We start from the raw sequence: 133,697 nt of genomic DNA on the forward strand, positions 1-133,697 counted from the left end.
CACAGAAAACTTGAAAACTTTTGTCCAAAAAGAAATACCTAATTTAATTAATTTTATATTGTTTAAAAAGCTACATCAGCTTGTCAAGATCATTTTACTAACTCACTTGTCTTATTCACCCCTCTCCCATAATTTACAGAGCAGAAACTATTGCTTTAAAGAAGAACCAAAAGGCCAGTGCGCATGTTTTTTTTTTTTCGTGGTAAAGTAAAGAGTTTGATATAGCAGTAATAAATAGAAATAGAGCATACAAGAAACCGGAAATATTCAGTGCTGTATAATATATTAGAGTACAAAAGATTAAGGGCCGTAGCATGAGATATTATTAAAAATTTTCATAGGAATAATTAGAGGAGAATGCTTGGGCCAAAGATTTCTGTCAAACACTTTAAATGAGTTTGGTGATTTGGCGTCAGAGATTGAGTTCCTGCGTTTAAAATATCAAACAATGATAAGGTCTGTAATTGACTATGGACCCTTTGTTTATGCTTCAGATGCTAAAAAATCAGCTTTGAAATGTGCATACGTGACGTATGCAGAAATTGCGGAACCATGTTAAGTGTAGCCAACATAACCGGACCATTTTTATCGGCGCACTCAAGCACCCCTCCATGAAATGGATGTTTGTAACGATTAATAACACTGAGGTAAATAGATTTATTTCTCTTCGTCTGTGTTGTTAACTACTTAATGTTTTTGTTATTAATGTATATGCATTAACGTTACACAGATTATTGTTCTCTGAAGCCGAACAAATCGAAAGCATTTAATTGTTTCCTACATGTGAGGGACCCTTTTGACCGAAAGTCTAATATATCTGCTACATCTATCAGCATTACATTTTTTTCGGTCAAAAGAAACAAATAACAATGTATAATGGATACGTGTTGCAGTAAAATCATGTTAATACATAGGAAGCATTATCACTTGGCTAGTCTCTGGTTGATGGGAGGCGGTAGGTTGACAACTGGACGGAATCCTCAGGAGATGGAAAAGAGAGAGAACAACCTTTATTGTCATTTAGCACATACACATATTGCACATGTTATTTTGGAATTGAATGGCAGTTGAGAAGGCGGCTGGAGAACAGCAAAGTGAAGTCTTAAATGCTAAAGGAATGTATAGCAAAAACAGTACAAGGTGATCATATAACTGGTTTAAGAAGTAGCGTCATAAAACTTAATTCAACAAATCCCAAAGACTGACCAAAATTGATTGCAAAAAGATTACGTGTTTCTGTGATTCAGGATAAGGAGAATGTTGTAGGATTAATAATCATAAATACCCACAGCTTTGTCCATTAAACAATTTAAAGATAATAATATGGGCAAAGTGGTTAAACAACAAGAAACAAACAACGCCCCCCCCCAAAAAAAGGAGAAATGTTACAGACGGATTGTAGTGATTAAGTTTAATTAAAAAAATATCTATGCATAAAATACATGGGATATATTATGTTCTCATCACCACTAAGAGACTTTAAACCTCAGAACTATGGGCATATAGTAGCAGTGTGTAAAGGCAAATAAAGATGTAGAAATTTTGCAGGTGCACATGAACATGGAGTGTAAAAAGGGAGGCAAGTTAAAGTATTTTAACTGTGGAGGTGAGCATAGCTCTACCTATAGTGAGTGTGAGCTCCATAAGAGAGAAGCTGAGGTGCAGAAATGGAAAATCTCCCAAGGGATAACCAAAAACCATGTGAGCAGGTACATGAAAATAAAGAAAGTCACTGTGGATAAAAAATATTTTGTGTTGTTCATGGTAGATGTGATAAACTGTTCTCGACAGACAGACAAAAAAATTAATATGAATTAATAAAAATGAACAATAGGATTATAATATGATAGAAATGAAAAATATTTTAAAATAGCACCTGCAATTAGCCTACAGTCTGTCCAGGTGTATAGAAAATAAGATAATAAATATAAATAATTATTTGTGTTTTAAGTTCCTAGGTTCTCAGTACTTCAAGACAAGTGATTTGGAAATATAATTTCTGGACCAGCCAAGTGTCCCTGGCTATGGCAGAGAGGGCAAAGACAGCTCAGGTAAAGTCAAACTCCTCAACTGCAGTGGACAATACCAGTATTCATTCATGTGCACACAAGAAAAAATATTTGACCCACCAAACAATTAGAGTAAATTATCAAAACACTTGTTAAACTATCATAATGTGTTAATAATGTGCAGAAGTGATCATTTTAGCTCTGCCTGAACACTCCCACTAACCATCATTTGTTGACCACAACAAGTTTGGCTAATTGCTACTAACACCTTAGCGTACATGCAGCTAAAGCTGAAATATATGTAAGGCTGTCTGTGCTCTACTCTATGTGCTTACGGTTTGCCCTAATGTGCCACAAGTTGTGGTGGACACTGCGACCAAACCAGGCAGGACCCTGTAATAAGTGTACATTTCAGCAGTAAGTCCCCATCAGCAGCAAACAAACAGACAAATCAGTGAGTGTTAATTTTTTTAAGTTTCCATTTAATTTAGGAAGATATTAATGAGTCTATGTAGTGACTTTACTTTTATAAATATAGTTGTATGAATTTCCACTCAGTTGTAAGTAGGCTACACCTAAAAATGATCTTGTGGTCATATAAACTATAGATTATTTTCCCATTAAGCTACTTTGTTTTTCTATTAATATAAGAGTTTACTAAAAATAAAATAAAATTAATCAATTATTTAAATGTCAATATTTTATTCCATCATCTTCTCTTTAAACAAACAAAAATAACAAAGTATGCACTTCAGGTCATTATTCCTCAAAGAAAAAATGCTGGTCCTTATTGGCAACCTGTGTTTCACAGACCCATATAAAGTCTCTCTACAATATTAGTTAAAGGAAGAGCTTGTTCTATTAAAGTTAAAAGAATATGGTACAATCGACATTTCGCATTTCAACAGCAAAATAAATAAAACCATTTGCGTGGAGCTCACAGAGCACCTTGTTGTTTGTACTCCCATACTTTAGATGATTGTGGATACAGCCATCAAGTCAGCGTTTTTACAAAGTCAGTTTTCAACTACGTCATTGCATCACCTCACCCCTAGTTGTAAGTTCATAAGGGTAAAACTAAGTCAGTCTAATCCAACAGTCCTGCAAGTAAATCCTTCTTCATGAAGGTGACAATGTTCAGTTTGTGTGTATAAAATAGTAATTAAAGATTACATATTATACTGCTACTATACTCCTATAGTTTTACTATATGTTGGAGGACTCCTGAATTTGTGTGTTAATTTTCCACCCTAAATACCTATTAGATCATGTTTTCTGGCAGGTCTGAAAATCTGTTTTTCAGTGAGCTGGCAGATGCTCTGTTTTGGGTAGGCGTATACTGTAGGTGCAAGCTATAAACACCACATTCCCTTTTCACAGCCTCTATGAAGTCTGAACCATGACACAGGAACCTAGATGTCTGAACCACCCATATTATGAACTACAATGGCCTCTGGTGCCAGGCCCCAAACACCTTCTCTAAGATGGGTCTATGATCCACATATCCTGTAAAATAATTGGCACAGACACAAACATAACTTGATAGATTTTTCTTTCGTACTTCACTAAGCTATGATCTAGTTGTTTATTAAAGGACCCCTTTGTTGATATTAAACTTGCTTCTTTTGGGTTTAGTTTGAGTAGTACATGTAAATGAATGCCCTTAAAACCTCTTTCTGACTTCCCTATGTTAAAAATAACTACTTCTATCTGAAAAATGCCTCCAGATGACATTACTTGGAGGAACCTTCAGTTTGGATTATGTTACTCACACCATCCTCCAAATGATCATCTGAACTCATCTGGACTTGAAAGTGAGGGTGTCTAGCAGCTTGTGATGAGCGATGGGTCAGCATTGTCAGAGTAACACAGGGTTGTGGTCTTGAAAGACGGTGAAGATAAAAGAAAATCAAAAGTTTAAATGATAGCAGAGAACATAGACCATGTTCACAAATCAGAAGTAATGAAGTCAAATTTACTTGCACAGCATTCCAAAAAAATGCAAAGCAAAACACAGTATCGCGTTGTGTGGTTGGTGGTGGCTCAGATTTGCAACACCCTTCAGAATCATTTTGTTAGTTACCACCTTCTTCTGTAGAACCCATGGATACTAAAAAGCAGACTTTGTATTACTAATGACATTGTAAGAATTCCTTGCCTTTGCATGAAATTATGAAATTTTATTAGTACTTAGGTCTATGAATGCTGCTGTTCAGGTATGTTCAGTCAATATGACGCCGGTGATAGCAATTCATTTTGCCTTCCCACACTCCATTCCTATCTTAGATGGTGTGCTCTTCTAATTTACTGAATGCACCTGATGCAGGTAATTAGCTGTGGGTAATGCAAGGTTAATTGGAAAACAAGTAGTACTGCAGCTCTCATAGGCCTGGAGTCAGAATTACAAACCCTTCTCATAACAAGATTAGTGCGATTTAAAATATTGTTCTGGATCTGACCTGCACATACGGCTGTACCGAACTCCTTTGTACAAAGAGCTGTTTTTGTTTAGCTTGGTCTCAATGATTAAAAAAAGGGAGTAGATAAAATCTCTATGATGCAGTCCAGTAGAACCTTTATAAAGAAATGGACTGCTAGACTGCTAAGACTGCTAAATTAGAGTGTCTGCTTTTAGCTAATGAAGTGGGGGGGGCGCTGATTAAATCACAACATGTCTGTTCACTTCTTCAAATCCTTAAGGTCAAGATCATCCTCCTGGAGGTGCAGTTGAGGTCTCTGGTGGTCTCTCTATGGGTTTCAAACTTTTTACATGACTAACTAATCCAGGTTATATCAAGTGATTGTACAAACATTTTTAAAAGCCCTTCTAATATATTAGGCTCCAAAGTTACGGAGTATACATATATGTGTGTGTGTGTGTGTGTGTGTGTGTATGTCTGTATGTATGTATGTATGTATGTATGTATGTATTTATGTAGAGGTGAACAAGGTCAGCTATGTGGTTGTCTGCCCACACGGAGACATCTCCTAATTGCACCAAGTTCTTATGTGCTTAACATATGTTGTAAAAGTTACTATAAAAGGGAAAAAGCTGGAGGTAACAGCCTGGGGGGGATAAAGAGTATTCTGCACAGCAACAGGAGGATAATAAAATCATGTTTGACATGTTAAGACTTTAGAACTGTATGGACGGAGACTTGAGTCTGTTGATGACCTTCTCTCTTGCAAGAAGAACAAAACCCTTAAAGACATCCTGGATGTGCAAGCTTCTTTAGTGATTACATTTGAGGTGTCTGTTACCAGTAATTTTCAAATTTGCCACGCCAGCATCTTAGTCTGTGTCATCATTGGCTGGTTCTCGTTGGTTAGGCTGGTTGAACTTAAATTTATTTAGGTAATCGGAGGGACAGTAGGGGTGGGTCATACTTGGTGCAGCTGGGGTTCCACCTTCATGAGAGGACTTATAGATTGCATTGCAATTTGAGTTTTGACACCAGCAGAGCATGGTGAGAAGTAATTGAAAATGCAGATAGAGAGGGGGTGCTGTTTGACAGCACATTTGAATAGCGACACCAGAAAACCATGGCAATATGAAATGCATTTGATTTAGCTTTTATTCAGGTTGTTTAATTAAAATAATTCAAACTTAATTGAAGATTAAATTGCATCTTTAAATATTGAATAATGCATTTTGAAACTGCATGCCTAAACTGCATATTGACTTATTGAATAAAGATTACAAAAAGACATTGTATTTTTAAATGCAATTAAATAAGCTTTTATTTAAAACGTAATTCAAACTAAATTGAGGCTTGAATTGCCACTTTGCAAACTGAATTCCAATTGCAAAATTTTCAAATTACATAATGACATTGCATATTGAAATTCTTATTGCAAAATTAATTGCCATTTGAATACAGACTATAAAAAACATAGAAATATTAAATGCAGTTGATTTAGCTTTTATTTAAAATTTTTATCCAAATAATTCAAACTGAATTGAGGACTGAATTGCCACTTTGCATTTTGCAATTGGCAATTCATTATGCATTTTGAAATTGCATAACAAAAATGAAAATTGAATTGCCATTAGAATTATGAGCATGATGCGCATCCATACCAAACCTGGACTGACATGAGTGTGGGTACAGCTGTGTACCAATGATATGTAGCTGTGGTAGGTCTTTGGACGGGGGGTGTTTTCCTGTATACAGAGGACAGGGGTGGACGTAACTCAGTTGGTAAGGCAGTCATCCATGGACCACAGGGTCAGTGGCTCGATTCCCAGTCCAAGCTACATGTTGAAGTGTCCTTGGGCAAGACACTGAACCCCAAGTTGCTCCCGGTAAGCTATCCTCTGCATCCTCTATTCTCACACCAACTAACTTCATGTCCTCTCTCACTACATCAAAGTCCCTACTGTCAGTCTTGGCTTTCCTCTTCTCTCTCTGCCTACGAACACGCCTTCCTCCTCTCCTTTAACCAACAGTAGCCCAATTTCAACTGGCACCCTGTAGGTCCACAGCACCATTGGCGGTCATTGTTAGGCCAGCCCCAACCGATCCGGTATGGAAGTCAGATTCAGTGTGGAAGTCATAATTAGCATTTTTAATTTGGCATGTGTTTAACGACGGAGGCCCTTACTGACACCAGCCTCTGCATTTATCCAGACTTGGGACAGGCACAAGAAGACACTGGCTTGTGCCCCTTGTGGTTGCATTTATTTTAAAATCAAATACATTAGAAAACAGAACATATGACCTTGAGTGTAACACATGTTGTGACAATTTACAATCTTTAAATACTTAAAAAAACTACACTAAAGGGCAACACATCTGCAGTGCAATATCACTAATAATGCCTGCAGTAATAATACTCTACAAACACTGTCTTGTTGCCACTGCAGCTTCCAAATTATATATTTTTAGCACCTTGGTGCGAATAACAATTAGACAAGAAGCAGGAGATTTACTCTGTAACCGTGGTTCTCTGAGTTGAGAAAAACAATCCCTCCACTCCGCAATATATGCCATATGTGCGGGGAATGACCTCCCATGGTCAGGGTGTGGCTTCCTCGGCCACGCTTCACGGCAGGTGTGCAATCAGTGATAGTTTGATCGGAACAAATCTCTGAGCGGTCTTTAAGCTGGAGATGGTCTCTCCACTCAGAGAACTGAGGTTACAGCAAAACTGCCACGTTCTCTGTCATTTGAGACAATATTCCATCCAATTTAAAGGTTGCACAATTAGGGATTGACAGTGGGGTTCCTTTGGATTCTGCCCCATGTAGAAGCAGAAGAGAATCAGGGTGCTGATATACTGGGCAAACAAACATGTAAATCACAAATAGTTGAGATGCAGGTTTCATTTCATCACTCATAATGATTATATGCATAGTGTGTGAATATTGGGACATAAATGACATTGTAATTAAATCCAAAAGCACGTTGTTAATGGAAGAAAGCTGAAAAAGACCTGAAGAAATCAGTAAGCATCATGGCAAGTTTATAATCACAGATCTTTTTATTGTGACAGATATAATACTGTGTAGCGTAAATTTATATATATGTTTTTCACTTTGTGATATTCATCATTCTCAAAAAAAGTATATTTCCCATTATGTGTAAGCTTACCGTCACCTAATTTAATATTTAAAAGGAACAGGCTTTAAAAAAAACAATAAAGTTTTCTTAATTTCTTCCTAATATCATGTTCCACACTCCAATCCAGATTAATAGCTGTCAAATTATTCCATTCAAATTTGAGTATATCTAACAATAATCTATGCTAAGTTAAATAAAAGTAAAACATTAGGCAAAGTAGTAGAGTTAGAGTTATGTTACTGTTATAGATGAAATGCCCTGTACAATTGTGGAGGCTGTAGATAGTGAATTTGCAAAACCTTTTTTTGAATAAGTTATAAAAATCTAGATATATAGATAAATAAGATTACAAGTTAATGTAAAGTAACAGCATCCAGAGATATTTAGGAATGGGGCGCAAGACTGATCAACAGTAACAAGCTCTTTCAGTTTGTATTTTATAAAGAGCCATTTAATTCTCCCCTTACATTTTTCTTTTGTTTGTATTTCTTGCTTTAATTTTCGTATTTGATATATGACATTATTAGACTTCCTATAAGTCTGACTTGTTGATAATGCAATTGTCTCCTTATTTTAGACTTGCATGTAATAAAAAATAAACACATGTTTTTAGCTAAGTTAAAGGACCTGTCCTCTGGCTGTCAGAAGCGAAACATAAATTTCTGATGATAGCTGACAACTGAATGTACAGCTGTTAGGAAAACTCTCTGCTTTGGAGCGTTTATTAGTACTGATAATACTTTGTACTTTACAAATTACAATAAAGGGGAAATAACTACAACTGTTAACACAGAGATGTGAGTCATCTCTACAGGTTTCCTTTTAACAGTTTCACAAGCATCTGCCTATTAATACTGCCAATTGATTTATCAAACCAAAGTTTGCAATGTTACTGTTTAGTCACACAAAAATAATAAACTATGCCAACAAGGCTTTATATTATATGCATTTTCATTTGAAGTGACATTTATTTATTATTCATGGTATAATGGGTTTATCAAAGCTATCGCTGCCTCTAATCATTGCAATGAAGAGCAAAAAGCAAGTTTAAGCCTGTGTCTAATTTCATAACTAATTCGTCTTTGAATGCATTTTCATTGTGTGGAAAAATTGCTCTTGGAAGCTGCACCAGATGCTTCTTCACAATTATTAATCTGACTACAATTAAAAACGTATTTATACCTCATTATCAACCATGCAGTGGTTTTAGTTGTTAAATCAAGTTTTTTGTATTTTTTAAACTGTAAATTGAAACAAATGGTTAATCAGAAATCACAATCCAAAGTTGGTGGTGATTATACAGCTGTGATAAATATAGAATTTGTCAGTATGTAAAATTGTGCTGTGAGAATAGAATAATCAGCAATGGCTGAAAGCACCCAAAGTACTGTTTCCGCATAAGAATTCAAAAGTAGCTAAAATTGATGCCAGACATCTAACAGCCTGAGTATGAATAGTAGTATGAATAAGGCTCTTACACGATTGATAGCATCCATATACCCTTATTTGAATGTCTGTCAATACAGTCTGTTTGAAAACTCTACTGACCTCTCTTGTAGTCTATGTTGGCTTCGCTGTCCACAATGATGTCACATGGTTTCAAGAGTAGTCTGCAGGATTTCACCTTTGGACCATGGAAAGTGACTGCTGCAAAAAACCACATCATGAAATCCAAAGATGTTGAACGGTGAGATGTTCTTAAATTCATTTCTCAGTTATTTTATTGAACGTTTGCAAAAAATTGTCATTTAACATTTGTGAATATAGAACAGATTACTCTTTTCACAGTGTTAACAGAAGCCATCTTTTCAGGTTAGCAGAGGAGATGAGCATGCCCTGCCTACCAGAGATGCTGTTTGGAGATAACGTACTACGTATCCAACATACAGATGGCTATGGCATTGAATTTAATGCCATTGATGCCCTGAAGAGAGTCAGTAGCATGGAGGACACTGTCAAGGTTGCCTGTGCTCAGGAATGGTGTGAGAGCAGGCAAGATGAGAATCACAGTTTGTTACAAAGACCACAGCTGGAGAATTCCTTTAACAGTTGATATGTACAGGAAAAGGGTATTATAGTTTTACATATCCAGATATGTTGATACGATAATATATATACTATAATTAAGTCGAACTAAATTATTATTATTATTTTTTTTTTACTTCGCTCCAACAGCGGTTTCATTAGTTCCTGTTTAGTTAAAAAACTATTTCATTTTAGTTTATTTCAGGTTTAGTGGTTTTAGTTGAGGTTAAAAATTGTCAAAGACTGAAAAAAATAATTGACCATTAGTATTTTAGCACTAAATTTAACTGTCATAACCCTAAACCTAATATGCATAAGACATACACAATACACAATTTTATTGAATTTTTAGTGGGGCTCCTGTTCACCGGACATACTGCTTTAACTCTGAAGAGGAACATAAAAGCTTTTTTTCACTGTGATGTCTATGCCACAGGAGCCTGAAAATGCATTATCTTGTAGATAGATGGGTTTTTCCACTGCATTCAGGATTTCCGTAACAATCTCTGTGGTCATTGTCATACTGTATCTACACTCTTCTGGTAGAGAGCAAATTACTATAGAAACAATTTTTTTAATTTTATTGGTACTGTAGTTAATTTGCCCCATGTAAGATAAAAATGAGATAATTAAAATGAGATAATTTGGAGCGCAGATTATATTTAAGTAGTGATTATACAATATGTTATTGTCATATAATCATTTGAAAGCAAATGATAAATGATGACAGGAACTGTGCAGGCACAGAACAGCATGCAGCTGTGACTATTAGCTGGTTACACACTGCCAGAACAATTAAAAAAATCAAAGTAGTCCCCCTTCTGAAAATGAGTTATATGGTAAAAATGTTGTTAACGTTGTCACTTGTCTCATAAGTGTTGTTATCTCTTTCAAGAGTGGATTCCGAACACCCCAAAGAGGTGGTAAGACCTTATGACTGGACATACACCACAGACTACAGAGGCACTCTGATAGGAGAGAGTTTGCAAATAAAGGTAAGTTTTTTTCATTAATTTTATGCAACAAAGTCTCACCAACAGTTCAATCAGACCCACTTCACTTTTTTCAATTTTGTTATGTTGCAGCCTGATACTACAGTCGTTCAAATTTATTTTTTTACTCATTAATCTACACTCAGTACATCATAATGACAAAGTGAAAACTGAATTTTTGAAATGTTTGCAATAACACTTGAAATTTAGCTCAGGTGCCTCCCATTTATCTAGCTTGTGCCTGATATGCCCATACACTTTGCCTGGGGTCTATAACTACAGCCCTCCCCCGATCAGAGTGTTAATGTTATGTCTGGAGGAAACCAGACACCACTCATCATCTTCCAAATACCCCCATTACAGTGAATCGTGGTGGGAGCATTGGGGTGCTTTTGAGCATTATAGGACTGGGTGACTGGTCAGGGTTTAAGAAAAGCTGAATGCAATAAAGTACAGAGATATCCTCAATGAAACCTGTTCCACAGTGCCCAGGAGAGACCTTAAAATGGCTGTTCACTGACAGACTAGAGAGAATTTGCATATAAGAATGTCAAAAAATTTGATCCGATGAAAAATGTATCTGATTTGGTGAAAAATTTCAGGTGGTACTTCTTAAATGTACAGTATATGTCAATTTTCTTAGAATTGAGAGTGACGAGTGATTTTGTGTCTTTGAGAAGCTCTAATCCAGATGTTTACATGTTGTTCTTCTGAAGGTGAAGGAGACAGCAGAACGCATCAACATGGAGAAGTTAAAGGCTCGAGAACAGATCATGTTCTTTGATGAAGTCCTGCTGTTTGAGGATGAGCTACATGACCATGGAGTGTCAGTGATCAGTGTAAAAATTGTAGGTCTTAATGTCAAATGTCTTATACTGTCTGTTTCTTTTTTATTTGTTTGTTTTAAGACAGACTGAAAGCCTTCAGTTCCCAGTCGGCTGCTGAAGCAGCTGTGTTTAAGGCTTCTATTTACATTCACAGCTAGATCTGCCTATGGCCAACCACCCCACAGGTAGATTCTGGGAATGAAGTGGCGTTCAGGAGGCAAAGTTCACTGATTGTCAGTTTGGTTTTCTCCACCAAACTCAGAAAATCAATTATAATAAGACCTGAAATCGTTTCTGTACAAACTGTAAACAATGCAGTTTTAACTTACCATTTTCCCACCACTTTTGTTTACCACAGATGGTATGTAACTACGTATAACTGGCATTGGTAATAAAATGGTCTCTTCTCATGCACTGATTTGTTAACTTGAACCGCCAATAAGAGTGATCTATTACTTACGGGCATGCCAACAGGTATTGGTTCAACATATTAACTGGGCAAAAACCCACCAGCAGGGGTCCTACTAGTACCAACAGTTCAGCCCACACTGCAAAGACTAGACTGACTGACTGATCCCCAATGGCTTGATGCTGGCAAATGGTTGACTGACAGCCTTTGTGTTACAGCCATAATATGTTTATGTGTGTCATGTTCTTGTTGCAGAGGGTGATGCCCACCAGTTTCTTCTTGTTGTTACGTTTCTTCCTACGCGTGGATGGAGTGCTGATTAGAATAAATGATACACGACTGTATCACGAGGCAAGTTGGTTTCCTCTAGCCTGGATAATGTGCAGTGCATGGCTTTATAATAAGCTTGTGATCCAATTTAAATGTGGCAGAAGATATTTGACACTGACTGTGGCAAAGTCCCTAATGAATAAGGAATGTTAATGCTATTGTTGATTCCAGGTTGGAAAAAATTACATGCTACGAGAGTTCAGTACAAGGGAAAGTACAATATCAGAACTCAAGGTGAGTTAAGCTACAACACACAGCTGGCACAGTGTGTATAGAAAAGAGTCATCCTCTTTGGAGGTTTTCTCCTTTTTATTTTTTATGTAGAAAATTTAATCATGGTCCATTTAGTTTGACTGTTTTTTGGGGGGTACACAATGTACAAAAATACAATTTCATGTCAAAGTGGAATAAGTTCTGCAAAGTAATCTAAATTCAAAAATAAACTGAAAATATTTGACTAAATCATCAGCCATAGTGCAGCCAATTGGTTTTCAAACTCACACAATTAGATAACAGAGATAACCTGAGGGCAGTGAATGTGTTTAAAGTATTGCCACAAAACTCTTAAATTCCTTTTACATGGCTGTTAAAGCCAAAGTCCACAATTCTTGCGTTAGTATGCGTTTCCTTTGTCTTTTTCGTCGTTTAAGTTTCCTGACATTTTGCAGACTAGCTTAGAGCTGGCATCATTGCCACCTACTGGATTGGATGGTAAAGATTCTCAGTAATCCATGTTTGGTTATCCAAAGATTGAATCAAACTGGACTTCTTTCTTCTTGGTAACAAGTGTTTCGGAACTTGTCCAAGCTGCTTCTTCAGTCTAAATAAAGTGGCTTAGGAACCCATTTATATCCTCCAGAGTAGGCATTTGGTCTACCCTGGCCTAAACAGGCTCATTAAGGTGGGAGGTGGGAACAGGGTGGAGTCATCAAGATGTTCGGTCGTTATCATTGCATCTTGTGTAATGTCCCAGTTAATGTCCAAGTTTGTTTGTTTGTATCAACAATTAAAGTAACATGCATTATATAACAAGTTAAATTTGCATAGTAAATTCGTTAACCGAGAATACAGAAATTGGAACCTTTTATAGAGGTCCTATATAATCTTTCTACATTTTAATTTACAGTTTACAGTTGTTGGAAAACGTGAAATCAAAGTGAAATTTTTGTTAAGGTCATTTATGAAAAATAAGCTTCTGAATGTGTGAGTGCTTATGTACTTATGTGAGGGGAAAAGGCAGGTTTTACACATTTCTATTAAGAAAAGAAGTTTTGTTGCATGTTGTGGACAAGGCAATTTTGTCTCTTTGAGATCAATTCTACTGATTTGGAAATAACCCTTTCACAAGGTAAAGATGAGGTGTAGGTACATAAAAATGTAAAAGCAAGTTTGTAGAGGGGCAATAATGAAATACTCCTGTTTATGCAAAACAGGTCTGTGGAGCAGTTTTACCTGCAAATAAAATTAAAGGTTAATTCATGCGGGGGGGGGGGGATTTAATGAAGAGGCCATCAGAGAGGAATTTTAACATAATTAACTCAGATGAAAACTAAACAAAAGTGGAAACAGAAAAGGAAAACATTACCTTATTTGCCATTATAAGATTAAAATGATCCCAGACTGGAGAAAATTTCCTTTTTCTCAATGGTTCCCTAAATATCAGTGGATAGTGACAAAACAAAAACTAATGCAAACAGCACCAAACAAAGTCTCCTCTCCACCTTTCAGCATGAATACAGTCAGAAGTAGCGCTTTCCAATAAAAACAACTTGGTGCTTCTGCAATTTTGTACTAAATCCCGATCCCTCCACTTCCCCACCCATCCTAATTTCTGCCTCTGCTACAGCACTGTTTGAGCTGATTACGGGCTAGACCCAAATAGTTTTCCCCATTCACAGAATCAGGACTTTATACTGTACAACCACATGGGACCACATGAGAACAAACTCTGGATGGAGCACGCAAGGAGTTGATTTTGTTTTTGCTGAATATGACAGAACTTATACAACGTTTGAATTGTGTATTATATTGTCCTATTATTACTGCTTTTTGCATGAGGCCTTAATATATTTCTTTATAGATATATGAAATGTCTTAATTACGTATAAACATTGCAATTAACTAAAAAATAAATATTTACTTTGCACAAAATGGTAATTTCAAATGAAATCAAATTAAATGTTTTCTTCCCCAAATTTTATTTAAAGCCCTGGTTGGCAAAACATGCATTTACTTTAAATGTTTCATTTTCAAACCTCCCGTTATGTGTTGCATTTATCATTTGTCATTTTCATAAAGGTTTTACTCTCTTCCTTAGAATATTCCAGCTACTCTCTATACTGATCCTAGTGAGATTGCGCAGCACTTAACCCTGAAGCGGATGGAGTGTGAGAAGCTCGAGCTTCCTGTGATGCAGCTTGAGAAAGCTGTTGATGAGGTCATTCAGTGACCAGTATCATGTAAGGTCCACATTGATATGTTGTTTTGTGAAAAACAGGACTTACAGCCTTAAACCACGTAAATCTTACACTAACATCTCCACTTCAAATATATGTATAATAGTAGTATGAGACCACTACAATGGTGTTTTCCTAAAACTACTACTTCACATTTGACACTTAAACACTTTGTTCATGTTTGAACTGACTTTTGAGACATTTGACATTTGCTAGATAAGTTGTTCCCCTGCTTCTAATACTGCACTTCATTTTCTAAAATCTTGTATTTTTTGCAGTGGCTTCTGGAAAGTGAAAAAAATTGTTTTCCAACTGCAAGTCAAGCACCTCCAGAATACATGTGTATACATCTATCATATGGTCAAATAAATTTAGTTTGTGTAAATATAACTAGCTTGTTTTGCTTTTGCTGCATTCTTGCAGTGGTTATGAAGGTTCATGGTTTCCATGTGCTGTGGAAATAAGATGGCATTAAATGTTGGATAAATTCAAATTCCTAAGTTGATGAGAGGGCATTCACTGCAGCCCACAGGACGCCGAGATTGGATGGTCCAATTTGGCTCTACAAGTCCAGCCTCGCCACCATACTATTTTCATTCTTCTTGCTGATGTGTCTTCTGCTGTTGTCAGATGCAGGTTGCTTGCTAGCATTAACCCAGCGCTTCTAAGTATTCCACTCAAAGTGCTTTACAATGCTTCTCATTCACATATTCGCACTCACAATCACACACCAATGGGGGAGCTGCTATGCAGCTGGCCAACACTCACCGGTACCAACTAAGTTGGGGTTTAGTGTCTTGCTCAAGGACCCTTTGACATGTGACTGGAGGAGCCGGGGATCAAACCAACAACTGCGGAATTGGTGGACGACTGCTCTATCATCCTGCACCCCAGTCACAATAACTTGATGTAATTGTTTAAACTATATGACTTTATCAGTCAGTTGAGAAATTTGGGCCAATTCTTCCTTGCATTGCTTTAGTTTGCATTGAGGTTTTTGAGCATTATCTTATGCACAGTTCTCTCATGGTTGCATGACAGCATTTTAATTGAGGTGAGGTCTAGACTTTGACTAAGCCATTCCATACCCGTGATTCTTTTCTTTTTTTTTCAGCAGTTCTGATGTCGCTTTACTGTTGTGCGTTGAAGCATTTTCCTGTGGCTTGACACAGCGTCAACCAAGCTTTAGCTGCTATTATAATGCTAAATCGGTCAGGCCCAGACACCATTCTAAACTACCTCTGCCTGGCAGCTCCAACCTCAGCATCCTTCTACCAATATATTCACAATCTCTCCTCAAGATATGTCCGAACCACGCCAATCTGACCTCTCTGACTTTATCTCCAAATCACCTAACATGAGTTGTCCCTTTGATGTACTCATACCTGATCCTATCCATCCTTGTCACTGAGAACCTCAACATCTTAAGCTCTGCTACCTCCAGCTCTGCCTCCTGCCTTTTCTTCAGTGCCACTGTCTCTAAGCTATACAACATTGCTGGTCTCACCAAACACCTTTCCTTTTATTTTCGCTGATATAACACAACATGCCTGACACATTTTGACACTATTTTTTCCACACGTCCTGACACTTAATGATACTACAATTTTATTTTTTTAATTTTTTCTATTAATCTACACTCAGTAATCCATAATGACAAAGTGATAACACAATTGTATAGATGTCTTTAAATGTATTCTTTTTTAAAAAAAGTAGCACTTTTCTACACCACTGGTACCCACTACTTCTTAATCACCCTTTTTTTTTTTTTTTTTGTCCTTTCGGCTTATCTCGTGAGTTCAGGGTCGCCACAGCGGATAATTGTCCGCATGTTGTTTTGGCACAGTTCTTTTTTTACGGCGAATGCCCTTCCTGACGCAACCCTCCCCGATTTCTACCGGGCTTGGACCAGCACTGCACAACAGGGGAGGGGAATGGGCTGTTAGTGGTTCAGTGTCTTGCCCAGAGACACTTCTTATTCACCCATACACACTCAAAATCACTCGCACACCAATGGGGAGCTGCTATGCAGCTGGCCTGCACTCACCAAGAGCAACTTATTTTTTGCCAGTTTTTCTTCCAATCCCATCCATCTTTATCTATAAAGCTCCTTAAAAAAAAACACTACTCGTGGTTTAATGTGAACTTCCCAGTAACTGGTTCCGCCCCGTATAGTTTACCTTATTACTTAGCAACATGTTTAAATGAGAGGTCAGGCACAGAGCACTAATCAAATAATTAAAATATCCCATAGAACAACAGGCCTGCCTTAAATGATAGAATTGCGAAATCTAAAGGCCAAAGCAAGAAACATTTAAAATAATAATAAATGCATTTAATTTGTGTGTTGCATCTCTATTTTGTTATTTGTTCATTATTTGATGTATGGCAGTTGGCCTGTCACTGTATATGAATTGGCTGTTCATTTGATGCAATTTGCCTTTAATTACTAGTATTTGACTATTGTTAGGTACAGACATTTATTTTGAATGTTATTATTATTCATTAATATTATTTGTTGTTTTTGTTTATCAATTGTTTAAATTGCAAGGTTATATAATAGCACAAATAAACTATCTTTTTGCTGAGCGTACTATTGTTTGCGATTTTACAATAAAGTTTGAGGGGAAAAAAAACTTGCGCGCTTTACGTCTGGGACCTTAGTCTCCTCCGATTGGCTCGCAGACCAAAGGCCTAAGAGTTTAGATCTGATGGAACGAACTGGGTCCTATTAGGATACTCGATACTAGAATAGGCTACTCCTTCTAACATTGCATTTTTTAAATTACTTACACATAGACCACACAGAAACATAGTTTAATAGGCACCTGTAAAAGGCGAAATAGGACGACACAACAACAGCAGGCTGGCGTTTCAAGTCTCTTACAACTGCTCAGCAGGCTTTCTCCTTTCTTTTTAGCTACCCCATCACCCAGAAACTATCAAACATGGAGACAACAGTTGATAAGCTGGAGGCGATGGTAAGCGGTTAACAGCTTACGTTATTTTTTATTGTATCCTTTCTGAACGATGTCAGTCATTACTTAATGTAAAGCTTACATCGGTGATGTTATGGTTTTGTCGTTGTAACGTTACTAACTCATTTGCGCCATTCAATAGGCCTGTTTGCGTATCTTTAGCCAATATTTCAACCTCAGTTGTATATTATAGCTTCCAAGGTAGCAAGAACATGTTAGAGTCCAGGTTAAGCCGAGCTCTTTAAGTTTGGAATCAGCTTTTTACTTGGCCTTAATGGTAGTAATGTATTTAGATGGTTTGTTTAACTCGTGTAGTTTTCGTGTAGCGTCACCGTAAAAAGTCAGCAGTCAAATGCCGAACTTGCCACAGTTCAGCATTTGGATGACAGACTTTGAGCAGGGTGATAACAGAATAACTTACTTTGGGTGTTACAACACACTAGTACACTATGAAATCTAAAATTCAGCTAATTTACTGATTAATACTCACGGAGTTAAGCCATTTTTAATTGTTATTTTAAATAATTAGCTCAAGATTTTTCAACTTGGGTCTTGGAAACAAATACTATTGACTCTAAACGTTTAACTGCATTCCACAGTGTCTGCAAATCTTTCCACAACATGAGTACACTATAGGAAGTGAAGACTACGTTTTACAGTTTTTATTCCGTCTAAAAATGCACTTCAGAGTTTTCTTGTGGCTAATATCCAAACTTTAACTCCTTCTTTGTAATGCTGTAACACTGATATATTCCAATTTGATTTGGCTGATTGACTGCAGAGATTACAAATGAGTTTCAGGTGGACTCTGAAGTGTTTTTCCCCCCTGAACCCAGGGGTGTACAATATGGCACTCATTTCTAGTAGTGTAGTCCATTTCAGGTAGAAATGTTCATGGAGATTGGAAAACAGAGTTGACCAAGATTTTACCAACCAACAGCCTGTTGCATATGTATAGTTTCTTTGTAAGTTTTGCCCTCCACAAATTGTATTTTCCCACAAATCCAACCAGGGTGTGCATGCCTCTGTTCTCAGTTTGTCATTAAGGTTTACTAAGTCACTAGATCAACAAAAAATAGAATTATAAAACTAGTATCAGGCTGTGACATAAATCAGTTTTTTCAACAAAACTGAAGGTGCTCTAAAACTTTCTGAATGCACTGTAGTTGTTGAGAGATTTTGAACACTTTAACATCGAACACTCCATTCATGGCTCCACTGTGAAATAAGATTTTAACCGGTTAAAATGGTTACAAAAAAAATTAAACTTGATATACATTGTTGATATTGTGGCACATACACATAATAATAAAAATCAGTGTTTGGGACCCACTGCAGACCATCACGTTTATTTTTGCATGAAAAATTCTGCTGCTCCCAAACATAGTTTATTTGCATTAAGCAAGTGAGCTAGCTTTAATGTTGAGCCCTGAGTTCCTGTTACTGACAGGTATTGATACTCCACCCAATATCAAAAGACCAACACTAGTTTTATTATTTCCTGTTATATGGGGATAACCAAATATTGTTTTTATTGCAGGATAGTCTGCAAAAAATCCCAATACTGTCATGGCAATTTGACATTATCAGTCATGATATTACAGGGTTATTTGGTTGCATTCTGGGCAGTGTAGACAGACCACAATCTTACTAGTTAGAGTCCAGACTGTTCCATTAACTGTTTTATACAAACTGTAAACCTTGTATTTGAAGCATGTTTCAAATTGAAAGTCATTGCAAATGTTGGCAGTTTTTTTTCTCCCACACTGGAGAAGCTTGCTCTATATAGTGTGTAAGCATTGAAAGTGTCACCCTCTGCTGAAATAATTGAACAATTTTGAGCTGACTGCTTGGCATTTTTGCCACAGCATGCATGTGCTTATAATATAATGTCCATAGGTGGCACTTCGCTTATGTGACCAGTGTTGAATGACGAGTGACCTGAGGCCTATTACTGAACTGAAGTATAGGAAAAACTAAATTCTGTTGTCAGGATTTACTGTAAACCTGATTAATATTGAGAGGGAATTTAGTGGGAACTATGCAGTATTTTGTTTTGCCCTTATTTAAGCAAGTAGCTTTGAGAGTGTAATTATAACCATAATTATAATAATAAAGCACCACTGTTTATTCCTGCACATATCTAACAATGCAAAACACACCCTGTAGCTTTGTCTGCGTAAAGTTTTGACTTGCTATTGAGAATATAGCCTATTTCACATATGAGGTTCAGACAATGTCAGGAGAATTCAGCCTCGGACATTGTCCGGAGTGGCCTTTCAGACATTTGTTTGAGATTTCCGTGCGCAGGAGGTACAACATAATAAAAATAATAATAATTTGGGAAACAGAAAATATTTTTATTAGATGCAAAGCGCTGATGTGCTGTAAAAACAAAAAACAAACAAAACATCAACACACCCACTCGCTTGCTTTTAATCCTTCTGATGATTAGATGACTTGGGGGCTCAAAGTGAAGATAATGTTGGCAGCATTTTACTCTGACATTTTCGTTCACACACAGTGCATCAAAGAATTCCCAGCACTTAACCTTTTCCACATTTTGTCATGTTACAGCCTTAATTCCAAATTTATTAAATTCATTATTTTCCTCAAAATTCTACAAACAATACCCCATAATGACAACGTGAAAGAAGTTTGTTTGAAATCTCTGCAAATTCATTAAGAATAAAAAACGAAAAAAATTACATGTATATAAGTATTCACAGCCTCACAGACAGGATTGGATATCGAGCCACAGATCTGGGGAAGGGTACAGAAATACTTCTGAAGCATCGAAGGTCCCAGTGGGCACAGTCGTTGAGCAAGACACTTAACCCCACCTTAGTTGATCACGGTGAGCGTTGGCCAGCTGCATAGCAGCTCCCCCATTTGTGTGTGTGTGTGTGTGTGTGTGTGTGTGTGTGTGTGTGTGTGTGTGTGTGTGTGTAAATGGGTGAATAAGAAGCAGTGTAAAGCGCTTTGAGTGCCAATAGGTAGAAAAGCGCAATATAAGTGCAAATCTTAACCTTTGAGAAGAACAACCATGTCTGTAGCACTCCACCAATCAGGCCTGTGGGAAACTTAGCCGTAACATAAAAATGTCATAAGTCAGGCATTTGCAACTTCAATGCTTTACTGAACGACTACAGTGGAATTACATTATGTATACGTGGGGTACCTTGTTGTCATCCTTTCTTGCTAGCAAAAACTATCTAACCCCTTTTTCGTTCCCTTCCTGTTTTGTTTTTAATTACCTCTATTTAACTCGTCTACGTTAACCATCACCGCCATCTAGTGTCTCTTTCAAGTAACTGCACCTATATTTTAATTCCCAGGAGAAAATGAAGTGTTATATTTATAATATTTAAACTATTCCAAACTACACATTCCTTCAGTGTGAATTATTGCAACAATGAATTAAAGATACAACAAGGCCTGTAAGTTTAAGTGGCCAGACGCAAACCATTCCTCTCAGACTCAGACTCTCAGACCATGAGAAACAAAATTCTTTCGTCTGATGAAACAAAGATTGAACTCTTTGGCCTGAATACCAAGTGTAATGTCTGGAGGAAACCAGGCACTCCTCACCACCTGGCCAATACCATCCCTACAGTAAAGCATGGTGGTGGCAGCATCATGCAGTGTGGATGTTTTTCAGCAGCAGAAACTGAGAGACTAGTCAGGATTGAGGGAAAGATGAGTGCAGCAATGTACAGAGACACCCTTGATGAAACCCTTTTCCAGAGCACTCTGGGCCTCAGACTGCGGCGACGGTTCTTTGTTATTGGCTTTGCAGCCAAGATAACAAAGGTGGGGCTATGGGAAAACAAGTAAGCAAGTATTAAGAAATGTGATCAAAGTTAAGTGCTGGGAATACTTTCTGGATGCACTGTATTGTTTTTTTTTAAAGATACACACTAACTTAGTAAACTTAGTAAATCTGCTTCTTGACCAAAGTTTTAATTGTTTTGCATTTTTAGTAACTTTTGCTTTATAGTTGGTAGTTTGTGAAACTGACCAGCGTTGGTGGGTTTAATTTCTCTGTGAAAGTAGGATAATAGTGAAATGCAAGGGAGGAAGACCAGCACACCTTGTCACTGCGATTCATACAGTACCTCTCAGATGTGAGGCCATCTCTAGGGTTATCTGCCCCGTGTCTTGCCCACCACCTTTTGTAGAGAAGTTTGTATGGATAAATTAACAGTAGATTTGTCAGTAAATATTTATTAATGTTGTTTTATATATTCTATTGTTGAACTGCTGCTTTATTCAGTCTCTATTGCAGGGATTACCAACCTTTTTGAAACTGAGAGCTACTTCTTGGGTACCAATTAATGCGAAGGGTTACCAGTTTAATACGCACTTTTGAAATAACAAATTTGCTCAATTTACCGTTAATTATATGGTATTATTAATAATTAATTAAATTAATGATATTCCTCTATGTGAAGACACGTATCATGTTAATGATTTCTCACAAAAACTATCAAATATGATTTAAAAAAGAATAGCAACAAAACAATTTGATGCAGCTCATTGGTAAGTGGCACTATGGTGAGCTATTTTTAAAACAGACCCGCGGCCTACTCGTGGTCCTTGCGGGCTACCACGGGCACCATGTTGGTGACCCCTGCTCTATTGTATTCATTTGGTTTTCACAGTTTTGAGTTGTCATCCAAATTAAATGTCACCACTAAAAGGCTGTACTTTTATTAGAATGCAACAGGTTCCCACTTGAGTTATTTGAGATGTAAATTTCAACTTATGACCCTTTTTATCCAAAAAGAAAAACTTAAAGGATAATAACACAAGGCTAGGTTTGATTGCATTCTATACATGGGACTATTTGGTTAATCAAAAACCAAAAACTGAAGTAGTTTGCCAATTTGGCATTCTGTCTTTGAAATGACCACAAGGGACAGGACATTATAGTTTTCTATGTATCAAATAAATCCAATCCTCATCTGAGCAATGAATGCAGAAAACAAGAAAACTCCAGAGGCTTTCATCAGGTCCATTTTATCATTGAAATCCACATTACCTTTTCAGATGCTGATTATTTTGAATTGTAGAACATTTCATTTGCGCATTTAATTTCTGTTTCTGGATTGTATAGTATAATTCTTCCTTTAGTGGTGACACAACAGGACAAAAGGTAATAAGTGTCCAAAATGTTAATTGTCTGCTCACCTTTGAGTGAAGAATTTAGTGTTTATTATATAGGGAGTAGGGAATGAGTCAATGGGGGTTATTTCAGAAATAGCCATTTATTTTCATGCACTTTATTGTTCTAAATGCCTTAAGCCCATGGTACATCCTGTTGTATTTTCAGTATAATGGTACACACATTTACAAAACTATGCCATGAATTTTAACACCCTATTTACTCTTTTCTTACCAGTTGCCAGAAAACTTGTGCATTATAAAATCTGTATTTCACTGAAAAAGTTCCAAACAAAGGAAACATTGCCAATCTCTTTGTTTCAGCTGTTCGCAGGTGCTCTGACTTCATTGCACTACTGTATCAGACAGCTAGCAGTGCAATAGTATTGTCAAAGCATCTGAAAACAGTAGACACCAGATGCACTGACTAATTACTTTTCTAAATTAGAAAATGATAGCTGGACCATGGAATGGTCTGTGGGGAAACCCATTATAGTTTATTCCACTCACTAGAAAAAAATAGTCTCTAATTTAGTGCTGGAAAACAAATTAATAAATCTGTGAGTCAATCAGTGTTATTATTATTATTATTATTATTATTTCTCAAATATCATCAATATCTGAAACTATAAATGGTAACCAGGGCTTGAAATTAACTGCTTTTGTCAGTATTTCTCAACTGTCCCAAATCTTACATTGTAAATGTAAACTTTAAACCCTGACAACTATGTTCCCAAAGTAAGTAACTTTTTTGTCATTGATTAATTGCTTTTGTTTTTTGTTTTTACATTTATGTAACAAATATTCTGATATCTTGTTTCAGTAGCTCATATATCAGTAACTCACTGCCAAAGTTCTGTTAGTTATACTCTGTCCTTCCATTATCTTTTATCATAGACAAAATCATATTACCAGACCTACTCTGCATTGTAAATATTACATGCATCCAGTTTTAGGTCTGTGCATCTGTCTGACCATGGGTGACACACACACACACACACACACACACACACACACACACACACACACACACACACACACACACACACACCCACACACACACACACACACACACACACACACACACTGGCAAAAAGAAAATTTGATTCTGAAAACAGAGCCTTTCAAAACCGAGGGGAAGCTGAGTATGTTTATTGACATTGCAGGTATGTGTCTTATTTGTGGAGCTAATGTGGCTGTAATTAAGGAATTTAATCTAAGACGGCACTTCTAGACAAAACATCAGGATAAGCTGAAAAACATGAATGCAGAGCAGAAACTACAAAAAGTAGAAGCATTAAAGAAGAATCTGACATCTCAGCAGACGTTTTTCAGCAGAGCGAAATCACAAAGTGAAGCCACTGTGAAAACAATCTTTATTGTGGCAGAAGAGAGAGCCAAATCAGCCGGCCCATTTACAGAGAGAGTTTCTGAAGAGCTGCATGATGAAGGTGTGCGACGTCTTGTGTCCAGATAAAAAGCAGATGTTGGCAAATGTAAACTTGAGTAGAAATACGGTTGCTGATCGGGTTTGTGGGATGGCCACTGATTTAAGAACACAGTTGATTGAAAGAAGCAAAGACTTTATTTCATACTCTCTTGCTGTGGATGAAAGTACTGACAATGACTGACACTGCACAGTTAGCCATCTTCAACTGTGGAGTAGACTCCAATTTGTGCGTTACAGAGGAAATATTAGACATTAAATCGATGCACGGTACAACAACAGGAAAGGACGTAACCTAGCTAAAGGGTATAAATCACCGGCAATTTCAGTCTTTTATGCGAGAAATAGATTCCGAGATTGCCGACATTCCTTATCATACAGAGGTGCATTGGCTGAGTTGAGGAAAAGTTCTGAATAGAGTTTTTGAGCTACGCAAGGAAATTTGTCAGTTCATGGACAGTAAAGGAAAGGACTCGAGAGTTGTGCAGGATGAGAAGTGGAAATATGAGTTGGTGTTTCTGGCTGACATAACTCATCTCATCGTCTTGAACCTTCAGCTCCAGGGACATGACCGCATGATCACTGACATGTATGATGCAGTGAAGGCATTTCAAGTGAATCTGCTTTTATGGGAGACACAAATGCACCAGTACAACTTCACTTCACTTCACTTTCCCTGTTGCCACGTAATGTTGAACCAAGTTGGTGCAACGATGCTCCCTAATGCGCACTTTGCTGATGAACTGAGGGCGCTTTGCACTGCATGCATCCAGCTCTGACAAAATAACATAAGAGCAAAGGAAACTTAATGTTTTGATTTGTTATTTTATTTTTTTCCTAAAAAAGCACAAATTTTATTTATATTTCCAGGGTGTTATGGACCATGCTCATATTTTGCATTTGTATGATTTTTACAAGAGATATTTTTATGGAGAGCAAAATATTTAAAGATATTTAAAGTTTAAGTTTATTTTTTATAAATGGCACAAGAGCAAAGAAAACTGAATGATTTGATTGGTTATTTTTACTTTTGCAGAAAAGCACAATATTTTTGCGGCGTGTTCATAGTTGTAACTTGTATATTTTTGACAAGGGATATTTTGATGGAGAGCAAAGTATTTTAAGTTATAAAAGAGAGAGCAGAAGAGAGACAAAAAGCAACAAAACCTTGGGCAGGTTGGTAGGACCAGTAGCTGCGCACTGGAAAACACACAGCTCCAAAGCCAGGGGACAAAGGGACAAAGAGAGGGAGACAGAGAAGGAGACAGACAACATTTACATTTAGTCATTTAGCAGACGCTTTTATCCAAAGCGACTTACAAGTGAGGTACAAGGCAGCAAAAATCTAAGTCAAGGAGACAACATCAAAGCAAAGTCCTATCAGAAAAGTGTTCACAGTTCACGAGACACAAGTGCAAGAGAGCAGAAAGGTGTTTTTTTTTTTTTTTTTTTTATATCAAAGATTTAAGTGCAGTTTTTTGAATATTGGGAGAGAATCAGCTGAGCGTGCAGCGTTTGGTAGCTCGTTCCACCATCGTGGGATCATTGCGCTGAACAGTTTTGCTTGGTGTCTTCTATGCGGTGCTGAGACCACCAGACGTCGTTCGTTGGCAGACCGCAGCGGGCGAGAAGGATTGTAGACTTGAATGAGTGAGTTGAGGTAAGCGGGAGCTGTCGAGTTTACAACCCTGTAAGCAAGAGACAGAGCTTTGAACCTGATGCGAGCAGCAACAGGAAGCCAGTGTAGAGATCTAAAAAGTGGTGTGACATGGGTCTTTTTTGGCTGATTAAAAATGAGGCGAGCTGCCGCATTTTGGATCATCTGCAAGGGTTTGATTGTGGATATCGGTAACCCCATCAACAAAGCGTTGCAGTAATCAAGACGAGATGTGACCAGCGCCTGTACAATGAGTTGTGTTGTATATTCCGTGATGTAGGGTCTGATCTTCCTGATGTTGTAAAGAGCAAATCTGCAAGCCCTAGAGACTGAGGAGATGTGGTCCTTAAAGCTCAGTTGGTCGTCGATGATGACCCCCAGATTTTTGGCCGAATTAGTGGGGACAATCACTGTAGATCCAATGTTGATGCTGATGTTGTGTTGCATCAAAGGTCTGGCTGGGAAGACAAGGACTTCGGTCTTAGAGAGGTTGAGTTGAAGGTGTCTCTCACTCATCCAGGCTGAGATGTCTCAGAGACAGGCAGAAATCCGCGATGAGACAGTGGAGTCGTCCGGTGGAATGGACAGGAAGAGCTGTGTGTCATCAGCGTAGCAGTGATAGGAAAGACCATGTGAGTGAATGATGGCACCTAGGGATGAAGTATAGATAGAAAAGAGGAGAGGACCAAGAACTGAGCCCTGCGGCACACCGGTAGAGAGGCTACGAGAGTTAGAAAGATGCCCCCTCCAGGATACCTTGAAGCTTCTTCCTGATAGGTAAGAACGAAGCCAGTCTAGAGCTGATCCAGAGATGCCCAAGTCAAAGAGTGTGGACAAGAGTATCTGATGGTTCACAGTGTCAAAGGCACTCAAGTAGAATTAAGACAGACGATTGACCTGTGGCTTTTGCAGCTCGAAGACATCCCACAACAGTCAGGAGTGCCGTTTCCGTGGAATGACCCCTCTTGAAGCCAGACTGGTTGACATCGAGGAGGTTATTCTTGGAAAGGAAGTCTGAGAGTTGGTTGAAGACAGCTCGTTCCATAGTCTTGGCCAGAAATGGAAGGAGGGAGACAGGTCTGTAGTTCTCCACTACAGAGGGATCAAGAGAAGGCTTCTTGAGCAGTGGGGTAATCAAGGCCTGCTTGAAAGAGGTTGGAAAAGTCCCTGTTTTGAGAGATGTGTTGATGACTTGTAATAGCTGGCATGAGTGCAGGTGCAACTGCTTGAAGAAGAGGGGAAAGGATTGGATCCAGAGTGCAGATGGTCGGATGATTAGAGAGGAGGAGGGTGGATACGTCATCCTCAGTCAGAATTGCAAATGATGAGAGCAATGCAGTGTTGGAAGAGGTTAGATGGATGTCATCATCTGGAGGAGAGAACTATGAGCTGATGGCTGCCACCTTGTTGGTAAAAAAGTTGGCAAAGTTGTCAGCAGTGAGAGAGGTAGATGGCGGTGGTGAAGGTGGGTAGATGAGTGATTTAAAAGTGGAGAACAGCTTTCTGGTGTCCGTGGTGTTGCTGAGCTTCTCCTGGTAGTAGTTGATCTTTGCCCTGGTGACACTGTGAGAAAAAGGTCCAAGGAGATTCTGATACTCAGCAAGGGCAGATGGAGTCTTGGATTTGCGCCACTTCCTCTCAGCACTCCTGAGCGTGGTGCGTTGTTCACGGATCCCATCAGTGAGCCACGGATTAGAATGTGAGAGACGGGCGGGTCTCGAAGACATAGGACAGAGACAATCCAGACATGATGAAAGTGTATTGCAAAGACTGTCTGTGGCTGCATTTGCATCGCAGATGGAGAGGTCCTGTGTTGGGGGCAGAGTTGCGGAGACCAGCGAGGAGAATCGATCCGGGTTGAGAGACCCGAGGTTGCGCCGGAATGTTACAAGTGTGGGAGGAGATTGCGAAGGTCTCGGGATAAGGACTGTGAGTTGAATGAAGAAATGATCCGATACATGCAGAGGAGTGACCAAGATGTTGTCTGTGGTGCAGTTCCGGGTGAGGATGAGGTCGAGGTTGTTGCCAGCTTTGTGGGTCGGAGGAGTGGAGACCAGACTCAGGTCAAATGTGTTTACAAGAGCAAACACATCAGCCGCCTGTGGTTTCTCTGGGTGAATGTTCAGGTCTCCCATGACGATGAGAGGAGTGCCATCTTCTGGGAAGTGGGACAGCAACATGTCCAGTTCATCGCAGAAGTTCCCCAGCTGGCCCGGTGGTCGATATATCACAATCACCATGACTGCAATCGGTGCTGTAATCCTAACGGCATGATATTCCAGAGAAGACAGATTGCTGAGTGGTGCTGTCGAGGAAAACTTCCAGGTGTCATTGATGAGGAGTCCAGTCCCACCCCCCCGGCCTGATGAGTGAGGAGTGTGAGAGAATGAAAAATTGGTGGAGAGTGCAGCTGGGGTGGCTGTGTTCTGTGGCATGATCCAGGTTTCTGTAAGTGCAAGCAGGTGAACAGCTGAGTGTGTAGCAAAAGCTGGAATGAAGTCGGCCTTGTTCACTGCAGACTGGTAGTTCCACAGGGTAAGAGAAAAAGAGGCTGGTGGCAAAGTGGTCTGGGTGAGAGTGCGCAGGTGAGAAACATGTCGTCCCCTAGTAGGGCGCCATGTCCTACATCTGTGAAGGAGAACAGGGATCTGCTGAAAACACATAGTAAAACAAAGAAAAGGCTTTTCGGAGTAGAAAGGGTTAATGTAGAGCAAAGTAGAGAAATAGAAGTAGAAGAAGTTTGAAATAAACTACCTAGTGTAGTACCTGGACTCGCGCAGGTAGACTCGCTTGTCTTTACACCGTCAGTCTTCACACAAGGAGGGCTGAATAAGGGCTGACGCTCCAGCCCAACAGCCCAAATGTGGGTTGAGAGGAGTGCAGAGAGGGACGATAGGAGGAAAGGATATTTTTAGGTGTAGCCTACTTACAGAGCGCAGTGCATTGGGGGGTAGGTCACCCAGCAGTCTAAGCCTATAGCAGCATAATTATAACTAAAATAACTAAAATAAAACCCCAGTTTCAGTCTTTTCACAAAACTGTTGAATATGAAATGCAAAGAATAGTGAGTTGTCAGTCCAAATTACATCTGCACCAAATCGTAATGTGACTAGATTTCATGTAGGCATGGCGGCCTGACCACAAACTACTGCCTGTACTGTATTGTAGGGGAAACACTGCCATAGTAGAACCTCATGTTCATAATGTTTGACTAGCTGGCAACTGCATGTCATAAAATGATTTTTTTAAATTATCATTATTTTGTCCACCCCATTTAATATATCAGCAGGGACTGGTTAAATAACAAAATCTCCTGCACTACAGTTCAACAGCAGCACAAAAGAGCCCCAAAAATGGAATCCCCTCCTCTGAGTTTGAACACAAACTAAACATGATCATCTTAATGAAGCACGATTTACTGCAGGACTGGTGGATTCAACTGTTTAGTGACCTTGCACAGTGTGTTGAACTGAGACTGAACACCAAATTAAACCAGTCAATGAAAAAAGAGTTGTAGCAAGTTCTATATAATAAAAGGATTTGAGACTGGGCTGAAGGTTCACCTTCCAGCATGTCAATGATCCTAAGAACACAGCCAAGACAACACGAGTGTCTTAGGCACCACTGTGAATGACCTAGAGTGGCCCAGACAGACTGAATGGCTGTGCCACTCTATACCCTGACTCACAACCTGACTTGATCCCTATTGAACATTTCTGGAGAGATCTGAAAATGGCTGTCCACTGGCAGGGCCCATCTTACCTGACTCAGCTCGAGAGGATTTGGAAAGAAAAATGGTACAAAATCCCCCAACACCTTCCAATGTCTGCAAAGCTTGTTGCATCATACCCAAAAAGACTCAAGGCTGTAATTGCTGTCAAAGGTACTTCAAGCGTCTGCTAAATGACTAAATGTAGCTAACTATAAAGCAAAGGGTCTGAATAGTTATGTACATGTAATATTTCAGGGTTGTTTATTCTTTTTTAAGTAGACTTACAGACATAGTATCTAAAATTATGTTTTTACTTTGTCAATTAAGTTTGTCAACTAAGTGTAGATTAATGAGAAAAAAAATGTAATCAATAATAGTATCACGCAACATAACAAAAAAAAAGGGGGGGGGTCTTAAAACTCCAATAAAGCCATAAAGCTGCCCTGCTGCTGTAAAAGCAGCTTGTTGTGCATGCTCATGGAAACCTGTATATGACATCCTACCCCTTCGGTGGTTATTTTTAATAACAAAAGTGCATTTTAATGGCAACCGATAAACATTACACAAAGTCTACACTAAATCATAAACCCTTTGCAAGTAGACTTAAGGCTGAATTACACTTCTCCTTTGATACACGTAAACTTTGACGCAAACTTACGCTCATTTAGTACATAGAGAACTACAATGTCCTGTCCTTTGTTGTTATTAAATAAATCTATGAATATTTTGAGAGATAACAGGAGTGGTCATTTCAAAGACCAAATGGTAAATTGTGAAACTATATATAAACAGTTTGTGTCACATGTGAATGATAAGTACAATTACATCCCCCCCTTTTTGGAAACAAAAAGTCATTCATTCAAATACACATCTCAAAAACTGTGCAAACAAATTTAATTCACTAAAGACTGAATAAAGCAGCAGTGAAACAATAGAATAGAATAATACTTTATTGATCCTTCAAAGGAAAATACTTAACGTAGCCAAAGCAGCAAACAGTTTTTTTAAAAGATAAAAATAGCAACAAAATAGCATGCAAAATTTGTGCAAATGCAATTTAGCGTGTAATGTTAAATTTTTGTTGTTAATTAAAAAGTCTGATGGCCGCTGGAAGGACTTTCTGCTGCCTTCAGTCCTGCATTTTGGTGGAATCTCCGGAAATCAATAATAAGCAGTCCTTTTTTAATTCACTTCATATTCACTTTTTTACTTGAACCTTACATGGAATTTACCAACCAAAGGGGCTGCATAAGAAATAAATACCCCAAATTGTTTTCTGTGTATGCGCAAAACCTCCATTATCTTCCTGCCATGTTGCCTGAAAATGTTTCAAGGGGAAAGACTGCTGTTGATTTTTATAATGCAGCCATACCATGATCAGCAACAATATTAACATAATCTGGTTGTGTAAATATAAGAATACAATGACTGTATTTAGCTTTACATGCCCCTGCACTTCTCTGGAGAAGCTGGACATTCCTGCTGTCCAGCTTCGAAAAGAGGACCAAGAACTAAGCACGGCAGAGAGACAGTGGTAGTTAGAAACATGCCCCTGCCAGATACTATGCAGGATTATCCAGATAGGTAATACCAGGGCTTTACCAGAGATGCTCGTGTCAGAGTGCAGAGAGGAGAATCTGATGGTTCAATTTAAAAAAGCTCCAGATCGATTGACTAGGAATAGAATGGAAGACTGAGGCATAGCTAAATTCTATGACTCAACAGTGCCGCTTCCTTAGAGTGACTACTCTCAGACCTGTTAACAACAAGGAGGTTGGTTCAGAGAAAGAAAATCTGATTGTTTGTCTGTTTGTTTAAGGGACTTTAAGGGGTTTAAGGGACAGAAATGGAATAAGAATCATAGGTTTATAATTTGCCACAAGTGAGCAGTCAAGAGTATGCGTCTTAAAAATGTTTAAATGTAGTGGGAAGTTGATGGTTGGTGCAGATACAAAATTGTAGGAAGAACCCAGCACTATGTTTGAGCAATGTAAATTTCCCATAGTATTGCCAAAGTTTAATATTTGGTGTCTTTGCAGTTCCTAAAGTCAGAGGCTGACCTGGAATACATTGAGAAGCGGCTGAAGCTGGACTTCCTCAACCAGCATGCAGTGAATGGATGTCCTGCTAAGGTGATGATTTTACTAACAGCTTTTTTTGTTCATTTCTGGCCCTTAAACAGGATAAGCATTTTCAGATAATGGATAGACACTGGTGAGCTGTGGGTCTATGGTTACTTTACAACTAGAGGAAGAGAGGAGAAGTAATCAAATAAATGAAAATATTTTAAAGCGGAATGATCGCTGGTTATGGCTACTTCATGGAAAAACGCTAGAGTCGAACTCGTAACTCTGGTGGACTGGGGAGGGGGACAAGACTCTGCGATGCCCGGTGGCTGAAATGAAGAACTGTAGGTTGGCTTTTATGAGCCTGCCTCAGAATTCTCACTGTATTCCTAATGGAACACTAGGGTACCGTGGACATACTGCGCAGAAAAACTACGCCACTCTAAGTGGCTACATCTGTAACCTAACCAATCACAAAGCATTTGTTGGAACATACTCACTAATGTGCTCTTTTAATAAGCATGAACGAACCCTTACAATCACTCAGGCGGGGCAGAAATGATGCACATCATCAAAGATCTAAACAGATTTGCCTAATGCATGCAAATGGAAAAAAGCGCACAGGAGATCCAGCAACATTTTTCACAAATGCATATTCAAGTATTCAATAAAGACAACCATATAACTCGTGCCCGAGGAAACTGCAGTAAAGTTGTTGGTGTGACTTCTGTACAGCAATTCACACCAACATTCATTTGCCCATTTAGCATTGTTGCTCTTACTATGGAGTTTGTAATCATGGTCATCCTGCTTTTCTAGAGCTCCCCTAGATAACATCATCTGAACTGCTAATGATGAAAAATCCCTCCGCGTTAAGTCATCTGGAGGAGTTTTTCACCTAGAAGCAGGTAAATATTTAAAAATAGGGAAGTCAGAGGAAAGGTTAAAAGCATTAATGTACATTTACACCCTAAACTAAAGCCATAGAAAGCAAATTGAAAATGTGTGAAGTCACCCTTTAAGTTAAAACTGTCAGAAAGGTATCATTCTAATCGTTTTTTATTGAGCTCGAAGTGGATAGTGGAGTCATTCTGGAGTTGTACTGGAGTGCAGTATAAGAAGAGGTTGTTCTAATAACAATAGAACCTAATAAAGTTATACCTAATAAAGTGGCCAGCAAATGTATTTCATAAAAAGTGTTGTTAACCATCACCATCAACATTTACTGACCTTAATGCTTTTGGAATTGTGAATTAAGAACTTACAGCATAGCCTAACACTGTAGAAGCTAACAATTGGCATTTTGTCTCCAGGAGAACCCATCAGAGATGCTGGAAAACCTAAGGGACATCAAAGCCAAACACACAGCATTGTCCTCTCAGGTGAACGAGATCACAGCTGCACAGAAAGAGTCCATGGACTCCATCAGAAGTAACCTTCAGAGTATCATGGAGCTAATGCGACACTTTCAAAAAACTACTGATGTGGAGGTAGCCACACAAAACAGTGCACCATCATGAAAATCTCTAAGACCACCACTAAGTGTATGACAGTCTCAACTTTTTTTGTACTTGCAGGTATATTCCTTTAATGGTTATAGCTTGTCAAAACACGTGCAATTAGCATTAGCATAACGTTTCATATCTGGTATAAGGTTAGTCTTAGTTTTTTTATGTAATCTGCTTATAGGTGACAAATAGGAATGTTCTGATTACGAATGTTCTTAACAAGCCTGTTCAGGCCAGGTGAGAAACCAAGGACAACCCTGGAGTATAACTTGGTCTCTTAACCAACATTTCCTCAGACTAGGAGGCTACTTGAATGAGTATCACTAACCTAAAATGCTTTATGTGTAATTTGTGTATTAGAATTTCTGTTAAATATTCCCTGGGTGCCAGATATTGGACATTGCAATAATGCATAAAGCTTTTAAATTTATGCAGAGGGGAATGCTTTATCGTTAAATATGTGTGATTAAAACTCCAGTACTTTTAAAACGGTGTACTTTTATTTGGTCCTATTACGTAGCTGTTGACAGCTGCGTAGTCTCTGTAAGTATCCTCTTACAGAGACTACCAGTAACTGGTATGTTAATGATGGAATACAGAGTATATTCCACTACATTTTGACAATGTGTGGATCTTACACAGCTATCATTATATTGTTCATCCCTGGCTACGAACTGCTGTTGACTCTCTCCTTGTTACAATGCTGCAGGTTCAGCCACTGACAGAGTTAGAACATGAATCTGCAGAGCTCCTGGATTCTGCGGCTCAGATCACAACAGCGGTAAGTTACTGTCTGCTCCCACAAACCTTCGTATCTGTTGGCAAATGGCAGGTTACATCACCAGACCATCTTAGGGCCAAAACAGAGAGACATATATGTTTGACTCTGGGGTTAAAACTGGAATACCTGCAGAGAACCCACACAAGAACAGGAGAACATGCAAACTCCATATACAGAATTGGCAGTATTAACATATTTTCAATGAACGTTTCTTAAAATGCTCTTATTATTTAATGTGTTATTAATGCTGAGGGTATGAGCACATTTTTCTAACTGCTGACATAGTGTTGACACTATTGGTGTATTGATTAATAGCTACATCTACTGGATTTGAAAAACATTGCAGGCAACGTGGATAAAGCGAGTGGATACTAAACTTTATTCACCCCTTCTGACATGGATGAATGGTCCTGTTTACATACCCAGTTGATAAAAAAGTGCTAACTGAGTGAAAGAGAAGTGTGTGTATATATTAGGTTCAATATAACCAAAATAATGACTATGACCAATACTATGTAAAACGCAGAATGTACAAAAATGTTTTTTCCAAGGAAATGTAAGTGAAAAACGTGAAATCAAAGTCATTTATGAAAAATAAGTGGTTTTGAAAGTGGGAGTGCTTGTATACTTATGTGAGGGAAAAAGGCAGGGTTTACACATTTTTATTAAGAAAGAGAAGTTTTTGTAGCATGTTGGGGCTAAAGCAATTTTGTCTCTTTGCAACCAGTTCTCCTGCTTTTGAAAAAACTCTTACACAAAGTACAGATGGGGCAGCAGTACATAAACATTTTAAAGCAAGTTTGTAGAGGTGCATTGATGAGTGCTTGTTTATATTACCTCAAAAAAATATATACATATAGTTTTATATAACTTTACCTCCAAATTAACTTAAAAGTTAATTCATTTGATTTGTTTTAAATGTGAAGAGTCTGTCAGACAGGGATTTAACATAATTAACTCAGGTGAAAACTGAGTGGAAACAGGAAAGGTAAACAAAAAAAAACAAAAAAAAAAGTCATTTTTCTTGATGGTTCTATAAATATCAATGGATAATGATAAACAAGTACTAATAAAACAAACCACGACAAACAAAATCTCCTCTCCTCATTACAGGAAACACAGGAAACAATTTGGCACTTCCTTACAACACAGCAGCTGTATCGGCCATGTGATTTTTCTCAAAGCAATAAACACATCTATAGGGGGTTTAGTTCTTTGTGCTTGATACATGCATTGATGCTTCGGTATGGTTTGACCCATTACTAGTAGCATCTTTTGTTTCTCAAAGAAACACCCATGCAATGTTTTATCAGAGAAACAAAGGAAGACGTGTTTTGGAATTTTATAGAAGACAAACGTCAGCATGGCTACTCTGCCCCATACAGCAAGATGTGATACACCATGTGCACACATGGTAGAAGTAAACAATCCCATTGTACTGGTCTAAAACATATTCTCCGCTACAAGTTTTAATTGTTTAAAATTGTGTTTCTGAAGTAAAGGACTAAGCACATACCCAAGTTAATTTTAAACACTACTGATTATTGTGTTGCAAAAAGGGTACCACGTTAATAAAAAATAAAGGTCCAAAAAGATCATTTTTGGTAAAGCAGGTAAACTTTAACTACCTTAGGAGCTGACAAGTGGTTAATCCATAAACATCAGCATTTGTTGGGTCATAATTTGTTTTGGATAAACTCTATTTTTATATTAAAACCACTATATGGTGTTAATGGTGTGGATGATTGGTGTATATCATGCAGTTGAATAGCATTTCTGGAGGATGTGTAGTTAAATAGTTAAAAAAAAAAAAACAAGCTAATTCAGGGTGCAGGCTAACAAGAGATATATGAGTAGGACATTCAATATGGGGTTAGTGTTTTATTGATCAATATGCCACAGTTAATTTAGGAAAAAACCAAAGTTATCCTTTAAGCTTTAGTAAAAAGAAATTGAAATAGAAATTGCCAACATGAGATACTCAAGAATACAGTTTTAAAAAATTGTACTTGCAAGGGAAGTTTCAAGAACTGGAAAGAAGCAGGAAAGATTTTCTTTCACACAAATTATATATACATTTACATTTGCATTTAGTCATTTAGCAGACGTGCTGAAGTGTTTTCGACTGTGGCCCAGGAAGGGCCACCAATCTCGCAGTTCAATGGTTCAATCCCCGGTTCCTCTGGTCACATGTCGAAGTGCCCTTGAGCAAGACACTGAACCCCAATTTAGTTGCTCCCGTTAAGCACTTTGAGTACCAATAGGTAGAAAAGCGCTATATAACTGCAGACCATTTACCTTTTATCATCTGGAAAATTGACGATGTGCAGACCAATTTCAGCAGTTTTTTGAATATTGGGAGTGAGTTTGCTGAACATCCAGACTTTGGTAGCTTATCTCGGTTCCCACAATGATGGACGTTGTGGGAACACCGAGCTGAAGAGTTTTACTTGACGTCTTCTGTGCGGTGCTGGGACCACCAGACGTCGTTCATTGGCAGAGCGCAGCAGACGGGAGGGATTGTAGACCTGAATGAGGGAGTTGAGGTAAGCAGGAGATGTTGAGTTGATCACCCAGTAGGCAAGAGACAGACCTTTTAACCTGATGCGGGCAGCTACGGGAAGCCAGTGTAGCGATCTGAAGAGTGGTGTGACATGAGTCCTTTTTGGCTAAAATGTGGCAGCATGCCTCATTTTGGATCATCTGCAACGGTATGATTGTGCATACCGGTAACCCCATAACAAAGCATTGCAGTAATCAAGAAGAGATAAGACCAGCGCCTGTAAAAGAAGTTGGATTATATATTCTGTGAGGTAGATTCTGATCTTTCTGATGTTGTAGATGGCAAATCTGCATGCTCTACAAACTGAGGAGATGTGGTCCTTAAAGCTCAATTGGTTGTCGATGATGACCCCCAAATTTCTGGCTGACTTAGTGGGGACAATCATTGTACATCCAATGTTGATGCTGAGGTTGGGTTGTGTCAAAGGCTGGGCTGGGAAGACAAGAACTTCGATCTTGTAGAGGTTGACCTGAAGATGTCGTTTTCTCATCCAAGCAAAGATAGACTATGAGAGTGAGACACATGCCCCTGCCATGGGTCTGAACTTTGGTCTTGTAGAGGTTGACCTGAAGATGTCTTTTTCTCATCCAAGCAAAGATAGACTATGAGAGTGAGACACATGCCCCTGCCATGATACCTTAAAGGTTTGTCCTGATAGATAAGACCGAAGCCAGGCTAGAGCTGATCAAGAGAACAAATGAGGTCTGTGGTCCAAGTCAGAGTGTGGACAAGAGGATCTGATGGTTCACAGTGTCAAAGGCTGCAGTTAGGTCAATTTAGATAGAAGACTGACTTGTGGCTTTTGCAGCTTAAAGAGTGCCATTTCTGTGGAGTTACCACTCTTGAAGCCAGACTGGTTGACATCGAGGAGGTTGTTCTTTGAAAGAAAGTCTTAGAGTTGATGGAAGAATGGTCGTTCAGAAGATGCCAGAAATGGAAGAGGAGAGATGGGTCTGTAATTCTCTACAAGGGAGTGGTCAAGAGAAGGCTGGGTATTGTGGGCCTGCTTGAATGAGTTTGGAAAAGTGTAATAGCTGGCGTTAGTACGTATATAAACAACTGTTTCACTTAAGCTGTAGTGTGTGTGTGTGTGTGTGTGTGTGTGTATGTGTATGTATATATATATATATATATATATATATATATATATATATATATATATATATATATATATATATATATATATATATAACATTTCAGTTACTTGTACTTTCATTAGTTATGTGGAACAAGCATTACATCATTCCACATTTAGTATATGGGCCAACCACAATTCACAGAATATCAGAATTATCAGAAACACACAGTAATCAAATTGGTGATCAGATAACATATGCTAAATACATTTATGTTTTAGTCTCGTGGATCTGACAGTAGATGTTTTGTGTTCACAGGTGCCATGTTGAGTAAGATGAAAGAGAAGACTACTTGATCAAAAACAGTCACAAATCCATCTTTGAGCCCTCTAGTCTGCTGTGTTAATCCCTTCTGACATGTGGACACACAATTAGTGATGAGTGGTCCTGTTTACATAACCAGCTGATAATAAAGTGCTAACTGAATGAAAAAGAAGTGTGTATAATACAATTATTTGAATATAACCAAAACAATCTGACTATGAGTGATATAGTATGTCAAATGCAGAATGTACAAAAATCTTTTTTGCAAGGAAGTGAAATACGTGAAGTCAAAGTGAAAGCTGTTGTTTATGAAAAATTGTATGTGAGGTAAGAAAGCAATTCAATTCAATTCAACTTTATTTAAGTAGCGCCAATTCATAAGAGAATCATCTAAAGGCACTTTACAGAATAAAATCAAGACTATAAAGATGTATAGAGAGAATCCAACAATTCCCCCTTGACCAAGCCCTAGGCAACACTGTAGAGGGAAAAAAATCCCTTTAACGGAAGAAACCTCCAGCAGAACCAGGTTCAGGGTGGGCAACCACTGGCCTTGACCGGTTGTGGTGAGAGGAAAAAGAAAAGAGCAACAAAAGCAACAACAAAACATCAGACATGTTGGTAGGACCAGTAGCTGCACACTGGAAAAAACACACCTCCAAAGCCATGGACACCTACAGAAAGGGACAGGGAGTGGGAGACAGAGAAGGAGAAAGATAACTATGGGAGAAAACATACAGAGTCTCATACAGTGGTGACAATTGTGGGGTGACAGGAGAGAGGGACAAGAGGAGGAAAGTAGACCAGTGCATTGGGGGTTAGGTCCCCTAGTAGTCTAAGCTTATAGTAGCATGACTACAACTAACTATAAGCTTTATTAAAGAGGAAGGTTTTAAGCCCAGACTTAAAAGTAGAGAGGGTGTCTGCTTCCCAAATCTTAACTAGGAGCTGGTTCCACAGGAGTGGAGCTTGATAGCTAAAGTCTCTGCCTCACGTTCTACCTTTGGCAATTCTGGGAACCACAAGTAAGCCTGCAAGATATGGTACTATGAGGTCTTCTACATATGTTGGAGCCTGACCATTCAGAGCTTTATATGTAAGAAGCAGGGCTTTAAATTGTATTCTAGATTTTATGGGAAGCCAATGGAGAGAAGCTAGTGAAGGTGAAATATGATCCCATAATAAAATAAAATTAAATATAAAGTTAAACATTTTATCTGCTCTCGGAGAAGTTAATATGATTGGTGGCCACAGGAAGAAATTACTACCTGATCAGTTTATTGAGTCTGTTGCTGTTGTGTGCTGGGGCTGTGGACTGAGAGCTAATTATTGGTCCGAGCTGCTCCAGGAGTCTCTCTAGGGTCTTCATACTGTATGACGTACCCCTGGGTCTCTGGTGTCTTCGGTACCGGCAAAAGGCACGACGTTTTCCAAAGCTCCAGAACCCTATTGAGACTCATGCTTACACTTAAGACACAGAGAAACATTCCACAGAGCTGGGAAGCACAGACTTCATGGGCTGATGTCATCCAGGCCAGTAGACTTTCTGGTGGGGAGTTTCCCCACCTGTCTTCTCACATGTAGAGGTGAAAAGTGCAGATTGGGAAGGGAGAAGGTGGAGAGTTGGAGTCCACATTCAGAGTCGGAAGAGGGCTATTGTAAGCGGTTTCAGCAGAGGGGGTAGAGGCATTATCGGGAGGGGGAAGAAAGAAGAGCAGCACTGGTCACAGACAAGCGTCAGTGAAGTCATCAGAGGCAGAAGCCGCAGTATCAAACCTTTTAAAGAACAAGTTCAACTCACTGGCCCTAGCCACACTACTCTCAACTCCTCTGACAGCTGGCCTGAAAGCTGTGAAGATCCTCATACCAATCCAGACCTCCCTTATGATGTTCTGCTAGAGTTTCCACTCCAGCTTCCTCCTGTAATAGTCTTTAGTCTCACATATCTTCCCCTTTACGTTCTTCTGAATAGCCCTCTTTCTTCTGATGTAAAATGCTTTTAAATTCTTTTGTTACCTACAAGCTTAATGTTTTATTGTTACATGTGCTACCTCAAATAATTAACAGTATAAAGAATAGATCTCTATAAAATTCTATTCAATAAAGTGTATTCAATCTTCACCCAGCCTCCCACGGCTGAGAGGGCCTTATGATGCAAACCTGCCACTAATTTTCTTGATACCCTATTGATCTATTCTACCTTCACAGTAGAAACACTCCAGTCCTGTGGAGTATCCTGTGTTTCAGCTCTCTGACATACAGTACTTAAACATACAGTACTGGACTTAAAAGATGACATATTCAGTTGCATTACAATTCATTCTGCTATCTGAGACTTAGGTTGTTATCACATGATATGACTTGCAAGACAATGACAATATAAATAAACATAATTACAATTGGGTGCTTTCAGCATGAATAAAGTAGTGTTGCCTGATAAACAAAATTTGGTGCCTTACTACACAGCAGCTGCATCGGTCACGTGATTTTTCTTAAACCAATCTCTTTGTGCTTGATGCACACTCTTTGGTATTGTTTGACCCATCACTGGTATTCAGTCACTTGCCAAGTTAGCTGTCATTGTGGTGATGGATGTTATTTTATCTAAACTAAAATATAATCTTCTCTTCCAGGTGACTTCATCTGTGGGAAAAAAGTTCCGACAGCAGCCATTGGGAGAGTCTTCTACTCTGTTCTAAAAATAGCAGGCACCGTCTATCAGACATAAATGTTGCTGCTGTTAAATGGATGGCCATGAAACTGTATAATATATATTGCTGTCAGGATGAACAGTATTAACCTTTGTGATCCTCTCTCTGATTTTACAATTGTACCAATACATCTGTTAATAACTAATGCCAACAAACTTAACAAAATTACTATTGGTCTCAGCTGTACTTTGTTTTGATTTGTACTTTGTTTAGCACATTTTAGCACTCTCACATGCTAATACAATTGCTAACATGGTAAACATTAAACCTGCATATGATTATGTTCAGCTTGTTATCACACTGAGGTATTTTGTTTGCCATATTGTCTGTAAAAAAGCACCAGTATGGCTGGGTTGTAGAGACTCAGTTGTATTCATATCAGTTGTCCGCAATCATTTTGACTGTTCTATTTAGTCCTACTTTCTATAGTTAATAAAGCAAATCTGTTTATAAAGTGTAAAATATAAGCTTTAATTTAATAACAGAATATTGACAGGCAAGGACAAGGCTATTTAGGACAAAAAAAAATGTCCTAAATGTCATGATAATTTTACTCCAACATTTTTTATATTTATTTTAAAGCTTCATTTTTTTCTATTTTTAACAAAGAAAAAGAAAAGAACATTTAGAAAAGGTATATTGGGAAATATGCATTATCCATTCCCTACAAATGTCTTCAAATTTGGTTTCCTGGAGCCTCGTGGCGATAATTCTTTACCTTTCAACGATTTCCTGAATTTTGTCATACTAGTCCTCATATCTTGTCTCATCTGTTTCTTTGTAGTTGTCTTTCTAGTGTCAGTGCTCGGTACTCCAATTAGGTAATTTGATATTAATAATAGAACTTCCAGCCATTTAGAGTAGTATTCATTCCGAATAAAGTTGGTTGCAAAGCTTTATTTCCTTTATTTTGAAATGTAAAAAAAAAAAAAAACCACAAATTCCATCATCAGTATTATTTATTGCACATTAGCTAGTCCAAGTTTTTCTTTGAAGTTTATCTAAGAGGATGCAAACATTGCAGTAATGTTTGCATTAATTTAATATTCTCTATTTTAGTGTAACTTTGTATACACTCCTTGACAATTTTGTTACCTCTGATTATAAAAACATTTGGACTAGCTGAATGTGCATTGTTACTATGTTAGGTTTAGCATTAAATTTTCATCTTGCATCTTAAATGCATATCTTGAACTGTAGGAGGAAACGGAAGTACTAGAAGGAAATCCATGCAAGCACGAGAACGTGCAAATTCCACACAGAAAGGTGGTCCAGGATGTAATATGTTAACTGCATTATCTACTGACCTGCTTCCCCTGTAGGTAAACTGAAGGGGGTCTAGCAGGGGTCCTATGTCGATATGTCGATGTCGACCTATGTCGATTGAGCAATTGGCCTGCAGTCAGTCATGTAATAGTAGCTTTCTTAGGGATTGGAATTATGATTGAATGTTTAAAGGTTGAGAGGACGTTACACAGCTCCAGTGATCTGTTGAAGAATTAGGTGAAGATTAAGGCCAGTTGGTTAGCACAAGCCTTTAGACAGGAGGGGCTGAGCTTCAGATTATCAGATGCAGCCTCAAAAACACTCCACTTCTAAAGCACAGGCTTTACAGATTCACATTTTTGCCTACCTTTCTGCGACTGTGGCGCAGGAAGGTAGAGTGGTTGTCCACCAATCTCGCACTTGGTGGTTCAGTCCCCGGCTCCTCTGGTCACATGTCGAAGTGTCCTTGAGCAAGACACTAACCCCAACTTAGTTGCTCCCGGTGAGTGTTGGCCAGCTGCATAGCAGCTCCCCCGTTGGTGTATGAGTGTGTGTGATTGTGAGTGTGAATGGGTGAATAAGAAGCAGTGTAAAGTGCTTTGTGTGCCAATGGGTAGAAAAGTGCTATATAAGTGCAGAACATTTATAGGTCGGCAGGAGATAACCATAAAGGTAATGAGTGACTCCTAGCTGCCCTTGTAACATTACATATCTTGTAACGATATGCATCTTTCAGGACAGTGTAGCAGTAATCCAGTGTATTTTGGTCTCAGGTGGGGCAGTTCATTTGCTCTCTATTAGGCAGTTCATATCTCAGATTTGCTTTGTTAAACACTAGTACAATGAAAATAGAGTCTGGTTGTTTTCACTCTAAGCTGGTTTGCTCGGCTAACTGCTGTAGTGCATAAATTATGCTGCAAACACCAACCAGTATAGGAGGAAAACTCATGGAGACTTAAAAGGTTCACAGTTTACAAATAACATTTCTAGGTTCAAGCTGCAGGATTTTCTTACCACACTGACATTTGTACACCAATCTTCATTATTATAGAAGCAAAAGTGGTTCACTTCGTGCATGTGCATTATCTGGCATGAAACTGCTGAGCCATGTTTCACAGGGAAGTAGAGGGCAGCCGAACATGCAAAGTCCATATTTCATTGGTTCAGAAGTAGCAGCTCATCATATTTGTTGGAAAGGATATTAGCAAGGTGAACTAATGAGAGTGACTATGAAATTTAAACATTTTTGCTGACAGAAATGTTTTTGGGTTTTTTTTTGTCCTTCCGGCTTTTCCCGTGAGTTCAGGGTCGCCACAGCGGGTCTGCATGTTGATTTGGCACAGTTTTTACGCCGGATGCCCTTCCTGACACAACCCTCCCCAATTTCTACCGTGCTTGGACTGGCACAGCATGATTTTCTTAACAAACTGACATTTGTACACCAATCTTCATTAATATAGAAGCAAAAGTGGTTCGCTTGTAACAGATTTCATCGTCACTCTCATTAGTTCACCTGGGGCCTGGGCATGGGAAAGCGCTGTTGGGGGTTCAGTGTCTTCCCCAGAGACACTTCAACATACTGACCCTGTGGTCTGTGGACAACTGCCTTTCTAAATTAAACAAATACTGAAATGATCAATTCTGTTAAGGACTTTACAATCCTTTGATGTTTGGTTTGTTAGGGATCTAATATGAACTTGATTAAGAATAGAATTGAATGCTAATTACATTTATAACTGATCTTTGCAAAATTGTATTTTTCCTATAACAATGTTACTTAAGGTGTTAAAATTACTTAATGTGATAACAGTCTACAAAAATGGAGACAGACAGATATTTTCCAACTACAGACCTGTTTTCCTGCCTTCTATATTGTTTAAAATTCTGGAAATGTATTTTATTGATAGATTATATGATTTTATTAATAAGCATTTTATGTGGAAACCAGTATGGATTTGGAGACAATTGTCCTTCTTTATTGCTATCACTTAACTTTGCAAAACAAATATTGAAAAAGCAATAGAAAACAATGGATAACAAAGTTAAATTATAGATTACAATATATTCAGTTAAATAACAATTCCTCAAAAACAATAAAAAGTAAATTGGCAGTTGTGAGGTAATTATTTAATGTGAATAAATGTTTTCTAAATCTAAATAAAACTAATTGTGTAATTTCTTCGTAGAACTTTGCAAACTAAAATAAAGGAGTCCCGGGATAGATTGGCAAGCTGTCGAGGGTGTACACTGCCTTTTGCACAATAAGACCAGGTTAGGCTCCATCCCCCTGTGCCCCTTAAGGAAAAACTCCCTTCAACAGAAGAAACACACAACCAGTGCTACCACACAAATCACATGTGCCCCAATTTCAATTGTCCCCAAAGACAGTTGGAAATTGGCTGCAGTGTTAGTGGGGTTAAAATGCATAGTGCCTTTAGTAAGTCTTTCCAAATCAAATCTGAATTTGTTTTATTTCATAGCCTATTAAACCCAATTCCCTCAACACCAAGGTAATATGGCTGTATGATCTAGTCAAAGGTCACATTCGCAATCTGGACCAGAACAGCACTTAAAACTATTACAGTTGAGGAGGAAGCCTTGCTTTCAGTATTAGTAGACAAGTTGTGGGCTTCAAGCAAATTTGATTTTGGAGATATAAATAGTCTAACTCCTTTTGTTGTACAACCAAATTCGAATTTTAGACCATTTTAGACCAATATTGACTTAGGCTTAAAGTCACTGAAGGCATTGCTTCTGTCATTTAGTCACTGATAGGTAATTGCTATTGTGGAATGTCCCCATTCCCCCTGCAAACACCCTCAACTTGCCTGTAAAGAAGCCAAATGGATAGTGGAGTCCGGTCCAAGACCTTGGAGCTGTACAACTAAGCAATTCAACATCTGGCTCCAACAGTGCCAAATGTAACAACACAGATGTTTCAGGTTCCAGAAAGTACCTGTTGGTTCACTGTTATTGATTTAGCAAATGCATATTTAAGCCTTCCTGTCCCGATTCACAGTTTTGGTTTGCTTTTACTTTCAATGGTAGATGCTACACGTAAACAAAAATGCCATAGGGTTTCCCCCCCTTTTTTTTCTTGTTACACTCGGACACAGTGGCTTTACTCTGTTTACTGGCAGTAAATGGCCACAAGGTTTTGAAAGACAAGTTTCAAAACCTTGGATGTGCCAAAACAGCAAAACAAAAAACAAAGGATGTCTATTTTTAGGTTTAGCAGGCCATGCTATCAATGCTATTCATAAATATGCAGAGATCTCCCAATCTTTGTATTCATGTTTTCCCACGTGTGATTAAATATATGGACATGACTGAAATTTTGACTTGGACTTAAAACACTGTATAAAGCAGACCTTGACGTTATCTAGAGGAGTTTTTAAGCTAATAGGAGAGAAATATTCCAATATAGAGAAGTCAGAAGGAAGATTGCCGCTACTCCTATGCCAGCCTGTGCTTCTAGGAACATAATGATTAATATGACTGGGGAAAGTGGGTTTGACTCATTTAGACTGACATATTCTTCCTGGTTCAACTAAGTATCAGTGAAGGCAAAACAAATCAGTTAGATTGTGACTTATCAAGTCATTTATTAGTAGAAATATAGGCTAGAGAGATCTGATTTTTATTAGTCCACATTTAATTTGTTTGGGGTTTTGTTATGTAAGTTAAGTATTCTTAATTTTAACCAGGTTCTTAAGATTGACTCTTCTTTTGTTGATTTTTGGTTTCTATAATTTAGGTGGTTAGGGAGCAGATACAGTCTACCTGTCCCCACTCTTAAGACCTATCATTCCATCCTGACATTACCACTAAGAATTTTAAAATAATTCTGCAAATATTGGATGTGGTACCACACTGCTAAAGGTCAAGGCACTGCAGCTAAAGCAGAGAGCAACTATACCTTCCAGCCCCGCACCTCAGTCCCCCCTCATCTAGTCCTGAAGATGGCTACTGGAAGGTAGAGCGGTTGTCCACCAATCTCACAGTTGTTGGTTCAATCCCCAGCTCCTCCAGTCCCATGTCGAAGTGTCCTTGAACCAGACACTAAACCCCAACTAAGTTCCTCCCGGTGAGCGTTAGCCAGCTGCATAGCAGCTTCCTCATCGGTGTGTGACTCTGAGGGGGAAAGAAGAGCAGTGTAAAGTGTTTTGAGTATCAAAAGGTAGAAAAGCGCTATATAGGTGCAGACCATTTACCATTACTGTTCATCTGGTACCAGAAGCATATTAACAAAAATTTTGAAAGTGTGAAAAAACTGCATGATCTCATCTTGTTAGAAGACTTTTATTGTGACTGCAGATTAGATATTTTGACGTGGGGAGTGCAGTGCATGCTCATTTTAATTTTGTTCAGCTGTCATGCCACTTTGTTACTGGTAAGTGTAAAATTGTTGTGCAAGATCAGTTACCGATCGCCGGTATAGATCTTCTTCTTCTTTTCCTTTGGGCTGTTCCCTTTCAGGGGTCGCCACAGCAAATAATGTGCCTCCATCTAACCCTCTCCTCTGCATCCTCTTCTCTCACACCAATTTTCATGTCCTCTTTTACTAAATCCATAAATCTCCTCTTTGGTCTTCCTCTAGACCTCCTGCCTGGCAGCTCCAACCTCAGCATCTTTCTACCAATATATTGACAGTTTCTCCTCTGAACATGTCCAAACCACCTCAATCTGGCCTCTCTGACTTTATATCCGAAACATCTAACATGAGCTGTGCCTCTGATGTCCTCATTCCTGATCCGGTCCATCCTCGTCTCTCCCAAAGAGAACCTCAACATCTTAAGTTCTGCTAACTCCAGCTCTGCCTCCTGTCTTTTCTTCACTGCCTCTGTCTCTAAGCCGAACAACATTGCTCGTCTCACCATCGTCTTGAACACCTTTCCTTTCATTCTCGCTGATACTCTTTTGTCACACAACACACCTGACACTTTTCTCCACCCGTTCCAACCTGCTTGCACTCACCTTTTCACCTCTTCTCCACACTCTCTGTTGCTCTGAACCATTGACCCTAAGTACTTAAAGTCCTGCACCTTCTTCACCTCTGCTCCCTGTAACCTCACCGTTCCCCCTGGGTCCCTCTCATTGACACACATGTATTCTGTCTTGCTGCGGCTAAGCTTCATTCCTCTGTTTTCCAGAGCAGACCTCCAGCTCTCTAGATTTTCCTCCACCTGCTCCCTGCTCTCACTACAAAACACAATGTCATCCGCAAACATCATAGTCCAAGGAGATTTCTGTCTAACCTCATCTTTTCATCACCAGAGCAAACAAGAAGGGGCTCAGAGCCGTTCCTTGTTGCAGACCCACCTCCAACTTGAAGTCCTTTGTCACAACTACAGCAGACCTCACCACAGCCTTACAGCTCTCATACATGCCTTGCACCACGCTAACATACTTCTCTGCCACTCCAGACTTCCTCATACAATAACACAGCTCCTCTCTCGGCACCCAGTCATACACTTTCTCTAAATCTACGAAGACACAATGCAACTCCCTATGACCTTCTCTGTACTTCTCCATCAGCATCCTCAAAGCAAATACTGCATCTGTTGGACTCTTTCTAGGCACGAAACTATATTGTTGGTCACAAATGCTCACCTTTGCCCTTAGCCTACCTTCCACTACTCTTTCCCACAACTTCATTGTGTGGCTCATCAACTTTACTCCTCTGTAGTTGCCACAGCTCTGCACATCTCCCTTGTTCTTAAAAATTGGCACCAGTACACTTCTACTCCATTCCTCGGGCATCCTCTCACTCTCCAAGATCTTGTTAAACAAATTAGCCAGAAACTCTACTGCCACCTCTCCTAGACACTTCCATACTTCCACAGGTATGTCATCAGGACCAACTGCCTTTCCACTCTTCATCCTCTTCAATGTCCTCCTCACTTCACTCTTACTAATCTTTGCTACTTCCTGCTTCACAACAGTCACCTCTTCTACTCTTCGTTCCCTTTCATTTTCCTCGTTCATCAACTCTTCAAAGTACTCCTTCCATCTTCCCATCACACTCCTGGAACATGTCAATAAATTTCCATCCTTATCTTTAATCTCTATCCCTTTGTCTGGCCAGCCTGTACAAATCCACCTCTCTCTGTTTAGTGTCCAACATAGCATACAAGTCCTCATATGCTCTTTCTTTGGCTGTTGCCACCTCTACCTTTACCTTACGCTGCATCTCCCTGTACTCCTGTCTACTCTCTTCAGTCCTTTCAGTGTCCCACTTCTTCTTAGCTAACCTCTTTCTATGTATACACTCCTGAACTTCCTCGTTCCACCACCAAGTCTCCTTGTCCACTTTCCTCTTTCCAGATGACACACCGAGTACCCTCCTACCTGTCTCCCTGATCACATTAGCTGTAGTGGTCCAGTCATCTAGGAGCACTTCCTGACCACCCAGAGTCTGTCTCTGCTCCTCCCTGAAAACTATACGACATACTTGCTTTTTCAACTTCTACCACTTCATCCTCTGCTCTGCCTTTGTCCTCTTCATCTTCCTCACCACCAGAGTCATTTTACACACCACCATCCTGTGTTGTCTGGCTACACTCTGCCCTCTTTCAGATTAAAACATCTACACAATATGTAGTCCACCTGAGTGCATCTACCTCCGCTCTTATATGTCATCCTATGTTCCTGGCTCTTCTGGAAGAACGTGTTCACTACAGTGCTGACTTTTTTAATCTGATATTAATTTATTTGAGGAAAAAATAATTTGCAAGGAATGATGAGGTCAAAAACATAATGTAATGTTTACCAACAATGACCCACTGAGGAGCGATTCAATTGTTGTTTAAGTTGTGTTAGTGTTATAAAAAAATAAATAAATACATGTAAGTCTACTAGTGCTGCCAGAGCACATTGAAAGCACCTGGGTATTTGCACATTATTCCAGTGGTTTTCAGTCTTAATTCTACTGTCTGATGTTGCAACATCATATCACAAAAGCAGTATTTGTATTGTAAGACATTTCCAAAATAAAACCTAAATTGTTGCAAGATAGTGATACTTTACCACTTCGGTACAGGCAGTAAAACAAAGCCTAACTGACATGGCTAAAATGTAGCGGCTTATTTGATTATTTTGCAGCAACCTGCTGTCATCTGCACATGGTTTATTAACGCTAAACAGTGTTATAATTTTATTATTTTAAAATTTACAGAGTGTTGCTGGTGTGTTTTCATTTTGTCCAAGGAGACATTGATAACCTTTTATGGGTAACAGTTCCCTGACACATCAACTACAGACCCTGTTTACCAGTGATGGATGAAGAACTCAAAAACTGCACTTAAGTAAAAGTACAAATACAGAAACAAAAAGTACTCTGGTGAAAGTATCTAACACACTATCAAACTAACATGTGTACTCAAGTAAAAAAGTACTTCTAGTAAATTATAATTTACTAGAAGTATTAAAAGTATTGTTAATAGTACTGTTTTTTTGCCGTTTTGTGAACAAATGTTGATTTATGTTTGTTAATCAGAATCAGCTTGATTGGCCAAGTATGCCAACACATACAAGGATTTTGCTTTAATCATGGATAGCTCGGAAGGACATGTTCAAAGAGTAAACGACACAGACATCGTAACAATAAAAACTAAAGACAAAAAGTTAAATTAACCAAAAAAAGACATAAATACAAAACATAAGTATGACCTAATGAAGGGAGACCCAGGTGCAGTTGTGTGGCAGTTCCAAACAGAGGCGTTCCGTGTCAGCAGAAAAGGCAGGCAACTGCTGGGGGCCTCCAAGGGCTGACAAAAGTTAAATTATGTACAGCACTGACTGTTTGCAGTGACACAACGAGTGGCCCCACTCTCTCTCACATGATTCAGTGTAAACAAACAGGTCTAATAAAACAACGAAAAGCAGCTGCCAAAAATGAGGCGTTATCCTTCTGGGAGGTAAAAAAGAACGAGAAAAAAGCTAACTAGTGGTAGGTTGAACAGTGGAGATTAAATAACGATTAAATGCAACCCCAATTCCAAAGAAGTTGGGACGATGTGTAAAACCTAAATAAAAATTTACAAATCTCATTAACTTATATTTTATTCAAAATAGAACATAAACAACATATCAGATGTTGAAACTGACATTTTCCATTTCATGGAAAATATTAGCTAATTTTGAACTTGATGGCAGCAGCACATCTCAAAAAAGTTGCAACAGGGTGATGTTTACCTTTGTGTAGTGTCCCCTCTTTGTTATAAACGTCTAAGAAGTAAGGAGACTACTCCTTACTTCTACTGGAATTTAGGATATGATTGTTGTCCCATTCTTGTCTGAGGCAGGATTCTAGCTGCCCAACGGTCCTATGACTGTGGTGCAGGGGGTAGCACAGTCATCCACCAATCCCACAGTTGTTCCCGGCTCCTGCGGTCACGCAACAAAGATAATAAATGACAGATTGAAAAATAAATGAAAAAAATCTTAAATTCTCAAAAGGTGACTCTCTTGCCATACAACAATCTCCTGAATTTTAACTATTCACAATTGTCAAAATATTTTATTTATTTATTTTTTGTCCTTTCTGCTTATCCCTTGAGTTCAGGGTCGCCACAGCGGATCATTGTCCGCATGTTGATTTGGCACAGTTTTTATGCCAGATGCCCTTCCTGCTCCTTCAGTGCAACACTTTCAGAGTTACCTGACTGGTTTTTAGTTGAGGATTTCAAGAATGTTTAGTGTTTTAGATCTTTGTTTAATCTTCGTTTAGTTAATTTTTGTATCCACTCCCCTGGTTTATGTTTAGGTTTCTATGTTATTGTTTAACAGGTTATGATTGTAAGTGACACTATATCTAGTTTTTAATTATCTCCCATTCTACCCTCGTTAATTTCCTAGTGCCTCATTTTCGAGTAATTCCTTGTGTTCTAGTTTGGTTGTTTTCCTCAGAGTCTGTGTGTCAGGATCTCTCTGCACTTCCTGTCTGTGGACTTTTATTTTGTGGCCCTTCTCCCTACTTCCTTGGTGGCCTTGGTTCTTTTCCCCAGCTTTGCCCTCGTTGTCCCTCATTGTTTGCACCTGTTCCCCCCTCTATTTAAGTTCAGTCTTCCCTTCACTCCCCTGCCAGATCCTCGTCGTTGTTAATGTGGTCTCTGCCATCGTGGTTACTGTCTTCCTCGTTGTCGTTATTACCCTCACCAACCCCACATCTGTATGTATATTTCATGGACTCTTGCTCTCGGGACTCTTGTTGCTTGGACATTTTCTCTGCCTGTTGCTCCCGGGTTTTGTGTTTGAGGTTTGCCTTCTGTTTCATTCAGTGATTTGATCTAGCCTCTTGTTAATTTCCACTTGTTTGGCCTTGGTTATTTCAGGTATTCGGTATGCTTCTGTGTTTTTCTATTTGCCAGTGCTTTGTGTTCAATTTGTTCATGTCTGCCTCCCCTGAGTTCCTGTATTAGTTTCTGTGCTCCCGTTTAGTTCTTTGTCATATCCATGTTTTCATTCTATTTTAGTGGTTTTATGTTTCTCATCAGTGTAATTTGTTCTGCGTTTACCTGTTTGTTAGTTTAAGTTTTCCCGGTCTATCCATTCAGATTTATTTTAGGCTTCAGATCCCTGTCCGAGGTTTTGGTTCACTCAGTTCATGATTCAGTTTAGTTATCCTCGTGTTTCATGTTTGATACTTGGCTTGTTTTATTTTGCGTTCTCCTCTCAGGAGCGAGTTTGTTAATCCTTTAGCCTTTTTCAATAAAACCTGTTAATCAGTTCCCTCCCCCCTGTCTCTTCACTTGGGTCCACCCTTAAACCAAAATCTTGACACTGTCTGTTTGTCCTTAGTTATAGGAGCAAGTATTGTTAGCAGTTTTTTTCCCTGTCTTGTTTTATCATCAAAATAAAGTTAAGTCTTCTCACCGACCCCCTCTCGCCTTGTTGCTCTTGGGTCCACGTTAAAACTAATCCTGACAAATTTCCTTACGTTACAGTTCAATTAAGATCATATCATTTTATTTTTTAATTCCTTGTACTTCACTGCAAGTTCAGGCGTAAAAACATGTTTCAAGGAAGAAATTCCTGAACAATCCCCACTGTCAGCCCTGAGTTGAAAAAACCCTAATGATGCCAATTGCGGGGAAAAACATCTCCATGGATTCCATGTGAACACTCACTACTCATGGCTTGCAGTGAACCTGATTTCAAAACAAAAACAGAGATCGAATCACAAAAACTCAGCATTTAATGTAGATGCTCAGACCTAAACCAAAAATCTGTAATCCCATATGGATGTGAAATAAACATGCAACAATCAGGGTAAAGATTGGCTTCTCACTACATACAATACTCCAATATTTTTAAAATGTTAGCGGGCAATAAGGTAAACACACAGGGATTGATTCATCTGGCAGATTAGCTGTAAAATGTCCACATTTCATCTGAGTTTAAAAAGAAGTAATCCTAGTCCTCAGTCACAGGCAGAGTGCAGTGTCACATTACCATTTGCACACAGCATCTCCTTCGGCAAATTCACAGGAGCTTGATCCAGTGTCCACACCAGCATTATGCTTCCCGGATTGAAGGTGAATGGGATTTTGTCAAGTTGAAGCTGACATTCTGCACGTCATTTGTCCCGATCTTGGGAGGTGATTAGTCTCAGTATGTCTTACACAGGTGTATGCTGCACAGGTGTACGCACCCTCATGGTAAAGTGGATATTTGTTCTATTATTGGGGGTAGTTTCAGCTTATTAATCACCGAGCATTTACACCTTTGACCTAACAAAGGCACACAAGTTAGGTTGGTTTCAACAAGGGGGCGGTTTTGGCTGTAGCCAATTAAGACCATATATAAGGCACCTGTTGGGCTGGAGCGTCAGCGGAAGCGTCAGCCCTTGTGTTCAGCCCTCCTTGTGTTAACACTGACGGTGTAAAATCTACCTGCGCGAGTCCGATGGTGTCCGATGGCGCAAGACTGATGGTCTAAATACAAGCGAGTCTACCTGCGTGAGTCCGACAGTGTCCGACGGCGCAAGACCGATGGTGTAAAGACGACTGAGTCTACCTGTGCGAGTCCACTGAGCGAGAACATTAGGTAGCTTAATCTCTAACTTCTTTTACTTCTGTTTCTCTACTTTGCTTCACATTAACCCTTTATGCGCCGGAAAGCCTATTTCTTTGTTATACCATGTGTTTTCAGCAGATCCCTGTTCTCCTCCGCAGACCCAGGACATGGCGTCCTACTAGAGGACGACATGTTTCTCACCTGCGCACTCTCACTCAGACCACTTTGTCACCGGCCTCTTTTTGTCTTGCCCTGTGCAAGTGCCAGTCTGCAGTGAACAAGGCCGACTTCATTCCAGCTTTTGCTACACAGTCAGCTGTTCACCTGCTTGCACTTACAGAAACCTGGATCATGTCACAGAACACGGCCACCCCAGCTACACTCTCTGCCAATTTTTCATTCTGTCATACTCCTCGCTCATCAGGTCGGGGGGGTGGGACTGGTCTTCTCATTAATGATACCTCGAAGTTTCCCCCGACAGCACCATTGAGCAATCTGTCATCTCTGGAATATCATGCCGTTAGGATCACAGCACAGATTACAGTCCAGGTGATTGTGATATATCGACCACCGGGCCACCTGGGGAACTTCTCTGATGAACTGGACATGTTGCTGTCCCACTTCCCGGAAGATGTCACTCCTCTCATCGTCATGGGAGACCTGAACATCCACCTAGACAAACCACAGGCAGCTGACGTGTTTGCTCTTCTGAACACGTTTGACCTGAGTCTGGTCTCCACTCCTCCGACCCACAAAGCTGGCAACAACCTCGACCTCATCCTCACCCAGAACTGCACCACAGACAAAATCTTGGTCACTCCTCTGCATGTATCAGATAATTTCTTCATTCAACTCAGTCTTTATCCCTAGACCTTCGCAAATATCCCACCACACTTGTAACATTCCGGCGTAACATCGGGTCTCTCAACCCGCATCGATTCTCCTCAATAGTCTCTGCAACTCTGCCCCCAACACAGGACCTCTCAATCTTGATGCAGATGCAGCCACAGACAGTCTCTGCAATACACTTTCATTGTGTCTGGATTGCCTCTGTACCATGTCTTCGAGACCTGCTTGTCCCTCAGCTTCTAATCCATGGCTCACTGACTGGATCCGTGAACAACCCACCACGCTCAGGAGTGCTGAGAGGAAGTGGCGCAAATCCAAGACTCAATCTGCCCTTGCTGAGTATCAGGATCTGCGTGGACCTTTTTCTCAGTGTCACCAGGGCAAAGATCGATTACTACCAGGATAAGCCCAGCAACACCTCAGACACCAGAAAGCTGTTCTCCACTTTCAAATCACTCATCTACCCACCTTCACCTCCGCCATCTACCTCTCTCACTGGTGACGACTTTGCCGACATCTTTACCAACAAGGTGGGAGCCATCAGCTCACAGTTCTCTCCTTCAGATGATGACATCCGTCTAACTTCTTCCAACACTGCATTGCTCTCATCATTTGCAATTCTGACTGAGGATGACATATCCACCCTCCTCCTCTCTAACCATCCAACCACCTGCTCTCTGGATCCAATCCCTTCCACTCTTCTTCAAGCAGTTGCACCCACACTAATTCCAGCTATTACACAAGTCATCAACACATCTCTCAAAACAGGGAATTTTCCAACCTCTTTCAAACAGGCCTTGATTACCCCACTGCTCAAGAAGCCTTCTCTTGATCCCTTTGTAGTGGAGAACTACCGACCTGTCTTCCTCCTTCCTTTTCTGGCCAAGACAATTGAACGAGCAGTCTTCAAACAACTCTTAGACTTCCTTTCCAAGAACAACTTCCCTTGATGTCAGCCAGTCTGAAGGGGTCACTCCACAGCAACGGCACTCCTGACTGAATATCTTTTGAGCTGCAAAAGCCACAGGTCAATCGTCGCTCTTAATTCTACTTGATCTATCGTCAGCCTTTGACACTGTGAACCATCAGATCCTCTTGTCCACACTCTCCGACTTGGGCATCTCTGGATCAGCCCTAGACTGGCTTCGTTCTTACCTATTGGGACGAACCTTCAAGGTATCCTGGCGGCGGCATCTTTCTCATTCTCATAGCCTCTCTACCAGTGTACTGCAGATCTCAGTTCTTGGTCCTGTTCTTTTTTCTATCTATACTTCATCCCTAGGTGCCATCATTTACTCACATGGTCTTTCCTATCAATGCTACGCTGATGACACACAGCTCTTCCTGTCCTTTCCACCGGATGACTTCACTGTCTCATCATGCATCTCTGCCTGTCTCTCAGACATCTCAGCCTTGATGAGTGAGAGACATCTTCAACTCAACCTTTAAGACCGATGTCCTTGTTTTCCCAGCCAGACCTTCAACACAACATCAGCATCAAAATTGGATCTACAGTGATTGTCCCCACTAAATCAGCCAAAAATCTGGGGGTCATCATCGACGACCAACTGAGCTTTAAGGACCACATCTCCTCAGTCTCTAGGGCATGCAGATTTGCTCTCTACAACGTCAGGAAGATCAGACCCTACATCACGGAATATACAACCCAACTCATTGTACAGGCGCTGGTCATATCTCGTTTCAATTACTGCAACGCTTTGTTAATGGGGTTACTGATATCCACAATCAAAACCTTGCAGATGATCCAAAACGCAGCAGCTCGCCTCATTTTTAATCAGCCAAAACAGACCCATCTCACACTACTCTTTAAATCTCTATACTGGCTTCCTGTAGCTGCTCACATCATGTTCAAAGCTCTTTCTCTTGCTCACAGGGTGGTTAACTCAACAGCTCCCGCTTACCTCAACTCACTCATTCAAGTCTACAATCCTTCCCGACCACTGCGATCTACCAACGAACGACGTCTGGTGGTCCCAGCACCACACAAGCAAAACTTTTTAGCGCAAAAATCCCACGATGGTAGAACGAGCTACCAAACTCTGCAAGCTCATATTGGGAGAGATCCCAATATTCAAAAAACTGCTGAAAACAGAACTCTTCCGCATCTTCCTATGCACTTAAATCTAAAAGTCCTTTCTGCTCTTTCTCGTACTTGCATTTCGTGAACTGTGAACACTTTTCTGATAGGACTTTCCTTTGTTTTCTCCTTGAATTAGATTTTTGCTTGCCTTGTACCTCACTTGTAAGTCGCTTTGGATAAAAGTGTCTGCTAAATGACTAAATGTGAATGTACTTGGTGGGATACTGAGTTTGTTTAACACTATTAGCAGGAAGGGGAATCCCAGTTGGGAGTCACAGTTGCCTCGCCTTTTTGGATTGTGCTGTATACACTGAAGAACACAGAAGCCTCAACATTGAAGTATACAGAAAACCCACACGGAGATTAATATTTACTCTGTACCACATCACCCTCTGGAGCACAAACTGGGAGGGATTAAACCCCACACTACTGGGCTGAGAGGATGCCAACTAGGTTTGAGAAAAAATATAAGGAATACAATCACATCAACCATGCACTGAAAACCTGTAGCTAGCCAAAAAGGGACTCGGTAGCAACACACCAACAGCAGACAGGAAAAACAAGGACAAAAAAATGGAAAAAGATAAAGCTTTATTCGTTCATCAGAAAAATTGTGCAAATGTTCAGCAAGAATTTCTGCACAGGATTAAAAAAAAAAGTCAATATACGGTACATATAAGTATACAATCAACAAACAAACATACAATTGCACTAGAGTTAACGTTATTGCACTCTGTGATAAGGAGTAGTAGGAATGTAAACTATAGTGAGTATTCACTTTGCCTAAAAACTGAATGACTCAGCAGGAAGGATAACTCCTCTGAAGGAGTTACAAGCTTGTGCAGACTGTACATACAAATGCCCAGGTACTCTACCAGTACTAGGGTGTAGGCTGAACCTCAAGTTTAGGCTCCTATGACCTTAGAAACAAATTCTAGTTCACTAATCTCCCACATACCTTCTGATAATCTCTATCTGACATTTAAATTGCCTTTTTTCTCTTTGCCACTCTTGCATAAAGATTTGACTGCTTAGTAAAACAAGCAATGATCTTGCTCAGTCACTCATAGAAAGCAAAAATATGTTTTAGATGATTTGTATCCATAAGATGAGATCAACAAATGAAATTTTTTTGCAAAACAATTCAGATACACAAATATTCAGATGCAAGTGCAAATTTTATTTGCACCGCATAAAACTTTATTTGGGTTTGTAAATTATGAAATACATGTGTAAATAATTATTGCACTAAATTTGCTCATCACATAAATATATTTTTCCACTACATGACCGCTAGGGGCTCTAGACTACATTAAGAAGTGCATCTGGTACATCCCCAGTGTCATATTCTGTTTGGCACAGGAGGTAGAGGAGTTGATCACCAACCCCAGGGTTGTTGGTTTGATCCCCGGTCATATGTAAAAGTGTCCTTGAGCAAGAAACTGAACCCCAACTTAGTTGCTCCCTGTGAGTGTAGGCCAGGTGTATAGCAGTGTGAGTGGGTGAATTAGAAGCAGTGTGCAAAGTGCTTTGGGTACCAATAGGTAGAAAAGCACTATATAAATGCAGACCATTTACCATATTTATGTGATATTTATTTTTTATTTGGAGGTTTTTAACTGAAAAGTATTTATTCAGAATCAGCACTTACATATTTCTATGTGACATAATAGCCTACTAATGATAACAAAAGAAAGTATATAAAATATTTTGATGTTGTACCTCAGGGCCACCATATAAAGCCCTCTGTCATTTCTTTTGTCTTTCTTCGTAATCCCTTTTCATTTAAAAAGAAACAAAATCAATTTAAACAGTTTAGTCATGTATTTATGAGCTACTAATCCGGCGGTCTGTTGCATATGTTTATTAATATTTAGATTTATGCGATAAAAGACAGTTGGAGAAGGAGAGGAGGAGGGGTTTCCCCAATACATAGATTTTTTTTTTCCCCCGCACTAAAAAAACTCTTCCGTCCAAATTCCATTGGATGGAAGAACGCGGAGGGGGAGGGGGAGGGAGGGAGACATTCCTCTCATACTGCAGACCAGGCGCGGGGGAAGAGGAGGTGGGTTTCCTACCACTTCTCATTTTTACAGTTAAACGTGACATTTGTGGGGAAGGATGAATACATTTCCGTCGCAAACAAGCTTCTTTTTTCCATAGAAACGACTACAATTAACTTCGAGACCAATCAGTGACCTGCGAAAAAAAGTTCTGTTATTGTAGACCAAGGGATTTGTGACACCAAAAGAGTCGCTTTAGTAAGTTTCCGCTGGAAAGAAGAAAATTAACAGAAAGGATGTTTTATCGTGTTGCAAGACCGGGAAGGAAAACGTTAGAACCCCGGAAAGAGGTAAAACCGAATTTACTGACGTGTAGTTAAAAAGTTGGAAGTGTGTGCAAGCGTTGTGTCTAGGTCTGTTTTCTCCAGAAAGTGTTTCCCTCCTGTTAAAACAGTGGGTCTCTTAGCGGCCCCGCTGAAGTTATGGTCCTGTAGGCGTAGGCTAAAAGAGATACGGTAAGTGGGGCCAGTTTAACAGTTAAGAAGACTGGTCGTATTTGCAAATAAAGATGTTTTTTTAAGATCAGGCCTAACGGACGTCGACACCGATTACTTGCACCTTTTGCTGTAGTGAATTATTTTTTTAAATACCGTAATAGATTAACAGAGGGAAATATTTATGTTCCCACATTAATGCTATTACTTAGGATGGTATTTTTGTGCGTGTGGTAAGACAACCAGAACAAAGCGTTATTTGCTGTTTCGGTAAATAGTTGTGCTTTTTGAGTTGTTTAATCTCGTTGTTATTCACGCTGGATTCATTTGATCTGATGACTGAAGTAACTAGTTTGGATGCCTTAGTTTTTCCTTCAAATAAATTAAACAACACAAAACAAAGTTTTTGTGGCTGTATCTTAACTACATACCTGTCTGTATTAACATGAGCCTTTGTAAAGTAATTTTACTGGATTGGCTGGTTGACAAAATTGTTTACTCTATAAAGTCATTTTGTTCGTACAACCTGAGGTGACCTTTGACCCAATGAATCGTCACCCATTTTGGTGGCTGGGACAAATCTGTGTATTTATCTGAAAACTGCATTTATCAGTTAAGTTGTAAAAATATTAATAAATTGTCATTTTAGATAAATTACACCAACTCTCAGTTCAAATAGGATAAAATAGAATTCAGTGATCAGGGTAAATGGTACTCATGAGTTAAACTAACATCCAACTATAATTACATAAGTATAACTATAATTAAATATTAGGCATAGCCACATTAACAGAAGTAGCAGTAATGAACAATAAGGAATCATATATTTACACACTTTAAATAACTGACCGAACAAGACAACTAGTAGGGGTCACTGTGGCTCTGGAGGGACAGCAGTCATACAACAGTTGGTTTAACTGTGAGTTTGTGCATGTGATTGTAAATGAGTAAAGGTGAAGCAATGTGAATGTAAAGCACAATCCCTAATAAGAGGGGGCCAAGAGTCCCAACTAGGGGATGCTGGAGGAAGAGAGGATGAGAAAAAGAGAGTGTGACCGAGTGGCAGAATAAACAAGAGTAAATAAGGAACTGGTTTTCTTGATTGGACCAATATGCAGAGGCTATTTAATAGTTTTGTGTTGTTGTAGTTACTTAGTGTGTGATTGTTCTAGTGAATTTTATAGTTTTTGATCATCTGTCTCAAAAGATGTTTAGCTGCTAGCTAAATATCTGAAGGTTAGCAAAGGTCAAAACTTTGTGTCCAATTTTCCAAGTTTTGTAAAGTTGGGTAGCTGTTTTGTATCTATTTGTGCAAAAATTATTTATGCATATGAAGAAAACTGTTTAAGCATGCATATTTACTTCAAGGCATTACAGTATTATAATGTCACCAGGTTATTTTTCTGGTTAGCACATAAACTACATTGGACAAGGTGGTTACTGAAACCTAGGATTATATCATATGGCACTGTTGACATGTAGCTTATGATATATTCTTTGACGATTTAGCAGCTTCAGCTTCTAAGTAGATGCGTAAATCTTTTGCATTATCCACAAATCCTATACATCTGGCCTTCTGTGATACTTGGCCTTATTATGAACCTTTTAGTTTTACTATAAGGGGCTGCACAGAGTTAAAAAAATGACATTGTAAGGTTCTTTCTGCTGACCAGTATTCCTGATATAAATTGTCTGGCCAAAAAAAGTCACCACCTGGATTTAACTAAACAAATAGAACCTTTTATTAGATAATTACTGTAGTGATTAATAATTCTCAGCTTGCAATATGTCTCAGCTGGCAACAAATTATTCAATCGTAATTGATGCCATGAGTAACTTACTGGCTTAATATGCGGATTGGTTTTGCATTTTGCATTCCATTATTTTGAAATGTCAAAAAGAGTAAAACGAAGATTTTGTTTCATTGAAATAATATTTAATGCACATTGAGCTAGTAGAAATACACCTTTATAAATTACTTACAGTTAAACTTGAATAGATTTTTAGGTGGATGCAAACTTGAATAAACTTGAATTCAACTTTATTTATATTGCAGCAATTCACAAGAAACGTCATATAAAGGCACCAATTTAAAATATTTACAGTTAAACTTTGATACAGATTTAAGGGGGTGCAACCTTTAGCAAATCCATTAAATGTAACTTAATTTACAGTATATAGCGGCAATTCACAATAAAGTCATTGCACCAATGTAATTTTCATTGTTTTACTATACCTATGCTTATATTTATTACATATAATATTTGACCATTTTTGTTACTTCTGATGATAAAAGAAGATTTGGACTAGCTTAATGTGCATTGGTTGAGTTTGCATCCCCCTGCATGTGATTTTAATGTAAGGGGATGCAAACTTAAACCTAAACTTAACATAATAATAGCCTGGAAAAGCGTATCAAAGGATAAAACAACAGATTGGTGATGCCACTGAGTCACAAGCTTGATACGGTTATTGTAAACAAGAAGTTTGTACCAAAAAATATGTCTATATGCCAAAATGCTTTGGGAAGTGATATAGTGGGGATGATCTGATACAAAGATGCCATCTTCTATGCCGCTGTATTATAAATATAAATGTATTCAGAGTACAGCAAAAACAAATTATTTACCTTGCCACACTTTTGTAGGGTACTGTAAATATACTTTCAGGTAGTTAAATGCATATTTAACATGAATATTTCATAAGATGATCAGTTTATATATAAAATGTTAAACTCAAACTTATCTTGTAAAAATAGCTGACATGCAAACTAGCAGTACATGATTTTATGTAGTGATTTACATGATTTTGAAATATAGTGAAATAAGTTGTTGGGGGGCGTCTGTAGCTCAGTTGGTAAGGCAGTCGTCCATGGACCACAGGGTCAGTGGTTTGATCCCCGGTCCCAGCTAATATGTCAAAGTGTCTCTGGGCAAGACACTGAACCCCTAACAGCCAATTCCCCTCCCCAGCTGTGCAGTGCCGGTCCAAGCCCAGTAGAAATTGGGGAAGGTTGCATCAGGAAGGGCAACTGGCGTAAAACTGTGCCAAAGTAACAAGTGGTCAATGATCTGCTGTGGCGACTGTTTTTAAAAACCCAGTAGTCAGACACAAAAAAACAGAAATGCTGTAATATGTATGAATCCAGAGTGATCCAATGTAATTTATTTGTCTAAAGCACTTAAAACTGATTTAGGGCATAAATGAGCAACTCCACTGTACTGGGGGACATGTTACAACACAGTGCATTTAGAGGAAGCAGGACTTGACATCAACGGGAAAGTAAAAAATAAATTTCACAGTCTGCAGTATTTTCTAAACATTGATTCATGTGTTTTGAAATTAGTTAAAATATTTTTGTATTGTAACGTTTTGCGTAGCATGATTGATTTTAAAGTTTGCACAACCTCTTAGGTGAACCAGAGAACAGGTAATTTTGTTTTTCATTAGATGCTGTTTCCAAACTTTACCATAACTTCTTGAAGCAATATTACATTGATCCACGCTACAAATAAAGTGTCCACCTTGTTTTTTTATATTAATGTAACACATTAAATTTCCAACAGTCATGTGCGTAAACCTTTGACATGCTTTTCCTTCAAAAGCTAAAAGAAAATGCTCACCTCCTAAACTAATATAATAGGCACTGAATGTTTGCAGAGCTCCTCTTGCTTCATGCTCGCAATTACATGTCAGATACATGTCCTTCATGAGTCAAGCACACTTGATCACTCATGGGTCTGCTCCAAAGGTTAAACACAATTGGTTTAAATTGCAGCTTGCAGGAAAATACAGTAAATAACCAGAAACTTTTTGAGAGTATTCAATTAAATTAGTTTATTTACATGTTGAACATACTTCCCTTATTTTTGCGCATTTACTGCTATTTGGTTTTAATGAGATATACAATTTATTTTAAGTTTAAGGAGCTCCTCATGTTAAAATCACCAAAGTACTGATGCTTTAACAGAGATGTGGTTAAAGACACCTTTTTTCAAAGAAGCAACTTCAGTACCTGCTTAATCTAAATCTAAATTTAAATGGTCTGCATTTATATACTGCCTTTCTACCTATTGGCACTCAAAGTGCTTCACATTGCTTCTTATTCACCCATTAGCACTCACACTCCGATGGGGAAGCTACTATGCAGCTGGCCAACGCTCACAGGGAGCAACTAAGTTGGGCTTCAGTGTCTTGCTCAAGAACACTTGGATATGTGACTGGAGGAGCCAAGGATGGAACTGCACCAACAACTGCCAGATTGGTGAATGACCGCTCTACCTTCCTGCGCCACAGTCGCCCCTAAAGACCCTGTCCATCTATCCATCCGTCCGTCCATCCATCCATCTTTTACACAGACAAATATGTCATGTTCAGAAAACGGTTGGAGCTGCTCTGGTTGTTATGATGAACAGCTTGCTAAAGATTGTTAAGTGTGTGCAAAGCCATCCAAAAGAATAAAAACAAAAATAAGTAAATTTGCAACCCAGTCTCTTAAGAATTCTGTTCCTATAGAACGCCTTTAGACTAGGTAAACAAGAGCAAACCTAATTATGGCATAAGCAGTACAACATGGACCTATGGTCAGAAAACCCAAGACTTCTTCCAGGACCCTATGAACTCTAGACGTATGTGACAAGGTATCCAGGTCATCACAGACTGTAAAGCCGCTCCTCCACCCTATGAGAACAGTACAGCCTTTCTCAATGAATTCAATATATATTTTGGGTGGTTTAAAGATCTGTATACCACTACTGCAAGGAAGACTGCCCCCCCATCCTGAAAAGGCGACACTCAGACTGGACCCAACAAAAATCAGGTGAACTAAATGTACATAAAACAACTGGCCCTGACAACATTCTAGGATGTGTACTAAAGGACTGTGCTGACCAACTGGCTTAATTTTTCACTTGCATTTGTAACATCTCACTGGATCAGGCAGTTGTAACACCATGTTTTAAAACTACAGCCATTATACCAGTGCCAAAACTGCACACAATCACAAGCCTGAACGATTGCCCTGTAACACTCCACATCGTGATGAAGTGCGCAAAAATCACTCTGGTGAAGATGCCATCTCATCTGCACTTCATCTCAGTCTGGAACATCTGGAGAGAAGGAATGCACATGTGTGAATGTGATTTCTCATCAGCATCTAAAACCATCATCCCACAACATCTGGTAATAAAGCTAAAACTCTGGGGCTATAGCACTCCCTTTTTTGACCCCAATATGTAAGGGTTGGAGGAAACAGCTACATCTACATCACCCTAAACACAGGCTCCCAGCAGGGCTGTGTTCTCAGCCTGCTGCGGTTCAACTTGATGACCCACGACTGCTTTGCCAGGTCTATCTTCAACCACATGAGGATGACACAACAGTGGTGGGTTTCTAACAGGGTGACAATGACCATGCTTATATACAGGAAGTAAACTATCTTGTAGACTGGTGTGTAGCAAATAAATTTGCTAACCGTGAATGTTGGGAAAAAAATGAAATAAATCATTATTGACTTCAGGAATAATCAGCAAGTCACGCACCACTCCTCATCAATAATGCACCAGTAGAGGTGGTCAGCAGCACTAAATTCCTTTCGGTAAAGATCATGAACCCTGTCTTGGATACAGCACATTGGCACTCTTCCAAAAAGAGCCAAGCAGTGCCTTCACTTTCTGTATTGGATAAGGAGACCCCACCTGCCCCCTCCTGTCCTCCCTCCCTTCTACTGAAGCACCATAGAAAGTGTGCTGAGCAGCATTGCAGTCTGGTCAGGATGCTGCACTGAACTGGACTGGAAGTATCTCCGTAGAGTGGTGGAGAGAGCAGAGAAGATCATTGGGCCCCCACTTTCCTCTCATCTAGAATGTTGCCGAGAAATGATCCCTGACCAGAGCTCAGGAAATCCTCGGGGACCCCACACATCCTAACCATGGATTCTTCTTTCTGTCGACCACTTCAAATTTTCTTTTAAATATACTGTTATATCTTTTTTTCTGTTTCTCCTGTTTGCCCATTGAAAGTGAGCAACACTGAATGACAATAAAGTACAGTCTAAACTAACTAGTTAATTCAATCTGACTCACATTTTTGCCTCAAGGTGAGAATTGATAAATAAAACACAGCACTTTTCCAAAGTGTGATATGTGTCAATTCCACAAAAACTTAAAAACCCCAAATGTTCACAAATTGCTTCCATAAAGTCTGTGATATTAATATTTTGACCAAGATGGCTGAAAATATCTCATATCTCTGCATCTGTTGATGTGTAATACAAATCTCACATCAAAGAAAACTGTTTAAATTAAGTTTACAATTTTTATTCAGTTTCCTATTATGCTAGCCACTGAAACAAGATATTAGGCTATTTGTTATGTAAAATGCAAATAAATACTTAATACTTGATAATTAATTTAGGACAACGTTTTTTTAAGTCTGGGATTGTAAAAGTGAGATTTGGGACACTGGGCAGTGAAACTAACAGTATTAACTCATCGCTCTCTTCTCTGTCTGATATATTTTTTTTAAAACAACAAAGGAAATGATTTAGAAGAACCATTATTGGAAACATAGTTTAATTATGATTTTGATATAAGATTAATAGGGTAATGGTAGGCTAGTGGCTAGAGAGGTAAACTTGTGATTGGAAGGTTGCTGGGTTTAGTCTTCATTTACAGCAGAACGGGAAGGGGGCAAGTGAAAAATCAGTACTTACCTTACTCCATCAGTAACACTCAGCTGCTAAGTGATCAGATGATATACAGGGTCTGGAGACACATATTTTACGTATGACCTATATGATAGCTTACAAGATTTATGTAGACAGCTTAAAATAATTACTATTCATATTTTGATTAACACAATAGACAACATAGAAAAACAGGCACATTGTAAAACCACAATTCAAAAGAAAATTGTTGAGGATGTGTAATCATTTTAAAAACAGAATGCAATGATTTGCAAATTTCATCAACCCATATTTGATTCACAATAGAACATATTCAACTTTATTTAACTTTATTTATAAAGCGCCAATTCACAACAAAGTCATCTCTAGTGACTTTACAGAATAAGGTCTATAGACTATAAAGATGTATATAGAAAACCCAATAATTCCCCCTTGAGCAAGACCTAGGCAATAATGGAGAGGAAAAACTCCCTTTAATGGAAACCTCCAGAAGAACCTGAATCAGGGTGGGCGGCCATCTGCCTTGACTGGTTGGGCCGAATGGAAAGTAGAGAGAGAAAATAAAAGAGCAACAACAAAACATTGGGCAGGTTCTGTACACATAAAGAACATATCAGATGGTGAAACAGAAATTTTACCATTTCATGAAAAATATTATCTCATTTTGAATTTGATGGCTGCAATACATTTGAAAAAAGTAAGTAGAGGGTGATGTTTACCATTGTGTAGAATCCCCCCTTTTTGACAACTCTCTGTAAACATCTGGGAAGTGAGGAGAGTAGTAGCAAGTGTTTTAGGAGTTGATGTCCCATTCTTGTCTGATGCAAGATGGTAACTATTGTGGCTGGAATATTTGTTTTAAGATATGCCAAATGTTCTATTGGTGAAAGGTCTGGAATGCACAAGGCTGGATTGTATTCACATATGGCTTCTTCTTTGCATGATAAAGCTTTAACTTACATTTGTGGATTGCATGGCAAATTGTTTTCATAGACCGTGACTTCGGCCTTGTGCCTTGCGCACAGAGATTCCTCCTGATACTCTGAATCTTTTGATAATATTAAATACTGTAGATGGTAGGATATCCAAGTTTTTGCAATTTTATGTTGAGGAAAGTTTTTCTGAAATTGTTCAACATTTTTTTGGCACAGTTTGTCGCAGATTGGTGAATCTCTGCCCATCTTTACTTTTGTTGCCCCTGTTCCAACTTGTTAAAATGAGTTGCTGCCACCAAATTCAAAATTAGCTAATATTTTTTATGAAATGGTAAAATTTGTCAGTTTCAACATCTGATATATTGTTAATATTCTATTGTAAATAAAATATGGTTTGACAAGATTTGCAAATCATTGCATTCTGTTTTTATTTATGTTTTACACATCCTTCTAACTTGAATTGGAATTGGGGCTATTGATTTTAAAATTTTGTAATGTTAAGGATATGGTTTTTCCCTGCTAAATGTATTTTTATGTTAGTTTTGCCCATTTATTGTTTGAGTCTAAAGATGGGTTGTCAGATCTTTTCATGTTGTAAAGCCTTTAGAGGCAAATTTGTGTTTAAAATCCACATAAAGTGGATTTGCTTTGATTTGACAAGCTGTAAATAGAAAAGTTTCTGTCTCTATAATTGATCTCATTTACGGTTGGCAGAGTAAACACTGGTAAAGCAGTTACATTAGCGCAGAGGTATGAAGGAGTGGCTCAGTACTGAATGGTTGCAAGATCTACCTGTCTCCACCTAGCCCCACCTCTCAGAGTGAGGGAAAATGAGGTGGAGGTGGAGGGGAAGGGGGTGAAAATAGAAAGAGAGGTGTGGTTCCTGAAACGTACAGAGGACACCTAAAAGTTACTGGAACACATACAAACACAGCCAGTACAACAGACGGATTACATGAAGGCTGGATTTTAGAAAAAAACAAGAATTGTCTGAGACAGAGGTAGGGGCATGTTAAAAAATAATAAAAGATTCCTCCTTTTTATGGTTTAATTATCAAAAAATGTGGAATGCGTGATTAGGGTTATCTACGGTGTTCATGGAGGAAATGAAAAATAATTTAATCCAGTAGTAGTTGACCAGACAAAAGACTCCTTCCATGCTGGGGAGCATAATTGTTCTTTTTCAGCACTGAGTTTTATACTAAAACACCTTTGAATCTAAATAAAGAGTTTGTAATTTATTTTATGACGCCTTTAAATCCTTTTTGATTTCAGGATATACACTTTATCTTCCTCTGTTTGTAGTATTATTATGAGAATTGACAGTGTCCAAGATACAATTTATAAACTGTATGTCTTTTAGGAACAACATACAGTTTATTGGAAAAGTACTTACTTTAAAATAAGGTGATGCAAACTTTTGCACCCAAATGTATGTTAACGTCTGGTAAAAGTCTGAACCACAGGAAACTGTTTGCTGATTGTGTTTACCTTTACCTGAGACTGAATGTAATAGCTCAAACCCAAGTATGCATAAACCAGGTCGGGAATAAGTTGGCCTCTGAACACTGAAATTATCAAAGCCATTTTCGATCTTACGGAACAATTGAGCTGTTTTGTTGACCACTCTGTAGTCAAGAGACAGAGCCTTGAATGTGAGCAGCTACAGGAAACCAGTGCAGAGATCTGGGGAATACATTTTTATGCTAATGTTGTGTTGTATTGAAGGTCTATCTGAAAAGACTAGACCTTCAATCTTGAATAGGTTAACCCTTTCAGACATGCACTGGAATTCTGACATTATCCTGATATTGTGCATGTGTGATCGCAAAGTCCGGGACACTTCCGACATTGGCCGGACTATATCCTTCAAGCCCCCTAGTGCAATGTTCGTATTACTTTGTGCGTAAACTTGTGGGTGTAGCACATTGTCCAGCCCCGAATCGTCAGGAGGATTAAAAGCGAGAGAGTGGGCATGTTGACGACATTTCTATCACTGTACTACTGTTATAGTCTAATTATTGAACCTTTTTTTTAATAGATTGATAGAAGAGCTCTGAAGAGCTGAAAACACTATTTCCCAAATTTTAAGTGTCCTATGATGTCACACCTTCTGTGCACGCTTGATCACGCACAGAAATCAAGTGGGTTTTCACACGTCTGAACGATTGTTACTGGGGCAATCTCCCCCTGTGCGTTACATCGGAAACACCACTCCAGACAATGTCCGAGGCTGAATTTTACCAACTTTGTTCAGAGTTCATGTGTGAAACAGGCTTAAACTAAATGGCCCAGCAACTTTATTTACCCTTTTTTACGTTTACATATATTGTTAGTGTGAAATTACATGTTGTAACGTTACCTTTCTATTTATTATAAATGTGCTTCATGCTTTCTTTCATGTTGCTGTTCATTTGCACAGCACTTATACTGTACATAGATGGATTTTTGTTATTTAGCCTAGCCTCAGTGATATATTTGGTGGGGTCAGTAATGGAGACAACTCAGTATACTGTAATAAAATTCGACAGAACAACAAACAAAGCACAGATATAAACAGATTCCACATAAACTGAACATTATTATGTATATGTAGGAGGACTGATTGTAGGTCTGTGTTCCTGATAAGCAGTCCACTACACAGAACAGTAGGGACACATTCTGGAGTCTTTAATATTAATTACAGTAAATAGTAGCAACAGTAAGGAATTATTTTTTGTTCTGTTTTTTTGTGTACTAAGTGTAATAAGTGTTTTCAAGGGAATATAAAATGAAGAAAGGTTTGTTTTGTATTCAGAAGAACATCGGCTGGGGAGAAATATATTCCAGACACATACCTGACTCACTCACACACACTTGGTGGAAATGGAGAGAGATGGTGGATGTTAGCACTACCATAAAGTGCACAAACAACAACCTCCCTTCCTGCCTTGTTGCTTTATTTTGCTGTTCTCCTTTCTCTCATCATTTTCCAATCACCCAACCATTCAAGGCAGATAGCTGCTCACTTTAAAAATGATTGTGCTTGAGGTTTCTTCCTTTAAAGGGATTTTTTCCTCTTCTACTGTCGACTAGGGCTTGCTCAAGGGGGATTTGTTAGGTTTTCTCAACATATCTGTATAGTCTTTAGCATCATTGGTAGAAAATTATTTTGCTAACCAATATAAGTAAAATAATTAATGATCAGAAAGTATCAGAACCTGTAATTATCTGCTGACATTTAAAGCAGCACATCATTTGTGGGTATATGTATTTAGACATCATGTAGGACCTTTGTGCATATCAAGTAATAATAAGGATAATATGGTTATCATTGATAACACTAAACACTTAGTAGTGAAAAATGATATGTAAGAGATTACCATTCAAATACTAAAAAATATCCATTAGGTCATGTGATATTATATCAAATATTAAGAATACATTGCAGAATGTTACAAAATGTAAACTGGAACAAAAGGTTAGGTTAGTCTGCAAGTTGATATAATGAACATAGTTACTAGTTACACTGACATTACACTGACAAGGGTAACACTGTGGCTTAATCAGAAATTAACCAACTTTACCAAAGATTATCTCTGTGGAACTGCCATTCTGCAGTCTACAATGCTGACTTTATTAGAGCTTTTACTACACAGTCAGCTGTTCAACTACTGGGAGTTACAGAAACCACAATCACTCCATAGAACACGGCTGCCCCAGCTGCGCTCTCCACCAATTATACCTTCTATCCCACTCCTTACCCATCAGGATGGGGCTGGACATGACTGACACATGGAAGTTTTCCTCTATAGCATCCCTTAGCAGTCTGTTATCAATGGAATACCATGCCATCCGGATTACTGCAATTACAGTCCACGTGATTGGGACCACTCAACCAGTTACCCAGCTGGGTAACTTTTGTGAGTACCTTGACATACTGCTGTCCCACTTCCCTAAGATGGCCCTCCTCTCATCATCTCGGAAAACCTAAACATCCACCTGGAAAAACCTCGGGCAGCTGACATCCTTGCACTTCTGAATACATTTGACCTGAGACTGGTCCCCACTCTTCCAATGCACAAAACTAGCAATCACCTGCACCTCTTTCCCACAGTTCCACAATCCAACTGTTGTTGGTTTGATCCCTGGTTTCTCCGATAACATGAAGTGTCTTTAAGCAAGACACCCAACTTAGTTGCTCCTGGTGAGTGTTGGCCAGCTGCATAGCAGCTCCCCCATCGGTGTGTTATTGTGAGTGCGAATGGATGAATGAAAAGCATTGTAATGCACTTCGAGTAACAATAGGTATAAAAGCACAATATAAGTGCAGACCATTTACCATTTAAACAACTGTGTTTTTCAAACTTACCTGTTATTTTGGTTTAGGTGGGGGACGGCTGAGACCCAGCTACTCCACAGCTAAAGCTGAGGAAGAAACTGTAGTTGCAAAATGTTCTTCTGAACAAACGAGCCAAGCTAAAAATCTCTTCATGTATGTTCAAATGTAAAAACACATTGAACAACAGCCCCCAATTACTATCTGTTAAAAACAGAACTTGCGTGGAGGGGCAACTGTGGAGCAGGAAGGTAGAGCGGTCATCCACTAATTCTGCAGTTGTTGGTTCGATCCCCAAAGTGCCCTTGTGCAAAACACTGAACCCCAACTTAGTTGCTCCCGGTGAGTGTTGGCCAGCTGCATGGCAGCTCCCCCATTGGTGTGTGATTGCGAATAGGTGCATAAGAAGTGATATAAAGCGCTTTATGTGCCAATAGGTAGAAAAGCGCTATATAAGTGCAGATTTTACCATTTAGTCAAGTCCTTTGACCTGCACAGGCCTAATCATTAGCAGCAATTGGAGTGCGGCCTTGGAAATGTCAGAGCACAATGCATTACGAGTGTACATTTTTGCGATTGTTGCTACATTATTATGATGCTCTGGTGCGAAGCCTATTATAAATGGTAATATTGATAACTCTTAATAATACAAAATATACATGCTCAGTTGCGGACACATAGCTAAGACTAATTACCTTTGATAAATAATCACTTCACGAAGGTTACGATATTCTATTTTTGTTGAATGGCAGCGACAAAAGGAACAGAGATGATGACAGAGTGACTTGATTTCTGACCTGTGGTCACCAAAGCCTCAGGAGATTGTTCTTGAATTCAAGTGGATGCTTGTTTCAAATGAAAAAAATCCCCTTAGGAATTCCCTTAAGTCCAAAATGGACAATTCGCAAATTTTGAAGAAATTCCCTTTTGTTCCGTGAGATAAGATGTGAGGTCTTAGTGACCTTGAATTTTGACCCAGCATATCTAAACAGTTCATCTGAGTCCTGATAAATATTCTTTTGCCAAATTTGAAGAAATCTCTAGAGGCATTCCTGTGATATTGTGTGCACAAGAATGGAAGGATGTGAGGTCTAACCCCCAAAATGTAATAAGTAATAAAGGTTTATTCTTGAGTCCAAATTGATGTTTGTGATCGCTTTTTTTAAAATGGGGGCATTTGATAATTCAGAGAGTGAATGACGTGAGGAAGAGACAGAGGAGACATGAAGTCAGCATTGAACATAGCTGAAATTATGTTCAGGTCGGAGCTTCAAGATTCAAAGTGTTTATTGTCATATGCACACACAGAAAGCTTGTTTCCCCGCACAATGAAATTCTTACTTTGCTGTCCACACTAAATCTCATAAAGTAAAATAAAAATAGAAATAAAATAAAATAAAATAAAATAAAAAGTGAGGTAGTGCAGTTCTGAATAAGGCAATACAGTGAGGTAGTGCAGTTCTGAAAAAATGAATGTGCAAAAGCAAAATCTAAATCAATGTAAACAGTTATGTTCTTGTAAACAGTTAAACAGTTATGTCCATGGTTGCAAACTCCTGTCAGCTGGTTAGGAGTCTGATGGCAGAGGGGAAGAAAGAGTTCTTCAGTCTTGAGGTCCTGCATTTCACACTTCTGTACCTCTGTCCTGAGGGTATAAGTGTGAACAGTCCGTGCTGGGGTTGGGAGGGGTCTTTGAGGATGGAAGCAGCACTCCTGTAGCCTCTGCGGTGGTAGATGCTCTGCAGGGATGGGCAATGGAGTCGTGGTGATCTTCTGCGCAGTCTTCACCACTCTCTGCAGGCGTTTGCGTCTGTCCATGACAGTAGTGCTGCCGTACCACACAGTGAAGCATTTGGTCAGGACACTCTCGATGACGCAGCTGTAGAAGTTGCTGAGGATCGTAGGCGACATGTCAAACTTCCTCAGCCTACTCAGAAAATACAGCCACTGTTGGGCCTTCTTGACCAGCTGCGTGACGTGAGGTGTCCAAGTGAGGTCCTCACTGATGTGGACACCCAGGTATTCAAAGTTGCTCATAGTGGCTGATGCGTTCTCCTCTCCTTTCTCATGTCCATTATCATTTCCTTTGTCTTGTCCGTGTTGAGGGTGAGGTTATTGTCTCCGCACCATGACACCAGACTGGCCAAATCCCTCCTGTAGGCTGCATCGTCACCGCCAGCAATGCGTCCTATCACTGCTGTGTCGTCCGCAAACTTCAGGATGATATTGTCCTTGTGGGAGGCGACACAGTCATAGGTGAACAGGGTGTAGAGGATGGGGCTGAGTACACAACCCTGTGGAGTGCCAATGTTTGTGATGATACTGGCTGAAGTTTTACCAATCCTGACAGACTGAGGTCTGCCAGTCAGGAAGTCTAGGAGCCAGTCACACAGGGTGGGTTGCAGAACAAGTGTGGACAGTTTGTGGGTGAATTTGTGGGGGATGACTGTGTTAAAGATGGAGCTGTAGTCGATATTGAGTATCCTTAGGTATGAGTCCTTATTTTCCAGATAAGAGAGGGAGTAGTGGATGGCAGCAGCGATGGCATCCGAGGTGGACCTGTTGGGCCGGTAGGCATACTGCAGGGGGTCAATAGTGTCTGGTATGCTGCTCTGAATGTGGGCCAGCACCACTCTCTTGAAACACTTCATAATGATTGGAGTGAGTGCCACTAGCCTGTATTAATTCAGGCAGGTGGGTGGGCTCTCCTTAGGCAGGGGGATGATGGTCGTGATCTTGTTGTTGTTGACAAACACAGACACACCTCCCCCTTTAGCCTTACTGGACGCGGCCGTTCGATCGCCTCGGTGAACAGAGTGAGTCTGTTGCTGAATGCCGTCCTCTGCACATCATCAACGCGTTAGAAACGGCTCATCCTGACGCTGTTTTTATTGTTGTTGGCGACTTCAACCAGTGTAGTTTACTGACTGTATTCCCCAAATACCACCATCATGTGGACATTCCCGTGATAAGAACACTCTTGATCATGTTCAAAGCTTTTCTTTAAAGGCATGATATAAATACAACCAAATTAAAAAACACATAATTCAAACCTGCTTTCAAATAGTTCACAGATATTTTAAAGCAAGGACCATAACTTTGATAATTAATTTCCCTCTGCTGTTATTGGTATTGCCTTTGTAAAGTTTGTAGACAGAAATAAATTGGCAGATCCTTTCATGATGTATACAATTACATATAATTTTATATGAACTAGTCAGCTATACTGTTAAGAAAAGATAACATCATCCCTGCACTGAATGTGTCTTAACTAAAAAGGTAATAGTTTCAATAGACTTTTTTTTTTTTTAAATTCAGGATCTGTGAGTACTGTTTCTCAACTTAGAAAAAAACTGATGTGATGCGGCCACATGTGTGATTTCACTAGAAAGGCTTGTGTAGTACTGTACTAGTTGTACTGGTGTTTAGAAAAATATTGTCATGTGCTGGCTGTGCTATCCAGGAGTCCTGGGTCAAACTCTGTGGTGAGCCATTTTATTCTTTAAGATGTGTTACTACAGCTATATGTGGGCCTGCAGAGCCCCTCAAATGTCATGCTCCTCTAAAAAATAGCCCTTTTATTGTTGATAGTTTAATTGACTAATCACTAAAATCCCCAATAGATTAATCATTAGAAAGTTTAGTCCAAGATGGTGGTGTGAATGGATGCATAAGTTCCTCTCCCTAATATTGTGGTAATTTGTGTGTTGTTGTGTTTACATCTGTGTGTGAAATACAACATTTACATCACCCAGAAAATATTGTTGCCATTGCCTTCTGGACATAAGGAATAACGCAAAACACCATGGCATGTACTAGAGGGTTGCAGTACAGCTTCAGGGCATCTAACAATTATACTAATTCCAAAGAAGCCCCAGCCATCCACCTACAATGATTATGGGCCCATAGCACTGACTTGCATCATCATGAAGTGTTTTGAGTGGCTGGTCATGCATAATATGAAGTCCATGCTTTCGATTGACCCATGACCCATTTTGATTTGCATACAGGTCAAACATGTCCATAGATGCCATTACCCCTGCTTTCCATCCAGCCCTCACCCTCCTGGAATCAAACAACTCATAGGTGCGAATGTTATTCTTAGATTTTAGTTCAGCATTCAATCCAACCGTTCCACAGCAGCTCATACAAAAACTGGATCACTTGGGACTCAAAACCTCTCTTTGTAACTGAATGCTGGACTAACAGAGAGACCACAAAAAGTGTGAGTTGGCAGAAACACCCCCAAGACCATCACATGGAAAACAGGCCTATTTTTTTGAACACACCCCTTTCAACTAATTGCCCAATTGCACAGCCTTAAGAGCGTACATATCATGAATGCTGGGTCCTGTTTGTTTTCTGAGAATCTACTGCACCTACTGGTAACTTGTTTGCCACGTAGCAATAAAAAATATACTAAAAACCTGGATTATTCTGGTTAGTCACATTGTACTGTTATTATTTTGAACAACCCTGTACTTTTTCATACTCACCTCACCCGTAGAGCCATCAGCATTTCTGGTGACACTTCACACCCCTACAATCTTTGTTCAGCCTCCTGCCTTCAAGCAAAAGGTAACGGAGCCATGGGGCTCACTCTGCAAGCTTACTCTTTTTCTGCTTCAAGCTGTGACCACCGCGTAACAGCTGTATGGAGCTGGAGCCAGCTCATTTGTTTACAGACAGGAACAGCTGGCCACAGAGCTGGTAAATGGTGGAGGGTTGGAAAAGAAAACAGGTGACTGAGGAGAGAAGATTCAAGCCACATCTCCCATCTCGATTGTGAGCAATCAGAGGTTTCTGGAGAACAAGCTGTATGAGTTGACTGCATTGGTGAGGTAGGAAAATATCTCTCGAGACTGTAGGCTAATGTGTTTCACAGAGACATGGCAGCAGGACAGTATGCCCGATGCATCTTTATTGGCGGTTTACAGTGCAGTTGGATCAGAGGAGAGAGGAAAGAGGAAAGGAGGGGGCCTGTTCATTTACATCACCAACAGGTGGTGTCATACTGGTCATGTTATTGTGAAAGAGTCTGTTGCCCGGACATTAAACTGTTGGCAGGGGGCCTCCGTCCTTGCTATATGCTCAAAGACTTCTGTCATGCCATATTGATTACCATCTATATTCCTCCCTCTGCCTCCTCAGACAGCGTATGTGACTTCACATAGTTGGTCACAGCGATACTCAGGACCCGATATCCTAACGCCCTCTTTATAATCTAAGGTGATTTAAATCATCCAAGACCGTCCCCACCTTCACACAGTATGTGGATTGTCTCACCAGTTACTGGAGTGACGTTCACTTGACAATCACTGGGAGAAGTCACTGGACCTGATGTACTCAAATGTTAAAGAGGCCTACAGCTCTTCTACCCTCACCCCCTGGGCAGGTCTGACCATAACCTGATCCACATCCTAACTGTGTACAAGCCCCTGGTTTAAAGGATGGCCCTTAGGAGGGCTGGTTCTGTTCTAGGGAGGAACTGGACCCTCTGCATGTTGTGGCTGAGAGGAGAATGTTGTTCAAACTCCTCTCAATCTTGGACAATCCTTCCCACCCACTCCACTGCATCCTGACTGCAGAGAGGAGCACTTTCAGCCAGAGAGTGATCACACTGAAGTGCTCCACAGAACCCCAAAGGAGATCCTCTATCGCAGTGGCCATTAAACTGTTCAACTCACCGCTCTGTTCATCACATCCCCAAATGGATAATTTGTATTGTTTTTATTTCCTTTATTATTTTTATTTTTACTCCTCTAGCTGGATTTTTTCTTACTTATTGATCAGTTGTTTATTGTCTTGGTTTGGTGGAAGTTATTTTCCTAACTTTCTATTTTCACGCGAAGAGCAGTTCTAACAAGGCAACGCAGTTTCCCTATGGGATCAATAAAGTTACCGAATCTTGAATCTTGAATCTTGAATCTTGAATCAAACAGCTTCATCCACCAGGCTGTCAGGATCCTGAACTCTGCACACTACCCCCCATCCCCCTTGCTTATGGACATATGCACCCATTATACACAAAGACTCTTTGCCCCAAAAGTTTGGCACTCACTGTCAAACTTGATCCTTACTATAACCATTTACACCTTGTTGTATTTGTTGCTATTGGTCAATGCACCTTTTGTGCAGCGTAATTGTTCATGTACACTTTACATGTCTCTTTCTACTGTATTTCAAATAGCGCTACTGTTGTATATAGGTTGATTCATATTGGTTTTATACGGGTTGACCTATATTGGTATTGGAATTTTTATTTATAATGTCATTTTTTTTCATTTCTTTTTATTTGTTGCATTGGCATTTTTACCCTATAGTGAGAGAGAAATGGTATTTATATTTTCTAGTATGTCCTGTACATACTGTAATGCAAATTGATAATAAAAGCAATCCTTAATCTTGAAAAATAGTTGTGAGTGGCAGCCCTAAAAACAATAACTCTCTCTTTATTGGCAAATGTTTTGTTAAACTTCAGCAAGATAATCTGTATGGATTTTAAAAAAAAATAAATTCTTTGGATGGTCTTGCAGAGACCGAGGGCAGCTAGGTTAATGGCAGTTTCACAATTTGGCTGGGGCTGAGGCTCAACCTCAATATGCAGTCGGCATAGAAACAGTTTAATTCTTTTCATTGTAGTCCAATGACTACAATTCTCCAAAGCCAAACTCTCAAAGATATACCCAGGCATTGATGACTCATGCAACATGTACTAATCTTTTGGCCCCCATATTTATGTGAATGACTGAATGAGGTCATTCACATAAAACATTAAGAACCACCTCTTCTTATCATGGGTTCCATTACAACTCCACTAACCACTTTGACCTCAATAATAAATACATAGTAGAATTATCATCTTTCTGATAGTTTGAACCTAAAAATGGAGAAATTATAACCTTGCAAAAATAGAATTCATGGAAGAGTCACTGTATTTGAGTGGAGAAAATTCTGTTGTCATGGCAGAAATTTATTAGTCTAAAATTGTGTAATCTAATATTGTGACGATTGTATATTGTGTTGTCTGGACCCTGCATAACAGGTTTGTTTTTTTTACATAACATTTAGACGAGAAATTAGCTTACCAGAAAAAGCCAACCATTACCTGGGTAATTACAGTACTCACCAAAAGTTAGTGATATTTGACTTTCAGGTGAAATTTATAGAAAATGGAAAATGTTCATGCTACAGTGATAATGTATTATGAAAGTAGGCTAAGTGGCTACTACCTCTGAGTACATCCTGTTTAAAGCCTTGCAATGGCCAAGTACTGTTGATCAATTGTTAGCTGTCCTCTTGGTCTCATGATGTCAAAATGTAAAGAGTATAATGAAGAGGACTGTTTAAATACATATTGTCATTGAACCAGAACATTTAGTGGTAGATTCATAGATCAGACACTTGATTTTTGTGGTTAATCACCTTGTTAGAGAACAGTGTGTTATGCAGTAATCACTGAAGCATTGAACAGTTTTACATGTGGATTCAAAAGTTTAGAGAAGGTCAAATTAAGTAAACCTGTAAAGGTTCCACTGCATTCATAGGTGCATTCGGAAATTTCACCCGAAAGTCGTATATCCCTGACTTTTTGTTAGTAGTGTCAAAACATATAAGTGTACTGAATGAATAAAGTGAAAACTGTGCTTTTTTGCAAAGTCATTACCAATTTATTCAAGACTACACATATTTGATGAAATTGGTTTTACTTACTCATATCTACAGTGCTTTGTTCTCAAAAGTGTTAACCTGTGTCCTTCTATATCTACAGCATTGACTAATGCAACAGAACCTGCTGAGGTTGCAGAAAGGCCTGGACCAAGAATTTAACCAGCATCCACCACTTTACGCTGGATCACCTCAGTCAACAAAATTATCAGCTCCATCTTCATCCTCGCCCTTACCTTGGTCAAACCCTGAACACGCTTCCTGCTGGGCCTGTTGCAGCATTGCATGTACAGTTGTTACCACTGGTGCCCCCAGGGGAGCCCAGTGACAACAGCCATACAGGTAGGTATGTGAGGGTGATGCCTGCTTAGTAAGATCTTAAGGAAAAAAGAAAAGTAGTAGTAGAGTCAAGAGTAAGGAGGAGAAGAAAGAAATCCTTTTCACACTGCCTATTCAATTCAATATTATTTTTGAGTTAATGTTATTCCTTCTTTATGCAGGCACTAGAAAAAGATTCAAGATTCAAACTACTTTATTGATCCCATAGCGAAATTGTTTTAACTTTTACAGCTGCTCTCCACGTGATAAGTAGAAAGGAAAGGAAAAAACTTAAACCATCAACATTTAGAGTAGTAAAAATTAACAAAATAAAAATAATAAATGAAATAAATACAATACTATTTGTCCATTGTGACCAATTAGTCCCCCTTTTGTTTTACAGAAGGGGGATGAGTTGAACAGTTTAATGGCCAATCGAAGAAAGGATCTCTTGTGGCATTCTGTGGAGTACTTTATGTGATCAGTCTCTGGCTGAAAGTGCTTCTCTGTGCAGCCAGCACACAGTGAAGGGGGTAGGAGGGATTGTCCAGGATTGAGACGAGTTTGGACAACATTCTCCTCTCATCCACAAGATGCAGAGGGTCTAGCTCCTCCCCCAGAATAGAACCAGCCCTCTTTCTTAGTTTGTCCAATCTGTTGATGTCTGCCATCTTTATATTCCTGCCCCAGCAAACCATGGCATAGAAGATGGAGCTGGCTACCACGGACTCTTAAAACATCCGCAGCATGACGCTGCAGAAGTTGAAGGAACTTAGTCTTCTTAGAAAATACAACCTGCTCTGTGGTTTCCTGTATATTGATGCTGCATTAATTGACCAGTCCAGTTTATTGTCCAGGTGGACACCCAGGTATTTGTACTCTGAAACTACTTCCACCCCCTCTCCCCATATGGAAGGAGGATTTACAGAAATCAATATACATTAAATGTGTGATACAGGACGTCACAAGAAATATCAGGCCTCAAGTACTTGCAGCTTAAAAGAAAATGAAGATAGCCAGATGCTAATTTTACTTAAGTTTAGAATAAATTGGCTCAACTCGCAGAAAGCAAGGTCAAATTAAAGACAATATCCTGGGATATCTTTCTAAATAGGGCTGGAGGTACAATGCATTTGAAAGATTTTCAGAACCCCTTCACTTTTTAACATGTATTTATACTGAAGCATGATAGTTTTTAAAAAATGTAAATGTAAAATAAATAAATAATTAATTTACACCCAATTTGTACCCAATAATGACAAAGCGAAAACAGAAGTAAAATGTCTGTAAACCTATTAAAAAGAATACACTTAAATGTCACATGTACATATGCATTCAGACCGTTTCCAACAACTCATGAAATTTAGCTCAGGTGCCTCCCATTTCTTTTGATTATTGCTGAGATGTTTTTCTATCCCTTAACTGTAGTCAACTGTCGTACATTAAATTGATTGGATGTGTTCAGGAAAGGCACACATCTCTCTACACACCTCACAGCTAAAAAGTACATACTATTTCAGAGGAAAAGCAATGTTGTTGTGTATGTTTTCTTGGCTTTGTGCTTAAGAGTGATGTAATGTTGGAAGGTGAAGCTTTAGCCCAGTCTGAGGTCCTGAGTGCTGTGTTTCATTGAGGATACCTCTGTACTTTAATCAATTTGCCTTGCTGGACTGGAATACTGGTCAGGGTTGAGGGAAAGCTGAATGGAGTAAAGTACAGAGATATCTTCTTTAAAAAACCTGCACTCAGGACCTCAGACTGGGCCGAAGGTTTACCTTCCAACATTACATCACTCCTAAGCACACAGCCAAGACAACATAGGAGTGGCTCAGGGACGACTCAATGTAAGGGCCAGCCACAGCCCTGACTATTGAACATCTCTGGAAAGACCTGAAAAATGGCTGTCCACTGACAATCCCCATCCAACCAGACTGCGCTTGAGAGGATTAGCAAAGAATAGCAGAAAATCCTCCAATCCTGGTGTGCAAAGCTTTTTATGTCATACCCAAATAGACTGTAATTACTGTAAATGCTTCAACAAAGTACTGAGTAGATCATAATCAGTAAATCAAATCAGTAATACATATGTAGATGTAATATTTCCATGTTTTACTTTTTAATAAATTTACAGACATTTCTAAAATTCAGTTTTAACTTTGTCATTATGGGGCACAGAGTCTAAAATCATAAAAACAAAAAAAAAATCAGGCTACAACATAACAAAATTTTAAAAAGGGAAGGGGTTCTGAAAACTTTCAAAATGCACTATTGATAATTGAATCTGCGCGCACTGGCAGTTGTTTAAAGTTTGTTACACAACGTTATTGATTTGTTGTCTGTAGTGTGAATCTAGCGAAAATATCAAAAAGTTTCATATTCTGTTTGTCAAAAGATAATTTAGTGTCTAATGAAAAGGTTATGGTGTTGCTTTTGGTGGTGCTTACATGTGTTCCTTTATTATTTACTCAAAATCAATTAATTGTGAATTTAGCTTTTATTAATTCATCGTGAAATTAGCTTTTATTTATGTGAATTTCCACTTACCAGCTTTTTACACCGGATACAAACTTCTGTCTTTCTTTCTGTCTAGCTCTTCAGCTTGAAGAGATTTGGCAATTTTTTACACACCACCAAAGTTAATGTTTCTTTTTTATATTATTTCATTTACCTACAGATGTTTCGAAAAAAAGCATCTTCCTCGTTGAGAATGAGAAGAATAACAGAAAGCACTAGATGTAAACATTTCTTTACTCTGTAGTAAAAAGTTTAGCAAATAAGTGATTAAAATCCAGTGTTGTCAAAAGAAACCACATTATTATATGTTACTGCAGCAGCGCACTGCCTTCCACTAGCCAACTTTTAAATAGCTTAAATATACACAAAGAAGTAAAATTTTAAAAGATAATAAAATAACACTTTTTTCTTGATCTTATAACTGTCTTGTGAATTGATTACTTGTAGACTTTTATTGACTCTAGTAGAAGAAAACAATGACTCAGGAAGAAAGGTTCCTTTTTGGATCTGGGTCTTTGCAATAAACAACTCCCAAGTGGTTTCAATTTTGACAACATTAGATGTAACTGAAATTGCTTCTGTCTGCTTTCTAATCAAATTCTTTGGAATCAGTTATTATTGTATCGTTAAGCAGGAGTTTTGTTTCCTTATAAATGTATATAATGATTTTTTTATGTCCTAGTCAATGGGTCATAATTTCATATTTCATCTATTTTACAGCATTAAATCAAGGTCAATTTAAGTTGGATTTTTTAAACAAAAATTTTTCATGTCAATAAGGACATGAATCTCTACAAATTAATAAAAGTAAATTAAGAATATAAAGAAAATAATTGATTGTATCAGCACTAAAATGAAAAAAATCATGATTTTAATTGACATAACTCACCTACAGCTTAGACTACAGCTACATTTATCATTAAGAAGTGAAAGGAAGATGACCCAGGTATAAATCTCCACAGAGCAGCCAATCCTCTAAAATTGAACAACTGCAAGAATGGCACTAGTGAGGGAGGCCAACAACAACTATGACTCTGGAGGAGTTACATGCTCTCGTAGCTGACATGGAAAGATTGTACAGACAGACAACTGTTGCCCAGTGGTTATTGCATCTAATCTAAGCATTTAGGTGTCTTGGTGGCCTGCCTCACTAGTGCCTTTCTTGCAAAGTATGCTGTAAAAACCATTGTTAAAGAATGATATTTGTTTTTCCATTGTATTTTTAATCCAAACAATGCTACACTGTTTCGGCCTTTTTTTTCATTGTTACAGATCTGAAGTAAACTAAAGTTTAAAATGTTTTCAAATGTTCAGGGTATAGCTGGTGTTTCAATCCTTTGGTTTTTTAGAAATTATTCTTCCTTCAGTCTTCTTCGTTTGTACCTTTACATACTAGATGGCTTTGCATTGGGTGAAAGGGATAGTGGTGGATGGGTGTGAATCTCTGATGTAAATGATTTCTGTTCCTTTTTGATTTCCCTGTCTTTTTCTCTTGTGTTTTTGCTTTTGTTTAACTTCCTTAGATTCCTTAGACTCTTGCATTTCTTTACATTTAATCATATAAATCTCTGCTTGTTTCCCTCTTTTTCTCATTTACTCCCTCTTGGGGAGTTTAGACCGTGGGCGGAGCTTATCTTTTCATGAGGTTCGTGGCCAGCGTGAGGCAGAGATGAGGGCCGCAACGGAAGAGATGACCAATAGCAGCAACTGTGTGGGAAGTGGAGGCAGTGGTGGCAGCACTGTCCTGCAACGCCTTCTGCAGGAGCAATTGAATCGGAATTATGTGCTGCAACAACAGCAAGGAGGAGGGGGAGGGGGGGGAGGTTTTACAGGACAGGGACAGGTAGGCCCCTCTGATGACTCAATGACCCCCCACATTGCCCGCCAGGAGCCCCAAGGACAAGAGCTGCAGACGGACAATGGCCTGGAAAAGCTGGGTTCTGCCAGAATAGGACTAGGGGGTGGGAGTACTGGTGGGGGTGGAGTTTTAGGGACTGGAGGAGGAGGAGGCAGCACTGGAGGTGGGAGTGGTCAAGGACAATGTGCAAACTCTGAGGACCTCCCTACATATGAAGAAGCCAAAGTGCAGTCACAGTACTTTCGTGGACATGGCCCTCCTTCTCAGCCTCAGCAGCAGAACAACCAGCCACAGCAGCCTCCGATCCCCACCTCCGTGGGTACCACGTTCTACGTAACGGGGGTAACCAGCACCAAGGTGCGCACTGAAGGTCGACCCACTGTGCAGCGAGTGAGTGGTGCAGGCAAGGTTCACCAGGATGATGGGCTGAAAGATCTTAAGCAAGGACATGTTCGATCTCTCAGTGAACGTCTTATGCAGCTGTCTCTGGCCACAAGTGGTGTAAAGGCCCACGCTCCTGTCACCAGTGCCCCACTTTCACCTCAACTGCCCCCTCCAGGGCAGCCGGGGGACTACTACAAGCCACAGCATCGTGGCCCACCCCCAGACTACCCTTTCAAAGGGATAGGCTCACCTACAAAGCAGCAGGAGCCTGGAAGCCACTTTTACCAAGAACAGAGAGGGAGGGAGCACTCTAGGGAGTTACCCCACGTTCGATACCAGCCCCCACCTGAGTATGGCTCGTTTAGGTAAGCAATATACATACACACACAGATTCTACCTAAGGTGCTTGAGCAAGATTTTATTAAAATATATACTTTGTAGTATGAAATACGGTGGACCACAAAGATTATAGATTTTGAGCTGCTAAAAAACAAAAATTGGGTGTAGTTTAAGCTGTAACATACAATAAAACATACAACAACTCATTTTACATTTTAGTTTTAGTAATTTTCGATTGTGTTGTATGATGCTTTTTGTGGCTAATAAATGTCCAGGGATGCACAAAAGGCTGGTTGCATAATGCTTGTGGGATTTTTACAGGTTGGGCATACATAGGTATGTTTAGGCTTAGTGTATGCTATTGTAAAGCTAAAGGTTACTTGCATTGTAACAACTAGGCATAATCAAGTTATAGATTTGCTGTTGTACTTGTTGTAGGGACTTGTTGAAGGACTAGAAATTGGTGTGTACTCTACTTAAATGGTCTGCACTAACGTAATGATTGACTAGTTACTTAATTTTAAAGAGGCTAAAACATTCAACTGGGATAAAAGATTAAGGACCAGTTAGGACTGGGGCAGCACAGTGCTGGAGTGGTTGGCACTGCTGCCTCACAGCTGGAATGTTGTGGGTTCACGTCCTCGACTGACCGTGGAGTTTGCATGTTCTCCATGTGCTTGGGTGGGTTTCCTCCCACAGTCCAAAGACATGTCAGACATGCCAAAGACATGCATGTTAGGTAAATTGGTTAATCTAAATTGCCATTAGGTGTGAATGTGACTTACTGTCTGTGTGTATGTCTCTCTGTGTGAGATAGACTGGCAACCTGTCCAGGGTGTACCCTGCCTCTCCCCCGATAAAAGCTGGGATAGGCTCCAGTCCCCCACGTGACCCAAATAGGATAGGTGTGACAGACAGTGGATGGATGATTGGATGATAATAAAAATTATAATAATAATACATGCATAAAGATTTAGTTCAGGAAAGGAACTTTTTGTTTGTTATTTATTGTCATGTGCATTTATGTGTTGAGAAAGATTTGAGCTGTTAGGGGTTTAGAGAAATCTGTGGCAATGGTTGGCATGGTTAGCACTGACTTGAATTGTCTGATTTGTCATTTAAATGTGTATATGATTTTAAGCCTTAGATAGGTTTTGCTTGTTTAGTAAATTATTATCACTCTCTATTAATATGTATATTAGTTTCATACAATAATAATAATGTAAAAATATTTTGGATTACCAGTTTAGCTAAAATGTTTTCCTTGTACACTTGCAAGTGACATTTACACAACTATGCTTAGTATGGAATTACATGTTGTATACAGTATTTATTACAGAAATAAAATAGTGTACATGCACAGGGACTATGTGTCTCCTTAGTGATTTTTACATTAGACTATTAGTATTTGTTTTTTTATATTTGTATATTAACATGCTTATTTGGATCGTTTTGTATTGACACGAAGCCACTGATAAAAGCCACAAAAATGTTTGAGCAAGACCTTGAGTTCTGGCAAACTCTAGGTGAGCAGTCCTGATGTTCACAGAATACAAATTATGTAAATTAAACAATTATGTAATAAAGATGGAATGATGATGATTTTATAAGAAGCCAGTTGAAAATAAAGAGTTTTTATATAGTGAGAACAGAGCCTGTTGGGCTTGTTTCACATTAGCTTGTTTACCTCAGAAAAAAACAGATTCCAACTGCTATGAATACCACAGAATTTTAATAATCAGAATAGGACAAGTTGGGACATGATGTTTTTCAGTTTGATGATGCATCTTGTAGACAGGAATGTATGTTCTCTACAAAGCTTTTTACAGATGGTAATTTTCCCATTCATTCTAAAAAAACCAAGCAACCACTAACTGAAAGTGACTTTATGTTAAGTATTGTATATATAACAATTTGTCACAAATATTCAGAGTAGCAATTATGTGCTGGTGGTCATAAAAAAACATTTTTACAGATTTCAGTCAGAATAGGTAGAGAAAGCAACACGATTATCTAATTTCATGATTTAAAGAAATATTGTTGTATCTAAATTTGGTGTGAGTTTAAAGAGTGACGATTATTTTCTTGACGTTTGTAATTTAACTACCAGAGTTGCTGTTCTCTCTTAACTTTATTCTTCTGTATTAGTACTTTGATATAACCTGGTTATTTTAAAAGAGCTGAGGAAGAGGAGTGTTTCCTCTGCAGTGCCATGAAGGAAATTTTGGGATTGTACCAGATTGGATTATTACATCAATTCGTTTTTATTGTTTTTTGGGGTTGAGGCCAATTTACAGAAAGAAATTTAGATTTGATTTTAGATTTTATTTCTCTGTGTTGTTTATTGAAGGATAATCTTTAAAATAGATGCTTAAAATTTTTTGAAAGCCATTCTAAACTTTTTACCAGTGTCTGTATATGGATCTGGCTTACTCATTTCACTTTCACCGGCCTCTGAAGTGGCCAGGGTAAAATATAATGAATGAAATATACAAACACCACCAATTTCTTCCTTACTGAGCCAACACGAGTGTGAATTCTCAGTGTGTTATGAATAAAAGGGGTGCAAATACAGTGTGAAATGGAAGTGGGTAGTCTTGAGCTGCAGAATCCTAGGCATCTTCGGAGAATATAGGATCAAATCCCAGCCTCACACTCACTGCTAGCTCCCCCACTGCTCCCCCCAGGGGATGGGTTAAATGCAGAGTAAGAATTTCATTGTAACATTTAAATGCATTATTTGCTCAATGACAATAAAGGTTCTTCTTCTTCTTAAATCCACCTGGATTTGATGTTATGCTGCATAGGGATAGAGCATTACAAAATGTTTATGCTGGCCATGATTAACAGGTATCGGAACACAGTCCACCGAAGTTTGTGAAGTATTGGGCTGAGTAGCAGCAGACTAGTTAGGGTGCCCATGCTGACATCTATCCACAACAATATTTAAACCATCAGATGTTATAAATATGGTGAATGATCATTGTAGGTGATGTGTTTGTAAAATTTGAGATTTAAAAAAATATAATAATACATTGCTGTAATTGTGGTTGTCCTGTAAATATAATATAAAGTTATCTGTGTAGTTGTTTCTCTTAAAGGTTTTGATCAAAATGATAATTGGAAATCTTTGTAATGATTTGGTAGGAGGTTGAGCCTCACTCATTTAGTAATTTGGCAGATGTCTTTTATAACCACTTACAAATGAATATACCTGATTTGTCATCATAATAATTTGTATTTGCTGCCTTAAGATACTTACTAAAGTTTATTATTATTATGATTATTAAGATGATGATGATGATGATCATCATTATTATTATTTATGTTTTCTTTTTGTTTTGGTATCTTGGCTTACCCCTTGGAGTGAGTGACATGGAATGTCACTACTGTATATAGAATGGAAGTAGTGACAGTGATGATTGTAGCAATGTCATAGTAGAGATAACTAATAACTAATTTATTTAATCAATTTTTCTATTTAATATGTTTCTTTGTTTCATCCTTGCCGCTATACTTAGCCATAGTAAAGCAACCTACAAGTAAAGTACAAAACCAGCACGAAAAAGCCCATTTTCAGTTAAGATGGGATGGTGTTTAACTCTAAATAAGAAGAAATACAATGATTTGCAAATCTTTGGACCTAATGTATGACTGTAAATAATCCAAAAACATTGGGAAGTTTGATTGCTTTTTGAAAAATATATGCTCATACCATCAAAAACAAAATTATGGCAAAGAGGAATATGCCAACTCAAATACTGAGCAACTTAAACGTTTGATAAATATTCGAATTATGTGAATTATTTCAAAGTATATTAATTATAACCAAAAAAGATTACTTTGAGTAAACTAGGTGAATTCAGAACCAGATTAGAATTAGCATATAGTTAGTTATAGTTATGCTGCCGAAGAAACCTCCAGCAGAACCAGGCTCAGGGTGGACAGCCATCTGCCTCAACCGGTTGGGGTGAGTGGAAAGGGGAGAGAGAAAAGAACAGAGCAACAAAAAGTAACAACAAAACATCGGGCAGATTGGTAGGACCAGTAGCTGCACGCTCGAAGACACACAGCTTCAAAGCCGGGGGACACCTGCAGAAAAGGACAGAGAGAGGGGGACAGAAGAGGACAAAGACAACTACGGGAGAGAACACACAGAGTTAATGACATACAGTGGTGACAATTGCGGGGTGAGAGGAGAGGAGAGATGGTCAAGAGGAGGAAAGGAGCTCAGTGCATTGAGGGGTGGGTCCCCCAGCAGTCTAAGCCTATGGCAGCATAACCATAACTAACTATATGCTTTATTAAAAAGGAAGGTTTTAAGCCTAGACTTAAAAGTAGAGAGGGTGTCTGCTTCCCGAATCTGAACCAGGAGCTGGTTCCACAAGAGAGGAGCTTGATAGCTAAAGGCTCTACCTCCCATTCTACTTTTGGAAATTCTGGGAACCACAAGTAGGCCTGCATTCTGAGAGCGAAGTGGTCTACTGGGATGATATGGTGCTATGAGGTCTTCTATGATGGAGCCTGACCATTCAGAGCTTTATATGTAAGAAGCAGGGTTTTAAATTCTATTCTAAATTTAATGGGAATCCAATGGAGAGAAGCTAGTGAAGGTGAAATATGATCTCTCTTGCTAGTTCCAGTCAGCACTCTTGCTGCAGCATTTTGGATTAATTGCAGGCTCTTTAGGGAGTTACTGGGCCATCCTGAAAGTAGGGAATTACAGTAGTCCAACCTAGAAGTAACAAATGCATAGACCAGTTTTACGGCATCACTTTGAGACAGGATGCTCCTAATTTTGGCAAAGTTCCGTAGGTGGAAGAAGGCTGATCTATAGATTTGTTTTATATGTGAGTTAAAGGACAGATCCTGATCAAAAATAACTCCAAGGTTCCTTGCAGTAGTACTGGAGCCCAGACTTATGCCATCTAGAGTATCAATATGGTTGGACCATATTTCTGAGATTCTTGGGCCCAAATACTATGACTTCAGTTTTGTCTGAGTTTAGAAGTAAAAAATTGTGGGACATCCAGCCCTTTATGTCTTGTAGGCATGCTTGAAGCTTAATTAACTGATTATTTTCATCTGGTTCCATAGATAAATATAGCTGGGTATCATCAGCAAAGCAGTGGAAAGTGCTTTCTAATAATGTTGCTTAAAGGAGACATATATAAAGTAAAAACTATTGGTCCTAACACAGAGCCTTGTGGAACTCCATAGCTAACCTTTGTGTGCTTGGAGGATTCATCATTAACATGAACAAATTGAAATCTATCAGACAGATAGGATTTAAACCAACCTAGTCCAGTTCCTGTAATTCCAATTTCATGTTCCAGTCTCTGTAATAAAATGTTATGATCAATGGTATCAAATGCAGCACTAAGGTTGTGATAGACATTTTCCTTTATGGAAGAATTATTATAGAACTCAGCGTGATGAAACATCTCAGTTTAATACATGCCGGCATGGAGAAGAATACATGGATGTTGGTGTCTTCTTCTGACTTGTATCTCTCAAACCCCTTCTATTTATACTCAAACCCAAGAAAGGAACCACCCTCACAAAACATGACTAAAGAAACCAGGTGCATGCAGTTGAAAGTCATCACTCTTGTCCCTATGTAGGTTATCTGAAGATGTCAGTTGAGAAGCAATAAAATCCTTTTCATTGCACCTTCTTGTAGATCTTGTGACCCCAGGACTCACTATCTACTACATTGGTTTGGGCCTTGTAACAACAAAGTGCCTGCTGTGATCTCAAACAGTCCTCTAAACATGACCCAACCGGTGACTTCTTGTCCTCTTTGTGACCTCTTCAATAAGCCTATCTTAGTTGACTGTTTGCCAATTATCTAACCATATGTCTAAATTTACTTTCTTCCCCCACATTCCTCCCTTTTGACACAAAGTGTCAACATGGTAAATTTAGGAATCTCAAAAATATATAGTGTTAGCTACGCAGACTATTTAAACAAAACATAAAAAATTAAATAGGCAAAATTAGATGTAAACAGTATTATAGGAATTATGTTGTTCCGTCATGTAAATTACTATCAGTGTAAGGTTTTCCTGGGGCCCAATCAGATATGGGATCCATATCTTCATTCGTGTGCATTTTAATATTCATTAATGTCTGTTTATCACCAATGATTCTCCCTAACCATTTATAAATAAAAGCATGAATAAAAGTAATAGTGCATGTAAAAAAACACGTAACATTAGAATGCTTACAATTTTGCCTACATCATTTACATCTGTATATCTCGCAAAGGTCTGTACTCGTCTAATAACAGGATCTAAGCATGGACAATGTTTTGTTTCTAGTTTAAATAGTGAATGCCAATTCAACGGTGGACCCTGGATAACCAGAATGTTAGACTGTGGACCATACAAACTGGTCTTGTGCCACTAAAGTAAGAATACTAACTTTTAGCATAAACAGAATTTTTTTGATAAAACTAAATCTATGTCAAATCCCCAAGGTTTCAATTCAGATTGTTCAAACAATTGTCCTCTGCATCTTTCTTTCGGGCATTGTGATGTCATCTTTTTCAGGAGTCTTTGACCTTACATAAGTGATAAATCACTATCACTTTCTTTCTCATTTGACTCCTCAGTCTTTCCTGTTGGTAAAAAGTGTATGAATCTTCCTTCTCTGTTGCTGTTCCTTGATGCAACAGAGGATGTGGATTGGTAGATACCAACCATTTCTATCATTCTGATGATGAAAGCTGCAGTCAGGAACATCCAGCAAAGATCCTTTCAGCTCCCAGCCATCTTTTTATTGGAGCCATCATTTCTACAAAGATCTACACTGGTATCCCTCTCAACAACCTCGACTGCAGGTGGAGTGGTCAGGAACACACATATGGTCCCGTCCAACAGGGCTGGTGCCAGTGCTTCCTTCTGAGGTCTTTTACAAAACTTCATTCTCCTGGCTGGATGGTGTGGAGTTGCCCAACTACAGGCTCAGGAAGGGCAACTTTTACCTCAGGGAAAACCCTAACCCTTTACATCTCATCATCCACTCCTATTAGGCTCAACCCTATTTTATAGGAAGGGTGTATTAGTCACATGAGTTTAGTTTTCAGTATATGATTTAATCTTTCCAATGCACCTCCACTGGCTGGATGGTAGGCACGGTGTTTTTAGATTTATCTGAAGACTTTCTGAAAGACTGTGCATTACAATATTTACAAAATGTGAACCATTATCACTATTTAGTTTTGAAGGAAGTCCCCATCTTGGGATTACCTCTCAAAGTAATGCCTTTGCTAATGAGACAGCAGAAACATTTCTTCATGGAAAACATTCAATCCACTTTGAAAACATGTCTATTATCACTAAACAATACTTATAACCAGAAAATTAATTCAATCAAATCCATCATTAAATATTCAAAAAGGCCTTCAGGGTTTGGAAATGCTGACATGAACATTTCTGTAGTCCTGCCAAGATTATTAGTAGCCCAAATCACACATTTTCTCAGGAAAACAGGAAAAACCTGCATACCACAATCTATTTACAATATCCATCATACCCCCTTTTGAGACATGGTCTAAACCATGAGTCAATTTAGAAACACAACATGGATTTTGGTAGTACCGGGAGACCTAGTAGATCCACCCAGACTCCAGAAGAAAGGTTAGTGCACCCCTTCTTCTTCCAAGTAGTTTGCTCACCTGCATGAGCTCCTACTTGTAACAAGGAGACATCATTTAAGGGAAAAAAAAACATTGTTCTGGACAGACAGGGGCAATTGCAAAATTGGTGAAAGCAAGAGACAAAACAGCTGACTGCGCTGTGCAGCTCCAAAAATGAAAACACAGGTTAGAGCAACCAAGTCTGCTATATAAGAGAGTTACAACTGGCATAAGCCACACAAGGTGAGCCAGTTGAGGGAGTTCACATTGTAGATCTGTCTACAAAAAACACAGTCAGGATTAAATGAATAGGAATGTGGTTCTCAATCTTCAGCTGTAGGGAGTATAGTTCATGTAAAGTTTAAGGACAGTACAATGTAATATAAGACATGGTTAGTAAGACTTTTTGCAGTGCAATAACCTAGATGGTATGAGATGAGTGTTTTTACTCAGAGAATGACATGCACTGTTAGCAGACACATAATAGCAATGTTAGTTTTAAACAAAACTACTTTTAGTAGCTACAACTTGTAAACCTTCAACCATACTTCTCTCTATTGTTGAGAGATGTTTTGAATAATATCCTATAAGTAATAAAAGATTTGCTATGTTCTGAAAGTCCTAAGCAGGGGGACTTGACAGAATCTTTTTTAAGTCAGTAAAGTCGGTAAAAGTCAGTCAGTCAGTCATGGCCATATGTTTTTCCCCATGTGTGTTGTCATACAGGGGTTGGGAGATCTCCACATATTAATAATCATGGACAGCAATAGCTTGCTAAGCCTAGAAATACATCAATTGATTTTCAATTTTCATTTTTATTTTTGCACATCCAGAATTGATTGGATGCGTGTAGGACCTAATTATTACCTCCGGAGTTATGATATGGCCAAGATAGCACACAGATTGTGAGACAAGTTGTAACTTGTCTTTCAAAACCTTGTGGCCGTTTTCTGCCAGAAAACAAAGTAGAGACACTGTGTCAGTTTGGCCATCTGAGTTTGTGAACAAACTAACAAGTCATCAACATACTGAACAAGTGTACTACCACATGGGGGCTCCCTATGTGAAATTTTCTACCACTGCCAGAGAAATACTGTAGGACTGGAAGAAAAACACTGCACCAAACGTGTCAAGGTATACCGCTTACCATTGAAAGTGAAAGCAAACCAGAATTGTGAATCAGGATGGACAGGAATGCTAAAATATGCATTTGCTACATCAATAACTGAGAACCAGCAGGCATCTCCTAGAACCTGACACATCAGAATTATTATATTAGGCACTGATGGAGCCGGATGATGAACTGCTTCATTTACAGCTTTAAGGTCTTGGACCGGTCTCCATCCCCCATTTGGTTTCTTTACAGGCAAGATGGAGGTATTGCATGGGAACATTCCACTACTGCACCTTTATCTATTAATGATGGGATGAATGCTTACATGGTCTAAAATTAGACTTTGGCTGTACAACAACTGGAGTTGCACCCTGCATATTTCCAAATCTAATTTGCTTATAGCCCACAGTTTGTCAGGTACTATGTCAAGCATAAACATCTTCTTAGCTGTCAGTGTCATAAGTGAACTAATACTTAGTTCTAACATGTATGTTGAGTTACTCAAGGTGGTCTATCACTAAAGATTGTGTTTCTTTGAGTGTGTCAACATGCTGCTTAATACTCTGACCTACCCCCACTGTCTCCTATGGTTGAGAAGCCTGCAGTCCTGGAGAATGAACAGCAAGTCCCTGAGGAGGTGCCTGTGGACAAAATTCCTCTGTGCCTCCTCCCTCTTGATGGTTTGTCTTTCAAATTGTGAGACAGACTTGAGTCTTGTCAATAGCCATTACAGATGTAACAGCAATGGTTGACTCAATCCCCAACCTGGTGGTGTCCATGAAGCCAGTTATGGTGTTGAATGTTTGTAATCCCATGATGCAGTCGTGGACCAGTTAGCAGGACAGAATGTGGACCATCGTGGCTTGAAAATTCTACGACACACAGCTTCCACCTCCTGCAAAGTTGGGTTATACATAGTTGTTGCATTGCTGCAACCTATTTCCCACCACCAGTTCTTTGGGGATCATGTAATTCCTATATCACCTCCTTCAGTTCATCTGGCTGCCACAGTCTGTAGATGAGCACTTGTGCCTGAGGATTTTGTGGCATAGGTTGTGGGTTAGGGAAAGTCATCATTGGCATTTGGTTCACTTGCCCTCTGTTTCCTTGGCTTCTGAGCCAATAGTCGAATGAGGCCGCCAATGGAGACAGAGCCTTACTCGGCGAGGCAGAATCTTCGTTTGTCCTTTTCTCAGTTGGCTTTTTTGATGGTGTGGAAGAAATATATAGGGAAGACAGGTCAGGGTAAATTTGCTCACCTTCCTCTCCTTCTGAGTCCTCCTTTGCTAGGTCACTCGCAGGGCCCACAGCTGCACCCTGTGGAGGTTGTGTCCCTTGTGGGGGAGGAGCAATAGACCTGGAGACAGCATATGGAGGGGGTAGGACCCTATCTCTTGCCCTACGTTTCTATTTCTCCTTCACGTTTCTCTTCTATACTCATTACGTTCATATACAACATTAACTCCTGCAGGAAATTTTTTCTTTCTCTCTTTCCTAATTTTGGGTAGAGTGCAATTCTATTTTGTTCTTCCCTACTTTCTTTCCCTTTCTTTACACTTACTCTTCTCCTTCTTATAACATTACTTTACAGCATTCTTAACAGTCTGTACTTAGTGTACCTTGCAAGGGAAACACTTGTGTTATATGGTGCCAAAGTGGAACATCCTTAATCACACTTTCTCCCCATTTATCTGCTATTTCATTAGCAGGGCCTGTAAGAGGATCAAATAATTTTCTAATTTTGTTCCCCATTTTTTCTAAACTCACTGTGGTTTGTGCCTAAAGTTTCAATGGGCTTATCAATCACACACAAATTACTCAGTCATACTGATCTTCCCATCTCATTGTATGGTTGGATCATATTACACATACACTAACTAAAGATGACTTCCTTAAGCCAGGTAGTTTGTATGACACATTCGTTCCGAGCAACTACCCTATAGTAAGCACAGTGGTTTGTGCACACTAGACACTGAAGGAGTCATCACAAAGCTCATATATATTTCCATGTATTGTCTCAGTCATATGCCCATTGTATTCAAATGGAACCTAAATCAAACTTTGTACTTTTATATATCTGTAAGATAACTAGGTTATTTATCTACATGTATCATGTACATGTATTTTTGATTAATTTCTTTAGATATTTAGGATGGTACTTTTTAGTAGTATACATGTATCTATTTCCCTTATTTCACCTTTTTACTTTATTTTTCCTTTTTCTTTCAGAACACATAGAATTACACAGACAATTATTCGCTACCACACAGGCTTTACACGAATTGGTCGCTACCACACAGGCTTTACACGAATTGGTCGCTACCACACAGGCTTTACACGACTCTAACTTAATCCTTCGCTACCACACAGGCTTTACACGAAGTGTTCGCTACCACACAGGTTTTACACAAATCTAAGTTTATATTATAGACCACACAGGCTTTACAAGAATATTACAGTTGCTACCACACAGGCTTTACACAACTTCGATGACCTATTACTAAAAAGAAATGGTTCATAACGCTGTACTCACTTATTGTTTGAATGGTGCATCTGCTGTCCGCCACCTGTCCCTGACATCAGGAGGGATCCAGGCCTCCGTTTGTCGGAGCGGAACTTTCGCTGGGCCGGCAGTAACCTTCAGTCTGGACTCAGGCAATGATCAGCAGAATGTCCATCCCATCCTCGTCGCCAAATTGTGATAGAAATTTTCCTTCTTGGAAGAATTGTTATAGAATTCAGCGTGATGAACCATCTCAGTTTAATACATGCCGGCATGGAGAAGAATACATGGATGTTGGTGTCTTCTTCTGACTTGTGTCTCTCAAACCCCTTCTATTTATACTCAAACCCAAGAAAGGAACCACCCTCACAAAACATGACTAAAGAAACCAGGTGCATGCAGTTGACAGTCATCACTCTTGTCCCTATGTAGGTTATCTGAAGATGTCAGTTGAGAAGCAATAAAACCCTTTTCATTGCACCTTCTTGTAGATCTTGTGACCCCAGGACTCACTATCTACTACATTGGTTTGGGCCTTGTAACAACAAAGTGCCTGCTGTGATCTCAAACAGTCCTCTAAACATGACCTAACTGACTTCTTGTCCTCTTTGTGTCCTCTTGGTTGACTGTTTGACAATTATCTAACCATATGACTAAATTTACTTTCTTCCCCCACAAGGTCTAACAGAAAAAGTATAGAGACTAGTCCATTATCTGAGGCCATGAGAATAGGAGTATCCATAGAGGAGTCTGTTATTACCATACCTGTGTCCCAGTACCAATACCAAAACGTGCTAATTTTGCCAGCTTTATTTACAGAAACAGAATTATAGATCTTTGAAATTAATTCATTCCAATATAACCTGAACTAAAATGTTCTAATAGAGGTACACTTGTATTGGGTTGCATTAGACTGCACAGGTATACCTAAGTGGCCCCTAAGTGTATAATAGGTATTTTATAGACAACATCATTGACTGATACATTAATAATGTGCATGTTAACGGATAATGAAAATAAGTTAGTGTAGGTGAACTCTGTAATTCTTGCTTCACTGACATTTTAAACATACTTAATTTCATTTTAAAGGTGTATTTTAATTTTAAGTTTACATTTTGCCTATTCTCCTGTTATTGTCTGAATGATGCGGTATGATCGTTGCAGCTGGTGGCAAAAGATTAATTTAACCTATGTACAGTTCATGCAAATCTTCAGTAGACTAAGAATTACAGCCAGCTAGCAGGCTGTTGTCTCTTAAATACATATTGAGTAAAATGACACTGTATCACTGTTACAAAAAACATTTACAGGGTTCTGTACATCAGAACCAAGAAAACAGCTGAAGGGGAGAACCATATAACCACACAGCTGATCTCTCCTCAGGTCCAGTAAGGAAGGTTTGGTTCATGCTCAGAGACTTCTTCACCAGCACAGTCCCACCTCCTCCATTACCTCTGCTGGATCCTTGTCCCGTGCCCAGTCCTCTACTCTCAGCAGCATGCTCAGTGTCTCACACTGCTCCCATCCCTCTTTCCCTCACCAGAATCCTCATAGCCAGGGAGAGCCCTTCCCCAGTATAGGGCCACGCAATCAGCAGAGCCTTGGCTCCCATCATGCAGGTGAGCCCATAGCCCCAGCACCCAGTCACCTAGCATCACAGAGAGTACATTGTTTCCCTCATGAGCCATATGGCTCCACCCCAAGAATGCACCATCAGTACCAACAACAACCTCAACAACAGCAGCAACAGCAGTTACAAGGACCACCACCTCCCCAGCCCCAACTACAAGTTCAAGCTGGACATTTTCCCTTCCCGCACTCCTACTCCCATATGCAGGGGGAGTCCTTTGCAATGATGGCACGTGCCCACCAGATGGTTGATGTGCTGACAGAGGAGAACAGGATGCTGAGGCAGGAAATGGAGGCCTGTCGTGAAAAAGTCTCCAAGTTGCACAAGGTAATATCTGTGTGTGTGTGTGTGTGTGTGTGTTTATATATATATATATATATATATATACACACACACACACAGCCATTTTCATTCATAGATCCCCAAATTTGGTGGTTAATATATTGACAATTGGCTACTCAACTGATCCACAACCAGGCGTATGCTAATACTTCTTACTATAGAAGTAAGAAGTACATTTTTTTTATACATTTAATAAATTTGGTGAACAACTTGTCATTATTATTATACCCCAAACACATTAGAGAGCTAGGACAAACATTATGTTTGCCCAAATTGGTCCATTTTTAAAAAGAAAGAAAGCAATGGTGAGCTCAGAAGCATCAAACGGCTTTTATTTTGAAATATTTTGAGATAATTTTATTAGATCTTATTATGAATAAATATTATTTATTTTGAAAATAACCCAAGACTTTTATTTAAGGCCAAACTGTTTAATGTTCTACAATGGCCAAGTCTGTGTCCTTACTTGAAATAAGTTCCTGGCTTTCACAAATTGGGCAAACCTGAAGTCAAAACACCCAAAAAACAAGCAGGAAGTATGGAAAGCTGCAGTGAAAGCCTGGCTGAGGGGAATACACTTAGCATTAACTGATCTCTAGTGATGTCTTTGGGAATCTCAAAAAAATATTAAAAAAGACAATAACATTTTATTTGTCCAAATATTTATGAACAACGAAAATAGGAGGTCTATCATTTAAAATGGCACTCTATTACTTATTGTTCTTTCACTTTAAGGCACAGGTTTAGGTTGTGGTTCACTAGTGGTGAAATTCTTGGCTGCTATCAAGCCCATCTAGTCATTACACCACAAGTATAACAGAAATTCACATTCCATATTTTTGCTTACTGTTTGCTGGTGCTATTGTGAGGATGTGACAGGTGTTCATCATGTTGATGTTAAGATACTTCACAGTGTGCAAAGAATGTGCAAGAAGTTAAGTCAGTCAACCAATATCAATACTAATTTAACAATTTCCATTTTCGTTAAATATTGCATGACATTTGTTTCTTAGTTTGAGCCTAAAATGTTAATCAATGTCCGTCCAATGACCTTTTTTGTATTTGTATTTCTCTAACCTTAGAACTAAGACCTACTCCTTGAGGTATATGGGGATAGTAAGATTAGATTAGATTCAACTTTATTGTCATTACAAATGTACATGTACAAGACAATGAGTAATAGTATTTAGTGGTTAGTATCTAACCAGAAGTGCAATAAGCAGTGCAAAATATACAGTGTCTACAGTATGTACAAGATAGGAACTATTATGGACATTATGTACATGTGGAAGTACTATGGATTAATATACAAGTAGAAGTGCTATGGACATAATATACAGGTAGAAGTACTATGGACATAATATACAGATGTTTTTCTTCTTAATAATTTTTTATGATGTTTTGACAGATCAGAAATAAATATGTAAATGCAACAGAGATGCACATTATACAAAATTTTAATAAAAGTTTGAATATCTACTCCACCCTCACGCTCTATACTTTGTTTACCTTTACTCTTTCTGTCTCTATGGGCAGTTGGAAACAGAGACCCAGCTGGTCTCAGAAGCCTATGAAAACCTTGCCAAGTCGTCCTCCAAGAGGGAGGCTCTGGAGAAAACTATGAGGAATAAACTGGAGCTAGAGGTGCGCCGGTTGCATGACTTCAACAGGGATCTCCGAGGTGAGACAGCGGGGGTAAAAAGCTATACATGGGTTAAAGCTATACATAACCACTGAAATCATTCAGCTTCCTTAATGTTTTGTATTTTGTCAGGTATAATCAGCTTTAAATTAATTAACACAATGCAAAAAATGAATAAAGAATGGGAACATCAAAAAAGTGACATTGTATTAGTGGATATATGGAGTGGTGGTTCTAGAACATTTTCTTAACAGTGGCCAGACTGCGGCCAGTATGCAGTATATTAGAAAAATTTTAACATTGAATTCTTTAGTTAATTCTAACTTTTAATACAAAAGCTCATATTTGAAGAAAATTCTATAAATAATTCAAAACTAAAATCCCTTAGTCACAGAAATAACAGGTTATACTTTATGACCCTGATATTAGTGGATAACACTTTCTGATGTGCCACAGTTGCCCCAACTTTTTTGAAAATTTATTTTGAAAACTAGAGACGCTAATTTATTATTACCTTTCAGTTTTATGATTTGTATGGTAATAAAATATGTTTCTCCAAATTCACATTTATTTTATTTGTCTCTAATTGTTCTACACTTTCAATTTTGGACAAGTAAGTCTGCCTGTTGGGCAAGTAAAACATCTCAGCTAAATGCCTGAAGGACAAGAGATCTTTGATGTCAAGCCTTGTCTTGATCTTTAGTCTATTCGTCTCTGTTAGGTTAAAGCAGTTAAATGCTTACATTGTGCTTTGTTTGAGCTGCAATGTTAGCTTTATAAGCAATAGCATAACAAATGGTTATATTAGCTACAGTAGAACCTGATATCAGGAATACCTAATTAGCTGGCAATGGCATGTCATGAAACAGTTTTTTCTATTATTTAGTCCACCTTTTTAGGGTATCAGTAAGGACTGGCTAAACAAGAGCATTTATATTTTGCACTACAGTACAACAGCAGCACTAAGAACAAAACTGAATCACCTCTGAGTTTAAACACCAACTGAACATTATTACTTTCACAAAGGATGATTTACTTCAGGACTGCTGAATTAGACTAAGTTTTAGCCTAATAAAGTTACAACTGAGGGAAAAATAATTCATTCACATATCCATGCATCCATAATCGGTAACTGCTTATCCTGTGTAGGGTCATGGGGGGGTGCTGGAGCCTATCCGAGCTGTGATAGGACGAGTGATGGTTTAGAATGCCCTAAACCATCAGGTTATTTTGCATTAGTTTTTAGAATCTTCCATTTTAAATCTTCACATCATGTAAATCCTCAGAGCCCCTTTCCACTTCTTTTTTTCCCTTTGTGGCTTAGGTGTGCTCATGTAATGGATATTTTTCTCCACTTTCCATATCAAAGGGCTCAATTTTTTTACATATATTCCAAGTAATGTCAGGCTGCTGATTTTAATTTCCATTTCGGTGATGAAGATTACGGACATCCAGTGTTACTTCTCTGCAGTATCTTCGGCTGCATGTATGCACGCAGCTTTGATTTCTTAATCTGACAAGCATGTGCATGTAAAATAATAATTCAGCTGCATTTTTCCATATGGCTGCTCCACAGTAAGAGCCATTTTGTGTCTTTAAAATAAGATACTTTTAATCTTGTGTTTAATGTCTAACCCAGGCTTACTTTGCATGGCCATGGGTTATAGAATGGCACAGTGATAAAATCAGGTAAATTTCCACACCCATCAGGAGGGAGTGCTAAATTAGGTTCTAGAAACTGATTCAGAGAGTTGTTTAACATAATCATTGTCATGACCTGAGGTGGAGAAATTATAACGCCAAGATAAACCTCCTTTAAATTTCACATGGGCAACTAAATATACAAAAAGTTATAAAAAGAGGGGGAGAGATGGGGAGTATGGTAACTTAATTGAATTATTATTATTAGGGCAAGTAAGAGTTACTGGACTATCATCATTGCTCAACCAACACAAAATGTTTTTTTTTTTTCACCACCTATTTTAAACTGTAAAAGATAATAGAGTCTGGTGCTTTAGTTTTTTAAATGTCTGTCTGTAATATTGTATGCAAAAAGACATGAATGCAAGCTCTTTATTTCTGGCTGTTTGCTGCAACTTTTTGTCTTGTGTTTTAAAGAGCGCATGGAGACAGCAAATAAGCAGCTTGCTGCTAAGGAGTGTGATGGTTTAGAGGACAACCGCAAAACCATCTCCCAGCTCCTCGCACAGAGTGAGTACTTTATATGAAGCATTACACCCATTGCATTCCTCAGGCATGATATCATTATCTGGACAGTTATTGTCCACGTGACTGGATGTCTGTGTTACATTTTGCACAAATACCAGTGTAGAAAATTTTATATAATGTATGGTGTGCTAAAAATTACCTAAAGACATGTTTGTGCATGGGGTCATATGCTTGTTTGTGCTTAGATAAAGAGACATTACGTGAGAGAGAGAAATTGGAAATAGAACTAAATGTTCTGCGCTCTACCACTGAAGACCAGAGGAGGCACATTGAGATCAGAGACCAGGCACTGAACAATGCCCAAGCTAAAGTGGTCAAACTGGAGGAGGAGGTAAGAACATCACTCCTCTCTCCTACTGATGTAATCATGGCTTTTTGATTTAGATTTTCTGCTTGTTTGTTTGCTTGTTTATCTATTTATCATAGCCAGAAAATCTCGATTTAGACAGAAGTGAGTATTTGACATCAAAGTGTCATTTTTTTTTGGGCTTTAGTTTTTAATTAACCCAATGCACTAAATTGCTGACTCCAGAGGCAACAGAACAACAGATTGTTAAGTTTCAAGTTAACTTTTTTCCCATGTGAGAATGCATCTGACATGCCTATTCTTCTCCTAAAAGTTATGTTACAACTGCTCATCTAAACAGCCAGTCAGATTGCAGTATCATAGACATTTGCAAGCTCTTAAGTAACCAGGTTAATTGAAAAAAAAAAAAATAGTTTTTTAATTAATAAATAAAAAAAGTTTTTAAAAATTAAATTAGTTTTCTTGGGTAATCATCAAATGTTTACATAAACTTAATGGATCTGGTTGCTGAAAATCCACGTATACATGCAGCAAGAGTGTAATACGTTTTCTCCTCTTCCTATACTTTTTTGGATTGTAATGTGTAAGAAAACGCTACTTCCTTAATTTTCTGTGTTAGTTTTTTTTTTCCTTGGTTGTGTGGCAGCAGAATGACAATGCAGTGGGAGATTTAGAACGCAATGACAGTGAAACCACCAAAATAGTTTTATTTCTCAAATTTACTGCTTTGTTGTTGTTGCCATCACTCACTCTCTTTGCATTCAATCTCTACCCAATTTGACTACTTGCTCACTGACTCACGGAGGAGCAACAGATCAGTGCGAGTTTCTGTCTAATCATTTTACATGGTCCAGTATAACATATTCAGTAACAGACTGAATGTCCATACAGCTTTAACTATGAATAAGACAAGTGTGGCTGTGCAGCTGTAGCTTCATTAACCAGAACATTATTAATTCAATTCAATTCAGCTTTATTTATATTGCGCCATTTCACAACAAAGTCATCTTGAGGCACTTTACAGAATAAAGTGAAGAATATAAAGATGTATACAGAGAACCCAACAATTCCCCCTTGAGCAAGCCCTAGGCAACAGTGTAGAGCAGCAGAACCAGGCTCAGGGTGGGCAGCCATCTCCCTTGACTGGAAGCTGGTTCCACAGGAGAGGAGCTTGAGGCTCTGCCTCCCATTCTACCTTTGGAAATTCTGGGAACCACATGTAGGCCTGCATTCTGGGATTTAAGTGGCCTAGTGGGATGATAGGCAACTATGAGGTCTTCTATGTATGATGGAGCCTCACCATTTAGAGCTTTATATGTAAATGGTAAATGGTCTGCACTTATATAGCACTTTTCTGCCTATTGGCACTCAAAGCGCTTTACACTGCTTCTTATTCACCCATTTGTTTCTAAAAGTAACAAATGGGTACTAAAAGTAACAAATGCATGGACTAGTTTTTCGGCATAACTTTGAGACAGGATGCTCCTAATTTTGGAAATGTTCCGTATGCGGAAGAAGGCTGTTCTTGAGATGTTTTATATTTGAGATAAGGGACAAATCCTGGTCAAAAATAACTCCAAGGTTGCCCACAGTAGTACTGGAGTCCAGACTTATGCTATATAATGCTATGCTATGCTATGTAACGATTTGGTTGGACCATTCTCCGAGATTTTTTGGCCCAAATACTATGACTTCAGTTTTGTCTGAGTTTGTAGTAAAAAGTAAAAATTGTGGGACATCGAGATCTTTAGGGGCGACTGTGGAGCAGGAAGATAGAGCGGTTGTCCACCAATCTCACATTTGTTGGTTCAATCCCCGGCTCCTCTCGTCAAATATCACAGTGTCAAGCAAGACACTGAACCCCAACTTAGTTGCTCCTGGTGTGTGTTGGCCAGCTGCATAGCAGCTTCCCCATTGGTGTGTGTGTGTGATTGTGAGTGCGAATGGTTGAATAAGAAGCAGTGTAAAGCCCTTTGAGTGCCAATAGGTAGAAAAGCGCTATATAAGTGCTGTTTCCATAGATATAGCTGGATGTCATCATCATGTTTCTGTACTATGAACTCTAAATCCTGACTGTCAGTCTTCATACAAATTATTCCTGTAAAGGAGGTTGCATAACTGCTTTGCAACTACTTTTTCAAGGATTTTAGAAATAAAGGGGAGATTAGATATTGGTCTGTAGTTGGCTAAAAGACCTGGGTCAAGACAAGGTTTTTTAAGTAGTGGTTTATTACAGCTACCTTATAGGCCTGTGGCACATAGCCTGTTTGTAAAGATAGATTGATAGATGATATCTTATACGAACGTATCTATTAAGGGTAAAGCTTTCTTGAGCAGTCTAGTTAGAATAGGGTCTAGCAGACAGCTTGTTAGTTTAGATGAGGTAATAAATTAAGTTATTGAGGTTTTGGGGGGAGGATCTGGTGAATTCTTTCTCTAATAGCTACAATTGTATTCGTAAAGAAAGTCATGAAGTCATTGCTGCTCAGAGTTAAGGTAATACTAGGCTACATTGCTGAAAAGAAACCGGGGGTTGTTCTTGTTTTCTTCTATTAATAATGAATAATATGCTGTTATGTTATCACTGAGAGCTTTTTTGTACATTTTTAAACAGGTTTTGTCTTAGACTACACAATCTCAGACAGCAGCAGCAGGGAACAGCGACCCGGCTTGAAAAATAAGATTATTGTGGTTAATTTATACAATCTTATTGCCCAGGTCTATTTATTAGCTCTATTTACCAGGTTTTTTGCCATTTACAGATGAATGGATGATTTTTTTTATTTTTTCAGTTCAGTTGTTAGAATTTAATTGAACTTCATGAATTTTATTTTATGTCTTATTAATTGTATGGTGGATCAGTGGGTGGGCATTAGGTTGGGATGCAGAAGGCCACGGGTTAGGATCCAACCCCACTAGGTGTGGCCCCGCCCAGCCACCAAGGGTGTCCTTGGTGCCGATACTGAGCCCGGATAAAATGGGAGGGTTGTGGCCGGAAGGGCATTCAGTATGAAAACCTACGCCAATTTAACGTTCAGAACCCATTCTGCTGTGGCGGATCTGGTGAATTCTTTCGCTCATGGCTACAATTTTATTAGTAAAGAGAGTCATGAAGTCATTGCTGCTCAGAGTTAAGGGAATACAGAACAGAACTATGGCTCTTAGTCAGCCTGGCTACAGTGCCGAACAGAAACCGTGATTGTTCTTGTTTTCTTAATGATTTTTTTCTTAATGCTTTGTACATTTTTAAACTGTTTTTCTAGGCTAAATAACATTCTTCTAATTTTCTGGAACGCCACTTCCTTTCTAACTTTCATGTTGCCTGTTTTAAGTTGCGAGTTTGTGAACTATACATGGAGATCACCTCTTCTGGTTTACTGCCTTCTTTTTCAGAGGGGCAACACTATCAAATATTATACGTAGTGAGGCTGCAGATCTATCAACAAGATAATCAACTTGTGCAGGAGTAACATTAACGTGGCAACTTTCCATTGTATTAACATAATGTAAAGCAAATGATGAAAGAATCGTTTCTTTGAATTTCTTTAAAGAATTTGTTTTACAGCTTTTTCACTTAAGCACCTGCTATAGTGGATTTTTTTCTTAACTGCTGTATAGTCCGTTATTGTAAATTCAAATGTTATTAGATAATGGTCAGACAGAAAAGAATTATGAAGAAATACTGTTAAATTATCTGTTTTATTGCCATACATAAGGACAAGGTCTAACGTGTGACTAAAACAGTGAGTGGGTTTATTTACATTTTGGGAAAAAACAATTGAATCTAATAATGAATTAAACACAGTGTTGAGGCAGTTACTGTCAAAATCTACATGAATGTTAAAGTCGCCCACTATGATGACCTTATCTGTACTAGCAGCAACAGCTTACTTAACTTTATTCTCTGCTCTGCCTCCTAAAGCTGCTTCACAAGCCATTCTATCTTGGTTGACTTGATTATCAACAGCCTCTAAAACATTTGAAATCTCAGTATCGATTGATTTAAAGATGTTATCAGAAATCCTCTGCATTCTCTTGTTTTTGTTGTGGGATCTATTGTAGCTGCACAGTCAGTCATGTGCTAAGAACATGACTGACTGTGCAGCTACAAGATCCAGGACTCTGGCTGATGCTAGAGCCAGGTCAGAGTTGGTAAAACTTGCAAGCCTACTACCTTGGTTAATTATTTAAGATTAGTTTGTAGAGATGTATCCAATTTGAAACTGACATTTTTGTACTGGAATAAAATAATCCTTGTTTCTTAATCATTTTGCAGATCAAGTGAGATCAAGTCAGCCCTTATCAAATAATTAAATAACCTAATAACCCCTACAAATGTCACTGCACAAAAGCACAGAAATAACTCTGTTACCAAAAGTAGCTTTACACTGCTTCTCATTCATCCATTTACACTCAAAATAATACACACAGTCACACACTGATGGGGGAGCTGCTATGCAGCTGGCCTGCACTCACCAGAAGCAACTAAATTGTCATTCAGTGCCTTTCTCAAGGACATTTTGACACGTGGAAGGATAATCTGGGAATTAAACCATCAACCCCTCAGATTAGTGGACATCCAAAGCTATAGTCTGGTCTTGTGTGGATTAGCACAACATAATTTAAAGATGTTTCTGTGTGTGTTTTTGTATGTGTGTGTGTGTATATATATGTGTTTTGCAGCTGAAGAAGAAGCAGGTTTACGTGGAGAAAGTGGAGAGGATGCAGCAGGCATTGGCTCAGCTCCAGGCAGCTTGCGAGAAGAGAGAACAACTTGAGCACAGATTGCGTACAAGATTGGAGAGAGAGCTGGAGTCACTTCGCATGCAGCAGGTAGCACACCAGGAAATGAATGAAGACTCTGTCAGGATGTGTTGATGCACCTGCCCATTAATAATTACTTATTAACTGAACATTTTTCCAGTTGTTAGGTCAGAATTTCTTTAACAGCTTCTTTAAGAAGTTTTAGGTGAGGTGTTGACTTCTGTGTTGTCTGAAGTCTTCTGAAAAAAAGGAAAAACTGCTGCTTTCAAAATTCCTGCAGTGGCCTCAGGGTTCATACACATGAAGCAGTGATATCACAAAGTCTGTGATATTTTCATCTAAATCTGGAAATAATGCTAGACGATTTAGAGACCCATAAAGTGGGACCTTTAAAACATAAAAGAAAAACATATTTTGTAAACTATTTTGAGGTTATCATGTATTCAAGTAAATCAGAAGGGATGGATAACTTGGATGGCAAACTTTTGAAATTGGTAGCCCTCTCTTTGGCTGAGCCTCTGTGCCACATGCATGCAAAAGCAGGCATGTTAAGTTAATTGGTGACTTTTAATTGCCAATAGGTGTAAATGTCAGCGTGTGAGGCTGTTTGTCAGTGTTTAGTATGTCTATGTGTGTTTGCTCTGAGATTGACTGGTGACCTGTCCAGGGTTTACCCCGCCTCTCACCTTATGACTACTGGGATAGGTTTCTGCCTTATCCAACTCTCACAGGATAAGTGGTTACAGATATTGGATGGATGGATGGAAGTTAAATTACATAAACTCAAAGAGCACTAAGAAGTAACGAGCCTCACTGCCTCAGTGTAAAAGTTACTCATCTTATCTTTTTTTTGTGCTTGTTTTAGTTTTTGGTTTCACTGTTTAACACTTCTTACTATGACATGGAGTTTTTATGTTTCACAAACCCCAGCCATCAATACCAATTGTTTTAACTGGAAGAGGAGAAAAAGTATGTTAGTTTGTAGTAGGTGAAAAGACAAGAACTTCACTGCTGTCTCTGTAACAACACCCATGGTAGAGCACTGATAAATGAATGTCGAATAATATTTGATAATTTCAGAAACAGAAATAAGTTCATCCTGCAAGTATTTTTTATTTGATTTGAAATAATGCTGAACTACATGTTAGAGCCACAGTAGTCTAATAAAACGAGTGTGGTAAATATAGTGATTTAACAGCACAGTGAGAAAAAAGAGGCAGACATCGCATGAACTGTTTAAAAAACAAAAAAAATCAGTGGAAATTAATGTATTTAGAATATGTATGTTAATTTTACTTTTAGTCAGACCTTGGTTTGTCTTTGATGTTAAAATGAAGATGCATTGTTCTAAGGCAGTTATGACTTTCTCCCAGTGTTTTTTGGAAAAGACAAGCTGATGGTGATTTTGGTTCAGAGACTGCAGTTGTGCAAAGTTACAAAGTACAAGCGAAAAGTGTACTTAAATACAGTACAAGTACTTTGCTGCTGTACTTAAGTACATTTTTCATATATCTGATGTTCAGTAGATTTAATGATGGCTACTTTGACTTTTACTCTACTATATCTAAGAGCAAATATTTATACTTTTTACTCAACTACATTTCTAATCAAAGTTGCGTTACACATTGCAATAATGCAACTTTACACATTTCATAGTAAACCAGTTTTCCCAATTTTTTGGGAAAAGACAGGAATCGCTACACTAAACCATACACAGGCATCTGGTCAGTTCCTGCTGCTGTTGAGAAAATTACTAACTAAAATCTACCACACAGCTAAAAGTAAGGATACTGCTGAAGAATAGCCAACACTTTCAATCATTGGATAGTTCAAGCATAAAGGCTGCTTCCAACAATCACAGGTTTCTAGTCTTTGACAGTAACTGGCAACTTTAACTTTAACTTAGAATTTGTGCAAAAAACAAGTCACAAGTGATGCGGTCCTGTGTATAAAGACTAGGACAATGCAGACTATAGAGTCTTAATTTTCATCATTTAAAATTTATTTTAAAAAGAAGTCCAGGTAAAGCAGAAGTCATCTATACCGTAAATATTAAAAAGTTTTGTGAGATTGTCTGGCAATGCTTGGGTCTTGCGACTAAAGACTAGAATCTTTACACAGCACACACTTAACAATTTTTTTTGCTATCACCGGTAATTTGGCCAGACTGGCCAAAATCACCAAATCACATTTATAATTGACAGTAAATCCTTAGGTCTGGGCCAGCGTTTACGGCGATAAGAATGACAACAACTGGTCAGATCCTCTTAGAAACTGGAGGGTGCTAAACATGACTGTCAGAGTGGTTCTCAAATTGGATCAAATTTAAATGCACACGTAATTTGGATAAGATGACCAAATATTATAAAGGTACTATATTATAAAGCATAAATGAGTACTAGAGTACTCTTTTGCATTAAAAATCTATCTTTATAAAGTGAAATAATAGCAGTACTAGGATATTTTTACCTTCTCTTAGGCTAGCTCTCCAAGAATACAGAAAGGGAAGCATATTGAGAAATTCTTCTAACACTGTCGCAGTCTCCATGATAACAAAATGTATGTTTATATTTATTAATGTGTTGCATTGACAAATTACTTTTAAATGTTTTTGGCGTTTAGTGAAAAATGATTTTTAAAAGTGAAAACATTTTATTTTTTAGGAAAGCATCAATGCTGTAAACCGTAAATAATTGCTTTTTATTGATCTTGTTATGTGACAGCCTGATTATGCCCAAGATTATTAGACCCACATTTGTAAAAGCTTGAGTTGATTTCCTTTGGGAAATAAAATCATAAGATCATTCATCAAGGGGAATACATCATTTGCATTAATATAATTTTCATTATTTTACTACAACTTCTTGACCATTATTAGTCAAGCACTAGCTTACATTGAAATATCATGTAGGGGGAAGCAAATTTAACTCTAAACCTAACTTATGAACAGCGAGGAAAAACAACCCAGATGTTCAGTTGTCCCTGGAAAGCACTTCTGGGATTTACTTGATGTCATGTCATGTCCCACTAAACTCTGCTCACTCCACTGTAGTTGAATCATAATTTATGGAGAGCTACACGATGATTCTTTCTATGCCCTCTCTTCATCACTTCATTATTTCTATCAGCGTCAGGGAGGCTCCCAAAGCAGTGGTGCAATCCCATCTGAATACAGTGCCACAGCATTGATGGAGCATCTGAGGGAGAAGGAGGAGCGCATCCTGGCTCTGGAGGCTGACATGACCAAATGGGAGCAGAAGTACTTGGAGGAGAGCGTGATGAGGCAGTTTGCCCTGGATGCTGCTGCTTCTGTTGCTACTCAGAGGTACAGCAATCAGCTACAGATTTAAATACACTTGGATATGTTATGGTGGACATCATCCACACTCTGACAGGTCTCTGGCTCTATGGCCTCTATATGGAGCAAGCTACAAAGGTGACCAGCAGGTGTTCCAATGCCATGATTACATTTTGCCCTTGCTGAACTCAGGATATAAAAAACACAATTTTTGATATTGTGGTGATTGGGTAATGGGTACATTTCATTGAACAGTTATGTCATATGAACAGATTTATTAGTAAGTGGCCGATTTTAAGCGGTTTGTGCCATTTACCGGTTTCCTCCTATAGAATTTTGTCTTTAGATAGTACTCAAATTATGAGTGGTGAAGTATGCCCCACAGCCATGACCAAAAGTGTGAGAATTACAGAGTCTGCTGCTTTAGTGTTTTTAGATCGTTTCATCACATATTACTATGGTATACTGAAGTATAGTTACAACCACCAAGAGCCACCTTGGTGCCGGTCCCGAGAACCTCTCTCCTTGAAGTTCTTGATGATCTGATAAATTATTGATTTAGTTGCAATCTTACTAGCAGCAATGTCCTTGCCCGTGAATCCCTTTTTGTGCAAAGCAATGATGAATGCACATGTTTTGTTTTTTTTTGGCAGCTAACCATGGTTACCAAAGGAAGACCAATGATTTCAGTCACTACCATTCTTTTAAAGCTTCTAGTCTGTTTTATTCTAACTCAGTGAACATGACAGCATGACATCTCTAACCTTGTCCTCCTCAACACTGTCACCTGTGTTAACAAAAGAATTGCTGACAGGATTTCAGCTGGTCTTTTTGTGGCAGGACTGAAATGTAGTAGAAATGTTTTTTTGAGAATTAGGTTCATTTTCATTGCAGAGAGACTTCACAATTAATTGTAATTCAAATGATCACTCTTCATAACATTCTGGAGTATATGCAAATTGCCATCATAAGAACTGAGGCAGCAAACTTTATTAATATTTGTGTCATTCTCAAAGCTTGTGGCCACGGCTGAGCAATAAAATATAAATAAATTTTGAGTCAAGTATACAAGTGTCCAAAGAATGTGTGACACATTAGCTTTAGCTTCAAAAATGCAACATATAATAATAAATTAGAGCAAATAATATTAATCAAAGCAACATGGACACTGTGATTAGGTTCAAACAAAATTAGGACTATTTTGGGTATACAGGCAGGTAGAGGCAATCTTATTCAGCATACTTATCCAGTAGTCCAACAATTATCCACTCCAGAGATCGTATGATGTATGTATGATGAACACTGAAATTTTTTTTAAATTCCACGTTTTTCAACTGAGCCAATAGAAGGTAATTCTACAGTACAAGTTTACGAATAGTAATTTCACAAAACATGTTCACAAATCAATTCCACCGAACAAGGTAAGAAACAGTGTACCTCCACAGCTACACACTTAACATTCCACCACTACCTTGTTGGTCCTCAACCTTGTTCCTTTAGCTCCAACAGCTGAATCTTGTAGCTCCAATAGCTGTGTCTGTAGCTGTAATACCTGTGTCTCTTCTTTCCAAAAGCTGAGTTGAACTACTTCTCTACAAACTACAAACTACAAACCTTCTATATACATTGTTTCTCCGACAACCAGTTAACCAAATTAAAAGGTAAACTTCAATGGCATATATGACGTTAATGACATCATCAGTACACTTATACATATCCTTCCTAATCTAACTTACCTTACAATAAAGAATATAAACAAAATAGAGGAAACCCTGGTTGGTTCATACACAAGCCATGAACTGACAGGCTGACTTTCTTCACAGAGAAACAAACTTGTTAGATTTAAGAATTAAATGTAAAATGTTGTTAAATGTAACAACTGCATAAACTAAAGAGCAGTCTTAATATTAATAAATGGGTTTAAGTTAAAATTAATATAGAGGATAAGATCAAACTTTATTGAGCCAACAGTGGGAAAAAAATCACTTATTAAGCAGCTCACATGAATGTTGTAATATGCAAAAAGCATTTTTTCAAAGTATTTACAAAAATAAATATACAATGTATATACCACAGCATTTATAAATAAGCAAACAAACAAAACAAAACAAAGCCAAGAAAATTTACAAGCAATTTAACCATGATCAAAAATATTAAGCTGAACTGTTGAGTCATCAGTCGAGAAATCAGTCACTATCACTCCATAGCCATAACTCCACCAGAGATCTTACACATTTGCAATTTGCTAGCCACAGTACAGGAAATGCCAATTTGGAGCATATGGGGCAATGCTTGTTAAACTGTTTTGATAACATTTTGGAACAAAAAAATATGTTATGCACTGTAATTGTGTTTCTGGCTGGTGTTTTTAGACAACAATGGAAGTCTATAGCACAGACAAACAAGCTTATCAAGACTGAAAAATTAAAACTGACAAGTGACCAAATGTGTTCAGAAGATTCAATGTTGATATTAACTTTGGTATGGTAACTGTGGAAAATACCATAAATTTATAAAATTATTCTTTTAGCTGATCGCTAACTTTTACATACATTTACATATATAAAAAGTGACTTAAATGTAATATACAAAGAAAGCAAAAAAATGGTAAAAAATACAGTGAATACAAATTGACTTGCTTGTTTTGTGCCAACTCAAAGTGCCAGATAGGAAACATTTTGATGTTGTTGTTTTTATTATTTTTACTTGCATAGGAAGTTGTAGAAGATCTCTATTTTCAGCAGTTTTTTAAATATTAGTGGTAAAGCTTGGGGTGTTGGGTAGTTAATTTGAGTTGCCTAAAGTAAGTATCTATTCTGGTTGGATACTTGCCGCTAGAATAGATCCATCATTAGGAGTTAAGTGTTGTGTAAAGGTTTTGAACAATGTCGTAGTCTAATGGAGACTCCATTATATTTTGCAGGGATACATCTGCAGGTGCAATAAGCCACTCTCCCAGCAGCAGCTATGACACATCAGTGGAGGCTCGAATCCAGAAGGAAGAAGAGGAGATTCTCATGGCCAATCGACGCTGTCTAGACATGGAAAGCAGGTAAAGCATTGACCAAATACATGAAACTTCCCTGATCCTGGTCATGTTAATATAAAGGCATGCAATTGATTGGTTGCCTGGAAAAATCCCCTTACCTGAGAAAGATGACTCATAAAGTTTATTAGTGATTACTTTTTTGCTTTTAGGTCATGCTTATGGCCAATGAAAATTATTCTCTTTAATATGTCTTGAGAATCATTTCTGTATTGGATTGGATTTCTGGATGGAAAGACCTACAGTAAGCATTGGGAAAAATTAAAAGCCTTACTGGATGGATACTGAATTGTCAACAAACAGAAATACAGTATTAGTTGTCATTCATAGTGGATTGTAGCTTGTCTGTATCACTGACAAATGAGACCCATAAAAAGTCTTACATTTAATTTACAGAATTTAAGGCCATAAAAGGTCATTACAAATCCTATTTTAACCATGGAAGTTTTAAAATTTAAACATAATGCAGACTAATTACTGTTACCACTATCCCAGCATATTTAGTTATATGAAAAAAAATTATAAATGTTCAACATTTTATCAACATTTTTATTAACCATTAACCATGTTCAACATTTTTTCTTGTTGATTTTTGGGTCTGTACAGACTATCACAGTTTTTCAGATTTTTGCTGAAGGTAACAGAATTCAAGAATTTAAATTATACATTTTTTCTATGATGCTAAAGACAAACCCAGGAGTTTTCAGGGAATACTTCTTAGTACATTAATACAGTAAATTAGCCATTACCTAGCTTAGTAAAGTCTGGGATCAGCATGTCTAGGTCCCTGACCTTGCCTGTTTCCTGGCTTGTATGGCACCTGATTCTGATACCTATCCCTCCAGGTGGTGGGGCCACAAGGTAGAGGCTATGTTTTATTTCTTTAGGCTCTACCCAACTGGGCCCCATGGATGAAGATCTGACAATCAGACCTTCACCAATGAGCTTCCCTCCCAGTTGTGGCTCCAGATATTATTCTGATACACACTGCTCAGCCTCCCTGGAAAATGCTATGCCAGGTTATTGGAAAGGAGACTTTGACTAATTGCTGAAGTGTGTATCCAGGGTGAGCCACACGGACTCCACCCTGACAGTGGAACAGTGGATTGACTCATGTACACTTACAAACCTACTGGAGGGGTTGTCAAACCTGTTTGTGATTCTCATAGACAGGATTTCAGTGTGCAACTAGGAGAGTGTCCAGTTTGGGAACCTTCTCTGCTTTTTGCAGATATTGTGGTTCCATAGGTTTTAGCAAACTGTGACCTTCAGCATGCATTAGGACAGTTTGCATCCAAGTGTGAAGCGGCTGGGATGCAAGTGATCACCTCCAAGTCTAAGGCAATGGTTCTCTGCCATAAAATGGTCGATTGCTCCTTTCAGGTTGGAAATGAGACACTTCCGTACTTTAAGAGGTTTAAGTATCTTGGGGTCTTGAAAGTGAAATGGAACATGAGAGTGACAGGTGAATAGGTGCAGCATTAGCACTAATGCAGCTGTGAAGGGAGGAAGGCTCAGAGTCAAAGTATTCTATTATTTAATATTTAGGGTATTTTGTAATGATGCTTTAGTCTAAGAATGTTTACATAAAGTCCAATTAAACACAGACCAAAGAATAGTACTGAACCAGTTAATTACCAGTTAATGTATGACAGCAAACCTGCATTTGCAAACTTGTGTAGTTATAGAGCCCACTATTGTAAACTTTGTTTTCTTTTTATGCTACTGCTGTACGTTGGTTCAAGTTTAGTCTTGGAGTAGGACTGTTGTCTTGAATGTCGTTGTTAATCCTGGTAATCGCTTACCAGCTTATTTTGTATGTTTGTACTTCACTGTCTTCAGTCTTATAGCCTATTTTTTCACTAATTTTTTGATTCTCCCTCTTGTTGTGCTTAATCCAGGATAAAGAATCTACATGCACAGATCATAGAGAAAGATGCTATGATCAAGGTGCTCCACCAGCGCTCCAGAAAGGATCCTATCAAGTCAGACCTTCCATCTGCCATGAGGCCCTCCAAGTCCCTGATGTCAATCTCCAACACTGGCACAGGTGGTTCAGGCCTGCTTTCTCACAGCTTGGGACTCAGTAGCTCGCCCATCACGGAAGAACGCAAGGACAACAGCTGGAAAGGTAGCCTTGGTAAGAACCAGCAATCCTTTTAGCAAATGCAGAGAACTTACCATGTGTGACCCTAAAAAACAGCATTTGAAATGGCCCTCTGAAATGGCTTTATGGGTGAGAACACTTATATTAACTGAGCTACTGTGTATAGAGCTAGAGTGTATCTTTAATGATTTTTCTCTTCTATTTAGGGGTTCTGCTAGGTCCTGAATTTCGTACAGAGTCTCTCAGGACAGAGTCAATCTCCTCATCCCCATCCCCTGTGTTTTCTTCCACCCCGATGACTGCTGGCCATTCAAAAACAGGAAGCAGGGACAGCTGCACACAAACAGAAAAGGGCCAGAGTCAGGATATCAGCAAGCCCAGCACTCCAGCCCTTCAGAGCATGACACTGCCTGCCCGTTTATCCAGTCCCAGTCCCATTTACATCCCTGACCGCCTAGCAGGTCAGTTACACTGTCTGTCAGGCATATTGTTATGCACTCAGATAAATCTAACAAACAACAAACAAAGCATGCCTGGAAACTGGAAACTTTGCCATAGCAGGACATTAACTGCTCTATTCTGTGTTTTCCCCAAAGGGAAGATTTAGGAATTAGTCACAGAGTCTTAAATTTAGACACATCTAAATTTAGAGTTATAATTGATCCCAAGGTAAAGTTCTGCCCCTATGGTGCTTGGTTCTCTAGGGGATGGAAAGCAAGTTTGAGCAGAGGCATTGTGCTGTAGTGTGATGCAGGAGATTGAAAATACTGCTTCTCTCTGGCACATAAAGATTTGAAATCTTAAGCCTGCTTTAGACATTAAATTTAATTTGCTTGTTGAATATAGACGTATACTTTTCTGCATGTAAGACATAACTACAAATATTTATAAACATGATTGAAAGCGATAAAATATTTTAGGTTTGCCTTGTCCAATTAAAACCCACAACACTACTGAACAGACTGCATTATTAAAAATGTTGAATCATCTTAATGGAAATGTAGAAGACATTTTTAAAGTTATTTGTCATCTCAATGCAGATGTGGCAGTGTTTCACAACAGCACCCTGGACCGGAGGCTTCTTGTCCAGTCCCATCCTCAGCAACAGGCCCCTCCACCAGCCCAGCCCACCCAGCAGGAAGTGGACAGTGACATGGTGGAGATCCTCATCTGATGCTATGAACTTTGTAGAAAAGAAACATCATATAAAGTTGTTGACAGCTCCATCCTAGTCAGCTGTTTACTCGTATGTTCGAAGGAGCAACAAGAATCCTTTCCAAAGCCACCACATCATGCAACAAATAGTTCCCTAAGGACAAATGTTTCAATAATACAGTGTCAAACATTTTCATCAGTACTATTATCTGTATTCACAGGCCCACATCAAGAGAACTTCTCATACTCCTATGTTTACATGTGTTTTCAGTTAAACAATTTCAGCCTGTCTAGAGTTTCCTTAATTCCTTAACAGAATCACTCTTTATCAAATATGCAAAGAGAAGTGTTACCAATCTTCTGACCAGGGTTTGCAGTTTTCTTAAATGAATTTATATGAAGTGATGACTGTAAAAATGTAAAAGTTCAGATTATATTTTTTCTCTGATACAAGTGTTTAAGATGCCCTGGCACTTTCTTACTCACAGTAATTATTTTCACTTTTTGCAACTTATCTTTGATGTTGAATGAAAGGCGAGCCCTAACCCTAATAAGCTCCTGTTTGCTCATGTATATGCTTGTAAAAGTTGACAATTACCATTAATGAGATGGAATATGTTGAGTATGTATATATACATACACACATACATAAACACACACACACACACTTTAAGAATTTAGTATATCATGGTTCAGTAAGAACAGCACAGTCATCCATTTCAAACACTTGTTCACGACATGATGTGCATTCTTTTGGGTTTTGGACACATGGTGCCCACAATTCAAGCGTTGGCCTTTGTTAGCTATTGCTTAGTTTTTCTTTCAGTATTTTATGTCTCATGCTTGAAGAGCAAGATGAAGAGTACTTATCAAGCATTCTGCATATCACAATATTGTATACTTTGTTATGAATACTTAAAAGCTCAGCTGCTTGTATTACTGCATCTACTACCCACTTGACTTGTTAGTAACCAAAACAAGCCCTGCTGACATGGTTTGACTAAGACAATTGAGTTATTTTAAGTTTCATTTGATTGGCATTATCATTGTTATACAACATAAGACCAAATCTGCTTCTTCTTTACCTTGGTAGTAAGGTAACATCCTTGAACAATTTTGCTTTTTTCCCCACTTTGCACAGTAGAGGGTATTGACTCTTGCCTTCTTAAGGCCTAATCACACATGGTGTGTCTTAGCAGCCTGGGGTGTCTCTTTTGTAATTTTTTGGGGGTGAAGCATTTTAAGTGCTGCTTTTGCACTGCGGTGTGCGCAACTTTTCTCTGCTCAATGCACCTCGCATTTTTGCAGCAGTGCCCTAAACGTATCCAGTTTTAAAAAATTTAACTCTGGGCCGAAAAAAAGCATCTTATGCCACCAGCTTTTTAGAAAGTTAATCGAAAATTGAACCAAGCTAACAATCTCATTTAAATCTTTACAGTTTATCCAATTGTTCCTCACATATCCTTTAAATGTCCATTAGACTGGGTGAAAAGTGTCAGTGAACTGGCATATTCAGATCTGTCAACAGATATTTCAAGGGGTTTAATTCTGACTATACTTGAGTGACCCATCCAAAGTACAGAGATTTGTGCTTAAAAAGATTTTTCCAGTGTTTTCTTGGTTGTATGCTTTTTGTCATGGTCATGCTGGTAGGTTAACAATCACCCCAATCTCAGGTCTTCTCCACTATAGAACATGCATTCTTGAAAACATAAAGTTGCCTTTATTTGGCTGCATTCATCTCTGGCTTAATCCCTGTCCCTACAGCTTAAAACAGATGTCACATAGCTGGATAGCATGTGGTGTTCCACTAATTTAGAAGAATCCTGCTTACCCTGCAAAGATAGTTTAAAAATATTTGAAACAATATAGAATACCAGATGTAATACCAGAATCATTAATAGGGAAAAATAGGAACACCCCACAGGTTTCTTTTGAGCATTGTAGCCAGGCTGAAAGAGTCATCACTGTGTTGAGCCTAGTATTCGCTTAACTCCCAGCAGCAATGAATTATGAGTTTCTTTACAAAAAACAGTAATTATTAGAGAAAGAAATTTCTCTAATAATCAATCTCCCCTTTATTATACAATATTATATATAATATAATACAATAATAAAAAAAAATCTGTTGCAAAGCAATTATGTGACTACCTGTGCAAAAATAACTGACCCTAACCCACTTGAAGATTCGCAGTCAGGGGTTTAGAATACAGAAAAGAAGCACTGGTGAGAGTCACTAACAATTTTCTCTTCACTGTAACAAATAGCTGTTATTTCTACAGTAAATTTTTACAATAACTTCTTGTTCTGTCATTTTCCAATGTTGTAAATTGCAGTGCATCATGGATAAAAATTACAGTAGCTAACAGCATATTTCCACAATGACATCTTGTACAATTACAGGCGATTTAAGCGGCTGAATTTGAAACAAGAATTTTATCAGGAGCAACAGTAATTTTGTTAGTGAGAACAAAATTGTCTTATTTATTAGAGTGATTTTAATTTCCCCATTATCTTAACTAAGTTGTGGTATATACCTAGCAACATTATAGATTAAAGCTGCAGGTTTGTCAGAAACAGGGCAAAGACCGCATTCTGTCTGACTATTTATGCTAATGCTGTGTGTAAATAACTCCATACCTGTGCATCATTTCAAAGTAATACTACCTGGTTTAGGTCTTATTGCAATTTCAATAAGGTGACTACATGGTACATTTGTTATATTGTATTAATTCCATGCAGTTTAAGTTTATAATGCTATGGAATGTTAACATACTAGCAACATTAGCATAGCTTTGGTGTATTGGGTGTCATTAGTTAACATCTAAAGCTAAAACTAGCTCGGTGTGATGTAGTCTGTGAGTGTTTAGTGGAGGAGTTTAATCCACTACAACCTCCTTTCTTCCACCTTACTTTATCTGTGCTGCGCTCCATGGACCGATGAGTACAAATTAACTCCATTTGTGTGTTATTTTTGTAGCTTTCAGCATATGAAGCAGCCATTAGCACTAAGATTATGTCTCAGGCCTGTATGTTGAAAATATTTTTTATTTCAGTTGCAGTTAAACCATTTAGTGCCACATTGTCGCTGCTTTAGTTAACAACAGTGATTCCCCAGCTCCTGACCTGTGACCACGCTGCACATTAAAGTGCAGATTGATGATCCTTCCTATATTTAAAAGAGAGATGTTTCATAATGTTATGAGTGATAAGAAGAGACAGGAAAAACATTCAGGTCGTATTTACTCATTAAAATCTAAATCCAACTCTAAAATCAAACCAGCTATAAAATAAGTGAGATATAAGAGTAAGATGCATTTTAAAATATAAAGGGAAAAAAGGTAAGTTAGTAGTATTCATCATACTATTAATCCAAAAATCACCCACTCATGCTCAGTTTATCACACTTTTTTTGTATTTCAATAGCATGGTAAAACCTTTTGAAGTAGTTCTGCAGAAACACAGGCCAATCAATTAGGTGAATTAAATAGCAAAAATATTTTTATTTGAATTGGCCTGAAAATAACTTATTTTAACATTTGTATAAGGTTTGCACTAACATTTATTTACAGATGAAATTGAAAGTGTTATACTGAAAGGTTTTACGTCTCTGTTGAGCCAGGAATAGGATGCTATTTCAATATATGGTCTGTAGGTGGTGTTTAGCTTACACTCACAGTTACAGCATCCCGGTGCATGCGCAAATCTTAGTCCCTACAAACGCACTGTAGCAGTAGTATTATGCTTGTACATCAACAAGGTACTGAAGTAGAAGATGTATACAGTATTATTCTAGAGGCATGAGAACAGCAAACTTTTCATGCAGTTCAATGCAGTTAATTTGGCCTTATCAGGAGATCGATCCCACAGATAATTACTATTCAAACATGATGGCTGCTTTCGGTATTTTATACGGGAAACTTGAGACTAAGTGCACTTCAAAGTTTTTTTTCTTTTCCCCATAAAAGAAAAATTAGGCTTATATGCAGTGTTGTATCATGTGATCATATCAGTCTAATGCTGTTCACTTTAAATCTACTTTCCTGTAGCAGTACAACAGATGAGTATGTTTCACAGTGTATGTTACAGAAATAGGAGGAGAAAGAATAAAATGTATTTGGTCATGAAGACAGATATTAGGAGACTGAGTGGAATCAGTTACAGTAGTTTCTATATGTCTTTTACTCCCCTTTAAAAGGAAAGGAAAGGTTGAGCAATCTGTGTGTCTGTGTCCCTGTTTAGACACACTTAATTGTCTCTTCACCCGCAAAAAGGAGCTGCTGTTACACATGTGAAGTGGGGGAGGTTTCTACTCTCAGCTAATTCCATTTAACTCGATGCTTATTATCTCTTGCAAACTCAGTTATTGTCTCAAACTCAATTTTAAATGGATTTTCTTTTTTAGTAACTCTCACTCTGTTGGATAGTGGCAAGTTTTTGACAAAACAAGTACAGAGAATTTGATTGCGCTGAAGAAGTTGAACATATATTCATATATTATGTGAATATAAATGAAGCCGTCATTCAAATCTCTTAAGTGTGATGTCATCTCCATAGTTATCCACCCTCCTACTGCCCTGCATCTTTGTAAAAAAGTACATTTTTGGGAATTCCCCATGACATTAGATTAGAGTGAGAAAGTGCAGAAACACTGACACACCAGAGCTCATGATACACACAGAACAGTGGGAACTTTATTAATGAGCCCGTTATTATTAAAAACGTTTGACACTGAGACAGCACAGATTTTTGTATGAGCTGACGGGGGATTTCTCTGTGTGTGGTGTTGTTTTATTGTGGTAACAGTGTCTGGAGAGGTTGAATACATTAAGAAAGGTATGTATAAGTGTACAGGATTATGTAATCAATGACGTTGCATGGTTGCCTTTCCAGTTTGTCTTTGAGTTTGCCTAACCAATTGTTAAGAAAACAATGTTTGTTTAAAGTAACTTGACTGAAAGGGGGTTTAGGGGGAGTGCAACAAGGTAGTGGGGAAAGTTGAGTGTGTAGCTGTGGTGGTACATGATTTCTTTAGACACTGAACCCCAATTTTATTTATAATTATTTGAGAAACTTGTTCAGAAAATTACTTACAACAAGAATTACTGGAGTGGATCATTTTTGGACCTCTGGACACGAGTAAGCCTGCTTCCGCTTTAGCAAGAAACGGTCAAATAAAACAAGTAACAATGTAATTCCTGAAGACAGTGTGTCTGTGGTGTCCTCTAGGAGATCCAGTAAATCCAAAACAAGGCGTGAACAATTGGAGGCGCATGCTGCTTTTGCTACTAGTAATGCTCAACTTAAGATCTTGCAGAAATATAAAGCGTCTGTGGTGTCAGATGGCTCAAAGACCAGCTGGATTAAATTCAAATTCAATCAGATACAGACAATAAATGCATGGGATATTGATTACTGCTGTTACCAATGTTGCTGAACAATGTGAAGAAACAAGGTTAATATGGAGGTATTTGAGTGCTAAGCCCAGTGGGAATGCAAAGGGAGATAAAGGGCACTGTGGTTCCCAGGCAAGTGCCGTTAGCCAGCTTCCAGGTTCAGAAAGTCAGCATTCTTTGCTCACGGTAATGCAACGCCAGAATGACATTACCGAATTTCTGGGGAAACACCAAATGTTGCCTACTTTCCTAAAATATCCTCCACTTTAGTGCAGCTCCTTTGGACTATAGACACTTTAAAGCATTTGAACATGAGGTGGAGAGTAAAAATTACAGTGATCGGCTCTATTTTCTAGAGCAGTATACAAGTGGGCAATCTGCAAAGTTGTTTTCACATGGAACTGGACAAAGGATACAAAAAGGCCAAGAAACTTTTAAGGGAGCATTTTGGCAATGAATATAACAAATCTGTAGTCACACGGATAAGGCCTTAAGATGGCAAACAATTAAGAGAGCATAGCTTGCACAACTAATTGAGGTGGCCACAAACAGATGCACCTCCATCCTGTATTCTACCTTCAGCTGACTAGTGTCACCATCTGGCCACCACAAGAATAATCGAATGGTGTTATCATCCATTCCAGAAAAAGGCAATAGAAATAAAGGACTTAGGCCTGGACACAAATGCACCAATGGAAAGGATATTTTGCATGCAATGGTGCATTCAGCTAGATCAATTCAAGTTCAGAGTTGTTATCCAAAGCAAGCTCTCTCACTACAATAGGGATCCTATCCATGCTGAGGTCAGTATCTTACTTAGTCCAGCGAAACAGCAGTGATCAGTGCCTTTGTGTTGGGAAAGGCAAGAGTTTTTCCCCTAAAGCCCCAACCTTGGCAATACATAGGGACGAATGCTAAGAAGGAGTGGGAGCTACCACTGGAGGACTCCATATATTGGACTGATACTAAAGCAGTGCTGAAATACATTAGCAATGAGACATGAAGGTTTTGCACATTTGTATATATATAGATATTAAGGTTTCAGTGATTCTGCAGATTTCAGCAGTCTTAGTGGCACATCAAGGGGTCAGAACATGAACACCTTTCTGCTAAATAAACTGTGGATATTTGGACCCGACTTCCGTACACAGTCAGTTGAGAAATAACCAAAGAATTCAGAGCACTTGCAAGAGCTTGAAACAGCTAATCCTGACGTGAAAAGAAATTGCAGCTGTCACAACCTGGCTCAACAGAATGCAACAAAGAAGGGAGGCCACACAAGGTTCTCAAGTAACTCAACATATTTTAAATGAGTACATAAAGATTTGAGTTATCCTTGTAAGTAAATCAGTGTTGTATGCAATGTTGGTTGTATAAAAGACATGCAGACAAAACAAAGAGATAACTTAACAAGCAGGCCCAGGGGGAAGAGAGTGAGGTGATCTTTAGGGCCTCCTTTATAGGAACCTCAACCCAATTGACACAGGTGTACAGCATGCCTAAATCTCAGCTCCACCCACCGGCTTTCTGGAAAACAAGGAAAAACACAGCCAACCACATGTGGACTAAGACAGAGCCAAGATCTGGCTAAGGCCATCACACTCCCCCCCATAAGACAGGGTTCCTAGCCTAAACCTTACTACCAGTGTATTTTTAGTTAACAAATTGAACAGTTGAACATGGTACTGTGGCTTTAATTAGGTACATAAACTCAGGCCAACTTAACACAAGAATTAATAGAGCTTACCTGAGACAATCTTCCCACACACACCCACAACTTACAACTCCCGATTCTAAAAGGATCAGCATCTCCCACCTCAGGAACTCTTGCACCTGGGAGCAATTTAAGAGGAGAAGAACAGACTACAAACAACATGGGAAAAAGTGTTACTAACAATGGTAGTAAGCATTAGATAGGTCCACGGGAAAGAGCATCTACCATGATGTTATCTTTACCCTTAATATGTTTAATAACCAGGTTAAAAGGCTGCAAAAACAGAGCCCAATGCACAAGCCACTGATTAGGATTCTGAAAAGAGTTCAAAAATGTTAGTGGGTTATGGTCAGTATATACAGGTATTGGCCTCTCTGAATCAAGATAAATGAGAAAATGCTGCAAAAAGCCAAAATTAAATGCAATGCTTCTGTTTCTACAACTGAATAGTTCAGTTGATAAGAGGTGAACATTTTGGAAAAGAAACTAACAGGAAGATCATTACCTTCAGCTTGAAGTAAAACTGCACCCAAACCAACCTGGCTTGCATCCACCCGATGTGTGAAGGACTGATCCAAACGGGGAGCTACCAAAACCAGAGCAGAACGTAGTAAAGCCTTCATATTAACAAATTCTTGTTGACATGTTTCTGACCAAATACCTTTAGATTTTGCTTAAAGCAAGTCTGTTAGCGAAGCTACAACTGTGGAGAAATTTCAACAAAAACAACAATAATATCCAACCAAACCCAAGAACCTCATTAGTTCCTTTTTAGTTGTGGAAACAGGGAACTCATCTATAGCTAAAAACTTAGCACGAACAGGCCATACCTGCCCTTACCAAGATATGTTACAGTAGCTTTTGCAAATTCACACTTAGCCAAGTTCACTGTCAAATTAGCATCAACTAGTCTTTGGAACGAAGCTCCAATTCGATTCATGTGCTCCTCCCAGGTATTACTATATAATCACCACATAATCACAATCAGGTACATTACATGCTGCGTGCTCACTCTCTTGCATTTAGATCAGGCAATGAGAACGAGTACAAAGCTGCAAAGTATGAACTGAGAAAAGCCATCACAGCGGCCAAGAAGCAGTACAGAGAGAAGTTGGACAGTTTCTATTCTACTGCTGACTCGGGGCGGATGTGGGAAGGCCTGCAGCAAATCCCAACACGGACAACCTCACCCTCAACACGGACAAGACAAAGGAAATGATAATGGACAAGAGAAAGGAGAGGAGAACGCATCAGCCACTGTTCATCTGGGAGCTTGAATTGGAGAGGGTGAATAACTTTAAATACTTGGGTCTTCACATCAGTAAGGACCTCACTTGGACACTGTTACGGCCCTGGCCGTATGTTTGTTTGTACTTTTTTGTTCTTATAGGTGCCCTGCCTGATTGGCCGGATTGGGGTAGTACCGGAAGCTGATTGGTCCATCCTACAGTTCCTGGAGTTTGAAAAGTACGGTTCCCAAAAGCCAGGGAGAGGCTTTTTCTGGCAGCAGCACCTGTTCGCTGTTCTTGGCGTCCAGACCTTATTTAGCATTTTTTTTGAACTGTTAGGTTTTGTGGCGTGGCTTTGTTTGTAAATTGTACATTTTGTAAATCGTATTTAATCTGTAGGGGTGAACTGCCATTTTCTTTTGATTGTTTTCTCTTGTTTCAGATTAGGGAGTTAGGGTTAGCGACTGTCTTTTTGATTGTTTCTTTCTATCAGGCTAGCTAGCACTTACTGTGGGGAATAGTTTATTTTGTTTATTATGTTGGCCTTGGTTCATCCTGAGCTGTAGTGTCATGATTTGTTTGACACTTTTTTCGTTTACAATAAATATCTTTCTGTTAGAAACATCGTAACTTATCTTTGTATGTTGCACCTCTACCCCCTAGACAGGGGCGTAACAGACAGAAAGATATTTATTGTAAACAAAAAAAGTGCTTCTGAAATTTCTGCTTTCGTCACCCCCGACAGTTTCTTACAGTACACAGTCATGCCATTTGGTCTTAGAAATGCACCTGCTACGTTTTAGCGCTTGATGCACCTTGTTCTTGCTGATGTTAACCACTGTGAGGTATATCTAGATGATATTGTGGCATATTCAAGTACATGGCCTGAGCACATGGAAACATTAAAAACAATATTTGCACGACTAACGGAAGCTTCCCTTACCTTGAATCTGGCCAAATTTGACTTTGGTAGAGCCACAGTGACATATTTAGGGAAGGAAGTGGGCCAAGGTCAGGTGCGTGTGCTTACTGCAAAAATCCAAACTATCTTGGATTACCCTATACCTAAAACCAGACGTGAACTCCACCGGTTCCTGGGCATAGCTGGGTACTATAGAGGATTCTGCAGAAATTTTGCTGATATTGTTGCTCCCCTCACCAGTCTCACTAGTGTTACCAGACCTTTTGTCTGGTCTTCTTCGTGTGAAAATGCTTTTCATTCGGTCAAGGCTCTCCTGTGCAGCACACCTGTTTTAGCAGAACCTAATTTTGCCTATCCCTTTAAACTGGAGGTAGATGCCAGTGCCAATGGTGCCGGTGCAGTGCTGCTGCAAGAGGATGGGCAGGGGGTTGATCATCCCATCTGTTACTTTTCCAAGAAATTCAACCAACACCAGTTAAAATACAGCACAATTGAAAAGGAAGCCCTCTCATTACTTTTGGCCCTCCAACACTTTGAGGTTTATGTTGGCTCCAGCTCATTACCAGTTGCTGTATTTACTGATCACAACCCTCTTGTATTCTTAGGACGAATGGAAAACTCTAATCAAAGATTAATGAGGTGGTCCTTGCTCGTGCAAGATTATGATCTCGAAATCCATCACAAAAAAGGAACAGAAAATGTTGTTGCTGATGCCTTATCACGTGTGTCGACCTGTTCCTAATTGTCAGACTTTTTAGACGGGTTGTCTGTTTTTTTTAGGGAGGGGGGTGTTACGGCCCTGGCCGTATGTTTGTTTGTACTTTGTTGTTCTTATAGGTGCCCTGCCTGATTGGCCGGATTGGGGTAGTACCGGAAGCTGATTGGTCCATCCTACACTTCCTGGAGTTTGAAAAGTACAGTTCCCAACAGCCAGGGAGAGGCTTTTTCTGGCAGCAGCACCTGTTCGCTGTTCTTGGCATCCAGACCTTATTTAGCATTTTTTTTGAACTGTTAGGTTTTGTGGCTTGGCTTTGTTTGTAAATTGTACATTTTGTAAATAGTATTTAATCTGTAGGGGTGAACTGCCATTTTCTTTTGATTGTTTTCTCTTGTTTCACATTAGGGACTTAGGGTTAGCGACTGTCTTTTTGTTTGTTTCTTTCTATCAGGCTAGGTAGCACTTTCTGTGGGAAATAGTTTATTTTGTTTATTATGTTGGCCTTGGTTCACCCTGAGCTGTAGTGTCATGATTTGTTTGACACTTTTTTTGTTTACAATAAATATCTTTCTGTTAGAAACATCGTAACTTATCTTTGTATGTTGCACCTCTACCCCCTAGACAGGGGCGTAACAGACACCTAATATCCCACAACTGGTCAAGAAGGCCAACAGCGACTGTATTTTCTGAGGAGGCTGAGGAAGTTTGGCATGTCGACTTAGATCCGCAGCAACTTCTACAGCTGCGTCATTGAGAGTGTCCTGACCAACAGCATCACTGTGTGGTACGGCAGCACTACTGTCATGGGCCGCAAACGCCTGCAGAGAGTGGTGAAGACTGCGCAGAAGATCACCACGACTCCACTGCCCTCTCTTAATATAGAACATCTACCACCACAGAGTCCACAGGAGAGCTGCTTCTATCCTCAAAGACCCCTCCCACCCCCAGCACAGACTGTTCACACTTCTACCCTCAGGACGGAGGTACAGAAGTGTGAAATGCAAGACTTCAAGACTGAAGAACTCTTTCTTCTCCTCTGCCATCAGACTCCTAAACAGCTGATAGGAGTTTCCAATCATGGACATAACTGTTTACATGGACATAACTGTTTACATTGATTTACATTTTTGCTTTTGCACATTCATTATTTGAGAACTGCACTACCTCACTTTTTATTGCCTTATTCAGAACTGCACTACCTCACCTTTATTGCTCTTGCACCTTTTTGCTGTTTTTTTTTCTATTTTTATTTTACTTTACTGTATGACATTTATTGTGGACGGCAAAGTAAGAATTTCATTGTACAGGGAAACATGCTTTCTGTCTGTGCATATGACAAAAAAAGACTTTGAATCTTGAATTTTGAATCTTGAATCCAGATACACTGCACAACCCTCAAGGCCATTAACTACCATGTTCATCAGACGCTGGAAGGTAGCAGGTGCATTACGGAGGCCAAAACCCATAACTGTATAGGAAAACAGACTAGATGGTGTTATAAAAGCAGATATTTCTTGTGCTCTTGGGGTCAGTGGTCACTGCCAATACCCTTTTAAGAAGTCAAATTTACTATCATATCTCTCTGCACCAACTTGGTCAATGCAGCCTTCCACACGCGGCGGTGGGTAAGAATCTGGTTTTGTCACAGAATTTAACCTACGGAAATCTGTGCAACAGCGTTATGTTTTATCAGCTTTTTCCACCAACAAACAGTGTGATGCCTAACTTGAAGAAGAAAACATAGCAATATTATTATCAAGGATGTATTTCACTTCAGCATCCTTGCTTTTCCTTTTCTCTTCTGAAACCCTATAGTAATGCTGGCAAATTGGTACTGCATCACAAACATCAATATCATGCTCTAACAAGTTTGTTTTAGAAGGCGTGTCACCAAAAAGCGATCGATAACCTTTATTACATTCCCTAACTCTGAACTTTTTTCCTCAGGTAAATGAGGCAACAAGACATATACATTTTGAAGAGATTCAGAATTTTTCAAATGACCACGCAGTAAAGAATTATCTGCCACTACCACCTCTTCCCCCCCCAGAATATAATGGCTGCAGTACGGTAGAAGGGGCTGGATACACTTCTGAAGTCAAATGTTGAGGCACATCCTGAGAAGCTGAAGGTGCATAGTATGGTTTCAATAAATTCACATGGCAGAGTTGGTTCCTTTTCATGTGATCAGGAGTAGCAATAAGGTAGTTTTGGTCTGACAGTCGACTAATTACATTATATGGTCCCATAAACTTTGCCTGAAATGGCGATGCCTCAACTGGAAATACAGCAAGAACTTGATCACCTGGACTAAATTGACGTATCTCCTAATGGTGATCATACCAGTGTTTAATTTTAGACTGAGACCTCTACAACTTTGGCTTTGCTAGCTGACCTGCTATATATAGCCTGTGTCGAAAGCCATTCACGTAATCTATCAAATTCTGTGGTGGTTGTTTGGTTTTCCATTCATCCCGAAGGACAGCCAAGGGAACACATATCTTGTGACCAAAAACCAAATCAATAGGATTAAAGCCAATACTGTCATGACACACCTCTCTGGCAGCTAACAAAAGCCAGGGCAAACCATCCCTACTAGTCCCACTGGATTTCTGTACAATACACGCTCATTAAAGATTTAAGGGTCTGATGAAATTGCTGTAAAGCCACCTGACTTTGCGGCTGATATGCAGACATTTGTTATCATTAATATTCAATTGCTTGATGACTTAATGCAAAGAAAAGTTAGAACCATAATCACTTTGAATGATTTTAGGTATTCCAAATAAGGATATAAATTATAATATAAACAACTGATTTTGCTGTAATTGAGCGCAAAGGATAAGCAGCAGGATAGCGAGTTACTTGACATATGACAGTTAATAGATATTTTGATCCCGATTTTGACTTCGGCAATGGCCAGACACAGTCAATTATCAAAATGTTCAAACGGGCTGTCCACTGCAGGAATTGGACAAAGCGGAGCAGGTTTAATGGTCTGATTCAGCTTTCCTGTCAACTGACATGTATGACAAGGCTTAATATAGGCTGAAACATCACATTTTAGACAGGGCCAAAAGAAGTAACGCAAAATACGAGTGTATGTTTTATTTCCTTCCAAATGACCTGTTTGGTCATGAGAACACTTCAACACTTCCTTGCGGTACTTGGCCGGAACCACAATTTGGATCACAGGATCACCAAGGTAATTATTCACACGGGAGTTAATGACGCCCTATTACGCAAATCGGTGGTCACTAAAATCAATGTTGAATTGGTGTGTAACTTTGCCAAAACAATGTCGGACTCCATAGTTTTCTCTGGACCCCTGCCAAATCTGACCAGTGATGACATGTGCATGACGTCATAAAACCGCTGGCTGTCTAGGTGGTGTCCAGCAAGCGATGTGGGCTACATAGACAATTGGAAACAACTTTGGGGAAAACCTAGGCTGATTAGGAGAGATAGCATCCATCCTAATTTAGATGGTGCAGCTTTTTTTTTTTTTAATCAAGAAATAAAGCTGGTTTTATTAGACAACTATAAAGTAAAAGAATGACAATCCAGAGTTGAGCCTAGGATGCAGACATCCAGTCCTACATGCCTCTCTGCAGTATCCTTACAACTGTCACCCCCCCACAACTCCCACATACCTAGAGAGACTGTGTCTGTTCCCCGACCAACTAAATTACATAAACCAAAAATGACCACAAGAGGAGTTAATCATGATAACCTAATAAAAGTTAAGGCTACTCCTCTTACAGAACAAACCCCCAAAACTATTAAATGTGGATTATTAAATATCAGATCTCTCTCTTCTAAATCCCTGTTAGTAAATGACTAAGCGATCATCAAATTGATTTATTTTCTCTTACTAATACTTGGTTGCAGCAGGAAGAATATGTAAGTCTCAATGAGTCAACCCGCCCAAAGTCATATAATTATCATGTTCCTAGAAGCACAGGCCGAGGTGGAGGAGTAGCAGCAATTTTTCACTCAAGCTTACCAATAAACCCTAGACCTAAACATTTTTATAATTCATTCGAGAGCCTTACTCTTAGCCTTTCACACCCAAACTGGAAAACTCAAAAACCACTATTTCTCATGGTAACAGCATACTTCCTGGTTTTGGACTTTTATTTTGTGGCCCCTTCTCCTTACTTCCTGTCCCTGGTTCTTTTTGCCCAGCTTTACCCTCATTGTCCCTCATTGTTTGCACCTGTTCTCTCCTCTATTTAAGTTCAGTCTTCCCTTCACTCCCCTGCCAAATCCTCGTCGTTGTTCACGTGGTCACTGGCGTTGTTGTTCCTGTCTTCATTGTTGTCGTTATTACCCTCACCAACTCAGACTCTGGACTCTAGGTAAAAGCTGAATGTGTGTTTCATGAACTCTTGCATTTGGGACTCTTGTTTCTCTTGGACTTGTGTATTCTGGACCCTGTGCAGCTTTCCTCTTTGGTCTGAGGTTTGGTAATGTTCCTGTTTGCAGTTTTGTTTTTCCGTGTCTCTAATTTAGTTTATCTGTTAGTTTCCTTAGACTTCCCCATGTGTTTACCTGTGTAGTGACTTATGTTTGTCTGTTCCTTATTTATCTGGTTTACCTCTGTTTATCAGTTTTCCTTAGTTCCCCTCCATGTACTTACCTAGTAGTTAGTAGTTTTTTATGTTGATTCGAGCCTTATTATTTCCTGAGCATTTGTTATCCTAAGTTAGGTAAATCATGTTGCCATCTTATTTTCGATTAAGTTAATCCCCCCCTCATGTTCTGGTCCCTTTGGTTAGTTTGTCTGAGTCTTGTCTGTTCTGAATCCGGTTCCTAGTATCCTCCAGTTAGGAGCGACTTCTGTTCACTATTTACATCTGTCAATAAAGCCAGTTATTTGCAATCCCTCTCTGTCTCTTCGCTTGGGTCCTCCCTCAACCAAAACAAGTGATAGTAGGATCTGGCCTGAAATTGGACCCTGAGACGTGTAAGGGGCAAACCATGAATCTGTCTGAGGCAATGGAGTTATGGCTTCAGATTGGGGAGCAATCGGACTCAAGATTATTTTTTTGAAGACCCTAGTCCTCGTTATTCAGTTAGGTACATTGATCCTTAATATTTCAAGGGCCTCAGGCATAGGAGGATCACCAAACCTCAGACCAAATCGCTGTCCCTGACTCCCCTCAGTCTGCCCCTATTCCTGAGGGTATTTCTGGGCCGGCTGATGCTCCCTCTCTCTGACCCTACCCCTGAGTCTGTCACAGCACCGCCTGCCCCTAGGCCAGCCTGCTGCCCACCTGTTCCAGTTCTGTCTCCGGTAGAGCCGACTCTACCAAGACCTGAGGGGTCAGCTCTTGATTCAGGACTGGCTTCATGTCCAGTCGACGTTCTCCCCCACTCTGTCCCAAGCAAGTCTGACCAGTTTGCCACAGAGCCACTGATAGTCAGACCCTCTGTGCACAAAAGAAGCTCAATGGGACGTCGAAGGGCCCGGCACGCTGGTCCCTCCGAACCCCCCAGCCAGGAACCTCTCTAGCATCACATCAGAATCTAGCACTCCGGCTATGTCAGCCCAGGAAGCTAGGGTGAGGGTGGAGTTCAAAGTAACTGACGAGCTACTGACTGTACTCCAGGCCAAGCTGAAGGCCTCCCTCCATGACCCTGCTACCAGCTGTGCTCTCGTTTAGCGTATGGAGTACCCTATTCTTTCCCTGGCCTTGGCTACGGGAAATGGGGGCTGCTGTCAGGCATCTGGCCAGTCTAAGGGACTTTCAGGCCATGCTGGGCTCCCAGATCCCCTCACCTGTCCATGTTGTGGGTCCCTCGGGGCCGGCCCTCATTCCTGGGTCTGGTAAAACTCCCTCTTCCCCCGTTCCTATCTCTGCGCGGTGCGCCTCCACCTCCAGTTTGGTCCCCGGTCCAGTTCCTGCACCTGCTCTCACTTGCCCTGCATCTGCCTCTGAACCCGCTTCTGCAGTTCCTGCTCCTGGCCCCAACAGCACCTCGCCTGTCCCTGTTTGGCCAGGCCCAGTCCAGAGGTCAGGGTCAGCCATCACTCCACCTGCCTCTGCTCCAACTCCTGCTCGTCCAGCCACGGTCTCCCAGTCGACGTCGCCACCTCAGCTCCTGTTCGGGGGGCGCGTCGACGTCGCCACCTCAGCTCCTGTTCCGGGGCGCATCGACGCCGCCACCGCAGTCCAACCCCCGGGGAGAGTCGACGCAACCTCTGGCAAGTCCGCTGTGGCTCATCGTGTTCCTGTCGTGGCACCGAGGGCAGCGACCGCTTGTACAGTTCCTGCTTCTGTCCCGGCGCCGAGGTCGCCGACCGTTTCTCCCGTATCTTTGTCCCATCTCTGTGCCCAGGTCCACCTCCTGACCCTGATCCTACTCGGGCACCTGCCTTTCGACCGGTCAGTGCTCCGCCGGGCCCCGATGCCGATCCTGCTACAGCACCTGCCTCCAGGTCACTCGATGCCTCGCTCGACTCAAGGCCTGCTACGGCACCTGCCTCCAGGTCGCTCGCCGCCTCACCCTTACCCTCAATTCTGGTCTCGGCTCTGTCTCTGTTCCTGGCTCTGGGTCGGCCGTGGTCCGGCCTGGCTCTGTTCCTGCTCCTAGAGTCGGGTCAGCCAAGGTCCGGTCCGCTCCTGGCTCTGGGTCGGCCGTTGTCCAGCCCACTGCTGACCCTGCTTCTGTTCCTGGTTCCGGGCCAGCCAACATTCCTTCTGGTCAATCTCCCGGCCCTCCACTACGGGTATCAGCCAACGTCACCGGCATTCTTGCTGGGCCTCCTGTCTGGCTCCAGAGGGCTTCGACCCAAACCCTCCTCCAGTCCCCCACCCCTTTCCTCTTTGGTTTGAGGTTTGGTGATGTTCCTGTTTGCAGTTTTGTTTTTCTGTGTCTTGTTAATTTAGTATCTTTGGTTAGTTTGTCTGAGTCTTGTCTGTTCTGAATCCGGTTCCTAGTATCCTCCAGTTAGGAGCGACTTCTGTTCACTATTTACATCTGTCAATAAAGCCCCTTGTTGTTTGCAATCCCTCTCAGTCTCTTCACTTGGGTCCTCCCTTAACCAAAACCGTGACGCTATTATTTATCATGTACTCCAGTCCATTATTCAGAGATTTTGATTGAATTTTCTGATTTATTTATATTTTTTAAATCTGAGTGCTTAGTACAGATAAAGTCATTATAGTGGGTGACTCTAACGTTCATGTAGATCACAGTAACTGCCTCAGCACTTAATTTAACTTATTAGAATTAGTTTTTCCCAAAATGAAAAGAAACCCACTCACTGTTTTAGTCACACCTTAAACCTTGTCATTATGTATGGAATTAAAGTGAACTCTCTTCTGTCTCATAACATTTGAATTTACAATAACAGACTATACAGCAGTTAGGGAAAAATTCCACTATAGCAGATGCTTAAGTGAAAAATCTGTCAACAAAATTAAAGAAATTATTCTTCATTTGCTTCACCATATGTTAATACAATGGAAAGTAACCTTAATGTTACTTCTGCACAAGTTGATTATCTTGTTGACAATTCTGCAGCCTCACTATGTTCAATACTCGATAGTGTTGCCCCTCTGAAAAAGAAGGCATTAAACCAGAAGAGATCTCCATGGTATAGTTCAAACACACGCAACTTGAAAGAGGCAACACAAAAGTTAGAAAGGAAATGGCGTTCCAGAAATTTATAAGAATGTCATTTAGCCTGGAAAAACAGCTCTGTGATGCCAGAACAACATATTATTTATCATTAATAGAAGAAAACAACCGCCGGTTTGTGTTCAGCACTGTAGCCAGGCTGACTAAGTCATAGTTCTGTTCAGCCTAGTATCCCCTTAACTCTTAGCAGCAATGACTTCATTACTTTCTTTATAAATAAAATCGTAGCTAGTAGAGAAAGAATTCACCAGATCCTCCCCCCAAATCTTACAGATAGATCTTTACGTACAACATTGCTAGAATCTTCAATAAGGCCCTTATCCCTCTTATATTGCCTTTTACCCATAGATCTCGCTGAGCTAACTTAAATTATCTCATCTAAACCAACAACCTGTCTGCTAGACCCATTCCAAATAGACTGTTCAAAGAAGCTTTACACTTAATAGATACATTCGTATTAGATATCAAAAATCTATCTTTAGGAACAGGATATGTACCACAGGCCTATAAGGTAGCTGTCATTAAACCACTACTTAAAAAACCCTGTCTTGACCCAGGTGTTTTAGCCAATTACAGACCAATATCTAATCTCCCCTCTATTTCAAAAATCCTTGAAAAACAATTATTTGACCACCTTTACAGGAATAATTTGTATGAAGACTTTCAGTCAGGATTTAGAGTTCATCATAGTACAGAAACAGCACTGGTAGTCACCAACGATCTCCTCATGGCCTCAGATAATGGACTACTCTTTATACTTGTTCTGTTAGTTCTTAGTGCTGCATACGATACCATTGATCACAACATCTTTGTCGGAGACTGGAACATGAAATTGGGATTATTAGAACCGCACTAGGTTGGTTTAAATCTTATCCAACTGATACATTTCAATTTATACATGTTAATGATGAATCCTCCATGCACAGAATGGTTTGCT

General features: G+C 39.1%; 3 protein-coding genes across 14 annotated transcripts; all 3 read left to right on the forward strand.

Moving 5' to 3' along the window:
• The first annotated feature begins 548 nt into the window (after positions 1-548).
• tiprl (TIP41, TOR signaling pathway regulator-like (S. cerevisiae)) lies at positions 549-16,807 on the forward strand. 3 transcript variants are annotated; one of them, XM_067494600.1, is made up of 10 exons: positions 549-647; positions 1,952-2,051; positions 9,133-9,260; positions 9,386-9,565; positions 10,494-10,593; positions 11,307-11,438; positions 12,082-12,177; positions 12,328-12,390; positions 14,474-14,615; positions 14,891-16,807. In XM_067494600.1, exons 2-9 carry the CDS (start codon positions 2,025-2,027, stop codon positions 14,603-14,605), a joined length of 858 nt encoding a protein of 285 aa, XP_067350701.1. In that variant the 5' UTR covers positions 549-647; positions 1,952-2,024; the 3' UTR covers positions 14,606-14,615; positions 14,891-16,807. The 3 variants fall into 3 exon arrangements, with proteins under 3 accessions (XP_067350701.1, XP_067350702.1, XP_067350700.1); XM_067494599.1 differs by lacking the exon at positions 1,952-2,051 and having other exon boundaries at positions 579-647; positions 14,474-14,620; XM_067494601.1 differs by lacking the exons at positions 1,952-2,051; positions 9,386-9,565 and having other exon boundaries at positions 574-647.
• A 462-nt stretch (positions 16,808-17,269) lies between these two features.
• ska2 (spindle and kinetochore associated complex subunit 2) lies at positions 17,270-41,713 on the forward strand. 4 transcript variants are annotated; one of them, XM_067494605.1, is made up of 5 exons: positions 17,270-17,593; positions 31,612-31,704; positions 32,952-33,020; positions 33,856-33,927; positions 40,524-41,713. In XM_067494605.1, exons 1-5 carry the CDS (start codon positions 17,561-17,563, stop codon positions 40,587-40,589), a joined length of 333 nt encoding a protein of 110 aa, XP_067350706.1. In that variant the 5' UTR covers positions 17,270-17,560; the 3' UTR covers positions 40,590-41,713. The 4 variants fall into 4 exon arrangements, with proteins under 4 accessions (XP_067350706.1, XP_067350707.1, XP_067350704.1 ...); XM_067494606.1 differs by lacking the exon at positions 40,524-41,713 and adding an exon at positions 37,885-38,062; XM_067494603.1 differs by lacking the exon at positions 40,524-41,713 and adding an exon at positions 37,885-38,062 and having other exon boundaries at positions 17,272-17,593; positions 32,952-33,128.
• Positions 41,714-57,880: 16,167 nt separating this feature from the next.
• amot (angiomotin) lies at positions 57,881-117,429 on the forward strand. 7 transcript variants are annotated; one of them, XM_067494597.1, is made up of 15 exons: positions 57,908-58,189; positions 78,043-78,281; positions 78,661-79,126; positions 80,932-80,992; positions 82,388-83,378; positions 95,995-96,568; positions 98,120-98,264; positions 100,344-100,436; positions 100,640-100,785; positions 105,445-105,594; positions 108,654-108,850; positions 111,747-111,875; positions 113,771-114,009; positions 114,183-114,437; positions 115,017-117,429. In XM_067494597.1, exons 4-15 carry the CDS (start codon positions 80,932-80,934, stop codon positions 115,148-115,150), a joined length of 3,114 nt encoding a protein of 1,037 aa, XP_067350698.1. In that variant the 5' UTR covers positions 57,908-58,189; positions 78,043-78,281; positions 78,661-79,126; the 3' UTR covers positions 115,151-117,429. The 7 variants fall into 7 exon arrangements, with proteins under 7 accessions (XP_067350694.1, XP_067350698.1, XP_067350695.1 ...); XM_067494593.1 differs by lacking the exons at positions 57,908-58,189; positions 78,661-79,126 and adding an exon at positions 57,881-57,901; XM_067494594.1 differs by having other exon boundaries at positions 78,948-80,992.
• The last annotated feature ends 16,268 nt before the right edge of the window (positions 117,430-133,697 follow it).

Source organism: Channa argus, chromosome 24, assembly GCF_033026475.1.
Source record: "Channa argus isolate prfri chromosome 24, Channa argus male v1.0, whole genome shotgun sequence".
Taxonomy (NCBI): domain Eukaryota; kingdom Metazoa; phylum Chordata; class Actinopteri; order Anabantiformes; family Channidae; genus Channa; species Channa argus.

Bases quoted from the DNA above. Each gene is read 5' to 3' on its own strand.
- tiprl (XM_067494599.1), top strand. From the start codon at position 612: ATGAAATGGATGTTTGTAACGATTAATAACACTGAG. The intron at 11,439-12,081 runs GTAGGTCTTAAT...TTCTTGTTGCAG, and splicing joins CAGTGATCAGTGTAAAAATT to AGGGTGATGCCCACCAGTTT. The intron at 12,391-14,473 runs GTGAGTTAAGCT...TCTCTTCCTTAG, and splicing joins GTACAATATCAGAACTCAAG to AATATTCCAGCTACTCTCTA.
- amot (XM_067494593.1), top strand. From the start codon at position 78,225: ATGTACAGTTGTTACCACTGGTGCCCCCAGGGGAGCCCAGTGACAACA. The intron at 96,569-98,119 runs GTAATATCTGTG...CTCTATGGGCAG, and splicing joins AAGTCTCCAAGTTGCACAAG to TTGGAAACAGAGACCCAGCT. The intron at 100,437-100,639 runs GTGAGTACTTTA...GTTTGTGCTTAG, and splicing joins CTCCCAGCTCCTCGCACAGA to ATAAAGAGACATTACGTGAG.
- ska2 (XM_067494602.1), top strand. From the start codon at position 17,561: ATGGAGACAACAGTTGATAAGCTGGAGGCGATG. The intron at 17,594-31,611 runs GTAAGCGGTTAA...GTGTCTTTGCAG, and splicing joins TTGATAAGCTGGAGGCGATG to TTCCTAAAGTCAGAGGCTGA. The intron at 33,129-33,855 runs GTAGCCACACAA...ACAATGCTGCAG, and splicing joins AAAAAACTACTGATGTGGAG to GTTCAGCCACTGACAGAGTT.